Source organism: Mytilus galloprovincialis, chromosome 4 (genome assembly GCF_965363235.1).
Source record: "Mytilus galloprovincialis chromosome 4, xbMytGall1.hap1.1, whole genome shotgun sequence".
NCBI lineage: Eukaryota > Metazoa > Mollusca > Bivalvia > Mytilida > Mytilidae > Mytilus > Mytilus galloprovincialis.
The window spans coordinates 25,706,273-25,850,451 of NC_134841.1; the positions used below are offsets into that span (position 1 = coordinate 25,706,273).

General features: G+C 31.6%; 4 protein-coding genes and 1 long non-coding RNA gene across 6 annotated transcripts in view; 2 read left to right on the top strand and 3 right to left on the bottom strand.

The window, feature by feature from the left end:
- The first annotated feature begins 11,607 nt into the window (after positions 1-11,607).
- On the top strand, positions 11,608-40,679 carry LOC143071001 (uncharacterized). Its single transcript, XM_076245092.1, has 20 exons — positions 11,608-11,783; positions 12,546-12,760; positions 13,945-14,175; positions 15,136-15,338; positions 16,294-16,542; positions 19,033-19,167; positions 20,799-20,884; positions 21,803-21,923; positions 22,804-22,876; positions 24,005-24,166; positions 27,332-27,494; positions 28,135-28,346; positions 29,008-29,235; positions 32,782-32,984; positions 33,813-34,085; positions 36,038-36,172; positions 37,727-37,812; positions 38,698-38,818; positions 39,546-39,618; positions 40,427-40,679. The coding sequence occupies exons 1-20, from the start codon at positions 11,648-11,650 to the stop codon at positions 40,607-40,609; spliced, it is 3,288 nt and encodes a 1,095-aa protein (XP_076101207.1). The 5' UTR covers positions 11,608-11,647; the 3' UTR covers positions 40,610-40,679.
- A 4,895-nt stretch (positions 40,680-45,574) lies between these two features.
- LOC143071702 (organic cation transporter protein-like) lies at positions 45,575-70,498 on the top strand. Of its 2 annotated transcripts, XM_076246192.1 has the most exons (11): positions 45,575-45,759; positions 49,054-49,265; positions 50,576-50,806; positions 52,796-52,998; positions 57,209-57,435; positions 57,472-57,592; positions 59,922-60,062; positions 60,643-60,728; positions 61,388-61,508; positions 68,409-68,481; positions 70,282-70,498. In XM_076246192.1, exons 1-11 carry the CDS (start codon positions 45,627-45,629, stop codon positions 70,462-70,464), a joined length of 1,731 nt encoding a protein of 576 aa, XP_076102307.1. In that variant the 5' UTR covers positions 45,575-45,626; the 3' UTR covers positions 70,465-70,498. The 2 variants fall into 2 exon arrangements, with proteins under 2 accessions (XP_076102307.1, XP_076102306.1); XM_076246191.1 differs by having other exon boundaries at positions 57,209-57,592.
- Positions 70,499-81,609: 11,111 nt separating this feature from the next.
- Positions 81,610-83,850, bottom strand: LOC143070542 (uncharacterized). The gene is made up of 2 exons (XR_012976573.1): positions 83,689-83,850; positions 81,610-82,047 (listed from the first exon to the last, which is right to left on the bottom strand). It is a non-coding gene; the product is annotated as an uncharacterized LOC143070542 (long non-coding RNA).
- Positions 83,851-84,448: 598 nt separating this feature from the next.
- On the bottom strand, positions 84,449-88,783 carry LOC143070543 (photoreceptor-specific nuclear receptor-like). The gene is made up of 7 exons (XM_076244795.1): positions 88,430-88,783; positions 87,951-88,054; positions 87,498-87,716; positions 86,411-86,610; positions 85,728-85,962; positions 85,111-85,216; positions 84,449-84,586 (listed from the first exon to the last, which is right to left on the bottom strand). Exons 1-7 carry the CDS (start codon positions 88,660-88,662, stop codon positions 84,454-84,456), a joined length of 1,230 nt encoding a protein of 409 aa, XP_076100910.1. The 5' UTR covers positions 88,663-88,783; the 3' UTR covers positions 84,449-84,453.
- A 45,281-nt stretch (positions 88,784-134,064) lies between these two features.
- LOC143071703 (retinal homeobox protein Rx1-like) overlaps positions 134,065-144,179 on the bottom strand; it is a 13,266-nt gene continuing 3,151 nt past the window's right edge. The window contains exons 2-3 of the mRNA XM_076246193.1: positions 138,336-138,553; positions 134,065-135,305 (exon numbers count right to left, since the gene is read on the bottom strand). Of these exons, the coding sequence (XP_076102308.1) occupies positions 134,895-135,305; positions 138,336-138,553 (629 nt within the window). The 3' untranslated portion in view covers positions 134,065-134,894. The remainder of the gene's footprint in view (positions 135,306-138,335; positions 138,554-144,179) is intronic.

Genomic DNA, 144,179 nt, shown 5'->3' on the forward strand with positions numbered 1-144,179 from the left:
TTTCTTTTGCTCGGTGTTCTTGGCTTTATGTTCAGTACTTAATAAAAGTAAAATTTGAAATGTGATGTCAATGGTGATACTTTTGTGTCATTGGAGTTACTGAAGGGTCAGTGGTGTTACTATATAAAAATGCGACATTTTTTTATTTTTATTCTTAAATGAAAGTGTTTTTAGATCGTATACGAAGGATTAGGTATATTATTAATCTTATACATTTTACATTTATTCACTTCAGTTGAAGAAAAATCTGATCATTTGTTTTGAGTCAACTATCACTCTCCTTCATGATGACAGCACTTTTGATCACATGTTTTGAGTCAACTATCTTTTGCTCGAAGATGACAGCACTTCTGACTACTTTTTCCAGAGTCAACTATCATTTTCCTCCAACAATGTAACACTTCTATTACTTGTTCTGAGTCAACTATCACTTTCCTTCATGATGACAGCACTTCTGATTACTTGTTCTGAGTCAACTATCACTTTCCTTCATGATGACAGCACTTCTAACTTACTTGTTCTGATCCAAAAATCACTTTCCTTCATGATGACAACACTTCTAAATTACTTGTTCTGAGCCAACTATCACTTTCCTTCATGATGACAGCACTTCTGATTACTTGTTCTGAGTCAACTATCACTTTCCTTCATGATGACAACACTTCTAAATTACTTGTTCTGAGCCAACTATCACTTTCCTTCATGATGACAACACTTCTAAATTACTTGTTCTGAGCCAACTATCACTTTCCTTCATGATGACAGCACTTCTGATTACTTGTTCTGAGCCAACTATCACTTTCCTTCATGATGACAGCACTTCTAAATTACTTGTTCTGAGCCAAAAATCACTTTCCTTCATGATGACAACACTTCTAAATTACTTGTTCTGAGCCAACTATCACTTTCCTTCATGATGACAGCACTTCTAAATTACTTGTTCTGAGCCAACTATCACTTTCCTTCATGATGACAACACTTCTAAATTACTTGTTCTGAGCCAATTATCACTTTCCTTCATGATGACAGCACTTCTGAGTACTTGTTCTGAGCCAACTATCACTTTCCTTCATGATGACAGCACTTCTGATTACTTGTTCTGAGTCAACTATCACTTTCCTTCATGATGACAGCACTTCTGATTACTTGTTCTGAGTCAACTATCACTTTCCTTCATGATGACAGCACTTCTGATTACTTGTTCTGAGCCAACTATCACATCCATCCAAGCTAGCAACACTTCTGTCTACATGTTCTGCGTCAACCATCACTTCCCTCAAAGATGGCAGCACTTCTGGTGTATTTTTTAGTATTTACAACGGCCAAAATTAGGACAGCCAACCTTTTTAAGACAATGTATTCTGAAACTTATGTTTGAATAGAATGCACAGCTATATGAATAATGTCAATACGTCGTAATTTAAACCTAAACAACAAATTGGAACAGTTGTTTGATGTTTAACAATAATATTTAGTACCTAAATGTATGTTTTAAATTGGAAACACCATTGACACGATTCTATCAAAGGATGACCTAAAATTGTTAAAATTGAAGGAACTCTTCATTTTCCCCATTGCATATTTCTGAATATCGTTGCTACCATACTATAGAATAGAGGGTCACATTCAAATGTTTTAAACAATGAAACCATTTTTCAAAATATTGCCTCGTCGAAATTTGCACTTTTTTTGATAATGACCCATCTACTTCTTAAAATTAAATAATGCGGGAAATTTTGAAAAATTGTTTGATTTTAAAGCTACGTGCACAAACACTTAACTCGTGCTGAACATGCAAGATCAATAAGAAAGATGAAATCCATTTATGCAAATGTCATAAGTGAAATTTCTGTACACGTGAAAAGACGTTATCTAGTTTCAACAAGTTATCGTTTAACTAAGTTGATTTGATTTTGTTGTTGTTGATTTTTGTTGTTTTATTGGTGGAGGAAGCCGGAGTGTCCGGAGAAAACCAGCGACCTTCGATAGGAAAACTGTCAATCCTATTCAATTAAGATTGGAGTCGAGTGCACCTGTACGAGCCGGGTTTGAACTCACAACCTCAGTGTTGACTGGCTAGTGATTACAGATGTATCTACTTAAACCGACTGTGTATCATCGCCACCGGAAACTGGGTACTAACGAAGCGGAGAGAAATAGAAAAAAAAGTAAACAAGTTAAGAATTCATTCAATTTAAAGCATTTCCACTCATTTGAAGAGGGTGTCGCTTAATTAATGATTTTCTGATATATAAATTATTCTTTAATTTATAAGCTGATAAGAACAAAATTAAGACAAGATTTAGTGTTATACTCCAAAACTTGCCACTTTAATAGTACCTGAAAATTTCGAGGTCGATCGTCCTCTGTCGCCCCATTGTCAAGATATTGAACTGTTTTTCATTATTTTTCCAGACACGTTTTTAGATTATTATAGTGTGGCATCATATTTACTGAAATTTGTTATCAAAAAGATGTTTTTTAAAGAATGTAGACAAAAACATTGTTTGTTTATTGTACGGCGAATTCCAGGACGTTGTACGGTGAATTGCAAAATAACAACTTTTGTCTGTACGGTGACTTGATATATTTTAAGATGAAATTAATCACTGTTTAGATAATATCAAGTGATGCTATTTTTTCGATATCAAAGCTTTACAGGCTTACAAATATACAAAAGAAACTACACACATGTATCAAATATCATAAAATATATGCCGTTAATTCCGTTCAGAAGTCGTCGTTGCGTACCGCTATTCGACTTTGTACAAAAAGGTTTTTTCAACCATATTATCCTTAATACATTCATATATCGTTATACTACTAAAGACTGTTCTCTTATCTGTTGTTCAATAAAAAAACCCGACCATTCATCTTTTGTTGGTGCTGTTTTTTTTTAATATAAACAGTGGAGATGTGGTATAATAGCAATTAAGATAACTATCCATCAGAATCTGATCAAATAAAGTGTATGTAAGCAATTATAATTATGCTATCGTACGGCCTTCAACAACGAAAACTCGTACCTTATAGTCGGCTATGAAAAGCCAAGAAATGAAAAATGTGGAATGATTCAACAAGAAAACTAACGGCCTAACTCATAACAAAACAATTTATGAAAAGCAACAAATATGATAGAGATGAACCAACGACAACCACCGAACTACAGGATCGAAACTTCGGACAGACACATAAAGTATGTGCTGGGTTAAATACATTGTTTATTTTTTTAATTTCTGAAATGATTCATTTGTAAAAAAAAAGTTAAGAAAATACTTTGTTTTCATTGAAAGTTAGGAGAAATAAATCGTGAATTGTGTTTCGAATTAATTTTGTTTTTGTTTTTTGAAAATAGGATTGCATTTCTTTTTTAGTTTCAGCCACTTCAATCACACTTTTAATTTATAGGGGTGGGGGGGAATAATAAAAGACTGTTGCTAAGGAGTAGATATAGCGGTAGTGAGAATGAGTGTATTTGTCCGAATTCTCATTGTAGACTAGTACAAGATTATTATGTATAATATTTCTCAGTAAATTTTAATGTGATATTGTGCCAATTCAAATTATATGTTTAATACAAGTAAGACTTAAATTTGCGTTAAAAGATATAGCAGCACGTGATTACTTGTTTTCAAACACAGCCACCTTCTCTGTTTTGAAACAAATAAAGGTATGTATCTCAGCCTGATCTGTTTGGTTGAATATACATGTGAATTAATTGTGTTTCAAAATAAACAGTTATACCTATTTTTGTGTGTGTGTAAAGAATCTTATCTTTAGATAGATGCTAAAATTAAAATCATTTTTACAATAAGAAGAAAAAAGTGCAACTTACGCACGCCTGGATGTAAAAGGGTGTACCCGACTTATTCTTTCATGAATTTACCGATTACGGTATTTGAACAAAACTGTTTACGAGGGCAAATAAATAAATGAACGCTATCAAATCAACAGTTATATTTTCGTGGATTTTTCCAAAGGAATTTATGAGTATGCAGAGTCAGGATTCAAAATATTTCAAACTGTCCCGATTAGATGTTATTAGATTTGATGTCCTTGTTTACTTAAACTAACCAACAAATTTAAAAAAAAATGAAACTTTTGGTTAAAGAGAAATATATTTAGACCATTTTGAGTCAAAAATTTACTTGTCTATGAGTTTGCATTATAAATTGAGGATTAATGCGCTCCATAGTATACTAATTTAAGATTTCCAGAAAACCAGGGGTTAATTTTGGAGTACCTCTTTTTGAAGGTCAGTTTTTTTCTTAGAAGGCTTTAAATGTATGTTGAAAATTGGCATGCAGAAAGCTAATACAATTCAAAATATATACCTGGTTTCTATGAAGTTAAACTTATTATAAGGTAAAACATTTAGAAAGCTGTGAAAATAGCAAAATTTGGTTGAACAGATAGGGATATTTAGCTGGTGGTCTGAAACCTTAAGGATGTACTTAGGTGATGTTTTGGTATAAGTGTCAAATGTTCGGACTCCTGGGTGCTTTTCTATACGATACAAGGTAAACTATTTTGCCCCATAACACCTATTTATTTTTAAACATAAGACTTAATAGCTCATAAAAATTCATTTGACAAAATTTAAGCACATTCTTGATTTTCTTTCTTTTTATTTGAGTCCCAAATAATACCAATAAGGTAAAAGTCCGAGTCAGCCTTTTTCCGCAATATTTTATATATGCAAATATCTCGAAAAGAGCTCCATGACCTATCAATATTTTAAGCTTATTTTGATCCTTTACTGATACTCTTCCACAATAAACTTAAATTATCAAATTTGAATTCTTGATTTATTTAATTTTTACCTTATGTCACCTAAGTACACCCTTAACGCTATGTCAGGGGCATTAAACAGGTGAGTGAAACAGTGACATGCCTTTTCGAAAGTTTTAACATTTACCTGCTTTTGTATATATCGTATTCAAATTGTATACATCTGGTAGTATGTAAAAGATGCGTTCAAGCCTTATATTGTGGATACATCTTTAATGCTGTCAAGCGAATGGTATTTTTATCAAATGCATAATTAGATATTTGAACTTTATACCTTATTTTCTTTGAAAGGACGGCAAGTAAATATTTTAAAATTAGCAAGTTGCCAAACAGTTGAAAACAAGTTGCCATACAGCAAATTTGTCAACACGAGCAAGATGCCGTACCCTAGACTTTATTTTTCATGGTCTATATTCTTTAAAAAACATCTTTTTGACAACAATTTTCAGTAAATATGATGCCATGCTATGATAATCTAAAAACATGTCAAGGAAAATATTGAAAAACAGTTGAATATCTTGACGATGGGGCGACAGAGGACGATCGACCTCGAAATTTTCCGGTACTTAGTGACAGGTTTTGGAGTATATTAACACAAAATCTTGTCTAAATTTCCTACTTATCGGCCTAATAATTTAAAGAATTATATATGAGAAAATCATTTCTTAAGCGACACCCTCATCAAATGAGTAGAAATGTTTTAAATTGAATGAATTCTGAACTTGTTTACTTTTTTTTTTAATTTCTCTCTGCCTCGTTAGTACCCAATTCCGGTGGCGATGATACACAGTGAAACCACTCGGCCACCTTTTGATTCAGTATGACAAATCTGAGCCATAATGGTTGATGCAGTAAAAAGGCATCATAAATTTACAGTATATACAGCCCAGTAGACACTTTATTTAAGGTTCACGTGGACCCTATAGTGATTTCTCAAACCTCTTTCCCAACTTAGTTTATTTTGGCACCTTCTGGAGGAATGAAAAAAAGTGCACTGAAAAATTAGATTTTGTTTTTCTAAAACATGAAACATATTTGAATTTTATTTATCTAGGGCATGGTATGCCTCAAAACATTTCTAGATGCACATGTTAGTCTGTACTATGTAAATTTTGAGGTGAAAATGCAGCCATTTTAACCACATGACCATTAAGCCTTAGTAATACACAAGTAATACAGAATTATCTTCCCTGCTGTCAATTATAATTTTATTCAGCTGAATTCATCATTATCAAATTGAATTAGTTATTCTAGGTACTAGCGTTGTATATCATATTAATAACGTGTTATAGAGTTTTATTTGTTTTCGTAATATAAATTATTAACCTATTATAAACTGTTAAGTTTATTTTTGAAATAATGGTTTAGTTAAAACATATTCATTATGTCTATGATCTAGGGGGGAAGCTTGGGGCCTAGGCCCCCTTTTGTGGGGGAAAAGTTGGATAATTAATTAGGGAATCACCGAAGCATGACTGGAGCGGGTACCCCTATTGTCAGTCATCGCTGCCCCCCTCCCAATTGGGTAGAACATTGGCCTAGATCATTACCCGAATACAACGGCAATTGTTTTTGTTGTCTTCTGTAAAGTTTATTTTTTCCAATCTGGACAAGGCCTTTTCGAATAGTGAATTCCGGATGTTTGCATTGTCAATGTTCTTTCTAGTACTATTTATAACGTTAAACATTTTACTGGCGCATTTTGCATTTGATCTCTTCAGTGATACTCGATGCCACAATATTTTCATCCTAAAATTTAATTCAAACGACGGAGAGCTGACAAAACTAACAGGGACCAGACGAGTTAGGCCTGATTGGGGCAAGAAATTAGAGCTATGCATAAGGGAAATATATGTTTATATATTAAAGACCTGAATTATTTGAGCTTGGGCAATTTAAGTTTTAAATTATTGCAATCCCTACAATTGATTAAATTCTTACTTCACATGCAGTATTGTCATTAGTCTTACTATGATTAACTTGACTATTAAGTTACTTTACAGTTTGTTATTAAGCTTTGTGGGTTTTTATTTTCGAGAAATTCATACCTATATTCAACTAGTTCGACAGTTTTTTCTACACTATTTTGATATGTTCCATTTATATCATGGCCAGTTATATGAAACCTTTTAAAACAACTTATTTTACAATTGAGCAGTTTGATAAGTAACTTCTGCCATTTATGGGTCTGAATGTTTTCATTGATAAATATTTCATTTCAATTAAGGGCACACGATACAGTTTTGATACCACAATGATATTTTGATAAAACAAAATTGCATGCAGGCTATTTTTGACCTGATTAATCAAATTTGTAATAAAAAAACATACCTTCATGTGTTTTGTGTAAAATGATGTCGAAATTTCAGATATTTGCTCAAAATTCGGATTTGTGGACGTATTCGACAGAAATTCATATTTTTTGTTTTAAAAGATAAACGCAAGCTGTTTTTTGTTAAATTATTTGTAATATAAGTATTCTAAGACGTTACGCACGATGTTCGTACCTCATTGGAAAATCGGTGTAGTTGGCAAGATGCAAGTCCAAAATATATAATTTTGTGATATCATATTCATTGCTAATTGTACGTATTTTAAAAAATAATGTTTTTTAAAATAAAAAACGGAAACAATAATTGTTGAAACTATGTTTTATGCTGCATGCGAAAAGCTTCATTTAAAAAAAAAAACGGCTATTTTTAGGGTGTCCCGCGTAACATATTTCATTAATTGTAACCACTAAACTATGATTTTCGTCTAAACTATTTAATATTTTGAAAAAAACGGTTTTTTCCATTATTTAACAGAATGGTTCTTTCAGATTTTTATGCATTTTTTATGACGTTAGGATGAAGTCATAGAAAATCAAAGCGTTACATACTACAAGGGCAAATCTGTCCCACGGGAAAAAAAATTGGGATTCCAGATTTGAGAATCAAAAAACATTTATCTAAAATGGAAAAAGTTTAGTATTTGTATTTACTGCATCAAAGTTAATTTGCTTAATCTTATGAATTTAAAGACAAATATCCTGAAAAATGATATATGGTAATTTGTGAGCGATTTTTCAAAGGCTTACAAGGTTGTCGCACCGCCTTTTTTGACGTAAAAACGAACTCAACTCAAATTTACGTCAATTTTTTGCCTATCAGCGCTCATATAATGGTAAAATTTTATGATTTTTTAAAATGTTATTTTTCTTAATTTTTCAAATAACCAAAATACATCAATTTTCGATAAGTAATTAAAAAGCACCGTCGATTTTGCGGAGTCTTACAAGAATGTCGCACTTGCTTAAAAACAACGTTTCAGTCGAATTTTTGTTTGAACGTAATGAAAATATTCGCGACGTTGTGTTACGCTTACATGTACGAACATCGCGCGTAACGTCTATAAATTCATACCTTTTTTGTTCATGAATTTAGAAAAAAAACATGTCTTTTTTTTTGCTGTATATACATGTACATGCATATCAATTTAAAAAAAAATTGCATTGTTGGCTTCTACATGAATATTTATACAAATAATCTTCATACGTAATCAAACCAAACGCCATTTAAAAATTTAAAAAAAAATGGTACATGAACTCGTTATCAAGTTAAATCAGTTGGAATGTTAAAAAACAAAAACAAAAATGCATCTTTTCCGGATATGTCACAGTTTGACGTCGCAAAAATAACATTTTACGTTAGCAACGTCCATACTGGCTGGCTTAGACAGTTGGAAAGCAAGTCATTGGAAACGTCCGTTGTCGTCAAGCTTTATCAGCAACAATAGCAGGGGGAATTAATTAGGTGGCGCTACAGTCGTCCATAGCGTCAAAAAGTCCGCCAAATCAATCGGCTAAAAGATTGACGTTTAAAGTATTTTTGCAACTTGTCATGCTTTTATAGCCCGGTGCTTTTATTATAATTAAATTTTAAAATTTGTAGGTTTTGTGAACAATATAATTTCTTTACGACATACATACATTACAAAAAATAACTTGTTATTGCTATTCCTTTATTCTGTCCGTTCTAGAAAAATTAGCCATCTTTTTTGTTCGCCAAAAAAAATCGATTTTTCCTAATTTGACGTTTGCGTATCCAAATACAGAAAAGAACGGTTATAATCTTAAATGAAACCGGGAAACCTATTTCAAATTTCTACACTTTTATACATCAATTTGACCACCAGCCATGTCAATTTGTATTTAGCTGCGTTTCTACTTCAAAACAGTGAAATTTAGTTTCTTTTCATTATATCTGTTTCAAAGTGCTCTAAAATACTGATTTTATGAAAGACATGAATGAAATTTTGATTAAAAGTTGATCCCCTACACAAATTGACGGTGACATTGTTTTCTTTTTTCAACATACGTCATGTAACGTTTATAACAAAATATGTGTCAGGGTCATGTACATAGTAAAAATTTACACATTGGAAAAGTAAAACAACAAACAAAGATCTTCTTTATTGCGTTTGAAACTAAACGTCTTGGAAAATTCTGACAGATCTGACAAATTATTGATAGCCTACTGTATGGATGGACATTAAAAGCACCAAAAAATAGCAATAGAAAATGCATTGCAAAGAAAATTCTGTAGGAAAAAACATATGAAAAAAGGAAAATTTCAGTTAATTATATTTATCCTTTATTAAATAAAATCTTTCTTATATTGTTATCTCTTTACTTAGTAAGCTACAGTAATAAGAGCAAAAACTAGCTTATCAAGCCAAACAAGAAGTAAATTCATAGAGATGTGTTCTTACAAAATTATATTTATTCCAATTGCAAATTCTTGTCAAATTTAATCATCATTTATCATTATTAAAGTAAAATGCACAAGATTTGTCCCACCAATTTCATTTCATTTCTGAGATTAATATCCAATTATTCAGGTAAAATATACAATACTTTGTTTATAAATATGTAAAGCAGCTGCTCAAAGCCCCATTTTTCTCTTAAAAAGTTTACTTTCAACATAAATAAAATACACTGAGAAATTAGGCAAGTTTTACTAGCTGTGCTAGCTTGCTTAATAATTAAATTTTATTATAATGATTATGATTTAAAAATTCAAAATTATGTCACTTTCAATTATTAAAAGTATTATTTCTGATAGAAATTTCTGTCATAATATTTGGTAAATTTATCCCTTTTCTGTAATATTAGGATATTTTCTAGGCAGTACTGTAACCAAGAAACAAAGGATTGAGTTAAGGTGGCTCGGGACTATTCGACTGCGCATAATTTCACGCATGAATTACAAAAGTATTTGTCGTAAATTCGATATATTTTTTTAAAATATTTTGATTGATTAGAAATGTTAAATCATTGTAGTTATGTGACTAATCGAATATTTTCGTTATTATCCGTATTTTTTAAAGGGTCAAAATGACATTTCACCCATTTTACCCATTTTACCGACACAATTTGCGTTTTAAAGCAAAATATTTTTTTTTCCTTATTGGTGACCTATGTTTTTTATTCGCTCATTCTTTGAATCGATAGTTCAGCTTTTTATATAACAGTTTTGGACCAAGTGTCATAGAACGTTTTTTTTTATATTCCAATAAAAATATGTCAACACCTCTATGTTCCCTATCATTTCATTGAAAAGAGGTCCCTTTTACATACCGGTTTAAAAGTAAAATTTTGAGCTTAAATGGTCCGTGACCCCCTATTTTTTTTCGACCAATTTGATTCACTTTCTGTAAAGAATAGAATAACAAAAAATACGGCACTTCTGATAGAAACTTCGAATAGGCCCGAGCCACCTTAAATGCTTTTTTACTTTGAAGAAACTTATTGTCTGACTTTTGGTCCCACTTTAGAATATAAAATATTAATGATCAGTATCATTTATTATTTTCATTTTCAGAAAGATTATTCAAATTGTATAAAAGATGGTTTATTGCAATAAACATTATTAGAAGTGGTTTAAAAGAAATTTTACCAGAAGTGATCCCATATATAAACCTTTATAAAAATTGCAAAGTAAATTTTATCAGCCAAAGCTTATTTAATGCAAAAAAGCTTCAAAAAAATTATGAATATGTTTAAATTTCTTAATTTTTACTCATATTTTGTCTTTTAATTTTTACATTTAATTCTTCTCTGAAAAGCAGGAAAGTACTTCTTCTTAATATTATTTAACAATGTTGTAAATCGAATTTCATTCATTTTCCCACGTTTGTTTGGTATATGAAGTAAACTCCATATTATTCATTTTGCTCCAGCAGGGGTTTTTATCTTTGACTTGTAATATCAAGGGGAGGTAACTTCTTGCACAAATCGGCAGAAAACCATCGCTTCGTGTCGAACATAACTTGACGTTTGCGTATCCAAAATTCAACTGGCTAGATATTCATATCGAGTGTTTGTCTTAATGAGATGCTTTATTAAATTTAAATTCAGCCCATCAGTTTTAGTTTCCTCGAAGATATTTAGATTTTTCGATCAGGAGACTTGACAATTTTCAAACAAACTTCAAGTTCGAAGATAAAATAAAGAATGAAAGACTTTGATTTGATGTGTGAGTTTTGACGAGTTGAAACTATGAATATTCAATATTATTTGGATCAATAAGTTTTTATTACGATAGTGGTATTTAGTGAGTTACAATGAGGTTTGTCTCATCCGTAGTTTTACTGAATTTTCACGGTCACGTGACTTTATTGTTGCTGATAAACTTGGGGTCAAACCGTGACCTGCTTTCCAACTGTAGAGGCATATCTATCTTTCATTTGATTAACGGACGATAAACAGCCTTGCAAAGTCATACACATGTACGGAAGGTACATTTATGAAAGGTCACGAAGGTAATTTTGATGTTTGAATATTATGTCCTTCTCCTTGTTTCATTGACTCAACATGGATAATATCGATGTAGATACTATTTGGAAGAAGTTAGGGCCACTAAAACGTTATAGTGCGTTACAACTATTTTACTTGTTTTTTGTATGTTTCCAAGTGACAGGTTATTCGCTGATAGAATATGTTTTTGTTGGTATGTATGTCTTTAAAGGATATTTTAAAAATATAACGCATTTTAGTATGTAAGTTTTTTAAGGATAATTAATTGACGAACTATAAGCAGCAATTGATGTCCACATATCTGCGGTAGTTTGTTGTGGCGTTTAATTCGCTTTTATATATTATTTATTTATAATAACTCTAAAAACCAGCATAACAATGTTAAATCTGCAAATATGCGGAAGCATTTTTTTGTTCTTCCCTCACCGAGATTTGAACTCATGCTAGTGGGATATCGAGACAACACCGCCTGCTCTGTGTCCAGCGTTCTAGATCACACAGTCACCTAGACTGAACTAATAAATCAGTTTTTGGTGACCTAGTGTTACCTTAAAAAAAAGTTTCCTCGTCAATAGAATCTAAAGTTGTAACACAGTACATAATATATTAAGCATGAATATGGCATTGACTGCAGATTACCTTATTTATTTATATATGATTTGTGAAATACCTAAGTGTTATAAGTTTTCTGTATCTGTGGTTTAGGAACAGTTTGTAGAGTATATAATTGATTGTCCTGTCGTTTTTCTTTGTGTTTAAGGTAATGTTTCAAATTGTCATGTGACAGTCAAATGCAAATTGTTTCCGTTTGTAGAGAAAATTGTATAGAGGGACACTTTGTATTTAGATTATAACTTGAGGCTATGCTCATTTGTTAATCCGTATTATGATTTTACAACTTTAGTATCTTTGTTTATGCAAACCACATAAATGAATTCTAGAAAATATTTTGAAGGATACGGACCGCCATATAAATGTGCACCTCTAACGAACCAGACAGATTTGTATAAATACGGAATATTAAATAATATCAGCTCTTCAAGAATCACTTACGACAAATGCAATATTGAGATTCAGAGTAATACATCTAATATAACATCTGGTACCTATAAACTGACGTGTCTAGAAGGTTACCAGTATGACAGTAAACAGGAAACAATAGTAACGGAGGTTTGTTTGTCTTATTGAAAAAAACTTTGAATAGTGCATGAATTTTTCCTATTTTTGTTTTCCTCATGAAGATCTTAAAACCCTTTTTATTCAAGTATTAAGGAATAGGAATCTAGTTTAATTTTAATTTAAAACGTACATATACTTGTAGAATTTTCTTACAAAGTTTAACAATTTACTCGCAATTACATGTTTTACTGTACTATACCAATTGATGTTATGTTGGCAATTTTGAAAAGAATAGTGTCTGTTGTTCAGTTCATTCTTTGTTTGTTGAATAAAAGTCACCGTTAACCAAAGTTAGGTAATCTGTACGTGACATCAAATAAATACTTTCACCTTGGATAGGATATTGGTTATGGTTAAGTTTTGTTTGTATTCCTTTTTTGTAATTTCTATTTAGGATTGCAGGACTTATAAGATATAAGAAGATGTGGTATTAGTGTCAATGAGACAACTCTCCATTTAAGTAACAATATGTAAAAGTAAACCATTATAGGTCAAAGTCAGTCTTTCACACGAGGCCTTGGCTCACACCGAACAGTAAGATATAAAGGACCCCAAAATGACTTTTGGAAAACCATTGAAACGGGGAAAACAATGGTCTATTCAATATAAAAAACGAGAAACACTTATGAACAACGTAAACAAACGACAACCGTGGAACATCAGGTTACTGACCTTTGTGTAATGTTCATTTGATCAAGTCTGGATCACATGAGTAAATCACATGTATTGGACATTGCGCTAAAATTTAATATCACCTGGGGTATATAATAACAATCGTAGAAGACTCCAACCTTTTTAAATGAAAATAAATAAGCATTACCAAAGTGTGCATATATTTACTAGAAGCTCGTTTGGGAAAACATAGAAACTCGTTATTAAGAAATTATAAACAACAGCACTTTATAATTTACAAGCTAAAATGCATCATATTAAACGGACATTTCCAATGTTAAGGTTCACATTTCTTCATAGTATAGGCTGAATATATGATTATAGAGATACTGATAGAGATATTATGAGTTGGCTAAATAAAAGCTCTATAGGATTGAGGTAGGTGAATAAATGAAGTTATCGAAGAAAAAAATTTTTAGTTGTAGAAGTTAATATTTATATTTCATTTAATAAACATGTTCTTTAGAGAAAGTAACATTTATAAATGGCAGCTTTTGTTTTAGTGGGACCTAGTTTGTAGCCGTGCCGGACTCGGACCAATGACACAAATGTTTGTTACTATAGGCCAAGGGGTTGGCGCTTTGTTGTTTCCCTCTATATCAGATCGTTATGGCAGGAAACCAGTGTTGACGTTCAGTCTAGTCATATGTACACTGACTTCCGTTGCTGCTGGCTTTGTACCTGGTTACATCATATATTCTATCCTAAGATTTGCTTTCGGGGCAGTTCAGCAGGTAAGTTTGACTAAATAGTGAATATACCAATTACATGTGAATACACACACAAGAATATACCGAAATGTTGAAATCAATTATACTCAAAATTAACAACACTTTGTGTTTGAAAGGATTTCACTTGATGACTAAGTAGAAATTCTGGTTTATTCTATATAAATTGTTTTCTTATCATTTATTATTTTAATTATCAATCCTCGATTGCTTTCTTCGAGAATGCACGTTTTTCGTTTAATGCTATTGTATTATCAGTCCGTTTTTGACTTGTGAGTTTAAATATCCTTATTGTATCTATTAGATTGCCTCTCTTCTGTCTCAACAGTATTGCTATAATTAAGATTTCTGCAAAACGCCAACTTTTGGCGTTTGTTGAATCCAATAGGTTCGCTGAACATTCAGTAAATATGACATTGAATAAGAAAACAAAACTTTTGAAGGAACCATTATGTATATAATTGTTCTGTGTAGAAATCTGATCCCTCAAATCTACTCAATAGTAAGTGAACCAAATTAGTATCAACGTTAAAAGTTGCAAACGCCAGTTACTGGTACGGTTCATATCGAACTACGGATAAATATACAGCATCCATGAAGCAAAGATTATGACTAAATAAATACTCTATTTAACTTTTGGGAAATAAAACGTCAATTTCCGAAGAATGTTCTCAGCATCAGAGACAGGACAATAGTTCTGAACATTAGTAAGACAATTGAGACTTCATGCAACTGTTTATCTTCAGAAGTTGACATCTTTTTGGAAAATTTAATTCACCAAATCGAATGCAACATTACATTTGTTCAATTAACGATAACAAAACAAAACATACTAGTCGTAATTACCATATATTATGGTAGGCTGATTAAACAGTAACAGGCGTAATCATCATATGTTATGGTACGCAGATCTAACACTAGAAGGCGTAATAAATCATGCTCATGGTAATTATATTTACATTTCAGGGTTTCATATTGACTGCTCAAGTGTACATAACTGAATTATTTCCAAAGGAACAAAGAGGTACAGTGTCTGGTTTTGGAGGTCTCGGATGGTCTATCACGATGGTCCTTATTTCATTATGGGGGTATCTGATGAGGAATACTTCTTGGAGATACATACACCTCTTTTTAGGCTTATTTGGTGTACCTTGTCTTTTCACTTACTGGTAAATAATTTATTCGAGTTATTTTATCTTTTTATGAACGAAAAAAAAAAACATTTGATATACCAATCACAGAACACTCATATATCTATATCGAGAACATGCTTTTATGATGTATTGTCTCATCTTTTAACATTCTAATAGCGAGTGTTAATTAAGAGAAGTTAACAGGAACGGTCCGATAAACAAATTGCATTTAACAACAAAGATAGCACAAACAGTTAACAATAAACTTGTGCGTAAAAGGTAGAATCACAAAAATACTGAACTCCGAGGGAAACTCAAAAATGGAAAGTCCTTAATCAAATTGCAAGATCAAAAGGTTAAAGACATCAAACGAATGGACAACAACTGTCATGGTACAGGCATTTTCTTATGTAGAACATGGTGGATTAAACCTAATATTATAGCTAGTTTAATCTCTCACTCGTAATAGGCAAAGATGAAGAACACCCTCGGGCTATTCATACATGTGTCTTAGATACATTGATTTGTAACTTGTACAACATATTTGGGATAGCTGGTCTTCTTAGTTCCATCAAGCGTCATCCAGATGAGCTTTATAAATGTAAAAAAGTAAAATACACAATACGTAGTTAAAATGCTGTTGATAGTTATCAAAGGTACCAGGATTATAATTTAATACGTCAGACGCGCGTTTCATTTACATAAGACTCATCAGTGACGCTGATATCAAAATATTTATAAAGTTGAAGAACATTGAGGATCCAAAAAAGTTATGCCAAATACGGCTAAGGTAATCTTTGCCTGGCCGGTTAAGAAAATTCTTAGTTTTTCGAAAAATTCATAGTTTTGTAAACCAGAAATTTATAAAAAAAAAAAAAATGACCACATTATTGATATTCATGTTGAAATATGGCAGAGTAGTATACCTACCAGTTGTCAGTGGCTGCTTACCAGAAGATTATTAATTAACATATAGTTTGTCCCATTCTAGGATCGTAGATGAATCATTGCGATGGCTGATTGCAAACAAAAGAGCAGACGAAGCAAAGACACTTGTACGGAAAATAGCAAAATTCAATAAGGTTGACTTCAACGATATTCTGCCACTTATACAACATAATGGTGACATTGATCCCCGTTTTATTCATCAAAATCCCAAGGAAGAAAAACGAGAAAACATACTAACTATAGCCAGACATAAAATCCTACTGAAGACAGCATTCATAATGGCTTTCACATGGTACGTTCATATATTTGCATGCAGGACATGTATTTAGGTTTTTGTTTAGTATAAGCGTACAGGGGCGGATCCAGGATTTTGGAAAGGGGGAGCGAAGTTTTGAAAAATTTTTGGGACCTTTTTGGGGATAAAAACATAAAATAAGTATAATATGTACTTTTCAAACGGTTACTGGCGTGGGGCATATATATTTTGTAGTTGCTGTAAAGTGTAAGGGTTGGATATTTTCGATGCTGTATTCTCTCCATTAATTGTCTATCATAAAATGATAGTATGGATCCAAAACTATGAACTGATAAATTTGATGTAGGACTTGTCAATAGAAAATAGACATGGACAATTTTTTCTATTTTGTTGCAAGTTAAGTTATCATAACTTTACAGATTTCTTGTTGTAAACAAAGATATACGCCGGGGTATTCAATGAAATTTACAATACGGCCGGCACAAGTTAAAAAAGACAAACAAGCAATTTCTTATCCAAATGTTTGGTTGAAATGTTTAACCCAACAAAATTAAGGGAAGTGAGGGGTTCCAACTAAACCAAAGGCCAAGAATGTGTCTGAAATGACAACGAATTTATGAATGACGGTCGACAAATGGAAAAATAAAGGCCACACCCATCAGGCAGGTTGCCGTCTGGTCTTGAAAAAAGTATTTAATATATCAGTTCGGCGAAACAGACAGTCTGTTCAGACATGCAAACCCCAGCCATAAAAAAAAAATGCCCGTTTTTATTCATCATTGTGTTTATTTAATGCTAAATAATTCTGTTGGAAATTTTTGTTTCTAATAGCAAATACAGTGGACATGATTATTGTTGTCAATCCAGATACAGCCAGAATTTTTGTTTAAGGCAAAAATCAGTTATTTTTTTTTCTCACAAATATCTCAGACTGTCTCCTCAAATCAAATGGTTCGTACCTTAGACTTTAAATATATCTAGAGCTTATACTGACTGGGGATCATTGTTCAGCTATGTTATTTTAAAATTGGCTGGGGCATTTGGTGTTAAACATGTTTTCCTAGGTAAATAATATTGCCGAGGAACTTTTATTCATGTGAGTGTAATAGTCTATAGATTAGTTGGTGGAATAGTGAAATAGAAGTTAATACGTTCTTGCTCAATCCTGTGTCGCTTTGAAGGTGTCATGATTGCCATCCTCAGCCTAAGCAATGTGTTACTGTAATTTGAATTTCAAAATGACTAAGCGACGTTTTTTTCGACGCACTGTTCAACTCCACCATTGAGAATTACATGACTTTGACAATCAGTAAATTCCAGCGAAAAATATCTTTATAAGTAAAGAATTGTCGCATAAAAATTAAATACTACAGTACACGGGAAATGGCAAAGTTCACGAAGTCTAGTCTGACTAATCATTTTACCAAAAAAAAAAGAAAATAAGCCCGAGCAAAAGGGGGGGGGGCGTACGCCCTCTACGCCCCCCTCTGGATCCGCAACTGGCGTACCTGATGCCATTCTGTTATCAATTAAGTAATTTTAAAAAAGTCATCGGTTAACAAAAAAGTGAATAAAAGTCAAAATTGGCATTTCTTTGTTGCATTCAGCAGCAGTATTATGGGGCTTCATCTACGATATGTACACACTTACACTTTGACATTTTGGTTTATATAACTACATACCTCGTCCTTCAGTTTTTCAGTATTTATGTGTTTATTTGTATAACCCTCAGAAAAACACTATAAAATCAAAAAGTACCTTATTTCTTTGATTGTTTATACACTTTTGTCTCTCTATACTAATTAGGGGCTCAAATAAATAAGCTAAAAGCCAAATCAATTTCAATATAATACATGATCATTGAAATACAAGTTATCCAAAACATGGTACAAGAAGACATTGAATGACGTCTGACAGTCCTATACCATATAACTTCGCATCTTAATATTTATCTTTATGGTTTATAACATATAGTCATTTTTTAAAGCTTTTTTGTGAATAATCCATCATGGATGGTAATACATTTTTGGATTCTGTTTCCAAAGTTATTTTCCTGTGAAGGAAATGTTTTTTCAAAATTAAAACGGATTCAGACAGGAAAATATGTGTATTTTTCAAAAACATAACGTGTTCAGATATACGGAATGGTGGGGTAAGAGAAAACAAAAGGCACCTGTTCGAGGTGAAATAACTTGTAAATTAAATCCTGAAAAAATTTAAATGGGCATTGAATAACTTATTAGATATAATAATTTGCCTTCGTTGCTATCCTCTTTTGTATTGATAACGCACATGTATTCCAAAGACACATAGAGACATAATAGGGATTTTTTTAATAACAAACCAAAACTTATGGAATTATAAGAGTATGTATATATCATATATTAACATACATATTCAATACAACCTGTGAAAACATTGACTTAAAAAAATCTGTTTCTGCACATATAAGAAATCAAATGGACTATTAACTAAATGTGACAATTCTATCTATTTCTATCTTTGAATTAATGATTCCTTTTGTAGGATGACCAATGCTATGACGTATTTTGGATTGACTTTGAATTCTGCCAAACTTGCTGGGAATAGATTCCTCAATCTGTTTTTATATCAAGTTGTAGAAATATTTGCAATATTGATGTTTCTGTTCATCATCAACAGGTACGCCAAAATATGTTATACCTAAAATAACTCACCAGCAATCATGTATGTACATTCAAAATAACTCACCAGCTATCTTATAAGTACAACAAAAATAATAAACTTGCTATCATGTAAGTACATTTTAGATAACACTCACGAAGTCATGTGAGTACATTCAAAATAATACACAATTAATCATGTGAGTACATTTTGAATAACACTCTTGCAGTCATGTGAGTACATTTGAAATAACATACGAGTAATCAGGTGAAGTAACACATCAGCAATGAATTTGGATTGGAAGAGATACCGGCTGTTCGTTAAAATTGTCGAGATAACGATCCGAAAATACTAAAATGACAACTTGATGACAGAAACACATAATTGATAAGAGTTTCTTTTACAAATAATTTAAATTCTCCTCCTTTTCCATTTGAAAATATTTGACTGTTAAAAGTTTCCCAGCGATATGTTATTACTTCTTATTGGGTTCTTTTTGAATTAACGCCTAATGTAAACAACAAAGTTATGACTATGGCTAACAGGGCTGTGATGTTGTAATTCATTCGTTTTTATTCTATAGCTAGTCACCACTTCAGTTTAATCATGTATATCTATTATATAGTAATTTTATAAAATTTACTGTTTGCAAAACTATGTATTCTTGATAATAATAATGTTTTTGTCCCAGGCGGATAACCCTGGCCTTAAAATTTTTGGAACTTTTGGTACTCGGCGATCTTCAACTTTGTAGTTGTTATGGCTTTCAAACTTTTTACATCTAAGCATAGTTTTGTGTGGACGTAGCGCGCGTCTGGCGTATAAAATATTTTTTAACCTGTTAACTTTTGATGGCTATTATTCTTTTGTTTCTCTGTCATATATTTTATTTATTGCAACCCTGTCGTGTAATGTTGTCTTTTTAATGTTGCAATGAACACTGCCATTAAGCAGGAGGTTTGGCATGCCACAAAACCAGGTTCAACCCACCATCTTTTTCATAAAATGCCCTGCACCAAGTCAGGAAAATGGCCATTGTTACATTATAGTTCGTTTCTGTGTGTGTTACGTTTCGGTGTTGTGTCTGTTGTGTCGTTACGGTAGTTCTCTTATATTTGATACCTTTCCCTCAGTTTTAGTTTGTAACCCGGTTATGTTTTTTCTCTATCGATTTATGAATTTTGAACAGCGGTATACTACCATTGCCTGTATGTAAATCACGCCTAATGTGAAACCCCGAACGTCAAAATACCTTTTTTTTACAAATAGTTAGCTGCTGTTGTTTCCGATTGTTGTTGAGTGAAATTTAATGAAAGTATAACACGTGCTTTCAAAACGCTATTTAGTAAAGATGATTAATGTCCCCTTGTTTATGTATTTATTTCTTAGTGTTATTGATCAGTGCTGTATTTGACTCACTTATGGAGGAATTCCGTAGTATTCATGGGGAACACGTTATAAAAAAACATTAACAATACCAACAACAAAATAAGCTTAGCCCATATATGCTAATGAAAGGGGTTATAATATTACTGTTAAAAGTTATATTCGATTTTTCATTAGACAGTAAATGAGTAATTGGCAAATAACACATTCTTCATGTAATCTCCTTAAACACAGATTTATTTAGCATAAGTTATTATTTTTAGAATAAAACGAAGACATGTCTCAATGTTGTTTCATGGAATAGCTGGTGTTTCACTTGTCTTATCCGCATTGCTGGGCTCGTTTAAAGGTATTTTTATAGACAGCCGTTTATAGTCATATGGAACGATTTACTGCTGGTAATACTATTTAGAAAGTATTGATCCAATGCATGCATATATACTTAGTTTAGTTTTGTCACTTTATTTTTAAATTTGTCTCAAATCAATAACGTTCAATCGAGAAGAACAATTATCGGTGTTTGTTGTTCGAAAACTTTAGCTGCTTAACATGTTCTGTTTAACAGTTTACCAATAATGATCTTGACTAAACATCAACAAAGAACCGTGAAAGACGTGATAAATAAGTGACATAATGGAGCAATTTTATTTTCTATACTACATATATCTTTGCCGTACATTCCCAATTGTTTATCCAACTATGCCATAACAGTGAATTTTTAGTTCTGGTGTAATATAAAGATTTCTTGGTGAATATCATATTCCTTCTACGATTGTTTCTTTTTCTTTCACAACGATTTCACTTCACAATTGCTTTGTGCAGTTGCCAGTTTTCTAACGAATGTGTGTTGGTTAAGGTCATTGCATTCGAAATGCTGTCGGCAAATTAAAGTACGGGAAGATAATAATTCAATAGCAGTACTTTTCTGAAGGTTTGCATATAAGATAAAGAATGTTCTTTTTTTTTTAAAGAAAGTCTGTGTTAACTTGTTTTATAGTAAAGCAGCCATTCATGTATCAAGAACATATTCATATATTTTGTTAAATTTTAAGTATAATATGACTTTTAGAGTTTTTAAGTTATCATGACATTTATTCTTATTAAATGAAATATGATCTTGTCCTTTTACATTTTGATACTGATTATTGATTCAATAGACATGTACTTGTGAACCTTTTGGAATTTTTGAAAAGCCAGACCATATATAGTCATAACACCTAAAAGTAATCATTTGATTTTCGTTTGAATATTATTATTTGTTTTGTAGATTATAGTGATCATTTTGTAACGGTGTCAGTCGCTCTAAGCTTTGTAGGCAAATTTGGCATTAGTGCTTCCTTTTCTACAATATTTCTGTATACTCCTGAGTTGTTCCCTACCAACCTAAGGTAACGTGCAATTTTTATACATTAATACAACGCAGAAATGTGGAGAACATATTTATTGATAATTAGTCGTATTAGGCCAACACAAAAAACTTATTTTATCAACTTTGCATGGAAGAGGAGAACCTCAGTTTAAGATCAATTGCCTTATTTTATAAGAGTTAGGTGTTATTGAAATACTAAAATTGTCTTTATAGTTATTAATATTTTTTACAATATCTATATAGAAAAAAGTAAAATCACAAAAATACTGAACTCAGAGGAAAATCAATTCGGAAAGTCCATAATCACATGGCAAAATCAAATAACAAAACGCATCAAAAACGAATGGACAAGAACTGTCATATTCCTGACTTGGCTAGCGCATCATCTAATTAAATAAAGGCAACAGTCGTATACTGCTGTTCAAAATTCAGAAATTGATAGAGAAAAAAATAATAATAAAGCAGAAACCTGATTTCAGATTGCTTGAAGTACTATATATAATGTATTGTTGCTAAGGTTAATTTTAATGGTTAAGGTGTTGATATATGCTCGTTTAAACGATAAAAATTATAAAAAATAGCTGTTTGAGACTTCCATTTATGTACTATACATTAATACTTTTTGATTCATACTATATTGACTATAATATCATATTGATGGCAGGTTTTTAATTTGTTGCTAGGCAATCAAAAACTGATAATAACCAGAACAATTGTCATATTTAAACATTTGTATACCTAGTCTATCTAAATAATAAAATTTGAATAGGGGGGAAATTTTGCACCTTGTCCATCTTCATTTAATATTGCAAAGAGACTGATAAATTTTTGTAAAAGCTTATACTTGTTTGAATGTATACTTTTTCTCTGAATATTTATTTGTTTTTCATATGTTTCAGGAACATCGGTATAGGCATTGCGTCATCAGCAGGAAGAATAGGTGGTCTTTTAGCACCCTTTTCTACACTGTTGGTAAGATGTTAGTCTATAAGTATGTGGAGATGTAGAATGCTAAAACGTTAAGCTCTACGAATATGTTTATCGTGTGCATAACATGGATAAGCAGTACAGCCAACAAAACCATTAAAAAAGTGATGAAATAATAAAAATTTCAATATGCAATAACTAGAAGATAGAACTTTGTATATAAATTGATAAATTTAATAGAAAGACGTTAGGGTATAAAGGTATATACAAAAAACTGAAAGCGGTTAAACACGATTTCACTGATACATGGAATCAACCAACTGTAGCAAATATGATATGGTTGCTTTCGTAAATTTGTAGGTCTTACTTATACTAGGTGTTAAAATTTAAGAATAAGCATATTGAAAGTGTAGTTCCAGTCCTGTATATTCCTACATTATCTCAGTAACTTGGTGACAACTTTGACATGGTCATCAAAAACGAAAAATCACAAAAATACGGAACTCCGAGGAAAATTTGAAATGGAAAGTCCATAATCAAAGGGCAATATCAAAAGCTCGAACGAATGGATAACAACTGTCATATTCCTGACTTTGGGCAGGAATTTTCTGGTGTAGAAAACGGCGAATTAAATCTGATTTTAAAGCTAGATGAACCACAGACTTGTATGACAGTTGCATCAAATTGCAATATATTGACAATTTATGATGTTTGATAAAAACAAACAGACATAATACTTGGTAAAAATGTCAAAAATAGGGGTATAGCAGTCAACATTGTGTTATTATCGTAAACATTATATAAAAAACCTAATATGCGAGTTAAAATTAATTTCAACTAATCAATAAAACGTTTCTCTTTATGAGCAAAATATCTATCAGTACACATTCAACCGATTTTGTGTAAAAACGTTACAATCAGGCGGTGAAAAGCATGACATTGTGTAATGCTAAAATTAAGTGATGAATTAAGCAGGACAATATATTATCATTACTGTACAACACATAGTTAGTTATGTTTTAATTTTTAAAACAAAATCAATGCAGGTACCGATAAAAGCAATATTCAAATAAATTTTGCTATGCTTTCACTAAAACAGTTTTCCAAATTTTCCACAATGTTAAATGATCGAAATAAGTATTGTCACATATATAAAATAATAACCTTTTTTAGACTGAATACATAGAATGGGGTCCTGGTGTAGTATTTGGCGTGTGTTGTATTTCTGTAACAGTTCTGCAGCATTTTCTTCCTGAAAGCAGCGGCAGAGAAATGCCACAGACTGTACAAGAACTTAAGGCATGGAAAAGTGACAAAACATCAACCATTGTTCGTTGATCAAGATAATGAACTGTGTTAAATGCGATTTTTTAATTTGATTATACATAATTATATTTATCAAAATGATCACTGCATTTTTGTCGACTTTTAATTTTCTAATTCCTTTTTCATGACAATTGCATTCCATGCTGTTTCTTATTTAACATCATGATGTCTATTGTTTGTAGTTCTCATCCTTTGACATGTCTCAAAACAAAACTTGCAAATCCATCCTTGCAAATTTATGTTATATGGAATAGGACCATTTTTTTGCGAAAAACATCCAAATTGAAAGAAAATTATCTAATAACCTGGAGTAAATAAACGTAGAACACAATTTGTCAAAGCACATTTACATGCCATATTTTTGAAGTACGGGGTGGGTCAAAAACAATTTAACGTTTAACGTATACTAATTGGGGGACAACTGTTTTATACACATCCTGTCTATCTCTTATTGTTAAGATCATGAAGTAAAAGTACCCATGGTAAGTCTTACAAAATCTATAAATATTTTTGAATTCAGACCAAAGAAAATACACGTAAGACAAGGTTAACACTAGTAGAAACAGGAAGACAACAACAAAAGTTTAATAGTTAGAATTTGTGAAGGTTGTTTATCTTCAGAAACAAGACTTGCAATTCAATATTAATTTATAATGAGTGAAATTGTGTATGTAGGTAGTTAACGCCATATTTGTTGTAAATTAAGAGAAATACATTTTTTTTCCATGTACATATTTCATAAATCAATTAAGAAAATATAGGTAGATAAAAATAAAAATGGTGAAATCGCATGACAAAAGTCAAATTAATAGCTCCTGCCATTCATTCACGATTAGGAATATGACCCACAACTCGAATGACTTTTCTGGTATCTTAAGAATTAAGATCGCAAAAACAAGTCGCAATGAGTTGCGACACATACACGCCGTATCGATCAAACAATTCCTGAAAGAGACCGTAAGACGCATTAAGTGTCGATTTTAGTCTTTCATCAGCACAATCTCATTAAAATCAAATCTCCGCACTCGCTCATTTTTTATGCTTGATCGCTGTGTGTTAGGTCGCCCACGCAGCGACCAAGCATTAAAACATTTGCGAGTGCAGAGATTTAATTTTATTTAGATTTTCTCCCTCATAACTCTCTTTGAGCAGTTTTTGTGTTAGGAGCACACCCTGTAAATGAAGTCCTTATATTATGAATATTAATAAGCGTCACGTCTATTTGAGATATGACTATGTTACTATGCAATAGGGAGTTGACAAGTTGAAGGCTTAAGTTATCACATCTGAAAAAAAATCTACAAGTTTGAAGTCGTCTAACTGTGTCAAAATCTAGGAAAAGATCAATTATGAAGCAACCTAGTTTCAACAGTATCTTTAATTTTAAGTTCACATGGACATATAAGATGCAATCAATCTCTGAAATGTTGTTTGCAGAGTGACAGGGTAAGATACATATATATGAAAGTGAATTGAAAAGATTGGTGTCAAGTCGGCAAGTAGGAGTACACAATTATTACTGATTGAAATATCGACCTACAGACTCATTACAAGCGTTAGAAACCCGTGTGCTCATGACAGATTGTAGTTTTTATAACCAGGTAGCTTTGATTCATTTAGATGAAGTTTACTGGTTTTGTTCACCTGGCTTGCCCTTTTCTGACATAGTCTTCAACTGCATCAATCAGTTACCTGGATTTGATGTTCTGTGGAACTTGATTTTGTTTTACTTTGGCTAAAACGCCTTTTGTTGTTTATTTTCCAATGACAAGGTCCACAGGTATAACATATACCTGTAAGGGAATGACGCAATCGGAAAAATATTCAATATTACATCCTTGAGGATATAGATCTCCAAAACCACCATGTGGTTGAAAAGCTTGGACTTTATTAATGTGTGTAGGTGAATGAGGTGACAGATGGGTTTTTAGCTTTGACGTAATAAGCAGGTATAGTTTTCTGTACTGACTACACAGATTTAATTGAAAAATTGCTTGTGATAAGCAAAACTGATAATTCTTGCAGCAGTCTATATTATGTACTTAACTGAATTTGTATCAATAACGGAAGTCTTTTGGCCTTTAGAAATAATGAATTCAGCTTGGATAATACATTGCAGTACACAAAAAAACACAGTTTAATACGACTATTGCGATTCCAATTCCGAAAGTTTTTTAAACAGATAAAAGTTCTTCCATATACGTGCTGTATTCTACAAGTGGTGTATATTCGCGAAGACAGTGGACCTTATTGTGACAGAAAGAGGTGTTATATAATTTTGATTTGTTAATAACACTAAACCTTGCCCGTTCTAGGACTTCACAATTTCCTATAACACCCATTTTGTCGTATACGTAACAAACAGGTGTTCCAAATTTACGAAACCAGAAATGTTTATATTTGTGAACGATATGGTGTACTTAATATGGCGTCATATGTTGATTTATGGATTTCTTTGCAATTCCGACTTTTTTAGATTTAATGGCAAATGGTCGATATGTTTTATTAAGATCATTAATTTCCGACAGCTGATCATCTGTTCGTTCATTTAGTCATATTTCGTTTTTCATCAACACTGATCAGCGGTATAACATAGAATGATATGTTTTATTATTGTGGTTTATGAGCTAGTCATTAGAAAAAATATGGCATAACATGAATAATGGCACAAGTAGTATACCGGTGTTAAAAAGTCATAAATCAATTGAGAGCCAACAAATCCGGGTAACAAACTTAAAGCGAGGGGAAAACATCAACTATAAGAAAAAAATAAAGGAACAACAGGAACACTGGTGTGCAACAAAAAACAAAAAAATCAAACTCCAACATACATAGAAACGAACTATTTGATAACAACTGCCAAATTCCTGACTCTTTTCAAGACATTTTAAGATCCATGGTGGGATGAACCTGGTTTGATGGCTAGCCAAACGAGAAAGAGGAAAATGTTATGGTATTCAACATTTCAACAAGGGATGATAATTGTACAATTTGTAAATTGATTAGAGATAACATTTTACACATTTTATCAATTGCTTAACTTTAAAAACTAATGCCTTTCATTAATTAGTTAATTTGAATGCTTAATGACTATTCAGCAGCTAAGGACACGAAATTAAGTAACTTCAAATAATTAATTATGTCTGACCACGTACACGAGATAACTGCTGGTAGATAGTCCATTTCCTACTGTACAACATGGCTGAAAGTATTGATGTAGATAATGTATTGAGAGCTTTAGGAAAGTACAAACGATACACTATTATTCAGATTATCTACAACTATTTCATATGTGTTTATCTGATAGCTTTTCCAATGTTGGTGTATGTGCTAGTCGGTAAGTGGACCCTTTTCCAATTTTTTTTTATTTTCTTGCCGGTACGTTACTTTTTTAATTTGGTTTCTGTACTTGCCGGTAAGTGGCGTCTTTCCAAATTTTTGGCTATGTTCTTGTCGAGAAGGGGATTCTTTCTGTAAAATATCAATTCCGGTCCAGAATTTGTGTTTACAAGATCAAGGACTTTGTCCTTTCACGACAAGAATTCTCAAAACTGCATTTTTTAGGTTTATATTATGCTATCATAGACAGAATAGATAATCTTTATTTATTTTCTCTTTTCCATACTCAATTTTGTGAAGGATATATAGGTATATATAGTAATTACATACAACATCTACTAAAGTTTTAACAGCTACAGTTGAAACGGCCATAGTTAATACTTCATTCAATGTTGTGTTTAACAGTTTACTTCGTTAATATATCTGTGTTAAACGCTTGATTTTATATATACCTTTAAATTCGTACACTTTTTGTACATACCCCATGTCACCATGCCTGTTTAAATGCCGTAATTTACGTAGATTGATGTGCTAATAACTTGTGTAGGACATCTTTAAAACCAGATCGAGATTGATCTTTACTTCATTCTTAACAGTCAGAATCGATAGGCACATTTCATTTTTTCTATATTTTGCAGGTTATAGTCCTCCACATAGATGTAAACCATTGAATGATGATTTGTATAAGTATGGATTGACTGATTCTATCAATGTTACATATACTGTTATTGCTGAGGAAAACTGTCATACTGTTCTATCTTTAAATATATCAAATACTACACAGACTATGAATGTACCATGCATAGAAGGTTACGTGTATGACATAAACCAAGAAACGTTCGTCACTGAGGTTTGTTTAATCATTCATTTAAAAAACTCCAAATGAGTATTACCGATGTTATTTCAACTGCTCGGGCGGAGCTTACGTTTTAATTAGCATAAGGGCAGTCTATTTGAAGATTTGCGTGATAAGGATGATAGCCGTTATAATTATAACTGATTTCTAATCACCTACCAGTGTCACCAAAAATATGTACAAATAAACTGAGTGTATGATATAGGACGAATAACTGGACACTTTATTGGCGAGTTTATCCTTAAATACCTGTCTATAGATGGACTGTTCTTAAATAAGCAAACCAGTTAATTCCCACCCAGTCAAGTTATATAAATCATGTAATATCTCTCTTTAAAGATATTTGTATCGTCATATTGTTAATATTATCATTATAACACACATAAGTACTCATTGTAAAAGATAATTATACTCGAAAATAATTATATTCAGTCAGGTGATCTTTGAATTATCAAAAATTAGCCAATGAGATAAACGTGTATATTTCTAAAACAATTATTTAATTATACAGGTGCAGAACAAACGCCAAATGAATGTAACGTTGATTAAACATTATGTTTCGGATTTTTTCGTTGAGTAAAATTCAAATTCGAACCGAAATACAATTTTTGAGCGTTTAAAGTGTTCTGTTTAATTTCTTTTCTCTCTTATTTAGTGGAATTTAGTTTGTGACAAAGCTGGACTAGGAGAACTTACACAAACTATTTTTACTGCTGGGCAAGCGGTTGGTGCTTTACTGTTCCCATCTCTTTCGGATAGATTTGGACGGAAACCAGTCAGTATTACTGCTATGTTGTCAGTAACAATTCTATCGTTTGTCGCATCCTTTAGCAACTTCTTTGTTTACACTGTGTTGAAATTCTTCACCGGCGCTATTCAACAGGTAAATATCAAATACAAAGACCATTTCTTAAAATTCTTTCAATTTTTTGAAACATTTGTATAATATTCGACTGTAGTTTATATCGTCCTTTATATATTATATGATAGGAAGCATGATTCACAGAACTCTGTTTCAAGCAAGAGGATTTTGTAAAGATTATACCATGAAAATCTGTGAGATTTTGTATAGATTATACAATGAAAAACTGTCAGATTTTGTATACATTTTATCATGAAAACTGTAAGATTATGTAATAAAGATTATACCACGAAAACCTGATTTTGCCTCATGCAAAAAGTCAAACGATAGAATTTGAAGTTATTTCGAATACTGTAAAAGCAGAAATTTTCGTTGGGGGTTTAATTTCCTTTATTTCGTAGATAACAAGTATCCACGAAGTTTAAACCCCAACGAAAATTTAACTGTTGATTCAAATTATTTGATGATTAGACAAAATCATATAGACATTCAAAGATGAATACAATAAAATTAATAGGTTAATTGATTAGACACCAATATTAAAATGTTTTCTTTCAGTCAGATGATAATCTTAATCTTGTGTTTGTACAGTTATAAATAATGATCAAGAACTGTCAATCAATATAATGTAATAGTTAAGTGTGACAGTAATGCCCAAGCCGCAATACTTTTATTACACAATCAGTGTACTTAGATAAAATATCAAAGGTCTACAAAAAGACTCATCAGTGACGCTCGAATCCAAAAAAGTTAAAAAGGCCAAATAACGTACGTAGTTGAAGAGCATTGAGGACCACAATTCCTAAAAGTTTTGCCAAATACAGTTAAGGTAATCTATGCCTAAGGTAGAAAAGCCTTAGTATTTCAAAAATTCAAAATATTGTAAACAGTTAATTTATAAATATACCCATATCAATGATAATTCATGTCAGCACAAAAGTGCTGACTACAGGGCTGGTGATACCCACGGGGAAATAAATCTCCACCAGCAGTGGCATCGACCCAGTGGTTGTAAATAAACTCATCATAGATACCAGGACTAAATTTTGTATATACGCCAGACGCGAGTTTCGTTTACAAAAAGACTCATCAGTGACGCTCGAATCCAAAAAAGTTAAAAAGGCCAAATAACGTACGAAGTTGAAGAGCATTGAGGACCAAAATTTCTAAAAGTTTTGCCAAATACAGCTAAGGTAATATATGCCTGAGGTAGAAAAGCCTTAGTATTTCAAAAATTCTAAATATTGTAAACAGTTAATTTATAAATTTACCCATATCAATGATAATTCATGTCAGCACAAAAGTGCTGACAACAGGGCTGGTGATACCCTCGGGGAAATAAATCTCCACCAGCAGTGGCATCGACCCAGTGGTTGTAAATAAACTCATTATAGATACCAGGACTAAATTTTGTATAAACGCCAGACTCGCGTTTCGTCTACAAAAAGACTCATCAGTGACGCTCGAATCCAAAAAAGTTAAAAAGGCCAAATAACGTACGAAGTTAAAGAGCACTGAGGACCAAAATTCCTAAAAGTTTTGCCAAATACAGCTAAGGTAATCTATGCCTGAAGTAGAAAAGCCTTAGTATTTCAAAAATTCTAAATATTGTAAACAGTTAATTTATAAATATACCCATATCAATGATAATTCATGTCAGCACAATTCATGTAAGTTACGATTGTTTTTATTGAATATTGTCAATAAAAAAGTGACATTTTCATATTTTTTTCTCAACCTAAAAACCACGGAAATTAATCCCCACGAACTTACTTTTGAATGAGAAACTACGAAATTTTCACCCCACGAAAATTAATGTTTATACGGTATTCTGGAAAATTGCTATTTTTGGCGTCACAGAACTCTTTTTTTACCATAAAACAAAATAGGTATATTTACAACACATTTCTTTATAAAAGTTATATTATCTTAGTTGTCCTCCTATAAACTGTAAAACAAATAAAATAATGACATTTAACATAATTTTCCTGCAAACAACCAATTACGATGAAAAGTCTTTCGAATAAATTACATTCTCAATGTTTGAATTTTCGAAAAACCATTAAGAACCAGTTTTTTCTGGTATTTTATAATCCATGATGGTGGAAGTAACCCGAACAATCTTTTCACGAATTATAAGCTGCAGTAACAAATATTACGGAAGAAAAAAGTTTTAAATACATAGAAGGGAGAACTCTTCACAAACATCAAAAGCAGCAACATGCATGTAAATCCCAAAATCAAATAAAAATATATTTTGTAATGTTTCCCTAATTATAACATCATTATGATATATTTTCATTACAACGGGAAGGATTGTGCCTGATGTTCATATGATGAAATCATAATCTTTCAGTCAGTTTAATTGAAGTCTGGAGCTGGCATGTCAGTTAACTGCTAGTAGTCTGTTGTTATTTATGTATTATTGTCATTTTGTTTATTTTCTTTGGTTACATCTTCTGACATCAGACTCGGATTTCTCTTGAACTGAATTTTAATGTGCGTATTGTTATGCGTTTACTTTACTACATTGGTTAGAGGTATAGGGGGAGGGTTGAGATCTCACAAACATGTTTAACCCCGCCGCATTTTTGCGCCTGTCCCAAGTCAGGAGCCTCTGGCCTTTGTTAGTCTTGTATTATTTTAATTTTAGTTTCTTGTGTACAATTTGGAAATTAGTATGGCGTTCATTATCACTGGACTAGTATATATTTGTTTAGGGGCCAGCTGAAGGACGCCTCCGGGTGCGGGAATTTCTCGCTACATTGAAGACCTGTTGGTGACCCTCTGCTGTTGTTTTTTATTTGGTCGGGTTGTTGTCTCTTTGGCACATTCCCCATTTCCATTCTCAATTTTATTAATTATGTGTTTATTTCATCTTGCATCAGTCGTCATGTCATAAACGTTAAAACTCTGCAAATACTGAAACCTTCTATATGTGGGTATATTTATTTTATTCCGTATAAACAAACTGTAATTATTCTTCTTTATAGATATAAGAAGATGTGGTGTGAGTGCCAATGATACAACTCTCCATCCAAATAACAATTTATAAAAGTAAACCATTATAGGTCAATGTACGGCCTTCAACACGGAGCCTTGGCTCACACCGAACAACAATCTATAAAGGGCCCCAAAATTACTAGTGTAATACCATTTACTCTTTTTTTTTATTTGTGAACGCAACATGATTCATGTGCTATTAATTTCAATTTAACTCAATCCTTTTAAGAGCTCTGAGTAAAAAGTTATATATTTGAAATTTATCGATCGAAATCATTTTGATGACACATAAATATTATGGAAACCCAGGTACTGAATACAGTACACCATAGACAATGCCTTCAACTTTAATTTGGGCTTATAACAACTCAATCTGGTAGATATGTTGACTCGAAGAATCTGATGTTTTCGTTGAACTTTTCATTGATTACCCAATTTAACCGAACTCAACTTAATTGTTAGTCGAATACTTCCTTACTGTTTCCATTTTAATGCCAAGTCTTCACTATTACATCGTCTATTATATATGTTACATATAGTATACATAAAATATAAATTATATAGGGAGTAGGTTTAACCATGGCTGTTTATCTACTGGAACAAGTCCCAAGAGAAAATCGTGGATTTGTGAGTGCTCTTGGGTCATTTGGGTGGGGAACCAGTATGATTGGTATATCTGCTGTCGGCTATTTCATGCAGAACATGAGCTGGAGATATGTACAGATGGTATCTGGACTGAACGGACTCCATGCAATTGCTACATTTTGGTAAGCAAGATAAACAAATAAAAGCTTGTTGATGCTATCAATTACCATCTGGTCAAGTTCTGTGTCTTCAACAAGACCACAACACACATGTGTTTTAGCTACTCCTATCTATATAAGGATATGTGGTATGATTTTCAATGCGGAAACTTTCCAACAGTATTCAAAAGCATCGAATTTAAGCAATTATAGGTCACCGTATTGCCGTTAACAATCCTGCAAACCCATACCATGTAGTCAGATATAACAGATCCCAAACATGACAACTGTAGGTCACCGTACGACCTTCAACAATGAGTAAAACCCATACCACATAGTCAGCTTTGAAAGTCCCGATATGCCAAATTTAAAACAATTCAAACTAGAAAAACTAACGGCATGCTTTATTTGCAAAATAATGAACGATAAACAAATGTGATCTACAACTAATATTTACATTATAACTTCCACAGATTTGAATAAAGTCAAAATATTCTAGGATAAGATGATATTGCCACAGTTTAATCTAACATTTAAGTTGTATTTACCCAAAAAGAAAACCTCTAAAAGGCTTAATAAATGTAGTACTATATTTTTGTTATGATAATCACGAAAATTCTAGAAGTAAAATAGAATTGTTTAGAGACAGACTTATCTAACGGCTTTGAAGAGAGGATACAACTTATCAAAACCGTATGTTATATAAAGGTTTTAGAAGATTCCTCTATACTGTAAATGTTCTCGCTTACACAGAATATTGCAAGAGCAATCATTTATTTAATGATTTTATAAGTAATACCTTTTGCTGAAGTTCTAACAAGATAAATCATTAGTTTCTATATAACAATGCAGGATATTGGACGAATCATTGAGGTGGCTTATAGCAAATAAGAAAATGACAAAAGCACGGTTGCAGGTGAAAAAGATTGCACGTATCAATAAGGTAAACGTTGACGATGTTTTGCCTCTTTTGGAGGACGAAATAGAGATAACTACACCCTTGAAAGAACCAGATTTACTAGTAAATGTAGACAAACAGGATAGAAACCCTAACAGAGAAAACTTGTTCACAATATTACAACATAAGCTACTGCTGAAGACTACTGGGATCATGGCCTTCACCTGGTAATCATAGTTATAAGTTTAATAGTTGTTATCAGCCAGCAAATATGTGGTCTCTTGTGGAGAGTTGTCTAATTGGCAATCATACCACATCGTTTTTTTATATAAGCAGTGCAGTTGTATGTACGTATCTCGGCAAACATTTTATTTTATATCTGGGATTGGAAACTTAAAAAAAACCGCCGAAAATACTCATTCATCATCTTTCAGTGAATATGTTACTTTCAGAAAGGGTTCCATCACAACCCTTAACCCACAACCCACAACACCATTCCCTAAACCCCATGCACATGAGCGTGTTCATTTGACGTAAGAAGTAAAATCACAAAAATACTGAACTTGGAGGAAAATCCAATCAGAAAGTCCATAATCACATGGCAAAATCAAATGACAAAACACATCAAAAACGAATGGACAAGAACTGTCATATTCCTGACTTGGTTCAGGCATTTTCAAATGTAGAAATAGTGGATTAAACCTGGTTTTATAGCTCTAAACCTCTCACTTTATTTACAGTCTCATCAAATTCCGTTATATTTATAATGATGCGTTAACTAAAGAGATATAATAAATAATATAGTCAAAATATGGGTACAGCAATCATCATCGTATAACAATTTTAAAAGGAACAATTTAACAGAACACAAAAACATCTATCTAGAAACACATTCATTGATTCGTGTGTCTGACGTCAGAAAACTATTTACGACACACATTTATGTCGTTAAATGATTATACAAGCAATTTAAAAATTCCACATGGGCAATGTTAGCAGACAGGGTTAAAAAATCAAAAGTATGTAAACGACCTCTAAACATGTATAGTTTCTAAAAGGCGCTAAAACGCGCGTATCCTTTGTAAAAACGACAAATCGTGTCCATGTTCTGAAAAAAACCAAAACGTGCTCAAGTGTGTATATGAAGCAAACGCAGATACAAGCACCGTATAAAAAACCGATTTTGAACATTAACAAACGGCGTTAAAAATACTAATGCTAATAAACAACCACTTGATAAATAGTTGAAGCACTTAAACTTGCAATATAAAATGTGTTAATTTCCTAAATGTAAAGTACTTCCATTTAAAACTTAAAACATTAATGATCATATTGATAAAACACAATAATGAGACAACTTCAAGTAAATTTTATTTTTATTGTTCCATTCTTTTTTTCTAATATGGTGGCGGTTTATTTGAAAGCATAAGTTAGTCATTGCATCTTATACTGTGCATTGTGTAACACATCTTTGACAATTGTCAACATGAATCACTACACCTTTCCTTCAGAAATTATTTGATACTGTCTTTGATTCTTTTTTAAGAATGCAACCGAAACCTTAAAGTCTTCGGTCTTGTCCTCCATGGACACGTTTTAAAGCAAGATAAATAAATGGATCGTTTAGGGAATGTACAACAACACACGTTTGGTCGATTTGCGATATTAATGATACGTTTTTTCAAAATGCACATGTTTGGGGATTGTACATGTTTTTCGCGATAGGCCCGTTTGAGAGTAAAACAAATATACAAACATTGAGTAAATTTTCACAACTAGCAACAAAGCACGTAATGAGAGGATTTTTAAGAAAAAAAGGAGTCATATCTATTGACATATACAGTGATATTCATCATAAAAATGTATACATTCGCTAGTCATTACAAAATAAATTAAAGTGAGCGCTCATTTAATGATGATTGCTTAAATATCACGACTACTGTGGATTCATTTATTTTCGTGGGTACCAGTTTTCGTGGTTTGAGGAAAACTTGCATATTCGTGGATATTTAATTTCGTGGTTTTGACAAAGTATGCATATATTCCTTTAGAAAATTTGCAATTCGTTGAATATTTAAATTCGTGGTTTCCTGGTACCAACGAAATCCACGAAAATTGGTATCCAACGAATAATAATGAATCCACAGTATTCAGAAAAAAAAGTTTCGTCTATTTTCAGGTTTACGAATTCTTTAGTTTATTTTGGATTGACCTTTACATCAACACAACTAGCTGGTGACAGACATTTTAACTTTTTCCTCAATGTAGCCGTAGAAACACCAGCTATGATTACATTCATGATTTTAGTAAGAAGGTAACAATATTCACATTATGGGTAATATATAATACGATACACGGTAGACGACAATAATGGGACAGCACATACAAAACATAGATCAGTTGTAATAAGGGCAATCTTAGAGTGATGAAAATAACTCAATAAATTAAACTTCTAGTCATGTACATCAACAAAAAAGAGGATGTTTTAATCTGGAAACGAAATACGAGTTAAATGAAAATAGCACTTTAGTAGTGCACTTGGAGCGCTTTCATAGACCATCTTCAGGAATGACCAATTCAAACAAAGTCATCTTATATATATAATAAGTTCACATGAATACGCGCATATCTGATTTACCAACACGAACTTATAAATTAGTAATTTTTTCATCGATGTATGTTAATATATGATAAATACGAACTCTGACTATCAATTTCATAATTTTTGGTCAATAATTAAAAAAGTTTCCCATTAGGTCTCTATGTTAATTTTATTTTTTGAATTGTTGATTACCTGATGGAGTAAGTATAAGTAGTGTAACGGCCTTCCAACCAAAACAAAAACAAAATACATGTGATTTTAATGGTTGGAAGGCTGTTTCACTACTTATACTTACTCCACCAAGTAATCAACACTTCAAAAAATGAAATTAACATAGAGACCTAATGGGAAATTTTTTTAATTATTGACCAAAAATTATGAAATTAATAGTCAGAGTTCGTATATATCATATATTAACATACACGAAGGAAAAAAATATTAATTAATAAAAATGAATTTTTAAGAATTATTTTCTGCAGATATATAAAAGTCAAATGGACAATATGTTTAATTATTCCGACAATGAGGATACTATTAATAAAGTTTAGTAGTTAATCATTTCAACTTTCAAGATTACATAAAATATTCTGATGCTGTATGCTGAGTCACCATAGTTAAGACCCTACATTTTCTCAATCTTCATGAAACCTTCAATAAAATTATATTTGATTTAATTCTATTAAGACTCTGAAGATAAACCAGATTTGGTGAAGCTCTGCATTTTCTCTTTTTTCAACCAATATAGGTTGCAGTTCTGTGAATATAGATAATTCAATTTTACAGCTAAAATGTATCACTTTTATTATGAAGTTTCGTAAAAAAAAATCATATCCTGGAATGTAAAGCTCATTTGCATTTCTTTTTTTTCAAGGTCAAAATAAAGGGCTGTGTGGCATATTTTCAATATGTATATGCTTCGAACTTTTAAGAGTTTAAACTTCTACTAAAATTCTGTACTACCTCTCCCTTCACTTTAGGTCTTCCAAGTATTTCAATTTGGTTGCTTTTCATGTGTATTTATACTGGTAACATTCTCACGCTATGTCTCTACAAAATGAAACATTGAGTTCATATCTAGAAACCAGAAGGCTAACAAAACAAAATATCTTTGAATATTATATATCTCCCCGAAAGAGGAGTGGTTTGTAATTACATTATAATTTTTATGAAACACTTCTATGCAAAACCAAATCAGTTTTTTAAAATTATTGTTTTTTTTTAGAAATTCTATGAGCATTTTCTAGTTTTATTTATTTTCCATTTCAGATACAAGAGAAAAAGGATTTCAGTTATATTTCATAGTATAGCCGGGATTTCCCTAGTTCTATCTGTTATATTCAGTACTCTCAAAGGTATGTTTAAACCGTCATATTGCTGTTCATTCTTTACAATTAGTTATGATGTGTCAACAATGAACACGACGAAATTATAAGCAGGTCAACCTCCGGAATTAGTCACGTATGCGGTTTTACAGAAGGTTAATGACCAAGGAACAGCATTCACACGTGATCGGAAGCTTAGGACTTGTAAGAATATAACCAGAATTTAAGAAAATCCGAAAATCAACAGTATTTACAACTATCAGTCATAAATAAAATTTAAATATAATACGTGTTATGTGTCCGAAAAAGCTTTTCTTGATCTACCTGTATCTGGAACGGTCAAATCTGGAAAACCTAAACATTTAAAATCCCGGGATGTATATACACATTTAAAACATAAGCAGCTACTAGTATATAACCAAAGATGATATAATAAAAAAACAAAATTCATTTCAAGGTCAATTTTGACTGAGGAAGATGGAATCTTAATATCTTTGAAATGTATTTTTCGTATTAATCCGAAAACTAGCTGCAGTCGAGTGACTTTAAATTGGAAATAGCATAAAGACAACGTTCGGTAATCATCTGTCGAACTTTATTGGTTGTAGTCATGGATATTTTGATATTCATACAGGTAATAGTATTACTGTGAAGTCGTCAGGTTTTCACAGGAAAAATTTCAAATGCATCTTTGTGTGATTGTAATTTTGTTCGATCAGAAACAGTTCTTCATTGTAATACTAATAAAAACTTTGAAAAGACAGGAAATGTTAACTTATAAATAAACCGATGCCAAAGCATGAGGAACAAGCTAACATATTTTGGTTATCTATTGGTGAAAACACAGTCAAGAAAATATATTAAGCATCTTTATCGTACAATTAAAACTATATTTCTTATTCATTTTATATACAGAAAGAAATCATCATTATGAAACAGCCTCCATTATATTTAGTTTTATTGGGAAGTTTGGAATCACTGGATCCTTCAGTTTGATATTTTTGTTTACACCAGAATTATACCCAACAAACTTGAGGTACAATTAAAGCATGCCGTGACAAGAACTTTGAAATAAAAGAAGATATGATAATGATTGCAAATGAAATTACTTTCCATAAGAAACTAAATAACGCAGATGTAGGCAAGTATAAGTCAATGGTTTTTAACAATAAGCAAATTCCATACCGTAAGGTAAGCTACACAAAGCACAGCGAAGAAAAAAAAACAACAAAACAACAGCCTGATATATAAACAAAATATTAAATTAAAATAATAAAGCAGTTACTGACATTCAAGATCCGGACCTCAATTAAACTGATGGTCTTCATCATTTGTAAATGCCTCCCATTAGTGTTTTAGTATCATAACATAACATGCTTGTTATATTATTGTTTATCAAAATACATGAACAGCTTAATTGATATTTCAAAAATACACGATCATCGAGGAAAGAATAGTCGATTTATACTGTAACAACTTACCATATTACGGTGACGAAAATACTAAAAAGCAAAAGATAACGTATAAATGAATACTGATAGAGTTGAACTCAGTCAAAATGAAAGTTTTCTGAGTTTTCTTATATACTGAACATAAAAGAAAATATATTCCATAAAAGGATGATAAAAGGTACGGTGTCTGAGAGTTCAGGTGTTAGTGTTGGTGTCATACATTTTGTACGTTTACAGTATGTTTGTATTGATTTGAACTTTTAATTAATTACAAAGCTCTTATATCATATATTTTAATCAATTCTTTTAAAGAAACATCGGTATTGGTTTAGGATCTATGTCTGGACGAGTTGGTGGCATGCTAGCGCCATATGCTACAATGTTGGTAAGTTGTGAAAGTATTGTGCATGGAATAGTAAACAACAGATTCTTAAGGGACAATTAAATAACTTTTGTCAGACAACAACATGCCCTGAATTTCTTTCCTATTGTAATTGTGATATTGTCCATATTTTATTTTTAATAATTATACTATAGAAAACAAGATAGTCATAACATTAAAACATAGAGTATACTCATAAAGTTGAATAAAGGCACCAGTTTATACCGCTGTTTAATGGTTATACATCGATTAAGCGAAAACAAATCCGGATCAGAAACCAATGCCGAGGGTATAATACATACGCATGCATTTTCATTTTAATAAAAAAAAAAACATTTGTTTCTGACAATGACCACAGCTCTGGCACTTTTATTGATTTCATTCGCAGTTAATCTTTGGGATTTAGACGAGTTCAAATACGTTTTGAACATTATGCACGGATGGTGCATAGGACACGTGAACGTCACAGAGAAAGCTACATAGCGACACAAAACAAATCCAAAACAAATTTAGAGGTCTGCATATTAACATGTTTCATGTTTCAATAAAATTTAACAACTTCTACGTCTTCCCTATATGTAAACACGACAACAGTTAGCTGATTTAACCAATGAGTCCTTATAGCACGTTTTATATCTAAATTGTAGACTTTGGTCAATGCGGATGTACATTCATTATAACATGTTATGCTTGTAAAACTTAGACCAAGAATAAGGATAATGAAAGACATGGCTTTTTTTACGCAAACTACAATGTACATAGATATTAGAACTGATCATATATTTATAATGATGATTGTTTTCTTTTTCAGGCAACCTATATAGAATGGGCACCTGGAATAATCTTTGGAGTCTGTTGTGGTGTTGCAACTTTATTACAACTTTTACTGCCAGAAACTAGTGGAAAGGAACTGCCACAGTCAGTACGGGAACTTAGAGAATGGGATAAACAGAGGAGTCTTAAATTTAAATCTAATGAAACCAAGGAGACGTAAACGCATTTGTCATTGTAAAAGACATCAAGTTTGATATACTGAAATGTCAAATAAAGAAGAAAAAACTTTTTATGTTATTTTTTCATGATTTAACTTCGAAAAGGTTACATTCACATATTAGTACTCGTGTTTGTTTCGCTGCCTCGCACATGACTTGACTAAAGTTTGTATTTTTGAACTAAAAAGTTAACCTTAATGCTCCAGGTACTATTATTTTCCATTTTAACCACACCTAAATGTAGTGTATAGATGCATATCACATGAATAGAAATTAGAATTGTTATTACTTACCTAATTTATTATCCTTATACATATTATTTTCTCGTGGCTAGATAAAACTATTCCGATGTTGATAGTTTCACTCATGCTTTGTTTTGGTTTTGTTCCTATTTCATCAACTGTTTTCTGTGTGTAAAGCTATATTTCTAAAGATAAGTAAATTTCATACAAACAATTGAGAAAATCATTTTGATTTGGCTTGACAGTGTTACAAAAATTGGAAAGGACAATTACATCATAAATTCTATTCATCTAATCGAATATTTCAAACACTACTAAATGATTAAATTTTGTCTTGATCAGTCATTTTGATCTCAATATCATTTGAAAAATCTTAACAATGAATTATCCAGTGTCTTTCTCTCAATTTTATTTATTTTTAGACAATTCGCCTTCAACCAACTTCGTCTCTTTTCAAACAATTCACTATAATGTTGAAACAGATGTACAGAATATAAGTAAACAACAATTAATTGGTAGGTCTTTTCACCATCGAACACCACCGCTCAACGCCGAACACCAGCGAACACCCCAAAAGTTTATTATTTTGTCTTTTATCGTTATCAATGTGAATTAAATGTAATATTCAAGTTATTTAAAATTAAACAAATCAGAAAATTAAAAGTCCAAATATCTACAGAAAACAGAAAGGAAGAGTCTTATAACACCCTACTTTTTGAACTCCGCTGACCCTCATGGACACCTTAAATATACTTTTTTTCCAATTTTACAATTAATGAGAGATTAAGGAATGATAAAAATATAAAAGAAATAAATATTAAATTAGATGGGAAAAGTCATAGTATTAAGATTTCGCAATTAGCAGACGACACAACATGTTTTTGCAAGGATAAAAACGATGTGGTAACTGCATTGAACGACATAGAAATGTTTGGTTCCTTCTCAGATTTACTATTAAATAGAAATAAAACAGAGGTACTTTGGATTGGGGTATTGAAATCGTGTAAAGATAAAATTGTAGGAATTAAGTGGGGGAGATAGCCCTATTGAAGCTTTAGGGGTGATTTTCGTACATGATAATGAAGAATGCTAAAAGATAAACTGCTATGGTAAAATAGAAATAATGAATAAATTATTTGTGATATGAAACAAAAAAAATCTTTCAATTTTAGGAAAAATCCTAATTATAAAGTTTTTAATATTGCCTTTGTTCACTTTTCTTGTCTTCAGAAAATTATCTAAGAGAATAAGAAAACAGTAGCTATAAATATATGTGGGATGGGAAACCTGACAAGATTAAAAAAAAACATAATGATAAGTCCATAAAAGAAGGTTTTTTGAAATGGTAAACTTTATAAGTTATTTTGTGACTTAAAAGACATCATGGGTAAATAGATTGGTGAATGGTTAACTAGTGACTTTGAAGCCTGCACCATAAAAATACTTAAATGTTTCAAACCGAATTTTATCAATATTTAATATGAATTTAAGTGATATAAATTTTTTATTTTATTTTAAAGATATTCTTGCGTTTTATAAAGAAGTAATAAAGTCTTGGAATTTTACTGGCAAAATAACCAGACACATTTGTCGTTATTAGAAAACAAGTAATATCGGGTAATAAGTTTATAAAACTTTGTAATAAACCAATTATATTTGAGAACTGGATTAGGAGTGATCTGATTTACATAAATGATATTTTACAAAACTTCGAATTTTTCGGAAAACTAAGGATTTTCTTATCCAAGGACTAGATTAACATAGCCGTATTGGGCACAACTTTTGGAAATTTTTGGTTTTCAATGCTCTTCAACTTTGTACTTGTTTGGCTGTATAACTATTTTGATCTGAGCGTCACTGATGAGTCTTATGTAGACGAAACGCGCTTCTGGCGTATTAAATTATAATCCTGGTACCTTTGATTACTGTAAAATGATAAAATGTCATCATCGGAAATCTACATTATAAACAAATTAAAGTTCATAATAAACTGGCTTGCTGACATTTCACAAATTAAAAAAAATATATACCAGCAGAATGGGTTCAAGTTGTTCAAAAGAAAATTCTGTCAAAACTACAAATAATATTCAGAGAAAGAAGATCATATGGAAAAATCATTACATCGAGACTACATTATTAACAAATAAAATGTTATTTAACTCTTATATTATAAAATAATCGGGATTTACAAATGGCTTAGAATCCTGCTTATACAAAAAACTCTTAATATGAATTCATTGTACCAATTTATGTTTGATATATCAATGACTGAAAATAATCACACCTCTATACCTGAAACTTAGATGGAAATTATTAAATTTATTGTTCCAACGAAATACTAGTAACTGTTATTGCATAGGAAAGTAGATAAGACAGATACGCGTAATTGTTGTTACCAAGAAGAAGATTATGCTCACTATTTTCTGAAGTGTAAATATTTGAATAGATCTTGGCAAAACATCGATGACCTTTTTAAAAGAAGTAAAACAGATTTTGATATTAAATTGCAACATCTTGTATTTGGATATAAAATCACAGATAGTAAATATTACTTTTTGAATTATCTATTAACAGTACTAAGTTTTTCTATCTATACGTCATATGATGTATCCGAGCAGAGAACACAAATTGTTGATGTCTTTAATATTTTTGAAAATGAATTAGATAAAAGAGTAGATACATATAAACCAAGATATCCAATGTTATTGTCAATTAAAAAGAATTTTTAGCATTAACTAGTCTCTGTATAGGACAACTATACATAGCTTATTAATTTTATAAGTTAATAACTTGGATCAGCTGTTTATTTCTATGGATAATCAGTGGAGTGTAACAGGATAAATCAAGAGAACTCGACTCTTGGTAAAATTTGTAGAGAGCAAAATTTGATCAATAAATATATTATGGTGAAAAAAAAGAAAAAAAACCCCAACAATTAATGAACAGTCTGAAGATAAACAAAACAGAATTTAATTGACCTCTAGCGAATTGAACAGAACAATAAATCTATATTAACCTTTTTTTAACTGATATGTGCATAGCTTTCATTTTTAATAAATGATATATAAATCATTTTGATCGTATTTATAACTAAGTAAAAAATTTATTACACCACTTTTACGGGATACGATTACAAGATGTCCTATTGTCTAATGCTCTGTAGATTCGATATAATGTCACTTTGCATACTATTTTGCAGGCTTTCCATGTAGAATGGAGTCCTTGAGTTGTGTTTGGAGCATGCTGTTTCATTGTTTCATTTCTCTGTTAATTTTTACCAAAAACAAAGACCAGATCACTTCCCCAAACAATCATGGAGATGAAGCAATGAAACGAGACCACTTAGTTGTCGATAATTTTGTAATTTTCAAGCAGTAAATATAAAATACTTTATTTCGTTTAAAAAACTTTGATGACTTTTTATGGGACTCACACTCAATTTGTTTAATTATGTAAGATCGGATTGTTACCTTTTGTTGTTTATGAACTATTGATCTACAATATGGTTATAAACAAGTAAGACAACCTAATGCATGTCTATAGTATAATAAAATAAAATCAGAAGCAAATATCTAATTATAATAACTTACCTCAATCCAGTCAAATATGTTTGTCAATGCAAGGAACACATCTTTGACATCCAGTATCGCTAGTTAAATGATGTTGATATGTATATTTACTCAATCTAATACAGATCAAATCTCTGTACTCGCTCATTTTTTGATTTAATTTTAATTCGATTCATTTCACATGTGTAAAGTATTAATGTTGCTCAGTCTTTCTGGCCGATTTCACAGGTATGTAAGGTTTATGTCGCTAAGTCTTTATGATTTTATGTATTATTCACCGGTATAAAAGGTGAATGTTACTGATTTTTTCTGGCTGATTTCACAGGTATAAAGGTTTGATGTTGCTCAGTCTTTCTGGCCGATTTCACAGGTATGAAAGGTTAATGTTAATCAGTCTTTCTGGTCGATTTCACAGGTATAACAGGGTACTAGTAATGTTGCTCAGTCTTTCCGGCCTTTTTCACAGGCACAAAGCATTAATATTGCTGAGTCTTTTTGACATGTTGGCTGATATCACATGTATAAAGTGTTAATGTTGCACAGTCTTTCTGGTCGATTTCACATGTATGAAGGGTTAATGTTGCTCAGTCTTCATGACTTTATGTTTTATTTTGTTGATTTGTTTTTCTATTTTCGTCCTGAAGTTGTCCGTTTTTTTATTAATTGATGTATTTTGAGATGTATATTTGTGGGATTGTTAATGTTTACTAGAATACTTACAATATAAAAAGAAGATGTGGCATAATTGCCAATGAGACAACTCTCCACAAGAGCCCAATTGATACAAAAATTGACAATTATAGGTCACCGTACGACCTTCAACAATGATCAAAGTTCATACCGCATAGTTAGCTATAAAAAGCACCGAAATAAAAAATGTAAAACAATTCAAACGAGAAAACTAACAGTCTAATTTATGTATAAAAAATAAACAAAAAACCACTGAATGCATTTGGGACAGGCACATAAAATGTACATACAGAATGTGGCGGGGTTAAAAATGTGGCGGTGTTACAAGCATCCATTGAATCGATTAGAACGTTTAATTTTTGTCTACTGTAAGATGTGATTACGTATAAAATAGTATATATACCTGGGATGAAATACAGGTTTACTTTTCATGACATGGAATTATGGATTTTTTATGCTTGGTCACGTATATTGAGATGCAATACAACGTTTAATGCATTGGTAATACTACTGTTAATATGGCTAATATCGACGTAGACAAAATATTGCTGTCTCTAGGATGGTTTGGTCCTTACCAAAGACAACAATGTGTGTATTTTGCTTTAGCAATGACAGGTGCTGCCTATGCAATACTCGCATATATTTTTGCAGGTAAGTTCCATATGCACTTCTGTGTTGACTTGATTTATCATTGATATGTTCATAGTTATAAATTAACTGTTAACAAAACTTTGAATTTTTGAAAAACTAAGGCTTTTCTACCTCAGGAATAGATTACCTCAGCTGTATTTGGCAAAACTTTTAGGAACTTTTGGTCCTTAATGCTCTTCAACTTCGTACTTTATTTGGCCTTCAAAACAGTTTTTTATTCGAGCATCACTGTTGAGTCTTTTTTAGACGAAACGCGCGTCTGGCGTAAATATACAATTTTAATATCGTATATGGTGAGTTTATTTATTGACAACTTGATATTTCGATTATTTTTCGAACGTTAAGCCCCAGTCCCACTAGACCACGATCGCACCACGCTCACTGCGATCTAAAATAAATTTAGATCGTGGTGAGGTCGCGGTATGAGCGGCATGAAAATGTAAATTTTCGTTGCTTTCACGATGCTACTACGTCCTCTCTACGCTTCTACAAAGATCCCGCTACGACTATACCATGTTCTCACCGCGCTTATTCTGCGACCTCACTACGCTTATCGAGATCTTTCTACGCTCTTCACGTTCTCACTACGACCATGCCACGAGTTATCCGATTGCAACACGATCTTACTGCGATTATAACACGTTCTTACCACGATTATACTACGTTCATAGCACGATCTTACTACGTTCTCAGTAATAACGTCATCATCGTGTTCCATATCAATACAGTTCAATTCCTTCTATTTCTGATTAAATTGTAGATTTCTCGGAAACAATACAGTCATGCCACCAAAATCTACCAAAACACGTGGGCGTGGTGGTAGGAGTTGATGTAGAGGCAGAGGGGGCAAAGTAACGAATCATGATCAAGCAGAGATGCCGGACCGACCAATCCAACCTAAATTACAACCTATTGCTGGTCCCTAAAGCTCAATGACGATAATTTAGTGAACGATAGCAGAGATGACATAGATGTATCAATATATATAGGAAGATGTGGTATGAGTGCCAATGAGACAACTCTCCAACCAAGTAACAATTTATAAAAGTAAACCATTATAGGCCAAGGTACGGCCTTCAACACGGAGCCTTGGCTCACATCAATCAGCACGCTATAAAGGACCCAAAATATTACAAGTGTTAAACCATTTAAACGGGAAAACAAACGGTCTAATCTATATAAAAACGAGAAGCATTATTGAACCGTTAGAGGAAATGGATAATTACATTCAAACAAACGAAATCTAGGGAGCTTTTTTTATATATTTTATGTGAAAATGACAATGAGAATGATGGTCGTAGTGTGAACGTAGTCAGGTCGTAAGAAGAGCGTGATGAGGACGGCAAGGGCGTGCTAGAATCGTACTATGGTCGTGAACAGCGTGGTATAGTCGTAGTGGAAGCGTAGTTGGGTCGCAGTGAGAACGTAATGGTCTTAGTGAGGTCGAGTTAACGTCGCTGTTCGATCGTAGCGCAGTCTCTCCGAATAGAATCACGCTCTCGCTACGATTGTACAGCGACCTTTGCGATCTTACTACGATCTTAGTGCGCTCTCACTACGCTTCTACTACGACCTGATTTCGCCACGACCGCACTACGATTGTTTTGAACATGTTCAAAGTTGGCCACGCTCTTCACGATCTTGAAGACCTCACCACGACCGTGATACGACCTTACTGCGATCTACACGATCGCACTACGATCATCAAAATTTGCATTTTTTACACAGATCGTAGTGCGATCGTGGCCTAGTGGGACTGGGGTTTTAGGTTAAATAAATATATATATATTTTTTTTAATTTTGTAATTCTTTTTTTACCACTGAACTACTATTATGGGGCGCATAGTATTTTCGCCAATGTTTTTTTTTTTTTTTTTACAAAATCGAATCTTTCATTTCACCACATGATTGTATTTCATTTGCGCAAGGGCAGTTGCGCCATTTTACAGATAATATTTCAATGCAAAAGTTGGAAATATTTATTGCTCCATCGTGAATTATACTTCTTTTTGGTATCCCCCCTTGGTAACTGAGTAAGTTCATACTCTTTTTTTAGAATATAACTGAAAGTCATTTAAGGTTAAAATCATAAAGTTATCCTATATTTGAAGCGTAAAAGTTGACATTGTCATTTCTTAGACAAATTGGCCTAGATACCAGGAATACAATTTTATATTTACGTCAGACGCGCGTTCCGTCTACAAAAGACGCATGAGTGACGCTCGAATCAAAAAATGTTTAATTAAAAGGCCAAAAAAAGTACATAGTTGAAGACGGGTGGTTTTCATAGATATCAGACTGTATATATTTCAGCGTAAATATTTGCCTTAAGCTATAAAAGAGATATATTGATACCATATCATATCCAGGGACTTCATTTTTATAATATGTCTAAGCTGTGTTTGACAAAACAGTTCAGAATTTTGAGTTTTCAATGCTCTTCAACCTCGTACGAGTTTTGGTCTTTCAATTTTTATTTTATTCAAGCAACACTGAAGAGTTTATAATAGAGGATATTCACCATAATTAACCCTTATATCTTTGTATTATAGTTTATTATGAGTGCGTCGTACGACTTCATCACACTTCAACAACATGAAACTAAAAGATGATTCAAATTTTAAAACTTTTAAAGTTACCCCAATTTAATGGACGCCATCACGAGTAGGTTATGGAATATATGTTTCGCAAATGACGACGAATATGTTTCAACTGACGTAACCGCCCCTCTACTCAAACTACCAAATTGGACTCATCATCCAATTTATATTTTAATACGCATCACGGCGGGTGCTACATCTGAAGCAGGGTCGGCTTACCCTGAGTTATCATCTGAGATCATCCAGTGTTTTTATTTGATTTTTTGCGTGTTCATGTTGTTTATTTGCCTTTATTATTCCATGCTATGCTGTGTATGGTGTTGTTTATCGGTTTTATTTTTTACTTTTGCCATTGCTTCATCTGTTCGTTTCTGACGTATGAGTTTGAGTATCCCTTTGTATCTTTCGCTTACCTTTTTAAAGGGTCCTTTATATTTTTCTGAACCAAATACAAAGCAGAGTTTATGTTCATATCGCTTTGTTATGTTATCGTCCTGAAGGTTATCTAATTTGTCACTGTACGTTAAACAGTCATCCGTCTATCCATGCATATAAATAAATTGAATAAGTTAATCCATAAATTATTCGAACTTGACTACAATTGCATAATAACTATCTGATTTAAACATTTTTTATGTGTTTTATTTTAATATCATTTTATTCAGTTAGCTTACAAATTTTTTTTATAATCTAGCTTACAGACCACCATTTGCATGCGACGTGCCTGTGAATAATTCTTTGGTGGCTTCGGTTGTAAATGGTACTGATATTCAGCTGATTGGTAGTACATGTGAAATTAATGTAGTCAAAAATAATACAAATAGTTCCGGTCATGATGTTTTAATGACATTACCATGCCATTATGGTTACAACTACGATATCCAGCAAGATACTGTAATTACAGAGGTAGGTGATGTGTTTACACCACGACTCATGATTTTTACTGTTACAGAAAGTTTGGTCAGTTTTTATTGTCTTTTTTTTTTACCATAATAGAGATCGATTTGTTTATAATATAATTGCTGTATGTTGTACAAAGTTAGAATGTCTGGTATTACCTCTACTCCATGACTAAATATAACTAAAAACACAAATATAAAGTGCCGACAGCCCGTCGAACGTGATAGACGCTGTTTTTAATTTGTATCTCAAATAATTTCCAGCAGTACACATTTTACAAATATTAAAACATATATACAATATTTCCAATATCAATATATCCACAGTGTATTCGCTTAAATTTCTGAATGTTTACCCTTCATAGATAGTCAAGACCGTCCAGGAAAAACCAACAATCGTTCACATGATATATGAATATGAATGGAAACCTGTATCCGTGTCAATGCTCGAGCCTATCTCAGGATAAAAGTGGCGGACCACACCTTTAATTAGCAAATACATATACACGTAGAAAACCAGAAAAACAACTTTAATTGCAATCAGCAATTACAAATAAAGGAGCTTACTATGTTGAACGGCGGCTAGAAAGTGAAGCGCTTGAAAAAAAACACCAATATATCGTAACACAAAATTCGACTTCTGATTGGTCAATTTTGTCATGCCTTATGAATATTTATGAAAAAAGTAACGACAATACAATATTTTCATGCTTTACTATACGAACCGCGGGAAAATACAATTATTCAGTGTGCACCTCATTTTTTATGTTATTTCTTCATAGACAGAAAAAACATTACAGTTATTTCTTATAATTTAATTCTAAATTTCATTTTAAACCGTATTAAACCATGAAAAAACGTCGACGAAGTCACGATCACATGACAAAATGATATACATGAGCTGATAAACAAAAAAACGTCAGCCAATCAGAAGACGCGTCACATCCAAAATTAAATTATTCAATGTTGTTTCATAATTTCCGAAAATATTTTCTGTGAATATGAGATTAATATCCCTTTTTAACATGTTGGATTTATATGTTTTCGATCAGTTTCAATGTATAAACTGACAGTAAATAAACATTTTCAAATAATTATCATATATGTTCTTGGTACCTCAATGGTAAGCTTTTCCTTTATTACTTCTATTTACATGTTGATATATGGGAAATAAAGACAATAAAAATCGTGAATTTATTTTATACCAAAGACGATGCCAAAAGAGTACGACTGTTAACCTTAAAAATGTGTAGTAAATATAACTATCTATATTATACTGTGCCACAACCTAAATTCCAGTTTATATATTTTCTATAGTGGGACCTCGTATGTCAAAGTGAAGGTAAGGGAGGACTTACCCAATCTATGGTAACATTTGGTCAAATGTTTGGATCCGTAATATTTCTACCGCTAGCTGATCGTTATGGAAGAAAGAAAATTATGATTTCAGTTGGATTTTCAATGTTTCTAGTTGCAACGCTTATATCTCTGTCACCGAATTACTACGTTTATATTGCAATGAAGTTTTTGACTGGTGCTACTCTTGAGGTGAGTAAAAACTTAATTTGGATTATAAAAAAAAATGTTCTGTCAATTGTAACGACCTGTATATATTTTTGTGTTGTTATTTTGGTGTTGTTGTTCCGGAATCGGTATTGTAGATATAAAGAGTAAACAACAAAGAGACAGCAACACAAAAATACCAATTCAAAATAGACATATATAACAGATGCTTATTACAACTCGCCCAACCATAAACACTTATGGCAGCGGATACAATAAACAAGATGTGTTACTTGGATGCCTGACCAAAACGCGCGTTCAACATGCCAAGTTATGAGCCTGGTATTTTTGAAGAGGGTTTTGGAATAGGAATCTGTATATTTCAGAGGCGGAAAATCGGTACACATACAGCTTGTTGTTCGGTGTGAGCCAAGGCTCCGTGCTGAAGGCCGTACATTGACCTATAATGGTTTACTTTTATAAATTTTTAATTGGATGGAGAGTTGTCTCATTGGCACTCACACCACATCTTCCTATATCTACATACAGGCCTACCTTTTGTTGTCCATTCGTTTGTTGTGTGTTTTTTCATTTGATTTTGCCATTTGATTAGAAACATTCCGTTTTGAATGTTTCTCGGAGTTCAGTATTTTTGTGATTTTATTTTTTAACCGGTTTAAGAAGTTTAGTTTTTTTAAGTGGGTTAACGGGCAAACGTCATTGTATCTTTAAAATGAAGGTTGTTGGTAGAGATCATAAGAATACATATTATCTTCTTGAAAAAGTGGTCAAACAATTTTTTTTATGGAAATTCTTCACCTTTTGATAAGTGAACCTTTTATTTTCTTGGATGCTGTCTAATTGATATATACCATATACGTAAGTATAGTCATATTTATACTACATTCAGAAAGAACGCATTGCTTGAGGTCTAATATTTGTCTTCGAAAAACTATGCCCCTTATGGAGCTACATATATGGTTATTCATTTGTGTTGTACAAAAGAAACAAGTAGATAATTGTAACGAACACTATCGCTTCTAATTCATTTTAACAATATTTGACCTTCAAAACGAACCAACACAATATACTAAATTGTCAAAATCGATGAATTTGCGGGAAAAAAACTACCGTACGTCAGAAGCTTTTGTTATTAATATTTTTAACTGCAATGGTTGCATATCATCGCAATTATCCAGGAACAAACAACGATAACCTCACATATGAAATGAATCCGACAATTTCAATTTTCTGATGGGCGTTTTCGAGACACCGTCGATAGTACGGGGCGCCGAATGGGACTCTTGTGGTTTTGTACTCGAAATTTAATTTTGTATGGACAAAAGTGAGTTTTGTTCAATAAAATGAGTTCAGTTTAACAAAATTTGTAGCATGCTACAAATTTAAAATTTTGTCATACAAAATTATTTTTCAGTGGACAAAAGTTACTTTTGTCATGACAAAATTCATTTTTGTAACACAGACTTTACTTTTGTTACCTAATTTGAAAATTGGGCGACAAAAGTCAATGTTGTATGCAAATAAGTTTATATTTGCATACCTTTTTGACAAATTTAACTTTTGTCTACAAAAATGAATTTTGTCATGACAAAAATGAAGTTCTCATAAAACAAGTCTGTACAACATAGTTATGTAAGACGAAAATTGATTTTGTTATGACAGAATTGAATTTTGTACAAAACCACAAGAGTCCCATTCGGCGCCCCGTAGATAGAGAATCAGAATGAAATCTGAATGTGCAGAAAAAGTTATACCCCTGCTGTAAAAAAAACCAAAACAGTCAAAAAAGGAATAACTGTCGAAACCGCACATCATTAATATTTAACGTAATGCGCCACAAATATCCGTTTATTCCGTTCCAGCTGTATTTTGTTTACTTTTTTAACACAGGAAAAACTCTTCTCATGGCAAAAGGGTATCTACAAAAATGTGTTACCCCTGTATAATTGTCATTTGTTATATTTTGAATTAAATGTCAAATTTGTCACATGAACATTGTATGTTTTTAAATAGGGTTATGGTATGACAATGTATACTTACATCTTTGAAATGTTTCCTGGGAAATATCGTTCTTATATTGGCATTTTTGGAGCCTTTTGGTGGAGTACAAATGTAATTACCCTCACTGCCTTTGGTTATGGTCTACAGAATTATTCATGGCGAATTCTACATTTGGCACTTGGATTAATGGCATTCATCAATTTGTTTATATTTTGGTAGGATACATTAGTTCACAAAAGTTTCTAAGTAAATTAATATCGAAACAGTACAAAGGTGTAATAAAAGCCAATATTATCCTGCGATTTATGATAATATGGAAAATTTGATTTGATAGTCTCTATAAACAAAAAGACGTAAAATTGTGGTTTCCATTTTACTACAATAATGTTCTGTTAGTGTACAAGTCTCTACTTTCATTTTGTCTTGTATATGTTACAGTGAATTTGTATAATCAGTGATTATGTAGAATCCCTGAGTTTTCAGAAAATTTGTAGAATCACTAATATCAATAGTGACTATATATAGTCCTGAAAATTACCAGTGATTTTACATAATCACTTAACATTTTAATAATTATTCTATAAATTCCCTACTATGATTTCGGGGATTATCAATAATAAAAGGATCCTTTGTTTGATAATTTTTTTCTTATAGACAAGTTATAATTTTTTTCTTTCGTACTCCTTGCCAGATGAAATAAATTTGCTTTAAAACACAGAGGATGATTTAAAGATATAACCAACACAGGGTTTCGAGATACAGTTGCGGACTTCAAAAATTAATGATATTAACATTCCTTTTATAGTGATAACTTTACATGTATTGTTTGTTTCTTGAAAGCCAGCATCATATGGATATTCATGTTATATTTGTAAATACAGAGCATGTTATTTGAGGTACGTGTAAAATAAATGGTGAAGAAGATTATGAGAAGATTATGGAACATCTGTTTTGTGGGTTTTTGTTGGATTTTGTTATTTTTATTTTTGTTCAAATGAACATGAACTTCTAACTGATAAACATTAAAACAGGCAGAACTAAGGATTGACAAATAAAACAAAATTTTAGAGAAAGCTGGCATTTGATGTAATATTCTCATAGCAATTTCATAGAGTAAAAAAAGAAAGGGAAACCCAAAAAAACATAATGGCAATTGTTCTGTGCCTGGCCACAAAAAATGGTATCTTGCTGAAACCAGTTTGGGGTTGCTAATCCCCTTTTTTGGGGGTACCTTCAGATGTTTTTACTGAACACTTTATTTCTCTACGGCATGTTGTAAAATCTGATTCGATATGTGAAGGAAACGGTTTTTTTAATGTGGATATTGTTGTAAAAACAGATGTGAAGCATATTGTTTTAATATATTGTGTTTAACATTTTAATATATTGTGCCTAAAATTAAAAAAATTGGGTTATCATTTTGATATATTGTGCTTAACATTTTACAATTAATGTTTATCATGATGTTTAATTATGATTTTAATTTAGTCCTGGTATCTATGATGAGTTTATTTATCTTGAGACTACTACAACGTTATAGTAGTCTCAATTTTTTTAGAATAAATTAATTGACTTTTTTTCATTTTCTTTATAAATAAAACTGCTTCTTCATTTAAGTTATTATATATAATCACTGACGTTTTTTCTAGTGATTATACACAATCCCTGAAAATTTTAGTGATTATATAGAATCCCTAAACCAGCCAGTGATTCTACATAATCCCTGAAAATTTTATGGAATCCCTGATTTTTCAGGGAATATGTAAAATCACTAAAATCATTAGTAATTATATATAATCTCTGAAAATGACCAGTGATTTTACATAATCACTGAACATTTTAATAATTATTCTACAAATTCCCTAATATAATTTCAGGGATTATGAATAATTTAATGATACTTTGTTTGAAATATATATATATATATATATATATATAGAGTCTATACGAATCTACCAACCAGTAAACTTAATAGGTATTGGATCATCAAAATTGACAATACTACACAAACAGGAAAAATTATATGAGTCTGAAAGATTGTGTAACAATACCGATAAATAGATGGAAAACAAAACACTAAAAAGTGTTGAATATCATTGCACAAAGATGGAAAAACTGAACAGATGATATAAATTATACAATAATTGCAAATATTTCGGCTCAACAAATGGCCTTCTTCGGTGACAAAAGTTTTAACAATAATGAGATATAATGTATAAGGTGTAAACATAGATCACTAATAATACAGGTAAGTTTTGGTCGATTGATTTTAATCCAAAATCCTGAATATAATAATATAAACACTAGACTGTAAATTTAATTATTTCTTTCTATTGATTCCATCTGGATGGAGGACACCCAGTGTTTTTATCCAAAACCTCTCCCGATTTTCTCTTTGCCTATGTTGCCATGTACAATCCTGTTCGATCACAAGGATCTTCATGTGATCAAAATCTTTCAGATTGTGATCTGGTAACCTGAAATGTTGGCTGACAGGAATATACGGTTTGTAAACATTTCAGGTTACCAGATCACAATCTGAAAGATTTTGATCACATGAAGATCCTTGTGATCGAACAGGATTGTACATGGCAACATAGGCAAAGAGAAAATCGGGAGAGGTTTTGGATAAAAACACTGGGTGTCCTCCATCCAGATGGAATCAATAGAAAGAAATAATTAAATTTACAGTCTAGTGTTTATATTATTATATTCAGGATTTTGGATTAAAATCAATCGACCAAAACTTACCTGTATTATTAGTGATCTATGTTTACACCTTATACATTATATCTCATTATTGTTAAAACTTTTGTCACCGAAGAAGGCCATTTGTTGAGCCGAAATATTTGCAATTATTGTATAATTTATATCATCTGTTCAGTTTTTCCATCTTTGTGCAATGATATTCAACACTTTTTAGTGTTTTGTTTTCCATCTATTTATCGGTATTGTTACACAATCTTTCAGACTCATATATATATATATATATATATATATATATATATATATAATTTTTTACTCTCATATCCCTTGCCAGATGAAATAATTTTGCTTTTAATACAGAGGATGAATTTTTAAAAGATATAACCAACACAGGGTTTCGAAATAAAATTGAAGACTTCAAAAATTTGTAATATCAAGATTCCCTTTATAGCGATAACTTTACATGTATTGTTTGTTTGTTTATCAAAAGCCAGCGTCAAATGGATATTCATGATCTATTTGTAAATCCACAAAGCATGTTATATGTAGTACATGTAAACAAAAAATGGTGAAGAAGATTATGGAACATATGGTGTTTTTTGTTTTTGTTTTTGTTTTTTTTTTGTTCAAATGAACAAGAAATTCAAACAGAGAGAACTTATGCATTTAAATGTATAGAAAAACTAATTATTGACAATTAAAACAAAATTTTAGAGGAAGCTGGCATTTGGTGTAATATTCTCATAGCAATTCCACAGGGTAAAAAAGGAAAGGGAATCCCAAAAAACATAATGGTAATTGTTCACCAAAAGTCTGAAAAGGGATATCGTCTGGCCAAAAAAAATGGTATCTTGATCGAACCAGTTCGAGGTTACTAATTCTTACCTTTTTGGGGGGTACCTACAGATGTTTTTACTGAACACTTTATTTATCTTAGGCGGGTCAGCAAATCTGATTCGATATGTGAAGGAAAATGTTTTCTAAAATGTGGATATTGTGGTAAAAACAGATGTGAAGCATATTATTTTAATATATTGTGTTTAACATTTTATTAAAATATATTTTGCATAATATTTAAAAATAGGGTTATCAGTTTTGATATGTTCTGTTTAACATTTTACAATTGATTTGTATACAGTGTAATGCTGTTTTAATATGATTTTATAGCAAAAATTATTTGACTTTTATTCATTTGCTTTATAAATAAAACTATTTCTTCATTTCAGTTATTATGTATAATCGGTGATGTTTTTTCTAGGGATTATACATAATCCCTGAAAATTTTAGTGATTATTTATAATCCCTGAACTGGCCAGTGATTCTGCATAATCCCTGAAAATTTCAGGGATTCTACATATTCACAGATTATACAAATTCACTGTAACATATATACTCAAACTATATAGAAGACACTTACTAAAATTTCATGCATTCACCGATGTCCATGCAAGAGAATTAAAGGAGAAGACACTCGAATGTTTCTTCTCTTCACTAATGATATATAAAGTATGCCCAATATAAGTAAACTTCTTTAAGGTATAATTACTCACTTTTTAAAGTTATGGTTTTTGCTGTCACACTGACGTACACAGTACCTAATAACACAATTTATTCATACAAGTAAAAAAAGTAATTTGAACTATCTATTTGTCACCTTAGATGCTCCGAAACTGTTCATCAATCAAACATACTTATTGTTCCAAAAATATATTTTTTTAGGTTATGTGACGAATCTCTGAGGTGGCTGGTTGCTAACGGTAAAATGAAAGAAGCACAGAAATTAATTCAAAAGATTGCAATGAAAAACAAGAAAGACCCAGACAAAATTGTACCATTGTTGAGCTCATTAGACAGTGAAGTGGAGAATGATGTAGGATATGAAAAAGAAGAAAAGATAAATAATGATATACATGTCACATCACCAGTTAATCCTGTTTCATCGGCAATTGATCCTGTCACTTCAGTTGATCCTGTCACTTCAGTTGATCCTGTCACATCAGAAGTGAATCCTGTCACATCTAGGAGTTCTAATAATCCGACAGTATTAGATATTTTTAGAAATGCATTTGTGTGTAAAATTGCTTTGATTTGGATGTTTACATGGTACTTAATCTATATTTAATATCTTGATCATTTTAAATAAATTAATATTAAATGTAAAACACGATCTCATATAATTGCTGTTCACTTCTGTCGAAACAGGCAAAGAAACAAGTATATTTGTGCAAAGGACCCTACGCCCCGCTCGATTGCATTCACGTGTAAAGTTAGTTATGACATTTTGGTCAAAACCAAAATTTATCATTAAATGTATACTAGTCGGTTAACTTCATAATACACATTATATATGTAACATTCAGAAACGTGTCCTCTTCCTCAAACGTGTCCGATTCCCCCAAACGTGTCTACATCGACTTCACTGAACTGCAAAACATGTCTAGTTGTAAAACAGCGCCAAAACTTCTTATTTGTATAAACGCCCAAACGTGTCCATTAAAAAAAAAACACCCAAACGTGTCCAATCCCCCAAATGTGTCCATATTTTTTTTTACTGGAATTATCATTCGTGTCAATATCATTATTACTCGAAGATAATAAATCAGACACCTCCTGAAGGGAGAATGTCCCATTCTCTGCGCGTTTCTTACTGAAGTCATAAAAAAGTTTTTACTAACTCTTAATTTCTTAGATAAAATCCCAACTAGTGTTAATCACGAATAACCGTTAAAATTTAGGTCTTATTTTAAATTTCCGATATGATAAAAGAACCTATCTACAGTATAGATAAGAAGATGTGGTATGATTGCAAATGACACAGAAATAAATAGCTACTAGTATAGGTCATCGTACGACATTCAACAATGAGCAAAGCCGTTTCCGCATATTCAGCTATAAAAGGCCCCGAAATGACAAATGTATTTTATTGCTAAGATGATATCTTTCAAATAGTTCATTAAATATTTGGCACTGGACTTTATGTCTCTTGTTCATGTGTCTTTATTGATGTTCGAAACTTAAAATTTATTGAAAAACATGATTCCCAGGCTATGATCTAAACTATCAGAACTGTTGAAAGAAAGGAAGTCAATTCTTCTGAATTAATATAAAATGCATCAACGGAGTTTACTAGTACAAAATAATTTACATATTAAACGATTAATTCAACAGTACAAGAATTATTTGTATGTTCGCTCTAAATGAGCATGAAATACTTGCAACTGGACAATAATCAATAATTTACAGATTAAATTTGCAATAATTTTTTTATGCTAATCATTAACAACTGGCATTGAACAAACTAATGTTAATAAATGCCCACTTCATCATCTTTGTCCCCCATCACATGATTGCGGTAAACGTTATTGATATGGGACATGCATGTATTAGCGCTAAAAGACGTGAGGCGTTCTGGCGTGTAATAATGGACACGTTTTGGCGAATAACAATTATCGGACACGTTTGGGGTTATGAAATCGGACACGTTTGGGAAATATTGAATATTACGGACACGTTTGGGGAGAATAGACACGTTGGGGGGGGGGGGGGAAGGACACGTCTGGGAGTGTTACATATATTCTAGTTGTGTCATTGACAAGACTACGACAACTTTTATTTATGTATGTACCCCGTATCACAATTATATTAAATTGATTTCGTGATTTCATCATTGATTCAATTCCGTCCACTGCTCGTTTTCATCACAGGGGATACGGGATCATATAGCTTTTCAAGTTTACTCATACATTTCAAGGATAAGCCGGGATATTCAATCAAGTAAGCTAAGTAAAATAGGAAAAAAAGGATGTATAAGTACCCCAGTTATAAAATTACACTTTGTTGAATAAGTTGCTAAAGTACAAATAGATTAGGGTTATTTTCAGCATGTATTTCAATCAACATTAAAAAAGAAAGCTTCATGTGTGTACTTCGTGGTTCTGACATGATAATAATGTATTCATTAATATGGAATCAATTCAGTAGTTCTGGTAAATTGTAACTTTGGAGTGTTTATCATGAAGAAATGCATTTCAAACCAAAATCAAATTCGATCGACAACATAGTTATGTATAACAGTTGACGTTTATATTCAAATTAATTGATTCTGCCTTCAAATATTTATTTTTTATTTTTGTAGGTTTAATCAACAATTCCCTATTTTGAAATTTAAAAAATGTGGGAATCAACTTAATGTCTCTGTTTTGTTCATAGATGCCCGACAAAATGCATATGACATAGACATTTCTTCAGAGTTTATGCATGTAATTTCAATTTTAAATTTCAAATTAATTTATGAGCTTCTGGATTAGTTTTTCAATCATGCAATCAAGTTGGATTGTCACAGAAAGCATGACAAAAAATAAAGGTTTGTGTAAAACGTGATTATTCAGTTCTCTTTTCTTGTCAAAACAAAATTTACTAAAATAAATTCCAGGTTTACAAATGGTATGACGTATTATGGACTATTGTATTCCTCTGTACAATTAGAAGGTAGTAGATTCTTGAACTTTTTTGTAAATGGTTTGGTGGAATACCCGTCATGTGTGGTCTTTGCAATATTAGTGAATATGAACAGGTACATTCTAACGCCAAAACAGTAGACTGAATTATATATTATGAGTTCTCTAGTATAATTTTATGCATGCTTCGGATCTGCTTTTTTAAAATGATAATGCCCCATTTATGGGCATTATGTTTTCTGGTCTGCGCGTCCGTTCGTCCGTCCGTTCGTCCCGCTTCAGGTTAAAAGTCAAGGTAGTCTTTGATGAAGTTGAAGTCCAATCAACTTAAAACTTGAAACTTCGTCTTCATGTTCCTTATGATATGATCTCTCTAATTTGTATACCAAATTAGATTTTTACCCAATTTTCACGGTACACTGAACATAGAAAATGATAATGCGGATGGGGCATCCTTGTACTTGGGACACATTCTTGTTATACATAAATTGTACACATCATATTATATGAAGTATATGCATGTGGTAGCCGATGTGTTTTTTAAACTGTATGATGCAATATCATATCTTTTGTCTGACAGTTGTCAGGATTAAATACTCTTTTACCTTCGTGCATTATTCTTGTAATATATTGGAACCTTTGAAAATGACAACACAATTGTATATGTCTTTATAACTATAGCATTTCTTTATACAGCATCAGCAGAAAGAAGTTAACTATAGGCTTCCATTTGCTGGCTGGTATAGCAATGATACTGTCTGTTGTATTAATTAGTTTTAGAGGTAAGTTAACTATAGGCTTCTATTTGCTGACTGGTATAGCAATGATTCTGTTTTTTGTATTGATTTGTTTTAGAGGTAATATTATTATCTCTAATCTGAGTTGAATTTTAATATGGTATTTATGTTCTTCACATAACAGATGAAAAGAAAGGAACAACTATAAAGTAGAAATTGAGTGAACGTTGTTTTATCTCAGGGAGTTTGAACATTTCTTTTTAAATGTCATATATCAATCAAAGATAAATATGTAATTCAAGTGAACAATGCCATTAATGTTTTTTTAATTACTTTGATGATAAAATAACTATCAACGAAGAAAACAAGTGATGATATTGAGAGATCAGCATATAGCTCACCAATGAAAATAAAAACGTCGACTCCTTTATATCGAATTCAGAAAGGCTGCGCTAGCATATTTTATAATATTTTTTTTCTTGCTGGCGGTAACTGATTTGTTTTCGCGGTTTTTTAAATACAGTGAATAAATACGAGAATATTACCATTCTAAAGTAATTTAATAAGAAAATCAGATGTTAACGTCGATGGAAGAGAAAAGTGTCTTTACAATACATTAAGCTCTAAATCGCCCAATGTATTATGCCTAATGTTTTGGATGTTAATTTTACACACAATTGAATAATGCTTGTAATCTATTTCAGAGAAACACGAAATATTTGTTAAGCTAGCCATTGCCTGTAGTTTTATAGCCAAAACAGGTATAGCAGGTTCTTACAATTCCATATTCATATATACACCAGAGACATTTCCTACAAATTTAAGGTAATCTCACTGCTATTACTGAAATAAAATATAGAATTGTTTTAAAAGTATTCATGCATTTGTATTTCAGAAGCGGTAATGTTTGACAATTTCATCATTTAGCTCTCGCCCAACTCACACATAGCTTTTGTTTTACAGCATGGCACAAAGAAAATTCAAAACAATGTGAAAGATTTAAAATATCTTTATTTTCTAAAGTACTGCTAGGAACGAACCTTTAATTGGCAATCATACCCCTTACAACCCATTTCTATTGTTATACTTCATAGTTTCTATTTCTGAATCAAGTATAAATTCAATGGATCTATTGTTACGAATAACAATGGATTTGACCACAGGGTTTGACGAGCGTTGTTTCCTGAAACCCCTGCTTCTACGTATAAAAAAGGCCATTGTTATTTATAATAGAAATTGTTTTGTTTTTAATTATGTGAAGATAAGATATAACTAAAAGTGTTCACTACAAGTTGTTTCAAGACATAAGAAAACATTAATTAAGTATCTGTTTTGAATAAAAAATAATTTAAAATTTTGATCCCATATGGCAATGTCTTACAGAACAAACATGTAAAGAACTTTTATTTGAATTATATATCAAACACATATACAGCCCGTAACAGAGAAGTGATCGAAATGATGTTTCTTTACCGTCAAAATTAGCTACGTTATCGACAAACTTAATTGAGTAGTGACCGAACTATTGGTACTTTAACGTTAAAAAGATTGACAATGCTGACAAACTTTCATGTGTCGATAATCAAGTTTAATACCGATAATATTGAAAATAATTCTAATAATATGAAACAAAATATGTCCATGCACCATTTCGATTGGGCGAAAAGTAGTCATTTCTTCAAAGTCAGAACAGAAAAAAAAGATTTATGGAAGGACGTCTTGATAGTATTATTTCCTTTACAATTTTACCCAAAACTAAAAGAAATATACTGGTAAACAACTAAAAAGGTGTTTGATAGGAATGAAGTCCTTTATTTTTACAATGTGTACCGTATGTGTGATGGATTTGAATTCAATCAATAACTTTGAAATGTTTTCTCATATGTATACACAAAAGGGAGGACTGGTATTTGTACTTCTGTTAGAATATGTCTTCGTCCGTTTCACATGCCAAACTTTTTTCTAGTAAAGTTTAAACAGGAAAATTTTGTTGAGATTTTTTTTTTAATATGGCAAAATAACGAGCAAAACTATTTCTTGCAATGGCACACACAGAGAATATATTTTTTTAGAAAAAAAACAGTAAAAAAAAAATTCTCCAAAATATACCATGGAAAGGACCTGACAGTTTTTAGCAGTGTACAAATGAAACTGCGCTTGCTGTCATTTTGAGGGATCATGCAACATTTCACCTATTACCCATAAACAACATAGGTTCTCAATTACTAAAAAAAGTTCTAAAAGATCATTTCAAATCAGAGTAAACATATTAACTTCCTTATATCCAGTCGAATTTGTCTATAGGTTACACAAAGCTGGTTCTTAAAACGTTTGTATCAGGGAAAACATTTTTCTTTGACTTTTAAAACATGTAGGGGAAACGGATTTCCTAACCATTCACATATGATATTCCGTATTTCTGATTTTTTGTTCGATAACGTAAATTATACTACTTTTTTTATGACTACGTGAACTTGTGCCATTTATTTTTACTGGTCTTTAGATAGACAATTTACAATTGTGCAGTGAACGGAGGCACTTATACATAACCTTATAATTCTGTTTGGAAACAAAAATAAATTCCCAATATATAAATATACATGTATTATATGTCGTGTACATGATTGGATTTTGTAGATACAACTACCGCACAGAAAAAGTATCATGGATTTTGAGGCTTTCATATTCAAGGTTTTGAATTCTACCCTTGTTGAAAACCTGTGGAGACCTCTACAGTTCCTTAAAACATCAATTATTTTTTTGTAAATTGAGTGCCGTCTCCCTGAACATGCTAACACTTAAGTCATATCTTTTCATTTTCATATTGTTTGTCTCTGTTGTCTTGATTGTTGGAATCTATTCTAACAATGTTTATGAAAACTTTCTGAGAATTATGAATATTTCTTCTCTGTCAGATATGGATCATTACCAATGATAAAATGAAATGCCGTACATCACATCTTATAGAGGTTTAAATTTCAAATATTCGTCAATAACTTAAGATATAGAGCAATTTTGTCTTCAACATTTCAAATGTTAAAAGAGTACATTTGTATTTTTTACTTCGATTTGAAGGAAATTTATTTCAGTTTTTTCTGTGACAAAGTACAAGCATGTCGGTATTGCAACAATGTATGATTGACATAATCCCGGGACATAATAAACAGATAAGTATGAAAAAAGAAAAGATATGGGGTATTCTGTATCAGACGAAAGAAAAAATATTACAGTGTTGAATCCCATTAATATTCACAGTGCAAGCAAGCAGTATATAATATCTACATTGAGCAAATCGATGAGGTCATGTTTATTGTAGAAACGATGGATGCGACTCCGATAAAGTCATGATCAATGTCATTCAATCAATGAGTATTTATGCTATTCATAATGAATTTATCTGAGTCGCAGTCATCGTTTCTACAATAAACATTTCCTCGTAATGCGGGGTTCACACATTACCGATTATTGCTCCCGTTTGAGATCAGACAGCGATACGACACGAAAAGTGAAAAAAGTCGGATTAGTATCCTCAATTATCTGGAATGTCCTATTATTGTCTGAACGCAGTCGTTTTAGTTCGTAACAGATTCCTACTGGTCGGGAAGGGCCCGAATAGTTCGGCAAAGCACCCCGACAGATAGGTGCGTCCCGTAACATTCGGGGAAACTCAGCCGATTTTGTCTAGTCGGATTACAATCGTTCCTATGTCGTGACAGATTCTGCTGTATCGGATCGAAATCCTAACAATGTTCTGTGTATTCGGGACGGTGTCCTGTGGAACAGGAATGATCTGGAGATATTTTTCATTGCTGTTTTTCTGCCTATTGAGTCCAGATTGCATCCAGATCTTGTCGATTGCGAACCGTTTTTGCCGAAACCGTTCCGAAACAGTCCCGTTATTAATTCTAAATTCGTCAATGATACCCACGTCAGGGTCCCGACAATTACAGAATACAATACGACTGAGACCAGACAAAGCCGTTTGCAATGCGATAGAGCGGACCGTGATAGGATTACGTTCCGACAGTACCTGATCATCCCGAGTATGCCGACAGTTTTCGAACGGATAACTTCCGTCAGCGTCGGTTCACTGTCTTGTCACTATCTGATCTCTGTCGGATTACATTCGTTAGAATCGGGACGCAGTCGTGACAGATTCGGTCGAATTTTACCTGGCGAAAGATACAAATCGAATTAGAAGCGGATTTAGAACGGGATTATCGGGATAAATTCCCTTGGAAACGGTTGAATATCGACGCAATATCTGATTGTTGTCGTGATTAAATTTGTTTTTTTTACAAATTTTAATTAAAGTTTGAATTTCCATCCACGATTCATAGGATCTTGATCAGACTTTTAATAAATTTTAATCGGGAATGGTCCTGTCAAGGACGGCAGTAAAAATCGTGAATGTGTGACCCCAGCTTTACAAATGATAGAAAATTGGGAGATCCCGTATTTGATCCTTTACCGTTTAAATGAAAATGCCAATGACAGAGGTTGATTATAAAAAATGTTTTACTGTGTTAAAAAAACTTCGACTTAAACAATGAAAACTTACACGTTGGACATGAAATATTTTGTTGATGAAGAAAATTAAATTATGTCACTTCTGAAATAAGTTTGTCGATAACGTAACTTTTTCTGACGGTAAAGAAACGCGAATTCGATCACTACTCTGTTACGGGCTGTAGTTGTCATTTTAACTGATAGATATAAGATAAGTCTCTTCTTCAAAATCCTACGCGTGACTCAAAATGTCTTCCGTCTTATACCCGTCCATATTGACATCTGCATACACGGAGCATGATGTATTTTGTTTGTAATTAGGATGCACGATACGGCAAACTTTGATCAGCTGGTCAATATTAGCACATGGACTTAACGGGAATATGCAAAACGGCAACTTTTTTAACATTTGTAAAAATCTACTCACTTGTCAAAGTATGAACGAAGATCGTCAAAAAAGGTTACTAGTAGGGTTTCATCTTTTTGTTCTCTTATTAGTCATGCATTCTGTGATATTGGAAAAAAATATAGGCCTTAGCATCGGGTGTAGGTTAGTTAAACACACCTCGGAATACGGCGTGTATGGATAAGAAACCCCTTCGGCTCCGGTGCAGAACTATTACATCGTCTAATTTTTATATGCCTAGTTCCTAGGCAGTAGTGAACCCATGCTACGTTACTAATTAAAGACCCAAATGTTGCAAAACACTTGTCCTACCTCCATGACAAATATGTTGTTGTCCTCGCAGATTAAGCCCCAAACATCATCGTTTTGCGTGTAAATCTGCTTGATAAATGAATAAGGTATTGCCAATTCACTTTGAAACTCAACATACATGTATACCCCAAAACACTTACTAAAGAGAAAATCCTTGATAATCATGTGTCTGTTCTATATTTCATTGGAATTTCAACAAAAGATGAAGCACTGGATCTTCCATCACTGTATTGAGAACCTAGACTACATAATTGTCGTTACAAACGGTATATTGCTTGGTCTTTCAATTGCTCCAATAAACCTCTTTCTTAATTATCAACATCAACTTTATCAGCAATCAAAGCTGGGCTTAAAAGTTAGTATGAAACGGCGTATTCTAGAGGTGGTGGGAATCAGATGTAGATACATACAATACAATTCAACTTGAGACTCTTTAACTTTGCAATAATAATTAAACATTTGACTTTTCACACTTTACATTTGACTTTTTACACTTTACACAAGTATTCCCCATTCAAAACTTGAAGACAAATTTAAAGAGTTGGTACTGCTTTGTTTCATAAAATAGAACGTCAAACGTTAAAACAAATACCATGTCTTAGGGAGGGATAAATAATACTTTGTAAAGAATTACTCTGATTCACACAAAAAAATCTCTGAAATTGCATTATCAAGATGATTGATCTCTTGATTGACAGCATAATTGTTTATTACGTTTTTCAACAAACTATCGGCATTCCTGTGGGACCAATTTTGCCCCTCTTGTCGACTTATTCATTAATTTTTTTATGCTGACTTCATACAGGAACTTCTTAGGAAGAAAGAAAAGAAGTTAGCAATATTCTTTTACTTTACTTTCTGCTATATATTTAAAGATATAATTCAAAATTTGGTGACTATGTTGAATGCATTTATCATATCGAACTAGAGATAAAGGATACAACAGATACAGCTAAGTCTGTCTCATATCTTGACTTACATCTTGAAATAGACAATGAGGGTCGATTGAAAACAAAACTTTACGACAAAAGAGATTTCACTTTCCAAATTGCGAACTTTCCATTTCTATGTAGCAACATTCTGGCAGCGCCTGCATATGGAGTATACATCTCCTAATTGATACGATATTCCTGGGCTTATATTTTCTTTCATGATTTCTTTGAATGAGAGTTGCTGCTCACAAGTAAGCTATGCAACCAAGATCAAAATGGTGGTGTTGAAATCATCCCTTCGTTTGTAATACTGACATCATCACGAATTGGTTGGTTATGAAATATCCGTTTCACAAATAATATCGGTTATGTTCGGTATATCGAAACTACAATCCCGTTCCCTTTCATGAATATGATCACCCCAAGGCTTTGGTTGGGTTCGAGTTGCTTAGTCTTTAGTTTTCTATGTTGTGTTTTGTGTCTGTTTGTCTTTTTTCTTTTTTTAGCCATGACGTTATCAGTTTATTTTATATGTATGAGCTTGAATCTCCCTCTGGTATATTTCGCCCCTCTTTAAAACACATTCATTCGTTTATCATGGTTCATAACAACTAGAATATATATGTCCACTTAATGCTTTATTCTGAAAAAAAAAACTTATCTTGACTTAACAATGTTTAAAACATACTTAAAAAGTTGTAGATGTCATGTATGATCAATGCCATGATATCTTAAATTTCAAAAGGTTTAAAATTTCTATGTTACAAAGTTGACATGTTGTCATCTGTGTCAACATGCACTTATTTTTTCTAAGAAAGTAGTTATCAGTTTTCTATACACTTGTTTCCGTAAAAACAAATACTGTCATGATTTTTCCAGGCGGAAATAATAGTTCAGAATGTTTCTTCAATTTGGAGCAAACGTTATAATCGATGAAATTGTATTTCTTCCCTTCATTGTATTTGTATTTTACATAATGACATACAGTCTACATAAGCAAAGATGGTAAAAAATCATAATCAAAATACTGGGATACCCCACTAGGAGCGAGATCAGATGTGTCGACAGTGTAAGCAAGGAATGTATCAGTCGCCGTGTGAATTCGCATTAAGTCAAAAATTAGGACAACATCGGTAAATTTACAAATCTGACTACTATACTAGTATTTAAAGAAACTTGCCATAAGTCCGTTGTGATACCGACGAATTGTGCCGGTCGACCAATGCGCGATGGCGAGCGTAAAATTTGTGTATTTTCTATTTCAATCGTGTTTCTTATTAACTGTCGTAGAAGAATTTGTGTGATAAACATATCCTTGTTAACTCGGCAGACTATTTTGGACATGTATTTGTAGTCTGATGTTCAGTTTAGATGTCAGAAGCATACCCCTTATTTATGTATAGATTGGCCTTTATTGTTTGTACGCAGGATTAAGATATTGGTGATAGGTATGGAATGTTGTATTTTCATAGATTTTTGCATCATGATGTAACAGCAGATGAATTATTTTGTATACATATTCATCAAATTGTTTTTTAATCTTTATATAGGATATGTCTTTTGTAGAAATATGGGAATTGGTATAGGAGCTTTTGGTTCACACATTGGTGGAGTTATTGCACCGTTTGCGACTCTTCTGGTATGACATATGTTTATTTTCTACAAACTTTCTTGTCTCAGAGGTTAAATGATAATAGAAATGTACTTTCTAAAAATGATTTATAAAAGAAGGTTTGTCTATTATGCTGCACGCGATCGATGTATGCATAATCCTTTCCTGCAGTCAGCAAACTACAAAAAAATGTTTGCTGTTATTGTACTTGCAAAAATAAAACGTCTTACTCTCCTGAACGGTAATATAAAAGTAAAAGGATGTGACATGAATGTCAATGAGTCCATTCTCCACACTCCCCACCAGAGACCAAATGGCATAGATGGTAAGCAACTGATGGGCACTTTACAAGGAGCGAAACCCGTACCGCATAACAAGCTATAAAAGTCCCCGAGAAACAAAAGGAAAACAGTTAAGATGAGAAAGTTCTTCACCTTATTCAAGTACAAAACAATAATAAAAGACAAATATGCTATACAGCAACAAACAACAACCACTGATATATAACTAACCTGGGTATACCTGACTGATGAGACAGGCACAATAATTTTGCGGTGTTAATATAAAAAGGAAGATGTGGTATGATTGTCGATGAGACAACTCTCCACAAGAGAGCAAAATGGCACAGAAATTATCAACTATAGGTCACCGTACGGCCTTCAGCAATGAGCAAAGCCCAAACCGCATAGTCAGCTATAAAAGGCTCCGAAATGACAATGTTAAACAATTCAAACGACAAACAATATGTTTGTATGTCTCCTAACCCTCACCTAACCTGGAATAAGGGGTAACTTCACAACAATCTTTAAAATTCAGATCGATACAAAGCCCAAAACAATTATCAAAAACAAAGAACTTTTCTGAGAGTACTTATGCGTAATGACTGAAAGCTAATTCAAAACCAATAACAACTCAAACACGTATTTAAGATAAAATTATGTTTTCAGTACACTTATAACATACAATGAATTTAGTATAGAAACGTCATCAAAATGCCGAGAAATGGATGACAATTTGCAATGACAAATTATAGGTATTGACAGATTGTATGACTGTGAATGTACATATGTATTTAGTTTGTTTTTTTATTTATTGGTAGCAAACTTTATATTTATACCGATAAAACAACATTCAAAGATCTAAAACCTTTGAGAATGAGTACATGATATATGAACTGTATCAGAAAGCATAGAATGTATTTATATTTGCTAAGAAATAGAAAAAACTTGGTCCTCTCTAAAGATCATACAAATAGATTTGATATATTTCGAGAATTAACATATAAAAGAGGGACGAAAGATACCAGAGGGAGAGTCAAACTCTTTGATAGAAAATAAACTGACAACACCATGGCTAAAAATAAAAAGACTAACAGACAAATAATAGTACAGAAGACACAACATAGAAAACTAAAGACTAAGCAACACGAACCCCTCTAAAACTTGGTTGATCTCAGGTGCTCCGGAAGGGTAAGCAGATACTGCTCCACATGTGGCATCCGTCGTGTTGCTTATATTATTACAAATCCGGTAAATAGTCTAGCTCGGTAGGTCACATTCATGAAAAGGGAAAGGGTATTGTAGTTACGACATAAGGAACATATCCGAAATCATCTGTGAGACGGTTATTCCATATAAAATGTATTGTAAGAAAGTAGTGAAACCAAAACTTTAAGCTCTTCATGTACTGCTGTTTCTAGTTTTCAAACAAAAGTGATTTTATTAACATTAATTTTTTTACTATATTTTCAATGCTTTTCATTGAAATTTGAATTATGTTGTCTTTGAGTATACCTTTCAATTGTGTTCACTAAAATCACTTTTACAGGCTTTCCATGTAGAATGGGGTCCCGGAGTAGTGTTTGGAGCATGCTGTCTTATTGTTTCATTTCTTCTGTTATTTCTACCAGAAACAAAAGGAAGACCACTTCCCCAAACAATCATGGAAATGAAGCAGTGGAAAAAGAAACATTGTAATCAGTCAGATGAAAAAACTATTTATGTTAATTAGCATGTTTTACTTGAAATTAGTTGTTTCAAGTTAAGATCTAGTTTGGGTATTTTTTGACTTTTTAAAGAATCACAGTTATACTCCGAAGATGCATGTTATCATCAACAAAATGCTGGACTTAAATAACATGTTTGTTGAGCTTGGTAACGGTTGATTGTTATTTCAGCCACTAAGTTGTAGACAGTCATAATGTCAATGGTTATTGATTGTGCAACACTACTGGTTAAAAAAACTTTATACTCCTATAAATCCAAATACTTAGACAAAAAGAAAACGCATCTTGCAAAATATTTTCTAATTTTAGTTGTATTGATGATGATCTGTACTGAAGAAACGCAGATTTCAATGAGTAGGTATAGGAAGATGGGTATGAGTGCCAATGAGACAACTCTCCATCCAAATAACAATTTATAAAAGTAAACAATTATAGGTCAAGGTACGGCCTTCAACACGGAGCCTTGGCTTACACCGAACAACAAGCTATAAAGGGACACAAATTAACAAGTGTAAAACCATTCAAACGGGAAAACCAACGGTTTTATCTATAAAAAAAAAACGAGAAACGAGAAACATGTATAAATTACATAAACAAACGACAACTACTACTTATATATCATAAATCCTAGTGAACTGCGATAAGGATAATTCTCAAAGTAAAAATTCTGCTCGGTTCGTTGATCTTGATTTTCCTTAAAATCGATACTGATTGAAATTTTTAACTTGAATCTTGGCAAGCGTAATGATTTCAATCATCTAATACTCCACCTTCTATTTTCGTAATAATATCCTCTGCGTTATCGTCTGATGTTCACATTATGCTCATGCATGTTCACACTATACAGACTTCATTCAAAGTGACAAGGTATCGCTACTAACACATAAACTGATCCAACACAAATGAAGAACAACTGAAATCGACACAAAATAGTTTCAACGGTCATCATCACGAATTGGTTGACCGAACTCACTAGTGACATTTTTTTTTGCGTGCTAGTTAATAGTTATCCCACGAGGACGCGGTGTGTCAGTGTAAGATCACCCCGATGGCCGGACACACCAAGTTCGAATGGAATAACAATTTTATATCTCAGCTGTTTTAGATTAGACGAAAAACCATTTACAATTCATAAAATCTAGTTAAGAACGCCACACAACCATTATAATATACTTTATACTTTATATATTATTATATGATGTATACCCTTTATGACCCCCGAACACGATGAGTAGATATCAAACAATGACAACTCGCCCCAGTTGCCAATCGGCCCACACTATATCGCCACTTTATAAAAAAAAATCGCCCCCTCTTGTTTACCGACTCGTCCCACTTTTGAAAAAGTGTACAATCAAATTCAACAATCAGTCTGACAACTCACTTATTAACAAAAAGGGTTTAAACCCCACCAAATAAAGGTCTGCTAACTCGCCCCATTTATGAAAATATCTTGCTTCCTTTAAGTATGTTATTTTACTGAAAATTCGCATCCAGTCGTCCTGGTGTAGTGGTATGTGTCGTGGCTTAAAGTACTAAAGGTCTTGAGTTCGAATCCCTGGATTTCTACGTGAATTTTGATAGATAGGCTTTTCCGTATAATTAATCATAAGTTTTATAGTGGATTTGACATTCCCGCCAAAATGTTACAGAACAAAGGAAAGCATGCATAACAAAGAAACTCAAACTGGGGTGATCCGGCTCAGATCACCCCTGTTAGAAAAAAGTAAAATCACAAAAATACTGAACTTAGAGGAAAATCAATTCGGAAAGTCCATAATCACATGGCAAAATCAAATAACAAAACGCATCAAAAACGAATGGACAAGAACTGTCATATTCCTGACTTGGTACATGCATTTTCGACATTTTTGACATATCATTACATTTCTCACTACAGATAAAGAAAAAACATAGATTTTTATCTATTTAAAGAAGGAGACAATATTTTGTTAAAGTTTGAATTTCGTAAAACGATTAGGAAGAGACAAATCTAGTGAGAAAAATAAGATCGAGAGAATTTCATACTATAAAAAATGGGATGTAAATTATAAGATACCGTTATCGTTGTCTGATATCTAACTGTACTGATTGAGTCCTATTACCGATTGTGGTATTTTTACTTGGTGTAAATGTGGATGTCGAGTGATACAGGAGACCCTCACCATATTTATAGTATGAAATTCTCTCGATTTTATTTAACAATGACGTAGGTTATAAAGCTACAAGTGTTTAAAACAGAAACTGCATAGATATGCTTCAAATAAAAATAGTTGTGTGCTATATGAAGTGGTACAATTTCAAAGGTGGCGACAGTTAAGATGTTACAACAATGACTGTGTATTACAACAACGACAGTCTTTTTGGTATCGTTAATGTTATTAGACATTTGCAGAAAATATCGTACGCTTACGTTTAGGATTACAATTACACTTTCAGGTAGCATTTTAATCTTGGGTCGTTTCAAAGAGTAAATATAAACCGTCGGTTCAAAACAAAGACTAAGTTCTATAATGTTTTTTTCTATAGTTAAACAAAGGTATTTGAAAGAAATGTCAGTACCCAAAATAGACGTTTGGCGTCAATTTTATTCAAATCTATACTGTGGTTTGTCAAGTTATCTTAATTTGTCAGAGGTCTCAAAAATTTTACACGTCATCGTTGTAATAGGAAAAAATATACCATGATTCGTCAAAATCAGTTAATTTTTAAATCGTCATGGAAAAATAAACTCAATGTTTCCTTGCGAAGTTTTTGTGGACTTTTGTTTGTATTTTCTTCCCTTTTTTTAACATGGTGGAGTCCGACTTATGGATTATAAACTCCCCTTTGTATCGTTTCCTAGTTTTAAAAAAAAAAGTAACTTAAAGTCATATGAAAGCTCAAATTGAAAAAAATATGCATTTGTTTTTTATAACTAAATGGATAGTTTTCATTATATAACTTATGTACATATACTTTTTTCTGAAGAAATTTCTTTAATTTGTCCACATTAAGAAGGAGTTTACTTTTTTTTTTTTTTATTTCTGGCTACCACATTTTCCGTGTGCATAGTGACCTTAGCGTGACCCTCCTCGTAAAAATCCGGTGATCGCAATACACATGGATCTGTCATTAAAATAAACAATTATCTGATTGTACATGTTAAACACGTGCTCAATACCCATGCTTTTTGTTGATTGATTACTATAAGGTGACAATCGGTCAACTTCGGCTTCAAAACACGGCATTTAGTGAGCTGCCATATTTGTTAAAACTTAACAGACCGAGAGAGAAAAAATTGACGATTATACGATATAATGCGTAAAAAAATGATAAAATCGTGTACAGAAGACTAAGTTTATGATATCTACATGCATTGGTTCAAGAATTGGATAAACATTTTTTTCACCAGTCACTCGCTTCATATATGAGTTTAAGTTGCATTCTACATATACATGCATTACATAAATCGAGCAACTTTGTTTGAATATTCCTAATGCAGTCAGGCTGTTTTTTTAAAAGTACAAGGATGTTTGACAACCTTATTTCAGATTTAATGCAATCAAACAATTGTTAGTAAACGATGATCTTTTGTTTTTATCTTTCTAAAGAAATAAATTTGTTGTATAATATCAAATAAAACTATATTACACCCTTTTGAATTAAAATGCACTTTGTTTGTATACATATTTGAATGCACACAAATATCAATTTGATCTCAATCAAACACATAACACGTCATGTATATCGCAATGTTTGTATTTTATATACCTTATTATATTCGGAATATATAATGTACTGATAGTCTAAAAAAATCGCCAACACGAAATTTACTACATGTATCGTTAACGTCATAACCAGTAGAAAAATAGCGTATACATCATTTAGCGAGATTTAAACGTAATTGTTATAAAATCACACAATATGTATGTCGGTTAATAAGCAGTTGCGGATACAAATGTATAATCGTATAAAAATGTATGACTCCTACTATATACCATCCGCTTGTGTAAAGCGATTGGAACTCTGAGTACCAATTCTAGGCCTGGTTTTCCTAGCTTGACCACCGACGAACCAATCATTAATAATCAATAATCTATTCGTGGAGAATTTTACACTTAGTATCATCAATTTGTCTACATATTGGTAATTTGATTCAAATCATATGAATCGTTTTACAAATTACTTATATTTTAAATTCCAGTGATTGAATATTAAATTTTATATTGAACTTTTACCTGCTTTTTTGGGGGGTGTTTTTGTTAAAATTCTTATCCAAAATGAAATTGAGAAATTGAGAAATTAGTATACGCTTAAAGTCTGATGTCTTTATTTCAATTGTAGTGAACAGAACAGACGAAGAAAGTCAGCAACAAAATAGCAATAAAAAATGATGCAGATATTGACAAGATGCTCCAATCTTTGCAGAAATTCAAATCTGATAATATAGTGTAGTCTTCGTCGCAGAAATGTACCGAAACAATAAACGGCAATGACAGTAGTTTACAGTTATCGACAAAGTGTTGTAATGACAAGGTATATCCTAACAGTGCAATGAAATTGAGTTGCAAGGAACGCAAATTAAATAACTGTTAACTGCAATCACCGATCAATTGTAGTGAAAACAAACAATATATTGACCATACCCTCGATCATTGCATAAGTTTACTAAAGGACATCAAGACGATGACAAATTACCACTGAGATGCAGTGAAAACAAAGTACATAGAGGGCATTGTTCCAAGTACATATGATAATGAATCTCAATATGAAATAGAAAATTCAGTCTTAAATATTGATATTGATACTGAGTTATTCAGTAATGATGAAACATCTTTTACCAAAAGTACAGACCTTGGAAAAGGAATTTTAATTGAGGAAATCCCACATACAATTTCAAATTTAAACGAATAACTGACTGTTTTTGACATCTTCAGGAACAAGACCCTGTTTGTTGTGACGATAGTTTGGATGTTTACATGGTATGCAACTTTTTTTTTACTTTTGATAAAAAATAATTCCTTCAAAAAGAAGATACCAAGGAGAATTCAAATATCGTCATGAAAATATCGTTGTCAAAAACAAAAGGCCACTTAAAACCAACAGGTTCACAGAACACTAAATACAAAACGAAAGACTACGAAACACGAACTCTATCAAAAGCTGATGGCGATCTTATATTCTGAGGAGGATAATATATTATAACTTTTCTTTACGAACCATTCTTTTAAGCATAAAGTTCCAAATATCAATACCATGTTTTGAACATTCAATGTAAAGAAAATGCTGACTACCTTATGGTATTATTTAAAATGCCTGTCTAGATGATGCCCATAAAATGCAAGTACATATCTACTCATCACATGTAAAATTGATTCTGTGTTAATGTAAACAAAACATAGGAATACAACATCGTACAGATTTGTTTTTTTTTAAGAATATGTATTAATGCTTTTCGTCATATTGTATGAGTGCCAATGAGACAACTCTCCATATAAGTCCCCATTTGTAAAAGTAAACCATTATAGATCAAAGTACGGTCTTCAACACGGAGCCTTGGCTCAGAGCTAAACAATAATAATTGAACCTCCTTTGTCCTGTTTTCTTATCACCTATTGTCTGTCGTTGTCGTCCGTTAACTTTTACAGATTTTTTTTCTTCTGATACTACTCTTGAAACAATTAAATAATGGAATGAAACTTTAAATAGCAAATTTTACAGCAAGACTTAACAGTCGTCATATCCAAGTAGATTTTTTTGTCCATGAATGTCAATTTTTTACCTTTTTTGTGATGATGCAAAACACTTTAGAAGAAATAGTTACTAACACTGTTGATAGAAAAAAAGTATCAACAATACACATGTACATGATTAACAAAAAAGTATATAAAAAACAGCAAGATAATAAAAAAGTATTAACAATACAAGATAAACAAAAAGTATCAACAATACAATTCAAACCAAAAGAATCAACAATGAAAGATAAATAAACAGAGTTTTTGTAAATTTCAATGAAACATCGGATGTGTATTTAGTTGATTCCAATAGTGATATTTCCAGCATATTTGAATAATATTTTAAAAGCTGTCATTATTTTTTCAGATTTATAAGTAGTCTGACCTATTACGGATTGCTGTTATCTTCTGTCCAAAGGGAAGAGAATAGATTCCTCAATTTTTTCATAAGTGATATTTTAGACGTACCGTCAATCATTTTATATTGGATATTCATATCTAGGTAAGTTTTATTCTAATTTAACATCTACGTTCCCTCTGTTGTTTAAAAAAATCGTTCAGAAGCGCCCGAAAGTATAGATTATACATTTATTTTAAACTTAAAAAGGATACAACCTCCTCTTTTTTCTTATTTTTAGACTAAACAGACGGAAGGTTTTAGTTATATTTCAACTGCTGGCAGGTGTATCTTTGTTTTTTTCTGCATTATTGTTCTATCTGAATGGTGAGTATACGATGTCATGAAAGTAGCAGCTCGTAATAGAACCAAATGTTTAGCAAATTTTTATCACGTCTTAGATTATGGTTTACTATTAACGACGTCTGGTCTTTTGAGAACCGAACATGATCTATTCCCGAATATGACTGTTTTGCTGAGTGTAAACTCGCGTTGCTATAAGACGTGTCACGGTATTTGTTTAACCAGCATTCCTGTATTTAGTTATAATGTTGTATTTGTAATTCTGATTGGAAATGTTAAATGTCTTATCGTTTGTAGTTGTAATATTTTTTCTATTCGTATGTAAAAGTTAAGGTAATCAATCACCATTCCTTTATATCATTTTATGATTTTAGTTTAAAACAAAAACATGTTCACCATTTATTTGTTTTACAGTTGTTGTTTTTTTAAATACCGACATGGCTGAATAATATTACAGGGTTATTGCATGAATATTGGGGAATATTGTCCCGAGTAGAATTTTATATTGCACGAGCTTGCGAGTGCAATATACGTTCTACGAGGGACAATATTTCCCAATATTCATACAATAACCCTTTTATTGTATAGCAATATAATATTTGAAAGTAAAAATGGGTTTAAACTAAGATTTTGTCATTGATGACGTCATGAATTTTGAAGATTTATTGCACGCTAACTTTTGGTTACTTTCTATGGGAAATATTATATTGCTATGCAATAAAATTGATTATCAAATTAGTTACACAGTTCTATATTTATGATCTTGTAGTTGTTATGAAATACATCAAATAACATAATTATAAACTTAATCTTGAATTATATCCAATTTTTAGAAGTTACCGGTGACGTCAGTTTAATGGGTTGATACGATTCTGTGACGGATAGTTCGTGGTTCTGTTGGGCTGTTTTGTGTGGTGTCCTATGTTGTTTTACATGTTCGCATGTCAAAATGAACTATTGCATTGTTGTATGTGTATTTCTCTGTACTGAATGTTTTTGCATTTGTACTGTATTCCTGTCATGTATTGAAATTCTTTTACTCATTTGCATAAAGATTTAACAGCAAAAAAAGACCAAATAATCTGAAGTGAAAAACAACCAGATTGTAGAACTTGTAATTGGGTAAAATGGAAAACTTGATGAATGCAAAAGACACTCGTTTTGACAAATGCATGTAACGACAGTAAACAATTTAGGGTACCATTATACATTTCAAAACTGTCTATAAGAGTATAGTAGTGTTAATCGTATCTCTTTTTCTAGGAAATTTGAGTTTTCCTCTAATAGTTGATATGTTTCCCCGGATTTGTTTTCTTTGTTTTGTATGACTTTTGAACAATTGTATACTACATTTACCTTTATTTATCCTTCAACTGTATGTTTAGATATGAACAAGTTGTTCTAGTATGCTGCAGTGGCTTGTAGATTCTTTGGAAAAGTAGGATTTGGTGCAGTTATGTTTATGTTATATGTCTACACACCTGAAACATATCATACTAACCTAAGGTAAGTCTCGCAACTCTCTCTTTATCCGTTTCCCTCAACTTCCAAAAGACTTGTTGAATTGTTTCACAATGATTTGGAAATCTGTATAAATAACTATATGGCGTCAACACGCGTATTCTTTAAATTCCTCTAATTGACCAAGGTAAAACAGAGGTAAAATAAACCATATAGAAAAAAATAATCATATATCGTTTTGCTATGATGTACAGTTAAAGGAGCAGAAATATATGTCTAAAAATACCTTATCAGTAGAAAGTAAAATCACAAAAATACTGAACTCCGAGGAAAATTCAAAACGGAAAGTCTCTAATCAAATGGCAAAATCAAAAGCTCAAACACATCAAACGAATTGATAACAACTGTCATATTCCTGACATGGTGCAGGAATTTTCTTATGTAGAAAGTGGTGGATTGAACCTGGTTTTATAGTCAACTAAACCTCTCATGCCAGTCAATCAAATTACATTATATTGACAACGATGCGTTAACAAAATAAACAGACGTGATAGGTAAATATGTCAAATATACATCAGTCAACAATGTTTTATAGTCTTAATCTATATCACTAAACAAAACTAAGTAATATGTAACAAAGAAGCACAAAATGGCATATATCAAACCTAACAACCTCACCCATCGCTTTTCCATTTTTGAATTTTATCTATGTACGCCATAAAAGACTAGAAGTCTTAAAGTACTGGCACCAAACGGTTAAACCACCATTGACTCTAATGTAGAATCGTGTGTTTGACGTCGGATTGTAACGTCACACAGGTAGAGATTTTTTCGTTCAAAGAATGAAAAGATTGTAGTCTTTTGTTCTTTAGGCATACCTTTTGTAGACTGTAAATTAGAAGTTTACCTTTCCTTCTTGCCGCTTATCTACATGCTTTATGTGTATTTCTTCTGAACAAAATTGTTTGCCATAGGTGTCTGACAAAGAATAATATGAATAAGATACCATATCAAATATGTGAACTTTACGAGATGACACAAACCAATGTTGAAGCTTACATGATATCAAATGATCATTTGAAATGGAATCATGCATGTATCCCCATTATGTTTTAGGTAAATTGTATAGTAAACGGGAGGTAACTCTAATTGAAATATGTTCAATCACCATTATCGGTAGCTCCTAACGTCGCAGAGTGACTTTGCAATGATAAGGTTTGAGCGTTCCTGGTAGTTAAAACAGCGAAAACAACTACCATTCAATTACATGCTTCTGACTTAGAACAGCATGACCAGGCACACACAGAATGTGTCAGTTTATTGTCGAATTATGAGTTTGATTGTCCCTCTGGTATCTTTCGTCCCTCTTTTAAACATGATGATAGCACCTATCTTTCCCTAACCTCGGATATGTACATTGGCGAAAAATTTCAAAATATGTTGAAAAAGGCTCCACTTATTTTTATATAGATACAAAGCAGGAAAAAATCTAACAAAATCACAAAAATAAACGATGTCTTCAAAGCATATCTGATAGATCTATTATACTCACATCATAAATTATATCTGTATTCTATGTCATTATTCTTGACTTCTCAACTTACCTTTTTTTTTTTAAGATTATTTGATATCAATGTCGTAACGTAAATAAACTTTCTGGCCGATTCAATGATTTACATAATTAAGATATTGTTAACCATTTCCTTCATTTGCGTATAAAAAGGAAGATGTGGTATGATTGCCAATGAGACAACTCTCCGCAAGAGACCAAAATGACACAGAAATTGACCTCTATAGGTCACCATACAACAATGAGCAAAGCCAATACCGCATAGTCAGCTATAAAAGACCCCGAGAGCCCCGTAGTCTTTTATGAGTTTACGAGGGCTCAAATCAGACTTCTATAATATGGCATGTTCCATTCTTTTTATTTAAGGTATACAGGTCTAGGACTTGCAACATCAGCGGGTCACATATTGGTGGAAACCTTGCTCCTTTCTCGTCATTTTTCGTATGTATCTTATTGTTTTGATTCTTCTGTACAACAAAGTAGATATTTAAAAAGCAAGTTCTTTGGAATACTTCAATTGTAATCAACTGCTTTCGGTATACGACGCCATGCAATACTCATGAATGTCGGTGGAGTATGGCGATCATACAATGCAGTTGCACTTAAAATTTAAAAAGTTGTTTAGGTTTCAGAAAGAAATTGTTATAAAACAAATTATACGCAATACAATTTTAAGATTGATATGATAATCTTGAAAACAATTCATAACACCATTGTTCTATTGAAGTCAAAAGGCATTTTTATGTTGTTTCTATTTCATTAGTAAATGATTGTAATTTGCAGGCTGTGCATGTTGAATGGGGTCCCACTGTAGTATTTGGAGTGTGCTGTCTTGTCGTTTCATTTCTTAGCGTGTTTTACCAGAGACGTGAAACAAACCGCTTCCACAAACATTTAATGAAGTTGAGAAGTTGAACAAGAACATTAAAGAACGGTCTATAAAACAAAATTCATCCACTGAACATCGAGACCCTGTTGTTTTAAAGACACGTATAGATATGCACAGTTTCATCTTGGAGATGCTATAATTTGACATCATAGTGAATCTATTTGACATACATATATATAGAATGTATTTTATTGTCATGGTGATATTTTATTTGTCAAATCGATCATAACAGTTTATTTTTCATAACGACCATGAGGTTTATCTTAAGTTCTATTACAGCGACGTAGCTGTTTATGTCTCGAATTCAAGTTGATGTGTTTTCCGGTCGTGTCTTTGTTTATCCGTCCATATCAGTGGGGTTTTTTTCAAGGTAGGTTTGTGTTTTGGTTTAAGATAGTTTTTGTTAACACAAACTTAAAACTTTGAACGCATGTGCATTATGAAGTGAACTATTTCATATGCAAGCAAACTTAAGGTTTTTATACAGAATGGTTCACTGAATATGGTATGTTATAGTGCGAGCGGTGAGTGCTATCCTATGGACACATATTCTTATTACTTTGATTTATTGGTTATGCCATATACGAAGCACAATGGTGATAAAAGTCTTAAACGTATGACAATTGTCATTAACATGGACCACAAAGAAGACACCAAATACGGCCTAATATTTTCAAAATACTGTCTCTTTATATCGAAAAGACGAGAGTGATAGAAAATGACATTATATTGAGAATTAACGACCTGTTAAAATTGAGAGCTAAAGCGGTTACAACATGTCCTATTTTAAAAACAAAACCTAACAGAATAAAATACTTTATCGTACTCTTTATTTAGTAGTCTAGTTTGAACTTTCTAACAGAAGTCCCGTAAATGCCGACAATTTTCCTGCTCTTACATGTATTCCGAAACCTTCCCTCATCCAAACTGTGTCTCCCTCTGCGAGTGGAACTATAACCATGCATGATCCGGTACTATAGTGAACTGCGGTACAAGCGCATAATGGTTGACCATTTTTTTCCAAAACGGCATGAACTGCATCATCTCCATCGACTGCAATTGATGCATAAAGTTGATAAAGTCCATTCACTGGTGGATGAAAGACGCCTGAACTGTTGTCATACCCGTTCCCGATGTTAGTATATACCTTATCATACTTAATAGGCTGATTATGGCTCGCTGTATTCTGTCCATGGGCGTCCAAAACAGCACTAAAGGCTACTTGAAGAGATGGTTGGAGGCGTTTCTGATCTGAAAAGGGAATTTCTAATTTTTTACCATCATTTCAAGCTGACTCTTAATGATTTTGCTATAATTTTTCACATACATAATTAAAGAAAGATGTAAGGTCTACGTCAATTACAAGAAACTAGTGGCACAAATAATAGAAATAAAATAAGATGTTGAAATAATATAATTTGCGAAACAAAAGCAAATAAATCTTGGCATTGCACAAGGTCATGTTTTTCTCTGATTGTATGGAACGTCTTTACACTTAGTTAATTGGATGTTGGACGTGTACCAATTGATATTTCAGTCTTAGATTTTTTCCCTTAGTTGTTATTTGCTTTAAAATAGCCGTCAGTAGTTGGGAGTATTTTCAAATATGTACTTAGCCTTTTTTGTGTGAGTGTATAAGTACCCGCCCACGTCCACTCTGTGTTATTGTTAGATGTTTTTTATGTGTATTTGTCTAATGAGTTAAGTCTTTTCAGCTGATTTTTACACTTTGGTCTTATGTTGTTCTGTGGTATGCCACTGTTCAAGGTTGGGAGGGGGTACTTCAAACGATATTAACACCGCCACATTCTATATGTGCATGTCCCAAGTCAGGAACCAGTAATTCAGTTGTTGTCGGTTGTTGCTGTGTAACATACTAATATTTGTTTTTCGTTCATCATTTTGTACAAAGGCCGTATGGTGACCTGTAGTTGTTATTTCGGTGTCATTTATCTCATACCGCATGTTCTTATTTGTACATCTACATTGTCGGGAAGTTGTGAATAAATGTAAGGGACTACCACATTTCTGCCAACAACAAAATTCCTGATCCGGAACAGACGAATACAACTATGGTGGGTTTAAAATAAAAATCCCCATCCTTTTTTTTTTGCAATCAATGGAATAAATAGAAGTAACTTAATTAAGATTGATGAATAGTGCTTACTAATGATGCAACCGATATGAGTATTCGGTAAACAGGAAGTTGATGAGACATTGATGTCAAACGCATCAAGCGGTATTACATGCCCAAATATATAAGCTTGATATCAAACTTCTAATTTATAGTTTATGGTTGAGGAAAAGCGCCGACTTTCATGACTTGTTGTCAGCTACACGAGAGAAAGGACAGAAGTAATTAATGCAGTATACCCTGCTTCCTTGGAGCGTGGTTATAATTAGGCCAGAAAATGAGATTTATTTAAAAGCACTGGAATAATACACAACAAAATCCATGATGAATATTAAATAGTTCTAACCTTATGGAAGTTTTTCGATATTTGTTCTAAAAGCAAAATGATTATCAGAAATTGAAATATCGCTAAAACATAAGTCGCACAATCATTTACGTATTTCTCCAAAAAGAAGCCTATCTATTTTATAACTGGGCCATCTAACTCCAAAAAGAAGCCTATCAATTTTATAACTGGGCCATCTAACTCCAAAAAGAAGCCTATCAATTTTATAACTGGGCCATCTAAACTTACATCAGAAGAAATTTGAAGATGTAAAAAAAATAATTAACAGCAACAAGAGTTGGAAATGGATGATATTTGATATCATCTACTCATTAATTCATTTCATTCTTTTGTTTTATTTTCCCCGGATTGGTAAATAGTAAATACATAATCATAACCATAACATATGTGTGACAATTAACAAATTACATACCATTTTTTCCACGTGTAGATTTTAACTCATTGAGTTCATTTTCTAGTTTATCCAATCTTTGCTTTAACACCAGATTGTTATCGGCAAACACCACTTGGAAAGACAAGAGTACAACAACAAACAATGTATGGAACATAACCATTGTAGATATAATTCCTAAATGCTAATGTAGGTTATCTTTGTTTCTGTTATCTATTGTAAACGCAATAGTTCAAAGGCAACTGTCTATTTCAGTACTGGATCGCTTTTAAATGGGTTTTAATCAGTCCAAAATTTAATAACTGTGAAGTGTTTTGAGGAGTATTGCTTGTCTTTTCGTTTGTTTTTTTATTTTATTTATTCCGCATTCTTTTTGTCTAGGATACTGTTTGGATTTTTCTCCATGATTAATGTTTTATTTATTGACTTTTCGTATGTTTTCAATCTTTTTATGAAATATTTTTCAAAGGCTTTCCACTGTTTTCAAATGAATTAAAGTGTTGTTCTGTTCTCCATATTTTAAAACCTACGTTGACCTTATTTCAAATCATGTCTTTTACGTTTTTTGGTGCATCAATGTATCAGAGATCAAATCAATGTTTATTACACACATGCAGCTCACATTCAACAGACAGCAATGCGACCAGATCTAAATTCCAATTAATTCAAACACTTCATTTTTTGAATTTCATTTTATTTAGATGAATTAATTTGACATAAATTAAAATTAATAACAATGTTATTTATATTCATGTTAACGTTTTTATCATTTTACAGATGCAAGGTTTAATTTCGAAACATATCACACAATAGTTTTTCCATAGGAGTATTTCCAATCGTTCGTCCAAAGAAGATTTTCTCCACTTTATCTGAACCAACAAACTTTAATGACGGTAACATAAGAAGCAACCTTCCAAACCTGTAGAAAATAAAAATATTTATTAAAATTGTTTAACATCGAAAATGTTCATTTATATTTTTGTTGTCACGTTAAATTGATACTATACAAATCATATAATTTAGATAATGATTTTAATCCGTGATCAAGATTTGTTTTCAGTGACTTTGGGTTCATGTTATATCTTTAAATTCTGTATGTGAAATTACAGAACTCCTTCATGCGGAACAGTTAACACTCGACAATTTACGGCTTTATTTGTTGTAAAGACATCGGAACTATGATAACTTCTGGATGTTATTTAGTGTCGGATGGTTGCTGTCCCATTGACGTTCACTTCACAACTGTTTTAATTTTAGGAAACATTTCAGCCATTATATCCAGCTTTACATAAGATAATATATGGGTAATATTTCAAATACAGCCTTTACTTCATCGTTTTTAAACACATTGCCACCGTCCGTCAACTTTTAAAACAATCTTCTCCCCTTAAACCATTCAATAACAATGTCTTTTTCATATTTACTTCACAAAAAAGATATTACCTCATGGGATGTGTTGGATGATGCGTGCGCACATGCTGTCCTAACATGATTTGTGCTTGATCTTGTAGACTCTCGACTTGATGTGGATCCTTCAAACCTCTTGTTTCTGAAATATAAAACAACCATTGTTGTTTAATTACAATCAATAATATAGATAATTGAAAGTAAGACTGATATTGAGTAAGTAATTGTCATTTTTTGGTTAGTTTTTAGGGTAATATCTTGATTGTTTTTGTGTTGATATTTTGTTGCGATATTTTTATTTTTATTTTATTATTTTGTATAGAAATTTCATTCGGATATTTGATGCACACTGTTCAATAAGACAGCAACCAAGTGACACACAAAAACAAAGGATATCACTATTATTGACGTTGTTATCTTCTTAAAGGTTATGAAGATATCCGAGTATTAGAACGAATGGTTCTTCTACTACCAGAGAAAGCAGTCTACTCTAGATAAATTTGATAGCTACATGTACAATGTAATATCTTTTTTTACATGGCATTTTGAATGTTTTAAAATGTTATATTAACAACCGAATAAAACATACTTTAGAAGAAAAAAAATAATATACAAATGTAAGGATTTTTGAAAACTATTCTCATCGAACAAACCTGGTTTGAACAACGCTACCGCTTTCATACAAGCAAATTCAGCTGGGTCAACTTGTACTGATTTAAATCTGGCAAAAACGTCTTTAAGAATCCTGATATCAGTGGGACCAGTTTTACCATTAGGCTGTTGTTCATGGTCTTGGGCTACAAGTAGTGGTGACGAATCCATAGGCATGGACCATTGTATGGCACACAGTAGAAATATCTCACTCCAAGACTCTTCCAGAAGTATTACCTGAATAAAACAGGCTGTAAACATAATCTGCATTCAATACATAACTTTTTAAAATGCAATAAAAAAATATTTAAAACAATCATATATTCAAAAATTGTGCTGTCGTGTTTACCAGTCAAATTCTCGATAAAAATGATATAATGTGAAGTATTTGTTTAGAACTTAATGCTTGACTCGTGTATCATGATTTTTTGTATAAAAAGTATAAGCAGATAAAAAGTCAAATATCTCAATACAGGTGGGTATTTTGATAAGAGGTCACCAATTGCAAGTCGATCATGTATGTTTTATTTCGTAGTTGAAAAAAGGAGAAAAAATGTTTATAATATTCTGAGAGGAGACAAATATATTCACCAATATTGAATATATGCTACCGGTTCCAGAATTTTTTTTACGAACAATGACAAAAAGTGTGTATAAAGAGTCTTTAATCAAAAACATATAATACCTGGTCTCTGAACGGTAAATTAGCAAACGACGGAAGATTTTTAGTCCATCTAACAGCCATAAATAGAAGCCTTGCTGAACATTCATATACGGTCTCTTGACCTGGAGAATAAAGCGACACATCCTGAAACTGTCCAGGTGGTGGATGTCCTGTTCGGTCTTGGTCAAGGCTAGTCACATCTACTTTCTCATCATGGACAGCTGAAAGTACAAGACAAATATTATTCATCATAATGAAAATCCTTTTCAATCTGTTTGTTTAGTGATTGGTGTATTCCCTGTACCATGCAATTGTAATACTATGATTAGCAAGTTGGTGTTGAAAGGTAGACCACATTTACATGCAAAGCATTTGCACGTTATATATTCACAGTAGATTGTGCTACTGCTGTTTTATTCTCTTTCAATATTTATGTTTTGCTCTTCTACATGTTGGGTCATTCCGGCGAAATGTTCATATATTTCAAAAAAAGGAATAGACTGTAATTACTTTTTATATATCATTGAAAATGTGAAACTATCCGGTGGTCTTATTTCTCTCTTCATAAAACCTGTATCCACTTCTTACAAGTTTCGTATAGAGTTTAACAAAAAGTTATGACTGACTTACTTGGTTATTTAAAAATATGTCAAAATTGAATGGTTTCTTTTTGTGGGCCTACCACAATGTTTTGACTAATTATTCAATCCCGTTCAGTCAGTTTCAGTACCTTGTAAATTGGAACCTGTATTAAGACAGATAGGAGGTTCTAGATTTGGGTTAACAGAATAGATAATACAAGTTGAAAAGTGCACAATAAGGGGCAAAAATATAATAGTCAAAGAATAAAGAAATGAAGGATCGCCCATCAAGAACCTCAGATAGCTTCAAGTTTATATCATTCTAAATGTAGTAAAATTGTGGCAGTGTTTTGTTAAACATTACCCGTCCCATCACAACATATAATGTAGCAGTACTTTATGTTCATAAAAATAAGTTAATACTAACTGTCATTAATACAATCTGATTGAAATATAGATGCGAAGCTCACAACTATACGGATACTCCGCATTTTATCTTTATCGTAATGTGTGTTACTTAAACTTACAAAAATGCGACGAACCTCTTTCGTCATTTTCCAGCTTAGTGCTGGTATTATCTGAGGTCATGAGTCCAGTTATAAACCTGTTGTTCAGTCCAGGGCTGAAAGCTGGATGTGTAGCAGATACTGTTGCATTATTATGTGGAAATGGGCCATCAAGTTCGCTTATTAATTGGTCATGTCGCACCTGGGCCGTGTTTCTGGGCTGCCGCTCATTTTGAACAGCTGGAATTAAAAAAAAATTATATACTTAGTATACTTTAAGAAGTGCATTTTATTAACATGTTTTGGATATGTTTTTGGACAATTTACTGACATGGTATTTACACTGTCAAGGTGCAACAAAACGATAACTTGAGAAAATCGACTTTTACAGAAGATATTTGCAGGTACAAATTGGATAAATGAATAAGCAATATTTCATAAAGGTACATTAGTAACTACCATTCTAGAACTTACCATCTTTGTTCATTCCCATTTGGATACATTTCTTCAAACGACAAGCCTGGCATTGGTTTCTATGTGCCTTGTCTACAATACACAGTCCCGAACCGGCCTGGCATCTATAAAATTAAACCTCTTTCATCAGTTATGTAAGAATGAATTAGCAAAAGGAATTAATTTACATTATGTCTTTATTTTCTTTTTTTTAATGTTATATTGTTTTCAGTGAAAATTTATAGCACCACACCGAGACAGAAATTGTTGAAATATCTTAAAGAAATTTAACCGATTGACTGTCATTATACATTAGCTGTCCATGTTAATAACTGGAGTCAAAACAGTATTCCGTTAATGTCAATGACACAAAATCTTCTATGTACGAATTAGAATTTGGCTTACATTTACTAAAGAAAGTTTATAATAACTCGTTATCAAAAACGTTAATAGATAACACGAATTGACTTTGTGTCAGGAAACTTATGATGTTGACGTACCTGTAAATCAGCTTTCTTCTGACGCTTCTCTTGAAGAAACCACTGCAACCATTACATGCCAAGATACCATAATGTTTACCACTCGACGTATCACCACAGACAACACATATCAGACCAGGCGAATTACGTTTCATTGGTCCACATGAACTTCCGGGAAGTCCTTCATGATCAAGAGACATGTGTGATGACGTCACAGTAACGCCATGAGATGGAGAACTATTTATCGATATCATTGGTGGAGAATGTCGAATGTCATCTGTGTCGTAACGATCAAGTCTTTCAGAACTTCGGTCTTCTTGTGATGTATCGTCAGATGATAGATGCCTAGAATCATGGGAAATTTGATAAATGTCTTGAGGTAAATGTCTGCTAGTAGTCGGCAAATGTCTGATGGTTTCTTTGGCTACAATAGAAAGCGTTATCTATCAGTGAGACGTTCGAAATCACCTTCCTTCTCAGATTCCCTTAAACGTAACATGCATCTGGTCTCCTTGAAAAGTGTAACTAATAATAATAGATATGTTTGTTTAAAATTGTTCACAGCTTAAGATATAGTATTTGTTTTAATTGGTTATATTTGATGAATGGTTACGAGTATTTTTACACCAAAGAACGACATGCATTATATACTGCTTTGAATTCCACTATTACAAACAAGCAATAATCATTTATAGATGCGAGGAAACCAAAGGCCACGAGGATTCTATTGGCTGGATGATATTTCCTATATACCGCAAACATTTACTGTGAGAGTTCTCAACAATTGATTTGCAGAACTAAAGTGTGTATTGGGCTAAAAGAAAAATATTGTCACTCACTCTTGAAAACTTAAAGAACCTTAAGTTTTCATAGACGCATTATTATTTAAAAGCTAGGTTTGAAAAGAGTTCAAAATAAAAAAAAAATAAATGCTTTTATTTACGACTTTGAAATGAACGTGACAAAATTCCACTCATCATTTTGTTTCAGCGAAGACGTCAAACTGACTAGGGAATGAAATTATATTAAAGGGTATCGTGTTTCTTTAAAATGTCAGCATATTTCTTCCGTTACCGACTTATCTTATTAATATAACAACTTCTTTGTCAAATAATTCTATAAATTATACATAGTGTAGACCACTTCTCCTAAAAAAAATGTATAATGTGGTTAACTTATTGATTTGAAATTTATGAAAAAATAAGCAATACGAGGAGGTCGTAAACCAGGAAAATTGAAGAGAAAAAAACTTAACAAATATCGTTAAAAAAAATGACAATAAGACCGAGGCATTCATTTGCCCCGAAATTCACCAAAATAGTTAACTTCTTCAATGTCCTTTAATATTTCTGATTTTGTTAATACTAGTTAAGTGTTATGATAACGAATATATAGGTGCGGAAAATTCGTTTTAAATGTTCCTGTGATATCATTACCAAGTTATTATCCGCATATACGACCACACAAAACCATGTTACATATGGCATTTCGAAAAATAACTAGTCTGACTACGGCTTTTCAAAAGGTATGCTTTCAAATAACAAATTATCATCATTAATTTGTATTTTACAAAAAAAAAAATCTCATAATAGTATCTATGTTAAAAATTAGTTTTTAATTTTGCTATTCAAATATGTCTTTGTTATCTTTGTACTGATTACATGTTCAAGAAACTCATTTAATAACCTTGATGTGTTACGCACATATGTAATCGAGAATAATTGTGCTATTGTAATAATTTCAATTTGGCTTTTATCGCTTTAACCATTATACCTATTTAGACTAAAACTTTTACAAATTTGAAAGTAAACTGCAAAATAGGTAGTAAAGTAGTAATTCTGGATGTCATTGTGTATATCTGACAAAATGTCTTATTAATATTTGAAGAATGTTATCATTTAATAAAAAAAAATGTTTTCCCGAATCAATAATATAAAAAAAAAGAGTGTACAATAAACATAAATTATCTATATCCAATGTTGTATAAATTTCAAAATACAAAATACTCCTTATAGAATGTTACCATTTAATAAAAAAAAATGTTTTCCGAATCAATGATATAAAAAAAGTGTACACTAAATAAAATTATCTCTATCAATGTTTAATATAAGGAATAAATTTCAAAAATACAAAATACACCGATTAAACTTCTTATGTAAGACATGTCGTGCTAATATCTTTTTGCGATAATTAATTATTCATTATCCTTATTAGGTATTCATACCCACAATTCAAATGAACAAATGTCAGGCAGCTAAAGATTGTACTTAAATAAAAACCTACGACTTTCGCCGGAAGTTGTTTTAGATTGGATCACATTAACTGCAGATTATACCCATTTCCTACAAGGAAATCTATAACTTCATTTTTGTTTTAAATTGGCACTACAAAATGGCAACACGCACATTTGGACAGTATGGTTGTGTAAATCAGCTCGAAGTGTGCCTAGATCGGAAATGAAGCCCAAAGATTGTGACACATCACGCAAGAAAAATCAGCCATCATTTTAATTCATAAACAATTCATAAAAATCGATAAGATTTTGATATATCAAAGGATTTAGTATAAAATTGTCACGATACTTGTAACACATCCTTTCAACATCTTTGTATGTGGTGCTTTGAAGATTGCTGTCTTTCTTTTCATCGATATCTTTTTTGCCATGATTTTTTATCCGTATTCTACCTTTTCTTAAAAATTCGTTTTAAGGTAGATAGGGTGTCTTCCTCCATCTTGGATTTTGAAATACTAGAAAACAAGGTCTAGATCTTTGATGAAATGTGCAAATTTTTATAATAGTAGGTAATTCATGTGTAAGAATTTTCATTTTAATATAGAAAATGCCATGTTTGATCATATTTATGATTGTATTTTACAAAAACAAGAATTCTGTTGTTTGATTAATTTTTTTCCAACTTTGTCAAATAAGGGGAAGCAACTCAAATGCAAGGGCAGATAATCCAGATAGTGTTACTTTTACAATAGAATGTGTTAGGAATTTACCCATTTTTACATGTAGCAATAAAACGAGTCCGGTGACCCCATTTTTTCTTTTTCTTATCTGAAAGCATAATATTGAAGCTATCTTCTCATATTTTATCTCAAAATTCTATGGTGTGGTTTGCGTTTTATGGCGGAAAAATGGGTTTTCCATGCATAATCTATACAAAATCTTTACAATTTTGAACAACCTGTAGCGTGAAAATAAGTCCGGTGACCCATTCTTTTTATTAATGTTTTTAAACAAGCAGGATATGAACTACATTTTGGCAAATTATTAAAAGATTCTATGGATTATAATTTAGACACCTCATCTACCTTAAGTGTTTGGTACCTTATAATTGAGAAAATTTTAAAGTGAATACTTAAAGTAGTACACATATTAAAATACCATATAATATATACCCTTTCTTAAAATTGTTATTCTAATATGACGTCCTTATTACGCTTTGTAAACCAAAACCGTGTTCTAATGAGCACAAAAAGTGTTTGACACATGCGTACACATTTACTGTTTATATTAAAATTATTTCCATCGTTATTCTATAAAATATATACATTCAAGTATCTTACATAAACTTTTATAATGTATGTCATATCAAACAACATATAGAATTAATTGCATAACAGTGTGGTCGACAGTAAAACGTTTGTAGGTTGTAACTTGTTTGTCAACGGCTATGATTTTATGCTCACCCAGTCTGTCGGAGGCCTTCCAGTGGGGATTGAAATATTCACTTGTTACACTTTCCGATACATAAAATGAAACTTTCTTTTTACAAAGCTTGAAAGGAATTTGTTTTAAATATTTATTATAATCATCACATACAACCGTGTCATTTATAAGAATAATAATGTTCAGAGATGATATTATTTAATAATAATAAAAAAAATAGGTTTATCCATTGTAAAAAAATACTATTAAGTTGATGGGGTTAATTCACAAAATATCTCATTGATTAAGAGCACAACTACGTCTACGGTGTGATCATTTAAGAATGGCCTACTATTTATTCAATGCGTATACATGTGGGTTTTGTTTGTGAAGAGTTCTGGATAATTAAAAAATCATTTGATTTCTTTGTTTAATACCATAAAACGATTCATTCTTTCAGATATTTGTCACTTTGCCTAATCTTCAAGTCCAACACAATTTTCACGTTTCTTACAAAACTTATATTCTTGTGATGTATTCTTTTGTTGAAAAAAAATGTATAGATATAGATAGATATAGGAAGATGTGGTATGAGTGCCAATGAGACAACTCTCCTCCCAAGTAATAATTCATAAAAGTAAAACATTATAGGTCAAGGTACGACCTGCAACACGGAGCCTTGGCTCACACCGAACAGCAAGTTATAGAGGGCCCCAAAACTACTAGTGTAAAACCATTCAAACGGGAAAACCAACGAGAAACGAAAAACACATATGAACTACATAAACAGACGACATCATGCATTGTAACTTTTAAAGCCAATTAAGTAAAAAAAATAATCTGAAAGAACGTGCGATATCATATTAGGAAAATTGATGTTCAAACCATAACAAAAAATCAAGTAAAGAATTTTAAGTATTCAACCTTTATAGCTTGCTGTTCGGTGCGAGCCAAGACTCCGTGTTGAAGGCCATTTTTATTTATTTTCAAATTACAAAGGTTATTCCTGATTAGTATTTTATTTTATTTAGGCGTTTAGAACCTTTGGTGACCTCACAGTTTAAATTTCTATGATAAGTACGTCGTGAGCAGTGGGTATTACAGACGAACGAACGTTCACCTAATTTTACCCAGTCAATGAATGGCCATAGCTACACTGTTATGAATTTCATTCTATTTACCCTGCTCGTATTTTTCAAACTTATCAAATATGAAATGTAATGTACAGACTCCTCGGGGAGGAAACGGGAACAGCTAAACATTTTTACTGTATTTTCGTATGCTTCGACCTATAAAAATACTGTATTTGTCCTATAAGAATCGAAATAATTCCTTCATGTTATGCTCTATGTTCATTTTAACATGGGTAGGCATTACATTTGACCACATTTTACACCTCGCTAACGCTCAGTGTAAAATATCGACAAATATAATGCCTACCCATGTTAAAATGAACAAAGAGCATGACATGAAGGAATTATTTCTTAAACAGAGACGGATTTATTTTATTTTTTTTCAATTTCCGAAGCCATATGTTCATGTTGTACAATATGTATGATTGTTATATTTGCATTTTTGAAAAAATAATAAATGAAAAAGCTAACCTATTATTGCTTCAAAGTCAGGATTGGTGTATAAAATCTGTAAAAGTTGGCTTATACTTGCAATGCGAAAACGTTAAAATGTATTTCAAATTGAAAATGACAGCGATTTTTATGGAGCGGTTTGTGTGCGAGTGTAATTAATTGCTGTTAATTTCATCAATTAAAATCTCATATATTACGATTGCAAAAAATATGCGATACTGTGGTCATTTAGACGTCAGGTGGCGCTGCTTTTGTACTTAAAAACGTTTTACGTAGACATATTTAGTTTATAGATCACCTTTAATGAAATATAACATAAAATGAAAATTACCTTCATCACTATCTAATAAAATAAGTGGTTTCCGACAAATAACCATTGTGTTCTGGAGAGAGCACGTGCCAATCAGTTTTATGGTCCTCCTTCATGTGAATAACTTTATTGGCTCAAATTTATCCATTAACGGCTTTAATGAAATGATATCCAAATACAGGCGTTATCCACGTAAAATCAAGAAATTAAAAAGCAATATAATGATTGTTTTATTAAGGATTGTGTAAGCAAACCCGACTAAACAGGAAATTTAGCTTACTTCCCTCAAAATCTTCTGGTTTATATAGTCGAATGTAAATGTATATAACGCGACATTTATTAGCTTATTACATCAGAATATTACTGCTCTTCCTAATTTAGCGTCGTGTTTTAAAACTGTTGCACTGCATTTATTTATTTAATTGTTTGTGAATTTTGCTCTTGTGTTACACTGTCTTGATATTTATCATTTTTATGTCCAAGTTAGTTGTGAAGTCTTTATTTCATCTGTCCGACTTTGAAATTAAACACCAATCTGTGAGACATTAAGAATTTTAGAGGGACTCGGGCAAAAAAATATGAAATTATTGAAAACGAAAACAAAGGTGTTAACGAATAACATACATCTGATATATGGTATAGGCTTTGCTCATTGTTTAAGGCCGTACGGTGACCTATAGTTATTAATTTCTGTGCCATTGTGTCTCTTGTGGAGAGTTGCCTCATTGGCAATCATACATGTACCAATTTTTTTTAAATGTATGTAACAATGTTTTAAACGAGCTTCTTTCAACTGATACTGAAAAAATAAACTTTTCCATCAAAACTTAATATGACACTAGAACACATATTGTAAATGAATAAAGATGGTTTAATTGTATATGCATCCAATGGTCAGCGGTATATGTCAATCCTTATACAGTAGTTCAAATTCACAATTTACACTTCTTTGTGAAGGTTGACCAGGGTATGACATATGGCCAGGTTTGACAGATTGACTTTTACTTTCAGATTCTTCAAATTTATGAACAGTCACATCTCAATTAAATTTTATTATTTTCAATTGTCGTGCCTATTAAAATTTGTTTATATCAACGATCAGATAAAAGGTTTTATTTCCACCTGGGTGGAATAACAGGTGTCAAATGTTGGTGGTCGCTTTAAATGTATAACGATGATCGCGTATCAGTAGTGGGGTTAACACATAGAAGAGGTATGTCCATCGTTGAAACATGAGAAGATGCTATTGGAAAACCATGTTTTAATTATACATGTATTGTGTTCAAATTAACCATCCCATTTAAAGATAATAAATACGAGTTTGTTAAGAATTTCTAGTTATATTTTCATGTTGATATTGTAGAAAGAATCCATCTGAAATTCTGTAAACTGTATTTGAAACTAAAAAATGCCACACCTATCTAGATGCTATATTGGCGATAATATCTTATTGCTGTAAATAAGTATCTACAAGAGTGACCAAGATATATGTTAGATAGCGCATATACACTTAAAACACTATTTACCATTAATAATGTTTGTTCATTTTTTGCTGAGATATTTTTGTAAGAAAGGTTAGAAATATTGGATAAAAATGTTTTTTTTTTTTTTTTTTTTTTTTTTTTTTTTTTTTTTTTTGGTTTTTTTTTTTTTTTTTAAATATTTGTATTACATAAGATTATGGCAACGTGTAACGTTATATGGTTATAAAATGACTTCAGTTGTGACTGACAAATCCAATTCAGACAGTACTGGAATACACAATTACAAGAGTCTACAAATTTAAAGCAGTTCATTAGACAATTTTAAAGTAAGAATTACATTTGGACATTTGGATAAACAACATATTTTGATATCTGGGATCTGCACGAAAGTATTATTTTATGTTAGATATAAAACTACAAACCATAGACTTCGAATAGAATCAGGGAGGTTGAAATAATTTCGAATGAAGTGATAGAAATGTTATTTTTGTAACCTTGTAGCATTCAATTTGGATGAAAGGTTCATTATCTGCTAGACTGTCCATTTTTAATGACAGTAGAACATTATATCGATAAAGGAAGATGCGGTATGAAGGCAAATGAGACAACTCTCCGTCCAAGTCACAATTTGTAGAAGTTAACCATTATAGGTACAGCCTTCAACATGGAGCCTTGGCTCACACCGAACAACAAGATATAAAAAGTCCCAACAATTACTCGTTTAAAACTATTTAAAAGGGAAACCAATGGTCTATTCTATAGAAGAATACTATACGACTCGTGTAAATACATTAAAGTTTTTAAAACTAATGAATAAAATTAAAAACGTCAGAGCTAAAACGATAATGCGAGTTCATATTGTGTGTAAACACACTTGTGGGTCCTTCTGGCTTAAATGTATATTTTTCGAAACCACTGTGCTGTATTCAAATTTTTGTAAAACGATGCATATTCTTGTACATATTTTGCACTCTCTCTCTATCTGTAATAGTTATGAGAATTATAAATATATACATTCAAATTCCCTAATAATGAATATTAGATCGATATACCGTAAAAAAAAAAATTGATATCATATAACTTGCAAGATAATAAAAATTAAATATTCGTTTTTGACTTTCTAAGACTTTTAAATGTCATACACATGAAATAATTGTTTGCTTGCTATTGTTTCTTGCAATTGTGAATAAGGTAAACTGTATTAATTAAATATTATTTTATTTTTATGTATCAAATGGTAAATCAATTGGATCAAATGATAAAAAATCTTATAAGAATTTTGTCAACTGTATTAGCAAGTTTACATTATATCGTAAATCCCTTATTTCTGCTTTCTATATCACATCCACATCGTCAGGGTAATTCAATAATCACCGGAATCGATAGAAAATCTTAAGTGAGGAATAACCACTTGATTCTGTACATCTTCTAAGGAAATTGAAAATCAAATAAAAGAGCTAACCCCTAATTGAATTATCTTATTTTCCTGATCTTTATAGCATTCTGCGAAAAACAAATTAGCTGGGCTAACCCTGCCTTTTTATATCTAATTCATGACAATTAAAATATATCAAGTGATCTCCAGACAGGGGTGATCTGACAGGAAAATTTGTGAAGAGTCATCGAGCATGGCTAGGTACAGCTGCGTTCACTGTTGTAGTATGGGATACATCAGCGTCTCAAACAAGCCAATTCATTACATTTGGTATGGCGATGGAAATAATCACTGTATCAACCCAGACGTAAACTATTCAATTGAGTTCTAACTGATGACACTTTAATAAAGTTATCGGATATCATTAGCGCTACAATTGTCGCAAATTCTATTTGTTATGATTAATTCTAGCGCTGAAAATGAACAATCTTGTGAAAATGTTAAGAATGGGATAATATCATCAAAACGGTAAATTGATGACAAATAGTTCCGCTGAAAGAAGTAACGAAAGAGAAAAGAAGCCATTTAAGAACTCAACCATGCAGCAGGATAAATGCAGAGTCCTTAATGGCACGGTTCCAATTGTATGCTTTACAATAAGTCTAAAATAGCAGTAACATTATTTAAATTAGCAGATTGAAGTTCATGTACCAATAAACGCAATGGAATGTAAATACCATAAGGGACATAGAAAGGACAGTTGTCTCATTGGCAATCATATCCTCTTCCTTTTAAATAATATATCAATTCATATCACAAAATAATTTTTCCATTTCTTTTTACAAAATATATTTTATTATGAGGTAATATTTGTATCTAAGTGATCGAGATTTACGTTTGCCGAAATGGTTCCTAGTTCTTTATTCATTATCAAATCAAATTAAATGATGGTTACTTTTTATTTCTGACGTCTTAATGAGGTAAGTATAATTATAATGGAGAAAACTGGTGAACGCCATTGCGGGTGAAATCCTTTATTTTTTTAATTTGAGGAACAATAAGGTTTCGGTTTTTGGTTTAATTCAGAACCATTTTAACATATAATTTGGAATACCTGCTCAAAGAAAACATCGATATTCAAAGCTACGAACTTTAATCTACATATGAAAAAATAATTAAAGATTGGTAAAAAAAGTTCTTTGGTTATCTTCTAAAGTTTAAATACAAATACAGGTATTGAAAATACACAATAACACTGCAGCAATTCATCTGTTTTGCACTGCCTCTTATTATGATTATATTTCTGAACAAATGATTTTTTTTTTAGAAATTATTGTACAAGAGCAATTCTGTGATAAATTTCTCGTCCTTATGTGTATTGCTTATATAGGGGAGCATATTTTTCGCAACAACGTCAGTAAAAATTATGAGGGTTGTAATATGATTTTGTTAAAATATTGTAACTTATATGATTATATGTTAACATTGTATTGTAGTAACCATAATGATGACTATGTATTTTGCCTCTTGCTGCACATGTAAATATGTGTCTGAGTGTTTCCAAATAAAGTATATTGTTATTATTGTTAATGACGTGTAGGTGTCTGTGTTCGGTTGTAAAAGGATATAGTGCACGTGGACGTTTTAATGTCCTGAAATAATCTTAACTTAAAATAAAAACAAAAATTACAAATGGAAACAAACCATATTCAAAGAACGTAATACGGGAGTACAATGAATGAATAGGACGAAAACCAGTATACCGGAGTCAATAAGTTACTACGAAATAGCTTTTGTGCATGGATTTTTTTAATTGATCATCCTTTCTTTTTGCCACTATTGGATTCCAAAAGTGCTCCTTTGGCAAAATTGAATATTCTTAATTTGAAAATGTTGTAATGTATGTTGTCTAGATATACATGACAAGTAACGTACGGGACAAGGTACATTTTCTAAAGAAATGTCAATTGTTTTATACAGTGAATTAAGGAAAATCTTTTACTGTTGTCATTATGATTATATCAAAGTCTTTTATTGATGGCATTTGAGTGTCATGAGTCCAGTGGAAAACAAATATGATAGTGAAAACTATCGCAAAAAAATCATTATACATGATGTTTGTCCTTTCTTTTGTATAAATTTCAACATTTTGTCTTTTGTATAGTTTTTAGTTTGTAGCTTTGCTTTCAATCGATTTGTGACTTTTGAACAGCGGTATTCTTCTGTTGCCTTTATTTGGTAAAGGTGTCAGATCGTCCATGATAAATAATGAATTTATCTAGAAACATTGCAATTTATAGCATGACATTTATAATTGGTACCTAAATATTGTCAAAAACAATTGAATGTTTACCTCTACCTATAGTACTGTTAACTTATATACGTTCAAGTACTAAGGTTGCTAACGTAACAGTATCCAAATTGCACCGAGTACCCAATTTGCACCCATTTTTTTAAAAGAGGAGGAAATTAACATGTTTTCTTTGGAACTGAATTATTTGTAATACCACAATATGCACGTCTTTCAAGATAAATTATATACAATGTAGTAAATCTACACCGAACAATATATCAACAGAGGAAGGATCCAGTGATAAAAATAAAAACCTACAGAAACGTCGAATTCCGCCACCACAAAACGTCACTGTTTAAAAAGGAACAATCGAAATATGTCGAAGATATACTTTACAAAACTCCTGGTTAAAATATTTATTATAATTGTTTTCATAATCTATAAATTAACAGAAACACGACAGGTGGCAGTAATGGTTATTACTTTGCCTTCCACAGCATTTCACCCTCGATGTTCGATAGGATTTGTGTTTGTAGTTTTCTATGATGTAGGTTTATGGATTGTTGTATTCCATGTCGACTTGTTGCTATAATTCATGTTATTCAAGAGATTTTGTTTTCTCTCCACTTTTCAAAGCTTATTGAATATATATTGAAAACAATGTAACTGATCTTCAAATTGCACCGATGATGTTTTATAGGTACAGAATCATTACCATATTTTCTTTTATTAGTTAAAATTTGGCAGACTAGTACTTGTAGATATTATGTACTGTTATAAACGTCTATGTTTAAACATGTATATTTTTAATCATTGCATTGCTAATTTATTGAAACTGTATATTTGAACAGTTTTAAGCAGCAATAGTGATGCTTAAAGCAATACTAAAAATGGAATACAAATAAATTCATTATGGAGTTCGAGTTGTTTGGAGGTATATCATTATTAATGTTATAAAGATTTCGGCTGACAAAATGGTTCTCTGAAACAAATCGATCCCTTTTATGTAACACTACAGTATTCAAAGATCTAAGTAAATGTACCCATACTGCACGTAAAACATAAATAATAACTCTACATTGCTTCATGAATATTTAAAGTAAATGTTACTAGCATGTCTAAAATTAATGATACATAAATTCTCTCAAAAGAACAAAAACCAACATTTAACAATTTTATTATCAATCTGTATTAAATCGTTGACATCTCCCACAAAGTGTAATTATGTTTAGTGTGTTCAATTGTGCGATGTATGTGTCAAGTTCCTCCTTCATACACGACTTTTAATTAGCGACAAAAAAGCAACTGTTTATGTGTTTTGAATATGCATATTAGCCAATATATTTTGAATAATTAAGTTTACACATTATGGAAACTAAATAATAGTTTAACTGGTAAAGTGTTATCACTGAAGGTACATTTATTATCGAAATGCGCATCTGGTGTAGAAAAATTGGTACCGTTGATTTTATTACTACAACTGGGCCAATGCCTCTGCTGGTGGACTATTAGTCTCCGAGGCTATTACCAGCCCGGTATCCAGTACTTTGGTACTGGAATGAAAGTTCGGCTTTTTATTTTTTTGTTATAGAATTTTTCTGTTACAAAATGTTAGAAATTATTTTAAATTAAGGAATGTATCTCCCGCATGCAAAGCTCTGATTCCTTGCCCAGCTTTAGCTATAATATGTTTACCTTGTCGGATTATAGCTCTTCATCTTTTTATGTTTTCAAACATTTTGGCCTCAAATATTACTGAAGAGACATTTATTGTCGAAATGCGCATCTGGCACAGAAAACATGGTACTGTTAATGTTATTAACACTTCTTCAACTGTCAAGAGTTTCATTGTACTAAATGATGGCATGATTCATAATGATGGACAGTTGAAGGATCGTTCAGAATAATCATCACAAATGGACATAACTAGTTGTAATTACACCTGCAAGGTTACATTTGAACATCAAAATTTTCTTTTGAAGAGGATGTGGTTTTTGTACCAAAAACTCACCGTTCAATTTTCATTTTTTTTTAAAATATTTTTTATCTTTTTTACCTTTCTTTTGTTTTTAGTTTGTTATGTTGATACAAGTATATTTATTAAGTTTGGTCTGTGTTCAAAGTAATATCTTTGATATTAAATATTTCATTTTAGTTGTAATCGAATTAAGAGATCTGTAACACGAAGTACCTATTTTCAATGAAAGTGTCAAATTTTAAATAATTTGTTAGATTATCAATACTATAGATAAAACTTATTTATCATGTATCGGTAGTCGGCGTTTACTTAGTCTAAGTGTTGAAAGTAGATAAGAAATTATTCCAAACTTTAACAAAATAAAATACAACTAAATCATATTGAACTATAATTCTGATTTTGTTTCCAACACCATATACCATACATGCCATATATATTTGTTTGGGTCAAAATTATTTTGCGTGAATAAGAGACTAAGAAATTTTTATACATCAGGTGAGGGGCCATTTCAATCAATTTTCAGACACTGCTGTAATTTCATTTTTCATTACTGTTCAGACCCTTCGCGTGTAGTCAATTTAAGAGATCTGTTCAGTCTATAGTCAGACTGTTCAGTAGTTATAAACCTGTACAGATTACAAAAACGAAAATGAACAGTAGTGAATTGACTGCAACGAATCTACTAAACAGTACTGAATTTGTCTCGGTCCATTAATCTGCAAGCAAAATTGATTTAAAGGCCCCAACATGATCAAATAATTAATTGTTCAAACTTTTCAGATCAGATCAAAGTTACCGTTTCAGTCAAAAATTTGTTAACTAGGGTGTATCTTTGGCTAAAATAATAGTTTTTAATCGATGTAATGTTATGCATTTTGACTGTTACTGTACGACTGAAATGCTTATGACAACAGAAATGAAAATAACAATCATACCGAACTCCAAGGGAAATTCTAAATGGAAATTCCATACACAATCAGTAAAATTAGATTCTCAAACACATCAAACTAGAATGGAAACAACTGTCATATATTCCCGATTTTATGAGAGACATGATACCCTTCTCAAAGACAGTTCACAAGCAGTGGTTTTGTTACTAAGAAAACAAAAAATGTATCAATTTTATTGCACCAGAAATGCACATTTCGACAATTAATGTCTCTATAATGATGCTCGTAACTAACATTCTTAACTAGATACCGAAGTAACTTTTTTTTGCATATCGGCACTTGGCAAAAGAAAACATGTGTTATCGAAAGCTCCGTCGAGCTATTTGTTATAAACTCTTGTTTTCTACATTTGAAAATGCCTGTACCAAGTCAGGAATATGACAGTTCTTGTCCATTCGTTTTTGATGCGTTTTGTTATTTGATTTTGCCATGTGATAATGGACTTTCCGAATTGATTTTCCTCTAAGTTCAGTATTTTTGTGATTTTACTTTTTGATAGGGGACTATCTTAAATAATATTTGAAATTTGAGAGCGACCTATATTTACAGTAGCGTAACCTGTGTGACGAACACGTGATCCCTACTAGGGGACTTTTGAAAGCACCTATATATTCAGAAAAAGTCAGATATGTCGAGAGTCTGTCAATACGAAATAACGCTGAATGAAAACATATAAAGATAATGAACTAACTCATCATAGTTACCGTGCTTATAATTAAGTACGCCAGATGTATGTTTCGTAGATATAAGGTTAACCCTTTGATAGTTGAAAGGCAAGATCATTACTAAATTGAAGAGCATTAAGAAACGAAAAAAAAATATATAAAAATTTGAAATATAACACTACGGAATTATGCGACGGCCATCAGATTATTCCTTTCCTTAACTGGTACGCACATGTATATTTTAAACAACATTGAATAACTATACCCCGGGGGCATACCAACCGTCAAAGGATAAATAGAGATAGTCAGGAATAGAATAAATGTAACAGTTCAAAACGCACAATATACAACTAAACAAATTGATAATAAAAAGATAAACGAGAATATAAATTTAAAACCAAAGCAGCGATCAAAAACACGACTTTTTCAATTCTATACTACATTGTGTATAAAACACCGGATGGAACTATGATTATCCTTATTCTCAACAAAAAATCGGTGACCTATAGTTGTAAACTTCTGTGTCATTTGGACTGTTGTGGAGAGTTGTCTAATTGGCAATTATACCACATCTTCTTTTTTATATTAAAACACCATGTCTCTACAAATGTTGTTTTACATGTAACGTGGTGATATGAAAACTTGCGATTTACATTGGAATTTATGCCGGAAATCGATTAATCAAATTAGTGGAAGAAAGGGGGGGGGGGGCAAAAAAAAATAACTATTTGATTTTGCCTAAATTAATTAAAACATTTTATTATCAATTTTTACTTCTAGTTTTATGTGCAAAATCAAAGTTCTAAAAGTCAACTAATCAAATTCTACGACAGTTAAACCAAATAAGGTACACAGACTCTTTTTTTTTAACTGTACCGATTATAAATTAAAAACTTTTTGTGTTGGATTGTTTTATGCTTAAGAAATGTTTGACATAGAAAGGATAAAGTAAAAAAGAAAAGAACGAAAAGCCCAAACAGTATATTTTTTAATTACACAAACAACAAATGCGATTTTGTAATAAAAATATATGTATAAGAGTTAAGTTTGTATGACAAGTTCCAACGTCAATAGTAACATATACAAACTAATTAAACTTAACATTTTAAGTCTGTTATATTCGCACCCATATTTCTGAAAACATAGTTTTTTACTTATTTATCTCTTAATTATTACATTACAATTACTTTATCATTTCTGTGATAAATATTTTATAGTACATTATCAGAACTATTGCACTACTTTGAATATTTCAATTTTTACAATTTTTATTCAAGCAATGTTCTCTACTTATGTTTATTTAAAACGAAACGTAAATAAGGTAACCAAAAAAATAGTTTTTCCCAAAAACTTACCTAAAATATGCATAAGAAGAAAACAGATAATTGTTCCTTATTTTATGAAAGACTTTTACCAGTGATTTTGTAATGCAAACAAAACAAATATTTAAAAAAAAAACAAGTTGATAATATAATGCATTTGTTATACTTTAATTTCCATTGAGTTCAAATATTACATCAATAAATTTTAAAAAGCTAAATTCGAATAAGATTTGTTTTTTTTGCAAAATTTAGCAGATTTTTAATTAATAACTAAATAGTGGAAACATTTTGAAATTATCAGAATTAAAAAAAAAATGGTATATTAATAATTGTTAATAAAAATTAACTTACGGGTATTTTCCTCCCCGGGGGATACACTTCTCTGTGTTGTGAGTTCCATATCGTCCCCTGATAGTGACAACAAACCACACTATTTATTGTACATTATGGGATCAAACTACCAGTCACTTATTGTGGTCTCTAATCAATTCAATATGCTTCTATTGTCATTGACTGACAATTGTGTCGTCCCATCTCGATATTTAATGTGTTAGCCAATTGCTTGATACTGAGAGGAGGGTACTCTGAATAATGAATATTAAGTAAGACAGTTTGCTGCATATTTTATGCTAGATTCATCCTAATTGTAAAAGTTTCTATTTTTCTATTGTAATGTCACGTGACATGCACGTCTTGATTCTTCTAAAGAAAAGTAATTGTCAATCATAATTAAATAAATTTATCAAACATAGTTTCAATGCAAAAAGTGTTTTGTATTGATCATTTTATTCAACATTTGCAAGTTTTTGATTAGTAAACAAAACGAAAATACGGAAAGTTTACTTTAAGACTAGTCCATTATTAACATCATTGTTTTTACTTTTATATACATATAATGTAATTTAATAACTTACGGGTATATATATATTATATATGTTAATCAATTCATTTATATCTGACCAACATGAACACAAACAAAAAGGTCTATCTCGTGTCATTAAACAGTTATTTACTTTTTTATCAGAAAATGTTTATATTTTTCAATTCAATTATTTATGTAGTGAAAATCTTTTATATGGATTATTATAGAAGTGGCCAAGACAGATATATATATACATTTCCTTTAATATTTGGTAACCATGGAATAGTTTCATTTTGACTATAGAGTCCTTTCTGTGAATCTTTATTGTGATCAAAATATTAAGCGACGGTTTTGTGTCTATAAAATGGTTTTAATTCCAAAGTCTACCATTTTCAGTAACTGATTTTAATTTGAAAAAGTATAAATGTTGCTGCATCTCAGTTAATATGAGTTAATGGTAATCATTTCGTCAGAGACAAGGAAGCACATGCATATTACTGCAGCTTATCAATTCTTCCGTTTCTTTTTTCTTTGTAAACTGTATTTTATTGGTTTTTAAAAGAAGACAAATTATTGTTGTCACTTGTCAACATTTATATATGTTAACGCAATATGAAAATTAGGCTTTCAGCTTAAACTCTAGGCAGTAAGCTAACGTATATGCAGTAAATGGTGCTAGGCGTAACTCTTTGTATGTCCAGGCATGCGACGTAATGCCTTCAATTTAAATAAGAGAAAAAACATTTATTCAAAGTTAGAATACATTTGGTCCATAATAGAATGATAAGAACCGAAGTCTGTAATATCAATTATCTGAAAATATGAATAATAAAATAGAAACAAAGGTAAACTTGTAAAAAATAATGTTAAAATAATATTTTACTACGAAGTGCAGAGCTGTGGTACATATTGTAAGGCAGTTTAAACTGTATTAAAAAAAATTGCGATTTAGTTGTTCCATGTCACCTATACTATCAGACTAATCATGATAATATTATACTCTCTGTTTCACTACTGGTCTGCATACACCTTGACGATTATAATCCTGATACTTGTGTGTAGCTGTATGTCCAAGTTTAACTTATCGGGGTTGTCCTCTGTTCATATGCATTTCATCTAGATATGTTATTTCAGGTGATTGTCTTGTGCTGTTTCTTTAGTTTTAATTATAGAAACGGTTGGATATTTTTTGTATAATATCTGTTGCCTAATCAGTAGTTTAATGTATTTTTCTCTTAATCATTGCGTTGTGTTTTCTTGTAGTACTTTGGATTTAATTTGCAACTGACCTGGTATCTTATAATTTAAAAAAAACACTGACAAAAGAAATAACAATGGTATATATGCAATACAATTTCATACGCATAGGCATGAACAGAATTTAAAAACACTGAAGCAACACTTACACGTATTGAAAACATAGTAAAAGTGAACTATTTAAAACGTATTTGTTTAAACAAGATAAGTCCGTCAGTTGCTTTAGACCAGGACTTGTATGTGCTTTGAAAAAAGAGGACTATACAAATAAATGAATGGTTTGAACAAACAATGCTCATCAAACTAAAAAAACAAAGATAAGCTTAAAGAGAAAATAAACAAATATATTCAGTATAGTATATAATTGATCAAACCCGATGTAACAGCCATTTTAAAACATAAAATTAAAAACAGTTTAATAATATGTGACAAAATTGAAATCAATGAAGTAGTATAAAATGTGTCCGTAAACAAAAAATAAAGATCGTGATAGATCGGTAACGTAAAATTATATAGAAAATTTAAATCCGAGTACAGACATTCGGAATACAGCTTTACATTTTGTCTTCTAAAAGCCTTTTTTAGATGGTATAGATGGTTATAAATATGATTAATATGGAACTAAAATTAATGTGAAAAAAGGCAGGGACGACCACCAGACTTACAAAATTGTAGTCATAGTATTGCTCAAGTTATTATTATGGCCTAAAATAAAAGTTTGATAACTTTCTCCTACTGAATATCTTCCAACAATATTACATCTGAACAATAATGCTTTCCTATGATCATACCAGTATAGTGATATTATCGTTCATTTAGACATTAAGAACGTTTAATCCTAAGGTTGAACTCGCAGTTTCCATCACCATAAAAGGACAGGATTTAAGAACCTGATTTGATAAGTGTTCTATTTAAATAGAGATATCATCTTTTGCCTATAATATATATATATATATATATATATATATATATATATATATATATATATATATATATATATATATATATATATATATCATAACTTAATAAAGAAGTACATTATTTTAAGCTTTGTATTTAATATTATGTTCCTTAATTATGTCGCTACAATTGACATTTCTACTTTTTTTTTTATATTAACGGCACTAGCTACAAGATATATGAAAAACCTAATATATTATTTTTTTTTTTGCTCAATCAGTAATGAAATACAAATAGTGAAATAGTTATTCCTTTTTTGTACCCAATGAGGTTCAACTTTGTCAAAATAAGCAAAAAAAAACATTGACTGTGACTTATTCACTTGCAAGTGAATAATTCGACCTCATTGAATCCGTATTCATGTTTATTTCAATTTAACCCCTTAGCTTGAGATGAATAACACGTGAGTTGTATGTGTAAAGTTATTTAAAGGAAGAGAATGTCAACATTGAAAGTGAAACACGGGTAAATCATTTGTTATGTCATCGGATGACTATAGAGGTCAACTCGATAAATAATTAGATGTCGTCTAGACTCAAATACACACGAAACGAAGCTACGTGTTTTCATGCCTGTGACTTTTTTATTGTTTTATTTAGACTTTTAATAGTTTGGATAAATGTTTTACATTGTGAAAATTGATTAGAATCGGTGAACATGAATTTCACAGCTAGTGTCCCTTTTATAATAGTATGATTTTACCTGCACCGATTATACTGAAAAAAACCACAGTTACCTGTTTACAAATAAAAATATTGTAAATAACACGTTTGTGTTTCCGAAACTGTTTTGTGTTGGGGTTTTGGAGGGTAGACAACACTATTATGATACTTATTAATCCCGTTATTGTTAGCAAGTCTTATAATCTGAAACTATCTTTCGTTATTAATTGAAAAAGTTCTTTAATATCAATAATTAAAAATAAATAATCAAATACAGATTCGGTTAAGTCAAACTATATGCTCCGATATAAAACGTTGTGTAAATCGTAATGTAAAACATTAATAGCTTTTGTATGCACTGTGTTTTGCTCATAACTTTGATTTAAATGATGATTTGTCAACATTACTTGGTCAAAATTTACTTCTTAGAATATCATGTTTTACTTTTTATTAGTGATTTTTATATAAGAAACATATATCCTTTGTGCATTGAAAAACAAGAATTTCTAAAACATCCCTGATACGTTTCCTAATTTCATAGCTTTGTGCAATTGAGTTTCGTTGTATATAATTATGGATTCCGTAGTACAGACATCAATGTTTTGCATTTTTCATGTTTGGCAACTTAAGAGGGATGTATATTGTCTCTATCATTCCTCTATTTATTCTCGATGCTGTCGTTTTTCGAGTTTTATAAAAATTAAAATGTTTTAAAACGTCTGGGTCATGATAGATGATAAATAAAGCTTACGACCAATCAGTTTTATGTTAAATACATGCATGCAATAGAAATATATATGATTTTGATTCCACTTCAGAAGACACTTCATGTCGAAGTTATTTTCGGATTTGTACGATAATAAATGTGTAGGGTGCTGAATAGATCACATACAATACAACAAAGTACAAACACGGATTAAAGAATAAATTTCAAATAGTTCATTCTCAGAGTTCATATAACGCTACAACTATCATACAAGTATAAGATTTATACTTATTTGTACCACACATTTGACGGCCTAAACTTTTTCGATAAGATTTAACTTCCTTATTACATGAAATAATTAACTGTGCTAGATACCAACAGCTCATTATGAAATCAGAGCACTTACATAGGAAGATTATTTTTTAATTTACTAGCAACAATGCGCTCATACTAAATCCTTCCTGACACCTCAAGGCATGTTCTAATAGAATACAAAGATATTTACACAATGTAAAAAACCAAATTAGAACGCAGAACAATCCAAGAATAAAAACTTGTTCTTTTCTGTTTGGTAATATTATTCCCTAATGGAATTAAACTTCAAATCCATCTGACTGATTGGTGGGTAGGTGATGGACTCAAGCGGGTCGTGTACGCCAGAGTTCTATCACATTCTGGAGTGATGAGAGATCATCGGGAATTAATCATTTTCGGCTTTTTAGAAGACAAGTTACACGTCGACTCCATAAAATTAATTGTTTTAAGTTCAAAGAATAACACAGACGTTAAATTTCCTGTTGGAAACCGTTTTGTCAATAGCTTTTAATATATTAATGATTTTGTCAAATGGTAGAAAAGTTCCATCACACTGAATGAAAATATTTGATAGGCAATCATCAGATCAGGAAACGATGTCACCACAAAAGCATTATTTACCATTCATGTCAAAGGAAGTCTCGCAATTTTGACAAGTGGCTTGAATGTTGGTAAAAATGAGCGCCATCTTGATACTGTTAATTTTCTAATTCTATCAAACTGTCAAATCCACAACTGTAAACGGCGGGAGAATGTGTCAAGGGAAAGTACAAAATAAAGATAAGTGAACAGACATCCTAAATAAATATGAATTGAAAAACCGATTCAGGCTGATATAGGGTTGGAGGAGGACTAACATTAGTTAATTTGAACTTCCTAAATAATAATATAATAATGATGAAAATTTACAAAGCGCCCATATATACAAAATAAAGATAACGCTTATGCACTGTATATACAGCAGGGTATTTGAAAGAAATCATAGAGAAGAACACAAAACATACAATACATGTAAATCCGATACTTAATTAAATAAACTTACGTATCCCTATTCTTAAAAAGTTGAATATTGATTTGGTCTTATTTTTGATTTAAACTATAGTTCGTTTTTTTCCCTCGATTATTGAATTGTGTTTGCCGCCTCTAATGTCTATCTAGATGGTTACGGTCGTCATGCGTTTATTTTTTTTATTATTATTATTGTCATAGAGATGGAATGGAATCCCTTCCAGGGCACATGAGTTCACCCCTGATCAGACGATTACTCATGTTTAAATATCCTTAAACAGTACTCAGAGGTGAATGTAATTTATCAGATTAGTAATCGTGTTTGGTTCTACACCAGTTGAGAGTTGAGTACTACAGGTAGGTACTTCGTTCATCCACTAGATACATTGCATCTGAATATCTTTAATCAGATGAATGCATACACGTTAACTTAATTGTCCTTCAAATGAGTGCACCAGTATGAGTATAGATTTTTATCAGTATACGAAAGTTTACGTTGCTTTAATATTTCCGTTGTTAACCATTGATATGCTGATGGTTAATTTAGATGAAGAAACTTTACGATTACATTTTAGTTTAATAATATTCCTTGAACGGAGAAGTAAGTGCTACAACCGTAGTATACCGCTGTTCATTAGTCATAAATCGATTTAGAGAAAACAAATCCGGGTAACAAACTGAATCCAAGGGAGACACATCAACTTTAATTATTCAAAGGAACAACATACACATACATACCGACTATTTGATAACAGCTGCCATATTTCTGACTTCGTACATGATAATTAAAGTTTTTAAAGAAAAATAGAGAGTTGAACCTTGTCTTATGTTTAGCTAAACATCCCGCTTATATGACAATTTTGAAAATTATTGCCAAATGAAAACACAACGTGAAAGTGTCAAATTAGTTCAGGTTTGATTGTTAAGAACTATTTCCAGTCGCACGATGCTAAAATAATAATTGTATATTATTGACTTATCTTTTCTTACTTTCTTTTTAAAATTCTTTTTTTTTCTCTTCCTCTTTCAAACTTTGTTTCTTTACATCTATGATACCAACGTTAGTCTTTTATATATAGGGTAAACGACAGGAAACGGTATAATGTTTTTCGCTCTGTGTATCTGTCTGTTAGTCTATTCATGGAATTGTTCCATATCAGGTTAGAATATTTGTAAAATATAGTTAAGCATGAAATTGTGATTCCATTGTTGCTCAAGTTATAACAGACCCGGTAAAAGGTCTAATTCGGTAGGTCACATAAGTTGTGAAAGGGGAAGTGGATTGTAGTTACGACATAAGGAACATATCAGATATCATCTGTGAAGCGGTTATGCCATAAAAGAGGGACGAAAGATACCAGAGGGAAAGTCAAACTCATAAATCGAAAATAAACTGACAACGCCATTGTTAAAAATGAAAAAGACCAGCAGACAAACAATAGTACACATGACATAAAAAAAAACTTAAGAATAAGCAGCACGAACCACACCAAAAACTAGGGGTGATCTCAGATGCTTCGGAAGGGTAAGTAGATCCTGCTCCACATGTGGCATCCGTCGTGTTGCTCGTGTTATGACAAATCCGGTAAATAGTCTAATTCGGTAGGTCACATTCATGAAAGGGAAGGGGAGTGTAGTTACGACGTAAGGAACATATCCGATATCATTTGTGAAATGGTTAATAACGGTTTACCAACTCGTGACGGCGTCTGTAAAATTTACGAAGGGATGATTTAAATTTCACCATTTGGAACTCTTGGCATAATAGATAACTTGTCTTGTCTTGCAAGCCTTTTATATCAGTTTGCTGAATCAAAAAAAGTTAAAAAGGCCAATTAAAGTACTATGCCGATAAGGATTCAGGACAAAAGTTTTGCCAAATATTCCATGGTAATAGATTTCCTCAGCTTTATTTGGCAAAACCTTTCGAAATGTCGGGTCCTCAAAACTCTTCAACTTGGTACCTTATTTGTTATTTTTTTACTTTTTTATTCGAGCGTCACCGGTGACTTTCGACCGTATTTGGCTTTGATATATTATTCCATCGTAACTGGTGAGTTTTTGTAAGACGAAACGCGTGTCTGGTGTACAAAATTATTTATATCAATATTTGTATAAGTATCAAAAGTGCATTGAAATTTAAATCTTTACCTCTCATGCTAGCTCAATTGAACTTTAGTACGTTTCTGTGTTTTAAGCGTTTCTAACATATTGACGCTAATTTAAATGCCACATTTAATTTTCAGGATTATTTTACGTCGTCACGTGATTTCATTCAACAATTCGCTAAGTCTTTTACATCATAGCAGCGACATCAATTTAAATTCAATACCAAATTATATTTATAACAGTAAACATCTAAATACAAATTACGCATTCATTGCCTCAAGGTTTGCTTAAATGTCTCACATTTTTTGTTCTAGATATAATTGTATCACATCAAAAAAGAAACTTCAATAATGAAATGATCACAGGGATTCTAACTTTATCGTTTATAAAATTAGCTGTCAACTAAGCTCTTTTTGTTGTTGTCTTAAACTCTGTCAGCACCAGGTGCCAACGGTAATCACGAAAACCAACATCTTCCTGATTAATATTTCTTCTTTTGCGGTTTGATATCTATTTCCAATCGCACGTGCTCCTGTCGTCTGCTGGTCACCCCATGTGACCTGTAGCAAATAAGAGTACCTGTGAATATGATTACTGTGGTATTTTTACATCAAATTATCCATGAACAGGATTCCGGTTTTATTGTATGATTCTGAAATGAGAATAATAACAATATAATAGAACTTTAATAGTTTGGATGGTGATGGGAAGAAGAAATTGAAATATAAAATGGTTAACAATATCTTTTCTATCAATCAAAGCAAGAAAATTAATGCTTAAAACAGCAATCTTTCACCAGTCCATTCAATCACAAAAGAGAAATAACCTGCGGGTTTATAATATGAATAGAGTTTTATTGATAGTGATAGATTGGTAACGGCAGCCATTAAATATGTTATTCCTGAAAATATCATAAAGTGGTATATGATACCTTTTGGTTCTCATGACCGTTAAGTTTGGCGTTACTGATATTACACATTTATTGACATACAAAACAATTCATCAACACTTTGTATTAATGACAGAATACTAGAGAATTGAAAACGGCGACGAACAAAATTATCTTTAGCACATTAAAATGCAAATTATGATTTCCTTTTTAGAGGGTTGCTATGAACAAGAGGAAGTTGAAGTCATCCATTCGAAAATTTTACGGACGACATTAACGGTTGGTTGACTGTTATGGAATACCTTTCTCATATATAACGGCGGATACGTTTCAATTTTCCGTCACCCTTTCCTCAATGTAACATCGTCGAATTAGACTAATCAACCAAATTTCACTTAAATGAGTAACTCGACGAGTATCAGCATGTGGAATTTGGTTGATAATGTCATTAATTTTTTGTTGTTTTTGCCATGTCATTGTTAGTTTGTCTTTGCCATGTCATTGCCAGTTTGTCTTTACCATGTCATTGCCAGTTTGTCTTGCCATGTCATTGCCAGTTTGTCTTTGACATTAGTATCTTCTGTCTCTCTTTCAAAACATGTGTGTTCATATGATTTGGATATCCAGCAATGTACCTATTAATATAAAAAAGATAAATGTGGTATGATTGTCGATGAGACAACTCTCCACAGGAGAATAAATAACACTGACATGTGTAGCTATAGGTCACCTGGCGGCTTTCAACAATTAACAATACCCATATAGCATAGTCAGTTATAAAAGGCCCCGAAATCAGAAATGTTTAACAATTCAAATAAGAATAGTAACGGCCTAATTAATGTTAAAAAAATAACAAAAAACAAATATGTAACACAGCAACAAACTTAAGACTGGCAAGTTTTATTTTCATTATAACTAAAATTTCTTTAATAGATTTTGGAAAATTTTATTACCAAAATAAACTTATTAAGCTTCTGGTTGATTTAGAATTTAATATATTTGCATCAAACATATTGTTGAAAACCGTATTTTAACCTTTAGATTTCGGTATCTCATATATCTGCATTTCCTTTTTACAAGAAAATAGTCTAGAAGTATATGATGCTCTTAGTCTATTCTAAATCATTGAAAATTAGTTGTGGAATCCAATAAATTATTGTAAACAAACTCAAAGAAAAAAAAACACATTTTAAAACCGAAAATAAAGACTAAAGCAAATTTACGAGGTTGGTTTAATTTTTCAAAATGGAACAACCATTAATTAACGGTTGGATGGAGAACATCTTGTAAATCGATATTTCCAAAGATTTTGTGTCATTGTTCAATAGGTTTACTAGCGAAAAGTATTGAAAAACAAATATGTTACACATAAACAAACGACAACCACCGAATTACAGGCTTCTAATTTGGGACAGTCACATACATACATAATGTTGCGGGGTTAAACACGTTAGCGGGATCCCAATCCTTCCCCTAACTTTAACATTGGTGGTATAACAGTTCAACATCAGAACAAACCATAAAAATCAGTTGAAAAAGGCTTAAATCATCAGATGGATACAAAAGCAAATACTACACAAAGTGAACGTGCCCGAGTACTTTTGTATCCCAACAACAGAAAGAAACTAAACTCGGTACATGTTGATACATTCCTTCTAACTGTTAACTTTAGTGTGAATTATACGTCAGAACATCATTTTATTTAATTGAAAATATACTCTAGCTGTCGATTCTTTATTATGTTCTGTACAACTAGAGGCTTAACTGTTTGTTACAAGCTCCTTTGATGTATTTGGCAATACATGTTCTTTTTAAACAGGTTATAAAGAAATTCCACTTAGGAAAGTATTCAAATTATACAAAATACACTGCAATGACGAAAACTATTTAACAATTTCAACGACAACGATTAAATATTAACACTTACACTATACACTTTACGCTGAAAATGCAAAGCAAATAAACCATTACATGGAGAACATCTTTTAAAGATGCAGTGTCTTTGTTCTAACTTCAATTCGAATTATATTTAAAAAAAAAACAACATGATAAATGATATTAAGATAAGTACATTAACGTTCTTTTATAAAATAAGTTTCAGCCTCTAAGTGTAACTTTTACGTTCGAGTATACTTTTGTTTGTTAAATATTTGATTATTCATTACAAATTTCGTTGCAAAAGTGGTGTATCTCTCAGTGATACAGAAAACATAACCATCAGAGGGGAAACACCTTATCATGTTCTATCATGCCCAGATTACTATTGCAATCATCCCACGGCATTTAACAGCATCTGGTAATATGAACTTCGTTTTCTGGCACAATGAAGTGAAAAATTGAACCAGCTAAAAACCACAATTCCAAAACCCAACTGACTAATAAAACTAATTTCTCATCAGAGTAACGTACTTCTAATTCAAGTCGCAAACACCAATGCAATTTCTGCTTTCACTTTGTTTCTTCATTAAGCCTGGATTAATACGAAAGGCATTGTGGCAGGAAAATTCTATTAACCGTTTCTAATCGGTTGCTTGGGATAATATGTGATTTATTCATTGTCATATACTTCTGTAGTGACAAAACGATGTTTTACAAATCACAGATTTACTCAAATTAAACGACATCTTAAGAACACCCTTAAGAAAGATTTTCGATATGGCATTCATTCGTGCATTGATAAATTTTGATCACCTTAAATATATTTAGTCTAGTAATTCGGGCTGTAGTGAAAAATAAGGAAATTCTAATTAAAAGATTTTCGCCTGATTACAGGAAAAACATTTGTAAAGCAGAATGCATCTGTGAAACTTTATACCTTGTACCTAATCAGATTTTGTCATCGGGAAATGGCTATCCGACTTTGATCGATAGGTGAGGGGTGAGGTTTCAGGTGTTCAAAGCTGAACGACTCTCGTTGATAACTAATCAATTCTCTATTTCCTAAATCCGCATTTAATATCTATTAAATGCATCTTCGCGGTTATATAGATAAATGACGTTTTGTAACTTGATTTGGTATAAAATGCTCATAGGGAGCGAATCTCTATTGAATTAATAACTGTTTTATTCGTAGGAAATTGAAGTATTGAAATAAAGTTGATATTTTCTTTTTCTGTCTGTGCACTGGGTTGTGCCTAATGATAGAGATATCCAACACAGAAAGTTATTCGCTCGTTGTTATAACCTTTCCATTGTAAAACTCACCCTATCAACTCAGTTAACGGTAATGCTAAACAAGACATCTTTTCATTGCAATAATATAATTTGTAAACTTCACTTAAGGAAATGTAAAAATGAGTGTTTAAATCAATGTGACGGTAATATTATTTTATCTTTTCATGCCACATTAATTTAACTTTATACTGTTTATTTCATTTTGTTTATTTCATTATCTTGTTTATAAGTGTCTAAAAAATGTTTCCAAATTGTGTTATACTATTTTAACGAGAAAGATCATGCCTATACTTAAGGGAAGCATTTGAATTTTAGGAAATGAAAAACAAAAATCTACTAAGAGGATCTAATAAAATACGACAAAACTGAACAATAAGCTTTTTATATTTAATTTAACTATTTAACACCACTGCTGCCTTCATATTACTATTAAATCATGATTTTACACATACACGTGAAGTTACAATAAAAAAATTTCTTTTTCTATATTAAATTAGCCATTGTAGCTTTCAATTTTTTACATTAGTGTATATTGTTTGTGGTGACAACTGGGTTCACTTGTTGTGTTGGGTTACTATAAAATTGACTATTACCATCACAATTTCTAAATTAGCCATATCTTTTTTTCGAATATTTTCTACTGTTATTTAAGTTATTGATTTGTAATGCATCTATGAACGAGAAATCTTTAAGAACAATCTACACTTTCGTTAGGTATTTACGTATTGAGTAATCATGTTATACACTGTCATGATTTTGACAATCTTAACATCAGAATTTTCGAAAATTACGTTTTGGCTACTTTGATGAAATAAAATGAGAGTACTTATGAGAAAAACACAATCAAAAACATACTGCCACAAAATTATTTCTGAAGTAGCTATATCTTAAATAGTTCGAAATGTTCGGGTCCTACAAGGAAAACGTGTAAGAAGAAATGGCTAAAATTATATTTTAGTCGAAGAAACCCCTACAATCACTAAGACTGCACTAAAAGGTATGTATGTCCTGCAGATAACTATGTACAAATGTGGTCAAATTCTACCAAGGCGTAACATTAGTGAGTTTTCTATCAACCAACTAGCAAAAACAAAAATAGCCACGTTTGTGTACGGATACCCCAAAAAATCATCCAAAGCGAAATTGAAATAGCTCAAACTTATATTATGTAGAATAATACGCAAAAGTTTGGTTAAATTAAATATAGCTGTTATCAAGTTGTTGTGAATAAACATTTAATTTTTTGTTGATGACAACGACGCATGACGGCAGAATTTATCACAATATGTTGCTGGCCAATGTCGAACTCCACAGAAGGTGGAATCTGTGTTCGGAATACTTGTGTAGAATTAAGTCGTCCTCATAGTTGCGTTTCATATTTAAATTGTTGTACATTACTGGTGAACCCGGTTGTCTTTTTTCGTAAGGAGGTCAAACTATTCCGATTTTCCCCTCATCTCTGTCTTTTTTGTACCTGGAATTATGGGGTATCCTTGCACACCGGTATATTGCTTTTACATTTGCACCTGGTGAGGATTATATTTAATTAGTCTGCATATATGTATTTTAATTAAGACAGCTAGTATCATGCTATGATTAATAATTCCAATTGTTATTACTTTCCAACCTTAAAAACGTTTCGCATGGACTTGTTAAAAGCTAGCAAATAAACTCAAATACAATAGTTCTTTTTAAAAATTACATCTGCCGTTCCATTGATCAAAAATTCAATTCGTATGCAGTAGTTGTCTTTCTTGTAACATGTATTGTTCATTCCAGCATTCAGTGAAATTCTGAATGACAAAAAAAAAGTTTCTAGGCTCAATCATTTATAGGTATAAATGGTTAAAAAAAGAAATGATTATGTTAATCAGTCTCTTTGCATTATAGTCAGTTTGAGGTTTATAGATCTCCAAAAGATGATCAAAAAACGAAATTTCCTAATTCCAATTCGAACTGTCATACGAATTCTCCACTTATTGTTGTCGTATTATTTTGTCAATATATTTAATTATTAGTGATATTCTTATTACGCCTCTAAAGTCAATACTCACTTCACAATCCAACCGCGGGAAACACTGTAACAATTATCAGTTATGTTCATTCAAATACAAATGAAAGACCCTTGACCAAGATGATCCCTATTCATTTTAAATTTTACTGTTTAGAATTATGAATAGAGCACTTGACCAGTTGATGTCACAGTCAGTTCATTCACTTCATTAACTTTTATTAGCAAAGTTGTGTAATTTATTTTAACGAAGATCTAAAGAACAACTTTATTGAATGAATGAATGAATGAATGAATGAATGAATGAATGAATATTTTATTTGCGAAAGCATAAATGATATGCTATGGCAATGCATAAACAAGTATATACAATGTGACAAAACAACAGATAGCAGATAACAATACATAATATAATAAAGATACAATTAATTCACAATACATGATCTAATTTTCCAAACATATTTCAGATAGTAACACAGTTTAATTGTGATTGATTTTGATTTTGCTTGAAGTAAATGAAAAAGTTTAAAATTATTTGGCCAAGAACAATAATATTTTGGCAAATGTTCTTGTCTCACAGTTCTGTAGGCTGGACATACAAGTATTAAGTGGTATTCATTTTCAATACAAGCCATATTACAGCATTTGCATAGACGCATATGTCTATGAATTTTTTTATATCGCCCTAATTCCAAATTCAGTTTCAAAGTACCACTTCTCAATTTTGTAAGTAAGTTAATATTAATAAAAAAAATCTAAATAATTCTCTATTACAAAGTCTGTTTTGAGGTGTTTATAAATACACAGTTTTTCACAATCATTTATTGATGCATACCAATTTTGTAAATACTGGTCCTTTATACGAGTTTTTATAACATCTAACTGTATACTTACATAATTCTGTGCAGTCCAAACATAGTTCAAACCAAGATTAAACAATAAATCACGAACACTAGACGCCCAGTTCTTTTTACCATTGTTTGCATTTTCTAATAAAAGTTGATAAACATCATAAACAATAGGTGGCTTATTTACAATAATATGAAGCCAATATTTCAAGATAATTTGTTTTCTTGAGACATACATAGGCAAATGACCTAGTTCACCACATAAAAAACTTAAAGGAACATTTTTACAACTTTATTATTACTTGAGCAAACATTTTACAATTGTCAAGGTTCGACTGTCATATAAAAGAGGGGAGAAAGATACCACAGGTACATTCAAACTCATAGATCAAAAATAAACTGACAACTCCATGGGTACAAAAGAAAAAGACAAACAGACCAATAGTACACAAAACACAACATAGAAATATGAAGACTAAGCAACACGAACCCCATCAAAACTGGTGTTGATCTCATGTGCTCCGAAAAGGTAAGTAGATCCTCCACATATGGCACCCGTCGTGTTGCTCATGGTATTACAATGCTGGTGAATTGTAGTTTAATTCGTGAAAAGGGAACGGTATTGTAACTACGACATTAGGAACATATCCGATATCATCTGTGAAACGGATATTACATAACGGTCAAACAACTCCTGATTGCACGAAAATTTACGGAGGGATGATTTCAACTTCACCATTTGGAACTCTTGGTTTAATAGCTTGCTTGGTAGCAGCAGTCCTCTGTCAAGGAAATCATGATAGGAAATACAAGCTGATATAAAGGAGAGGTATAGCTAGATTATAGCACCAGTTTTCTACGTAACAAGTTAGGAGTATGACAGTCGTTACCCATTCGTTTGGTGTGTTTAAGCTTGTGATTTTGCCATTTGAATAGTGACTTTTCGTTTTGAATTTCCTCGGGGTTCGGTGTTTTTGTTATTTTACTTTATACAACATACATAAATATAAAATGCAAAAAAGAGTAATAAAAAGGTCATATATTGAAATATAGTTGCTAATTAAATTTCATGTAGTTTCTGACGCAAAGTTGATTCGTGAAAAATCATATCACATCTGTTAATTTTTATAAGACCGAGGACCCAACCCGTCTATCTTCGTTTAAGCTTTATGGACTTCGTTTGTCAATATATCCCAGGAAACAGTCAAAACTTGGTACAGTTATTGTGATTTTCAAGACTAATGGTGTTGTTATTCGGTTTCAGTTTCAATTCTTATAAGTTAAATAAACAGTCGATTTTCAAAATAATTTTAGAACAGTTCGATTGTTAACACGTTTGGATTCTGGAAAGATGTAACTGTTTTAAAGAAATTTGGTTATCAGTAATCACGTATGTCAATAGTTTTAATCATCAAAATAAACCCAAAATCAAATTGTCACTGCTGATTGAAAACTTCAACCTTCTTTCCAGTAAAATACCATATAAAACACATTTAAGAAAAAGATTTATATATATTGTAAGCACGGATTGGCTGTAATCCCTTATTTCTCCACTCTAAAGGTTTAACGTCCAATACATCAGTAAAAAACTTAGATTACCAAAGAGTTACCAATGACATTTTGATGAATAGCAATGATAGCGAAAAAGATTTGATTCGGATCTCAATCGTCTCCGGGGAGGCGTCAAATAGAATTATCAATCAAATTGGAAATCAAGTCAGTTACGAAGTAGCAATAAAGCTTATAAGAGGAATTAGGCGAGCATAGTATCAAAACAATTTGTTAATCAAATTTAAGAGATAACTAGCAAAAAGTCACTCCCCAAGCGGCACAAAATGATAGGTAAAGTGTAATTTGCAATTGCTTTGGCTGGCTAATTATCTGGGCATTTAATCCGACGAAAGACACTTTAAAGCAAATATTTTGAAATGAGACAAAGATTTATAGCTTGTGGTGATCGGAAATGTCAACCACGTTTTGTGAGCTAGACAGCATCAGTAAAGAAGAATCCTCAATGTCAGGAACTTCTCTGGAGGAATATATTGTCTCTATTAGGAATGGAAGTCGAATCACTTTCAGTGCACTTACTTATCGTGGGATAAGGTTATCGTACATCAACATTTACCTACTTTATTTATTTTTTTTTTTATGGTGATTATTTCGGAGACAAATAATCGTCACCTGTACATAGGTGAAGTATTAAGATTCTTTTACTTAGTTTCACTCTGCTGCAAACTTATTTATTATTAAAAGGGTGTACGATATGCATAGTATGGACGCATTATTGAATGTCATGCACATGTTTTTTTTTTCAAATTGCATACCCTTAAGGAAGTTCAAACCTCGACTTTCTCTACATATTGACAAAACCAGAACTTCTTTGTTTGTGGAACATTTATAAAGGGCTACTTGTGAAATAAAATATGTTTGTTCTATGTCATTTTAAAGAATACAGAGCGACAAAGGGGAGTTATGATAAAAAGAAATATACCTGAGGTGATTTTGGAATATCTATGTTTTTATCGTTAAAAATAATCCCCAGTGGTAGAACAACTGGGATACTAGCAGGTGCCAGGGAATAAGCTATCAAAAATCTTCAGGATATTTGAGAATTTGGTGTTTGCTTAATTTTTTTTCTCATTGATTATTTCCTTTGTACTTGTAAATCCTGCATCTTAAATTTAGGAGGCACACGCCTGCTTCTCTCCATCTTTTTTTTCATTTTGTCATGAGGAAAATGTCATCTTTATTTTGGCCACGAGCATCACTGAAGAGACATGTATTGTCGAAATGCGCATCTGGTGCATGAAAATTAGTACCGTTAATCTTATTACTATCACTAGATCGATGCCTCTGCTGGTGGACTATTAGTCCCCGAGGATATCACCAGCCCAGTAGCCAGTACTTCGGTACTGGCATGAAAATACGGATTTTTTTGTGTTATTAAAATTTGCTGTTACAAACTGATAGAAATATTATAAATTAAGGAATGTATCTCCCTCATGCAAAGCTCTGATTCCTTTCACGGATTTGGCTATACTTTTTGGACCTTTTGGATTATAGCTCTTCATCTTTTATATAAGCTTTGGATTTCAAATATTTTGGCCACGAGCATCACTGAAGAGACATGTATTGTCGAAATGCGCATCTGGTGCATGAAAATTGGTACAGTTAATTTTATTACACCTGATTTCTATTGAAAAGTGCTGTTTCATAAAGTCCTTACAATTTGTTGTCTTAGTCGAAATTTACAGCAATAAAACACTAAAGACACATATATGGATCCACATTAAGTATGTAACGACGGTTTATATAGTCGGTATAACCTAAGTACTATTGCATTATGCCTTACAAAAGTTAAGAATTTTTATTGATTTTTACTTGAGTTACATTAATATTTTCTCATTTCTAGAGAAAATGACACAGGATCTTCTTAATCTTCCGGAGCACCTAAGATCACAATTTTATTGGTTTTGTTATGCTTAAAATGTTTTGTTTTTCAGAATGCAGAATGAACACAATCAGTAAAATTTCCAAGGATTTTCTCTAACCAATTCATTAAAGTTATACACTAAAATGGAAGATTATGTTACACGAAAATTATGTAAAACAAACTTTGAAGTAACCGATTAGCACGTGTTGTGCACAATGAGTTAACGTTGACCTTAGAGGAATAGTGGGTGACCTCTGTTCTCTTGTTAATGTAGCATTCGTCGAGTAACTCAAGTCACCCTTAGTAGAGTGTTGTAGTGTAATTGTAAAGTAATGCTTTGATTCATTAAATTGTTTAATATATTTTACTCTTCAAGAATGAGAATTAATTACAATTTTATATTAAGTCTTGTTTCAAAAAGAAACAAAAAAAAAACACATGGATATTCAAAACGTTTAACTCGAAGAGAAACTGACAACGCCATGAAGAAGAACGAAATAAGACCAACAAAAAAAAACTATATAATAATAAGCAGTTGTAGTAGGAATGCAAATAAGAACCTGAAAACGTAACAAGCACCTCTTTAGTAGAATATACCATTAACATATACATTGACATAGATGTACTAAACTATGGTCATCTTTCAGCCTTCGACAATGTACAACATATAGTAAGCTTAATTAGGTCAGGCTATGATAAAATGTATAACAAATTGAATGATAAAACCAACGACCTGGTTTATATATATATATGTATATAAACAATAAACGAAAATCGAATCGAATAGAATAGATAGCAACCAACGACAAGAACCGAATATCAGCACTCAACCCTCTCCTGATCTAGGACAGTGGTGTAACAGCAGAAAATAAGAATAGACTGTAAAAATCAAAAACTGAGGCTTACTCATCAGAACAACACAAAGAATAAAAAATAAGCAAGACAACTAAAGACCCGAAGTTCTAATCTAAAAGAAGTCCAACTTCCTAAAGGCAAGCTTCATCCAAATTAAAACTAATAAATGAATCACGTTCACGGGGCTTATTCAACAACACCTGACATAAAAAAAAACTACAGACTGAGCAACATGAACCCCACTAAATCATGGGATGACAGGAGTGCTCTGGAAGGGACTCGAAGATCCTGCTAGACATTTGTCATCCGTCGTGTTTTCTCATAGTATGCACATTTTTTGGCTGTCTCGTTCAGTGATATCACATTCGCAGATAAGAGAACAATATTGAAGTTACAACAATTGGAACATATCCATGGTCATTAGCGACACAGATATTTCATATGGTCAATCAGTTTGCGTCCGTAAATCTTTCAACATTAAAAGATAACTTCGAATGTATCACTTTGAACCCTTGCTTCAGTAGATTCGTTTTAGGCAGCAATTAACTCTCAGCGAAATAATGATATCAAACGTAAACCATGAAACATGGAATTGAATTATACACTGGAAGATATATACAGGCACCGTTAAGAGGTTGCTACATAGAAATTGAGAATTTACAGTTTTGTACCGTAACGGAAACATCTCTTTTATCACAGAAGACACCCATTGTCAATTTCTATATGGAAGACATAATATGAGGCAGACTTACTGTATCTTTGGTGTTTTTTTTTTATTACAAGCTCAATTTGATGGATGGGTTCAACATAATCTCTGACCATATAGTAAGAGGACATCATCTTTTAAGCGGAATGTCAAATAAAAAAAACAACTCTAGATTCTTGTCATTTTTCACGAGGAGCACTTTATGAAGTCTTTCTCACATGAATAAAGTTACAAGTGGACAAGAAAAGGAACATATTTGATTCCAATGGGAATACCGGTTGTTTGTTTGAACTATAATTTTTGTTTACAGAATGATGTTTCCTTTCTTAAACACTATATGTGTATATATGTATGTCATTGAATTCAAGGGTCCAAAGGTGAAAAGTATGACGTTTTTGTAAACTCGCAAAAAGAGAGAGAGAATCAATTTTATGTACGGTTACATTTGTTTGGAAGTTGTAAGAATCCATATCTGATTCACACTACCTCTAGAGAAAGAAGTTGTTTTTTAACTCTGAAACCAGGTTGATTAATTTGATGTCGATAGTCTTTAAAGAGGTTAATTGGAGCACTTGATCGATCTAGCAATGTTACGCTTATGAAACTGTTAAGGAATATCAAGTTGCTCACCTTTGTTTGAAATTTCAATGGAACATAGAACAGTTATATGACTGTTCGTGATTTCCACTAAATGTCATAGGTGTTTATTTTGTAAGAGAAATTGCAAATAATTTGTCGATTAACGGTTTATATAATTTGATTTAAAAAAATATAAAACAGTCTTTTACTCGTTACAAATAAATATCGACGACTGGATACTAGAATCTATGACAAATGAGATGATTCCAACTTGTCAACAGTAAATTTTCTATTTCTTAGTAGTAATATAATCTCTGCTCCATCGTTTGCAGTTTACATATATCAATTGATATGTAGTAGTTCGACATAGGAAAAAAGACTGAAACCGACACTTCAAAAGTTTTAAAGTCACCATTACAAATAAGTTGTCAATATATCTGTGTAACAACCTTCTAGAATCAAGTCTTGGATCTTAATATGATATCTACCGTATTGGTGTGTCCTACTAAATTTGAATTGAGTATGACCCAATACACATCAGTTTTCTTTAAGAATTTCATTTTCTTTATCTATTTTTGAGGTTTGAACATCAGTAAAATAGTGTTGCCTATATGAACCACAAGAAAAATCATAAATATTGAATGCCATTGTCAAAAAAATGCACAAGCCAACTGAACTAACATTAAGACTAATTAAGATGCATTAGAAAATCACATTATCAAATATCGCGTTTTAGTTTCACTTATTTCTTTAATATCTTTAAATCAATTTGTATTTCAGCTTACAATGTGTGTATGATGTTTAAAGGGAAGAAACTCAATTTTAAAAAGAACCACTTGCATTTTTATTTATACTCTGAAAAGAAAAATTGTCCTTATTTATTGACACAAATTCCGTATTGGCATTTTGTATCATCCTGAACATGCCACTGGGTGCTATAACTAACAAACAATCATATTCGGCATTTTAACCTTTTTTAATTCGAGCGTCAACGATCGTCTTTTGAGGACGAAATACACCTCTGACGTTCCAACTTATAAGTCTGGCGTCTTTTGTTTAAATAACGATTTTTAGTGGTGTAAGCGTTGTTCACTTTTTGCTCTTAAGAGTTTTCTGGGCGGTGTTTTCATCATTTTTGGGGTGGTTTTTTTTCATTAAATAAATTCCAATTTGGTACTGTCAATTTTTCCATTTTGTATTTACTTTTTTCTGCCATTTTTGCGTCTTGTTCAAATCATGGGATTTTCTTTTTAAGTCTTTCTTATTTTGATGTTCTCGATCATTATATACATTTGGAAACCATGTCGAAAGAACTTGTGAATTAAACAAGATAATAATACTATTGTTTGTGATAATTCTACGTTGAATTTCTTATATTTTATTCCCGTTACATGTATTGTATGCCTTATGTTCATGGATATCTCATTAATAAAGAAGTGAGTATTTAATGATAAGGTTTTATCTGGTTTCAAACTTGATTGCACTGCTGTTCTGTTACAAAGCTGTCTAAGATTAGGTAAACAGAATACGCACATACATACTGTTTTTAATTCCAGACTTTCACTGTGTCAATGTTTGATCGTAGATGTGTTTGACTGATTTCGCCATAATCGCGATTATTGTCATTCCCGAGGAAAGCTTATCGTAATAACCGTTTAAAACGAAGAAAATTCGGTATGTTTGCTACATTTGTTCCTCCTTTCCTTTCCGTTTTTCAATATTACCATCCCTGCCAAAATCATATTAACAAAGTTTCCTTTAATGTTATAACAGTTGATGATAAAATATTATAGATTTCAGTAATCTCAGATGCTGATTTACGGGTAATGCATGTCAAATAATTAGCAAGTAATAGTTAGGAATAAACTCATCATAGATACCAGGGTTAAAATTTGTATTTACGCCAGATGCGCGTTTCGTCTACAAAAGACTCATCAAGGAAGCCCGAATCCAAAACAAAAGTTAAAAAAAGGGGAGTTTTCTTCCTTTAGAAATAGATTACCGTAGTCCGTGGTCTGTAATGCTCTTCAACTTCATACTTTTTTGGGCTTTTTATTATTATTTTTTTTATTCTAGAACCATTGTTTAGTCAATAAAGACGAAACATGCGTTTTCTGGCGAAAACAAATTTTAATCCCGGTATATATGATGAGTTAACTTACTTATATAAGCTTACAAATGCATGTTCACCCACTTTATATTATGGGAGTTGTTAACCATTGATCCATGTGATCTTTAAAAAGTTGTATATGCATTTCATTCCATGAAACCTTAGCATAGACTTTACAGAAATGCATTACTTTACAATCGACAAATATTTTCAAATAAAAAAACCTTTTTAGATGCGTTTTTCCTCTGCATCCCTCCTAGATTTTTCTCCTACTAGACTCATATATTGTATATGATGAATTTTCTGTTATGTGATAGAGATTTTTTTCTGTATGTGGATGTATAATAAACATTTGAGTTAACTTGTCTTCTATTTATGCTAACGGTAAACCTACGTGTCATACTGATACTTCTAATATGGTTCAACAATGGTAGTGTGAGGAAAGATGTAGTCACAATTTACACTAACGCAACAGAATATCAATTTGTTAAAGATAACTTTATTTAATGTAGGGGTATGGACAAGTAGCATTTGGCTTTCTTTGTTTTAATCATGGTCTTTGATGGTTTCTCTCTACAAAACAGGTCTGTCATGTTTGCTATCAAGGAAATTGGTAAGAATTTGTGTTTGGTTTTCTTGAATTGTCTCCCCTTGTATACTAATGAATATCAGCATAGATATCAGAAAAATGTATAGGAGTGATGTGAATGAACAATTGATGGAATATAGAAAATTTAGTAGAGATTTTGTTTTTTAGGAGTCTAGTCCACTGATTACTCATTCATCAATACAATACACAAGTTTTATTAGGCGACATAAATATTGTCTGATAATTTTTGCCGTGTGTAAATACGGTAGTTTACAGATTTATAAAATCCGTCGTAATGCAATAACTATACAAAAAGAGAAACCAACTTGCAAGGAAGATTTGTTATTGTTCATGCGTTTAGGGGGAAGTTATCCAATCGTAGGTTTAACAGCGGTCTCACGATCTCAACTGACGATCCTATGTTTATCTTATTTTCTTTGGCTTTAATCTTTTAAAATAGTAAAAACATTCAACATTTGTCTAATAAGCTAATTTTCCAAACTATAAGTTGTGGGATATTTTGACATTTCGGTATATCAAAGTGTTTGGATTAATTAAGAACTAGCATGTGCACAAAACTGTTTTTGTACCATTTTTTATGTTGAGCCTACCATACCTCATATTTACAAGTCTAATGGTAGAACTTTATTTAATTCTTTTATAGTTCGTCATTCTCGGCGCCGGTATGACCACGGGCCTAGAGAAGTTCTCCTCCCCTCTGATTAAGTGCTGTGATTAGAAACTTTGATTAAGAGTAGCGGCAGGTAGCGAATTAATTAATTGTATCCTTTGAGAGGTTAGTGGTCTGACTTGTTCTTTAAAATGTAAATTGAATTTTAAACTTCACAATCTAAATATTGTCATGCAATAATATTTAAAACGTTTATTTAATTGAATAATCAACTCAAGTCCACTTGTATTTGAACTGTATAATTCTTACATTGCCCTAGTTTGAACTGATAGTTTGTGTCAAGACATTAATTTTAACAAAAATAAAACTGAATGTATTTGGACTGTACAATAGCCACACAATCAATGACACCAAAACAGTTTGTAACTATCCTCTTAAATTTGTTTAAAGTAATTGTAACAAGACATGAACTATCTATTTGTCTATATTGAATTATTGTGAAGCATTTATTATGTTACGTATATGATAAAATGATGTACAAAACTATTTGCATTTATCTTAAAATATGAGATTTTTCTTTTTTATATATTAACATTACGAGAAAATGAAGCATATTGGTAGCTAAGCCTTGTTTGCTAAAACAAAAATTTGACCTTTTCAGTTGTAATGTCTTCAAGTCATTATAATGTGTTCTTCCTGTTTTGTTATATCTGACATTGAATGTAATTTCCTCTGCAATTTACTTAGTATACAACGTCACAGAATACATTTTAGATTTTCATTTCAGACTGTTATCATAAACAGTGAGAATAGAATACGTACCTTTTCGTAATGCTATTCATGTTTAGATTTCTGTATATACTGCTTAACAAATTTTACATAGCTACTTTCGCAAGTACTTGGAAACAGGATTACAAAAGCACACGGTAGAATTATAAACATATAACAGATAAATCTTAAATTTGAACTAGTTGTTCCTCACAGATAATGACTGGAAATCAGAAAATAAAGTAGAGTTTGAAAACTGTAATGCAAAGGAAATCAGGATTTCTCAAGACATTTAGTACATATCGTATACCTTGCGCAGATATGTATATTTTTAAGGAAAGTTTAGAACTCATTTTTTTTTTTAAACATATTGTAATATATAGCTGCTCACTTCTATCTTATATTATACCAAAGTTCTTATTTTTATATTAAAAAGAAATGAAATCATATGAAGGGAAGAACTTTTATTGCTGTTCGAATTGTTTAAAGTCAGATACCCGGCAGTACATTTCCGTAGACCTTATATACTACCATATCTAGTTATTTTTTTATGCCCAATTGGTTATATAGCTCTTCGTTAGTTTCGATTTTTAAACATTCTGACTTTCAATTATTTATATTCGGCGTTGAGCGTCGCTGCTGAAGGTAATAGTTATTTAAAATCTGGTAAAGCTCTTCACGTCAATAGATTCTATAAAGCGTTGTTTTTATAAACATTTGAATATATGTCTATGGTGTCTTCCCATTTAGCCAACTTTTTAAAATAAGGTATTCTCATTTAGCCAACTTTTTATTTTTGTTTATTATTGGGTTGTTTGTTTAGTAATAATAAGGTGTCTTTCTAAAATTTGATAGTAAATTCTTTCTTGTATGTTTTTATATTATTTAAAATATATATATATATATATATATATATATATATATATATATATATATATATATATATATATATATATATAATAGGCGATATTAAACTTGTTACATTTTATTTTTAAATAAAATCTAGTACAAACGTATATTTTAAATAATAAATAAATGTTTCGTCATTTATACAGAAGAAACCCACAAATCAGTAATATTTTTATATTAACATTTTATGAAAGTAAATATGTACGGAAGCATATAGCGCCACACATTTTTTTCATATTTTTCTTCCTATCGTTGCGTTATATGATGCAACCCTTTGCGTTATAAAGCAAACCTTTGCCGGATAACGCAAACCTTTTTAGTTATTGCAAAGTAAAATGCTTGAATAATTAGAACATAATTATCATTGACTAATAGTCACTAATAATGAGCAGAAGATGTGGTACGAGTGACAATAAGAAAACTTTCCATCTAAGTCACTATTCGTAAAAATAAACCATCGTAGGCCAAAGCACGGTCTTCAACACAGAGCATTGGCTCATACCGAACAGCAAACTAAAGAGGCCCTCAAAACCCGTATTCATCTTACTACTAGTCTAGTATATATATATTACAAAAAAATTGAGTAAATTGAGGTTAAACAGAAGACAAAAATCAACCCTGTTAACATAGCTATAACCGAATATAAATATACTTCCATAGTAAGCTCTCGTTTGAAAACTGTGTAAAGCTGGTTAGATTCAAACAAGCTACACTTTGGCAATAAATGTATAGAATGAAGATGCTTTATTAATAAAATTATGTTCTCTCCATTCAAATTGCTACACAAGCATCTTTAAAATACTTAACTATATTGAAATAAAAATTCAATGACTTTCTATCAAAGAATCGTTTTATGCCCCACCTACGATAGTAAAGGGACATTATGTTTTCTGGTATGTGGGTCTGTTCGTCCGTCTCGTCCGTCCGTTCGTCCCGCTTCAGGTTAAATTTTTTGGTCAAGGTAGTTTTTCATGAAGTTGAAGACCAATCAACTTGAAACTTAGTACACATGTTCCCTATGGTATGATCTTTCTAATTACAATGCCAAATTAGAGTTTTACCCAAATTTCACAGTCCACTGAACATAGAAAATGATAGCAGGAGTGGGGCATCCTTGTACTTGGGACACATTCTTGTTAGTACATGTATGTGCTATGGATAGGATATTTCTGTTCTGCGTTTTTTAAACCATTGTGCTTGCATTACTATTTAAAAAAAATGTATGATATGTGTATCTACTGAACATTTCTTTAGTGCCATTGTATGTTGTGTGAATCTACTGAACATTCATTTAGTCACGGTGTGCTATTGATAATTTTGTGCCAGTATTTTATAATAATTGTGCTTGAATTGCTTTTGCTTTTGTTTATATTATATATTATATGTATATATGTTGTGTAAATTTTGTTCTGTTCAGACTTTGTGTAGAAAAACGTATTCAACTTATATTTTGTTCCATTAGGATCATTTGGTCAAAAGAACAGAAAAAAATGAAGGAAGAGGATCTATTACACAAAAAAGCTCCATCTCTTCATGAATAAAAGTGCAACTGATATTTTTCTATCCAATTCACATTTTAATTAACGGTTAAAAACTTGAAAATACTTTCAAATGATTTACATTATATTAACTAAATGTCAATTGCACATTTTAACATGCTATGCTAAATAATACCACAGAAAATTTAATCCGGGTATAATTTTCAGTCTTATTTTTCACCTGTCATTCAACCCAAACTCTAATTAAAAAAAACCCTTTGTTCTTGATTACCTTTGATCTCATCTATCCAACTTTTGTTTTTTACCTGTACTACCTATGATTTTAAAATGTTGCATAAATGAGAATGAACCATGTCTCCCAGTCTCCGGGGTGTCATCAGCTCAATAGTTGGTACTTACAAACAAACACAATTCATAACAAACCTTTCTTAATTTATAAATTATTTAGAAACTTAAATTCATCTCCCTACGGCTAAGTTGACCTTAGAAGAAAGATTTTGGCTATTATTTTAGGCCATGTTTGGTCATATAGCTCATCAACTTTTTTGTTCTTATACATCTTTCGCTTTCAAATATTGTGTTTTCATCGTTCCTGATGAAGGCAAATCATGAAAAACGTTTCAGATGCATATAATTTATAAAGATTTGTTTCCATTCAGTCGCATTTAATTAGAGAATTGATAACTATTGTAGTTCTATTAGATATGTCTATATTAATGGAATTTAATGTTAATCTTCACTGAGTTTTGTCATACAAACTTTATTTCTGAAACGTACAAGGTGCACATGATGTTGTCAATTGGGAAACTAGCAGTTAGAAAAAGGCGTCGGGCTCACCAAATCTATAAGGTGACATTTTTTAATTCAAAATACATAACAATAATAAACAAAACAAAACAAAACAAAAAGACTAAATTCCAAATCAAATTCCATCACAACTGACAAAATCAACCGTTATCAATCAAAGGAACAATGATAAACAACTGCCTTATATATTTACCAAAGAATGGTGGTTTAAAACTGGTTTTATAAATAGATATACATGATACTAGTAGTTAATTCCAGTATGTATAACTAGCATATGTATTTCTTTTCAATTCTTTTTTTTTTCTTCAAATTAATTGTTTGAAAAATAAGCTTCTGTTTGACCAGAATGTTTGTAAGTGTAGAGTAAAGACAAAATTCATAACCGTCAATAAAAAGATAGTAAAGCACATAATTTATTTTATATACCCACAAACTTTTTTTCACTCCAGAAATTTTCCATTTTTTAAATATATACTTTCTTACAGCATTTATTTATACGTTTCATAATATAAGACAGTAAGACAACTAGTGTACCAAAAGAAAAAAAGTGTTTATAGAAAGTTTACTATAGGAGACAGGAAAGAAAAGTTGTGTGTATCTTATTGTATTGACCGACAAATATAAACACAAAACTCTTTCCGAGTGCTTAGACGTATTATTAACGGTTTTACATATTTCTAAATCGTTTTTAAAAATGTGAACTGATATGCAAATATCAACAATTTTCATACATTTATTGAAATGTAATCTAAGCAAAGTATCAAGTAACAACAGCTGTAATGAAACCGTACACTCATAAAAGGAGCCGAGTATCGATGTTGCATCCCATTCTTTGACAAAAATATGTGATTTAATAATTGTTAGTTTACTAGTTGTCATATTTGTTGATGTCCACTGTTATTATTGGAAATAGACAGAGATCTTGAAGTGCAATATCAGTACGAGGTTTGATTCATTTATTACGGTTGATAATAAAAGATGCTAATATTCTTTTGTAAGACAATAAAAGCTTTTATGATGGTTTTTTTCAAAACATATTAGCAAAAATTTATCAAAAGTACTCACCAGTGACGCTAAGATCAAAATAGTGATAAAGCCAAACCAGAATAAAGTTAAAAAGCATTGAGGACCCAAAATTCCAAAAGGTTGTGCCAAATACGGTTATGGTTCATGTAATATATGCCTAGTATAGTGAAATACTTATTTTTTCGAATTATTCATACTTTTGCAAGCAGTAAAATTATTTGACAAAACTGACAAATAACAGCAATTACATTCAAAAATTGAAACATTCAAAAATTGAAGAAAAAAAAATTCTTTATTGTGATAAACAACAGTGGTGCGTGGTCCGTCCGTCAAGTTTCAAACAAAATGATAAGCTTGATCTAATATAAAACAAAAATAATTAATTGGTTAACAATGAACACTTATATAATGGTCATGATACATTCTAAGTTTCTTTTTTGTTGTGGAGACGTATAAGTACCCATCTACGTCCACTCTGTATGATTTTGTAAGATGTACTTTTGTGTGTATCCATCTAATGAGTTAAGTCTTTTTCACCTGATTTGATAATTTATTCTTATGTTGTACTGTTACACCACTGTCCCAGGTAAGGAGAACGTTGGACGCTGGCAAAAATGTTTAACTCTGTTCAGAGGTAGTCTTTGGTTCATGTCAGTCATACTTGTTTTTCGTAAATTACTCTTTTACAAGTTAGGTCGTTAGTTTTCTCAATTTAATTGTTTCATAGCATTTTATAACAGACAATACGGTATATGTTTTTTGTAATTGTTGATGGCCCTACGGTTGTCTATAATTGCATATGCCTGTACCAAGTCAGGAATACGACAGTTGTTATCCATTCGTTTGATGTGTTTGAGCTTTTGATCTTGCCATTTGATTATAGACTTTCCTTTTTGAATTTTACTCGGAGTTCAGTATTTTTGTGATTTTAATTTTTACATCCTCTTAATTTGAACTTTGACGGACAGTTATTCCATTGACAATTAATCCACATCCCCTTATTTTTATTTCATTATGATCCTTTTTTGTTCAGTAAATTATTCCAGTCGTAAAACAATATATTTTTTAATTAGGATATTATAATTTAAAATTTAATAAAAGAAATTGTGCATGTATAAGTGTATATTATAGACCGGGATTATTCATGATATATTTGAAACCATTTAATTTCATCTTTAAAGTGTTATTTGTGATATTTGCAACTGTATTGCTTTCGTATAATGTTTGTATGTGTGTACTTCATATACATTATTAAATATTTATTATGTGTATCTCTATACCGTGTTATTTAGTTTTATTGGGAAATATATATATATATATATATATTATAAAAGAAAGTATTTCAAATACTTAAATGATAAACATAACTTTTATAAAACTGTTGAGGTGTATGGAAATTTTTCACCGCTAACAATTCCATCCTGTTTTTCTGGTGTTTTTTTTTTTAGAAATTAAATAAATAAAATACTGTGATCTCAAATTATTAATTTTTTTTTTTTACTTATCATAATAATATATTTTAAACATTCGAATATTTACAGGAACCACATTATTTCATCTCATAGTATTGTCACAACAGTGAATGTAATCGTTACATTTCTAGTGTACAGTTGTATTGTGGTCAGCTACTGGTGATTCCAACTCACTACCTGAGGTGGCGTTTTGGCGGTTTGTAGCCAAAAATAGCCTGATTACTTTGACAAAATTATGCCTGTTTTGGTTTGTCTGTGAAATGTATACGTCAATGAGACTGCAACACAACGACACACATGGTATTTAGAGAAACAAACTGTTGAACAACGGTATTGTTTATCAATCGAGGCCAATGGAATTAAGTTCTGCAAAATTGTCTATACATATAGACTCCAAAAATCCCATGTATAATTGTATACTAGTCTATGTAGATAACTAATCAAGTATTGGTCAATGGCGGAAATATAAAATCATTTAAAAATGATAGTGCGTACTTTGCAGATACCATAATCATTTGGTTTAAATACCCTGAATACTTCTTACATTAAAATAAAACACAAGTATACCCCCGAAAACAATAAAACCTTTGTCATATTATATGAACTAAAATAATTTAAAAGTTAATAAGCACTTAAAAGTTACGGTAACATAATCTATATCCAATATCTGTGGTATTAAGGGTTCAATATTTCCGGTCAAAATTGTCAGCATGTTCTTTAGCTTTCATTCTCAGAGATACGATGCTTGAGTTTCTAGGGTCCATGTCACTCACTTTGGCAATACCATTCAGTCCATTTTGATAACTATGTAAATTTGAATTTGTTGTGTTGAAAATTGACGATGCAATGAAAGGAGCATATGAAGAAATACCACCACCTGCAATAGATGTGGGCGTGGCTAAGGATGTCATTGATGGATTTCCGGAATTCAATATAGGCGCAGTCATCCAAGGATCAAGTGGCAGTGAAGAACCAAAACTGCACGAGGTTTTGCTTGATAATGAACTTAACGGGAAATTATCGTTTATTTTTAAACTTGAGCTTTCTAATTTTTCTTGTCTTCTCCATTTTGCTCTCCTGTTCTGGAACCATACCTATAAAAATAAGCATTAGTTTTTGATTTCAGTTAGTTTTTAATTTTCTTGTTCGCTTGCCAAGTTTGGTCTTTATTGTTTTGACCATTGTGGTGTCCTAATTTCGCTTTCAATTACTTAATAGGTATCTTCGAACACCCATCACCCGAAACAAAAGTTTGTAAAAAATAAAAGTTGAATTAATATTTAAATTGTCAAGTACTTTGCATATATATAGTGTGCTTGCAAAAAACAACACGTAAATTTTAATTGCAAGTAATATGTATGTGTGCAGTATTTCCTGAACTACTCATGTTTCAACAATGACGACCCTTTCTGTATACAATAGCACTAATTACCTTGAATTTAACGCCACCTATATATTCCAACAAGAAGCCATTATTATGTCAATGAATGTGACACAGTTGGAGAACATATTTTCTCAATTAATCATAATACTTTATTTTTATCGTCATGAATTAACCGTGACTTATAAAAAGATATATTGTTACACACAATGTATAATATATACATTGATGTTTAGAAAAGGTATGACAATTTATCCCTAATACTGAGTTTACAACTAGGTGATGACACAGTGAATGACAGATTTAACTTGTGTCAGTTTGTTGTATAGAAGATTTTAAACTGAGAAAACCAAATTGTGACACTCTAGACTTGCTGTAACACTGAAGTTGTAACCCATACAGTTATTTTATATATCCTATAATTAATGCAGTAATGACTTTCTATGTACTACTTTTTGCAATATCGAATAGTAACTCTTTAAAAAAAAACTATCAATAATAGATTTTATTATGCTTCGAATGCATAATACTCATACTAGTCATCTATTAAACATCCGCTGTATTGCTTATTGCTTTACATTTGGTATATTTGCTGATCTCCGCTGATCGCATAAAAACAAAAGACTAGTTGGCCTACATTCGGTATAGTATGTAGTCTTTTTGTGGATTGTAACCTTGTAAACTAGAACTTTGAATAATATTGTATATCTTTTAAAGGTTGAACCATGTGATTGTTCGAATTTGTTATTGTTGTGTGACAGTATTTATGTTTATCGATGATATTACCGCTGATGTCGGTACCAGTGTCCGCGACAATTTATATTGTTTTTTTTTTTCTATATCTGTCTTCACCAAGATGTGTGGGTATCAATTATACTACCGCTAATGTCCGCGACTCTTTAGAATTGTTGTTTCTATATTCACCAGAAAATATTTATTAGATTTATTCAACTCTTCCCTGTTTAAATTAAAACTACTTCATTTCTTTCCAAGTTTATGTCAATGTTCAGTGATTTTTTTTTCAATTTTGTTTTATGTTTTTTTTTTTTTATTTTCTTCTTTATTTCCTCTAATAAAAGTTTTGTCTAGATTTGTATTTCAACTTTTTTCATTAACAACGTTACACTTATAAATAAAAGCCAATGAAAGAGTCGTAAACATGATTCCAACCTACATGATATAAAATCTTCAAATTGAAAAAAAAAATGTAAAAAAATCACTTTAATTCTTATAAGATACACGAGTAATAAGATGTTAAAGCTTTTACTGGAGTAAGGTCCTTTCCATGTCGAAATTATATTTTTTCGGTAGACTTTGAAGTTCTGTATTATGATAGTATTGGACTTTGAAGACAAAAATTGAATAATTCAATGAATATATTATAATTCATAATCATTTTTTTCTTGTCTGATCTAATGACAGAATCAATGGACGTCAGATGGTTTGACGCCATTATGAATACAAATTTCTGTTATTGTCAATACATAGCCTTCAAATAAATCTAACATTATTTGATTTCTCGCATAATAGTTAAAGGCGTGATCAACGGCGGGGTATCTTTTTAATATTCTTTACTGAATAGAAGATCAATTTTAAAATTTGTCTATTGATAAACCCTTGAAAGCGATTAATAGCTCGTGTTTCTAATTCAGTAATCAAACGCTTGATATGTGGAATAATTGGAGTCCTTCAGCCAAGTCCCTCGGAGTAAAATAGTTCATCTTCCTGCTACAGAAAGACATAGAGACACAGTGTTGACAGCTGTCTAAGTTTGTCTAATATGATGTTTACCCATCTAAAGAGGTTCACGCTAAGTCAATTAGATCCTACACACAATTGGGTCCTGCGTTAGAGAGCCCTATAATTTATCTAATATCCTCATTTCTTTTAATAAAACCTCATTATTCGATCTCAAATAACCACTAATGATATTAAATTCTGCTGTTAGACTCAATGTTACACACGTTAAAAATCATTGACAATACCCAAATTGGATAATGGAGTTGTGATTTGAACGGACCAATGGTACGCCGCAGGGATCATTTTGAATTTGTGTCAGCGAGTAATTGTTTAATTCCTTCTGTAATTGTGCTTTCTTGTGTCACAAAAATCTGACAAATTAAAACAAACATTTCAGTGTACGGAATCAAAGCTTGACTCTAAAATTAGTATTCGTCATGTTACCTTTTATGTTTTAGAACTTCCCTTACGAATATGTTTTTATAAAGGGACAGATGGAAACTATTAATGGACAGCCTGGTTCCATTACTGGTTTTGTCTAATTTTATTCTCGCCATCAAATTCTTCTGACTGTTGACTACACTAAAACATACTGTACTACATATTTTTCTCCATGTTCATCTTTCTTTACTTCTTCGTATTCGAACATCTTGTTAAAATAAAACTCCTAGCCTCTGTATCTATACTGACTCTTTGTATGCTCTTCTATTCATAAATGTTGTTTATTTGTTGACCCCTAGAAGACTTATCTTAATTTTACTTTTGTTTTTAGATCTGTGTATTTTTAAAGTCTCGGATTGGTTGGTTTCAAAGAAAAAAAAGGAAATATAATCTACAAACAGGTTTGATCTACACAAAATAGTATTCTTTTCCAAATCTACATTATATGAAATGATATTTATCCCTTAATCAAGTAAAAGTAGATGATAGTTTGACACAATGAACCTAAGAGCAATGAACTGAGATCATAATGTAATAACTCTCGCAATTTGAAAGTATTTACCTGAACACGAACTTCCGGAAGATTTATTTTTAAAGCCAGTTCTTCACGACTGTATACATCTGGATAATGGGATTTTTCGAAAGCTCTTTCTAATTCGTGTAGTTGGTATGTAGTGAATGTTGTCCTATTTCGTCTTGACTTTTTCCTTGGATCAGATGAATCATCGCTTTTATCATCATCGGATCTGTCCTGGTCTTTCCTCAGTTTACTTATCTTTTCTAAAGAGGAAAAAAGTAAAAATAAATTTATAATCGGAATTGCTATAGAAATACTAAGGCGGCATGATATAAACATTAACAGTGTTTTCAAATTACCACAGATTTTATTTGTGACGAGGCAGTTTATAAACATGTCTATCAGTTCACGTCTATGGTCCAGCTTTTTTTGTAGATTTTTCCATTCAAATATTATCTCAATCTTTAGAAAATATCCCATACTTCATCTTTGTACAAACAATGTCAATAGTCCACTTTTCCGTGCATTATATGCATGAATACTGTTAACAAACTGTTTTCAGAAGGTATAAATCGGGTACCAATTGTGTCTGGGGAATAAAAGTGTGATCACTTTTTGTCATATTTCGACCGGAAGTAAAACCCTTGTCAAAGAGGGGCGTCTGTTTGGTTGTGCGGGGATTATGAATTCGCAGTCACAATGGGGACGTTAATATACCCTCATTTTCTGTTGGCAGTCCAAATTGCTCGTGCTTCATCTTGGACGACCCATAATACAGGACCTACTTATTGTATATGTTATAAATTTGTTCTCGACTTGAAAATACAAGAAATATTTGCTTCAAGATGTTAAGCAAGCAACAATCAATCAAACGGGTAGATATAATAATGTATCCCCGGCTTAGTATGATCTCAGATTTAGAGGGGCTAACCGCACGTCGTTAAAATAGCCCATAGCACCGGGTGTTGCTAACCCATATACCCGGCGTTGCTTTGCCTTACTGTGATGTATTGAGATATTTTAAGGTGTTAAAATACTAATATCTACGGAAACGAACGTACTTTAGATAACTTATATAGTTTAGCTCCCCAAGAAGACCATTAGTTAAAGAACGTTCTATTTTACAAGCCATTTGCGCCATCATTTTTATGACATCTCCTGTATTTGCGTTTAGGATCGACGGGTTTGACTGGTGGCGTTATTCATCTTCTAAAAGATTTAATAGTCAATTAATATTAAACACACAGCATGTTTATATTTTCATTTACAGTTAGAACCAATAAAGTTCTAAACCGTAACCAATACAGGTCACGAACAGTTGGCACAAGTAAGTTTTGGTCTGATACTTGTAACCCAAATAATGAAATCATTTGATTCCGGTAAATTTTACACAAACTTTTTTATATTGGATACTGGTATTTATTTCAATAAGTATTTATTACAATAAGTATTTATTACAATTTTCAATTTCTGACTGAGGTGCCCGCTTATAAATTTAAATACTGTTGATGGAGTTGACGAATTGCTGTTCAATGATACTCTTCAAAACGACAAATAACGCAGAAATAGTTGAATTAAATTGATTACTAGTATTAAAGTGTGCATAAAATGATTGTGCACCATTTGTCGTTCTTCTACTGTACGATGGGTGCTCAGGCGAAATTATTGGTTACCAGCGACAAAAACAAATGTCCGGCAATCTCAATACAGAAATTTTAATCGCACGTGCCCATCATGTTTTGAACGCAAATGTTCTTTCGTGTTACATGAAAAAATAGCGCAAAAAATAATTGGTGTTGATGTAGGCGTCACTGCAGGAAACTGATCTCATCCCATCAATAATAGAAATGGCGATAAAGTTTGAATGTATGTTATTAAGAAGAAATGTTAATGACATTGACAATGATTTTACATTTCCAAACTTTCATCCAACTTAATAAAACATAATTTCACGGATGCATTTTCTTGTTTGTTCTGTTATGGTATTGTTAAATTAAATTAAAAATTCAATGTTTAAATGTTATTTTTAATTAGCATTTAAATTAAGCGCATTTTTATCATTTTTTTCTTTTCATTAGTGATTGAGACATTGTAAAACCCAGTGTTATATTTCCATTTCTGTCTAATGTAAGATCGTATAAGGTTGAACCCGTGCAATGCTCTATTTTTCATTTTTGTCAACCCTTATTAAAATAAGAAGCCTTTAATTCATTATGTTATGTTTTAATCAAACATAGATGAAAATTGGAGAAATTTGAACCCATACTTTTAGTCATGTGAAATTATTACATCAGTTTAAGTACTTTAATTGAGGTTTTCACAGTTGTCGCCACCCGTACTGTATTGCTCATGGCAAAATGTTGTGTTTATTTTTTACAAATTGTTTGTTATATTTCTTCATAGTAGTGGAAAATTGAGATTCATCTTTTATTGCATTAACATAACATTCACCAGATTATCCGTACAACCTTTTAAAAAAAACACACACTTAAAAGTGCGCAATTCAAAATTTTCCAATTCAAGATAAATTTCTCGGATACCAGACCATTTTACCCAGAGACAAAACTTCAGAATCATTTTAAGTTACTTCTCCATTCTGATATAAACACAATTTCAATTTCAAATATGGTCCAGAGTCAGACAAAAACCAATTTTTATTGTAAGTTATAGTATAGTTAAAGAGTGATATCTTATCATGATTTTTTATCACATCAAGGCCATTTCTATTTTTTTAATCTGTCTTAAATCTTACAGTATCAAAGCTTCATGTGTGAGCTCAAATAAAATTATGACTTATTTCCAAAAAGGCTCACTTATAACTTATGTTTGAAATATGATCGAAACTGAAATTTAGATAGGCTGTTTTCCAAAAAATTTAGAGGACGATTTTATTATTTTTTTTTAATCAAAATTATAATGGAAGTAAAGCTGATACTGTCTCTCGGGTATTGACTAATTAATTTTGGTTAGATATTCATTGATGCAAAATACTAAATGTAAAGTTTTTGATATTGTATCATATTCAGCAAAGTGACTTATGGAGAAAAAAATGATAAGTATTTGATAAAATTTAATGAATAATAAAAGACAATTTTTGATATTCAAATGTTTTACAACTTTCAACTTTTAGATTTAGACACCGTGAATATTTATTAATTGATATTTAAAATAAACATTCAACTGAAAAGCAGCTGTATCTTATCATCCGTCTACATTTCATTGTTTGTCCGTACATCTAAATGATGGGGCGTATACCTTCTTGACCTGTTGACACAAATATTGTTTTCTGTACAATTTGTTATTTATTTAATTCGTGTGTCGTCGTTTAATTTTCAGTTTTTGGTTCTCTGTTCGCCCTCACAGGTTAGGAATCTTTTACTTTATATATCCAGTGCTGTAAGATTAGGAGGGGATTTAGGAAAAGGGAATAAAAATAAAGTGAAAAAGATATTTAACAAATTTGCATTATTTTTGCCCAAATATTTTAGTTTTAAAAATGCATTGAATTGAAATGGATGACGAGACATATATTAAGCTTTTTAGTTATGAAAATTCTAAAACAGCTCTCAAAAGAAGTTTAAATAGTGGGAATACTGTTAGTGAACACCCAACAGACGCCTGTAACAGTTCTGTAACAATGATAAAAGCCTCCGCTATGTCGCGTGCCTTTCATGGTATTTATCAAACAGTAAACACTTGTGAAAAACTGATTTAGCAAAAGAGGCGTTTAGAATGACTCAAACTGTTTACTCAAATTATAAAAAATAAATATTATGAGAGATCGAAAAAAATATTTGGTTCATTATAAAAGAGCATTCATCGTAGGAGTATAACACAAATATTGTTTGATTACAAATTATAAATTGAATGTATGAAGTGTTGTATCTTTTTAAGCACATATAATTTAAATTATTAATCCAAATTATTTCTAAAATATATTTTAAATTCATTATTGTAGATGTTTTAGAACAACATTTGATTTATATTTACATTTCTACATAGTTTTCCCATTCTCCTTTTTTTACGAGACAAAGTATGTATAAACAAGTATGTATATACATGTATATGAATAGTAAGCTTTTTCTTTATCCTTTTTTTCCCCTCGAACCAGATAGATTACTGATATACTATATTATAAATTTGAACCTTGGCCTGTGTATATGGCAAAGCAGGAATTGAGTATACATGTATCTTTAATAAATAACATGTACAAGGAGGAGGAAGATACTAAAGGGACATCTAAATACCGAGAGAGAAAAAAAATAGCAACGCCATGGCAAAAAAGAAATATGACGACGAAAAGACCACAACACACTTCACAAAAACTGTAAACTGAGCAACAATAGCCTCTTCAAAAGTTAGGGGTTAACGTTGAAGACCCATTGATTGCCTTGGGCTGTTTCTGCTCTTTGGAAAAGTTGTTGACGCTTTGACACATTCCCCGTTTCCATTCTCTAATTTGAAGTATGTGTACGGTATTGTTAATATGTTGTTGAGACATAACCATTTTCCCCATGGCTTGGCCTTTAATAGTTTACTTTATTATACGGTATGGATGTTGCTAATTGTTGAAGGCTGTACTGTGATCTACAGTTGTTTACATTCACGCCAATTAGTATCCTGTGGATAGTTGTCTCATTGACAAACATACCACATCTTCTTCTTTATATCAAAATTCAACTGCCTTGGTTTCAATAGGAATGGGCGATATATTCTTTCAATGTATTTTCATGAATGCAGCTTCTATTTGCTTGTATTTTTGATAATTTGAAGTATCTGTACGGAATTGTTAATATGTTGATTAGAAAATAGCATTTTCCCCATGTCTGAGTCATGTCTGGTGCTTTTATAGTTTACTTTAAGATATGGGTGTTGCTCATAAATGAACTGTGCTCTACTACGTTCGTTGGTATCCGTTGGATAATTGTCTAATTGGCAATCATACCACATATTCTTATTTTCATATGAGTTATGTTTTAGCTTCCTTCCAAATTTAACTAACTTAGTTTCAATAGTAATGGTCGAATATATTTTCTGTCAATGTAATTTAATGTATGCAGTAAACATCTACATATGATTAATTAAATCGAATAAATATGCATTGTATATTTTTTTTATACAAAACTAAATAAGAAAAGCAATCTTTAAAAAAAATCTGTACAATATTTAAGGATCTTTTTTATCATTAGAAACAAAATAAAGAAATATGTTAGGACTATCAAAAAGACAGCTATCCAGTAATTAACATGCGCATATAATACATACAGTCTTCAACTGAGCCGACCTCTACTGTACGACACGCTTTTAGATACAATGTCAAAATTTATCAGAAGACAAATCCAGAGAAACATTTATAACATGTAGTTTACAGACTTTTAAAAAAAGACTATGGTCTTGGACAACATATGTCTTCTTATTTTTTTAAATTAAACTTTGAACTACCTTTCTGAAAAAGTGAGAACTAAAAGGTCAGTACCTTGTCTATTTCCTTTTATATGTTTTATTTTGGTTAGTCTCAATCTGACGAATCAAGCCATTTCTAGTTGAATATAACAATATTTGTTTTCGTATTTTGAAGTCTCTCAAACATTTTTTTAACCTTGTCATATTATTTATGCACCTGTCTCGTGCCAGGACCCTGCAGGATGCTGTCTCTCGTAAATGCGTATGTTCAAAAGCTGACGTAAATATCAGGCTGTTTTGAATTGTTTTACAATTTTTAAATCGATTTAGAATAGAGAATAGAAATGTAGAATGTGCCAAAGAGACAACAACTCTACCAAAGAGCAGAAAACAGACTAAGGCCACCAATGGGGCTTCAATGCAACAAAAATATCACGTACCCGGGCCCGGTGGCAGCTTCAGCTGGCCCCTTAACAATAATATCGG

Excerpts from the sequence above, each read along its gene's own strand:
- LOC143071001 (XM_076245092.1), top strand. The coding sequence starts at position 11,648 with ATGGATAATATCGATGTAGATACTATTTGGAAGAAGTTAGGGCCACTA. Across the intron at positions 12,761-13,944 it reads AGGAAACAATAGTAACGGAG|TGGGACCTAGTTTGTAGCCG; the intron begins GTTTGTTTGTCT and ends CTTTTGTTTTAG. Across the intron at positions 27,495-28,134 it reads GTTGGTGTATGTGCTAGTCG|GTTATAGTCCTCCACATAGA; the intron begins GTAAGTGGACCC and ends TATATTTTGCAG.
- LOC143071702 (XM_076246191.1), top strand. The coding sequence starts at position 45,627 with ATGGCTAATATCGACGTAGACAAAATATTGCTGTCTCTAGGATGGTTT. Across the intron at positions 49,266-50,575 it reads AAGATACTGTAATTACAGAG|TGGGACCTCGTATGTCAAAG; the intron begins GTAGGTGATGTG and ends TATTTTCTATAG. Across the intron at positions 50,807-52,795 it reads TGACTGGTGCTACTCTTGAG|GGTTATGGTATGACAATGTA; the intron begins GTGAGTAAAAAC and ends GTTTTTAAATAG.
- LOC143070543 (XM_076244795.1), bottom strand. The coding sequence starts at position 88,662 with ATGATATCGATAAATAGTTCTCCATCTCATGGCGTTACTGTGACGTCA. Across the intron at positions 85,963-86,410 it reads ATTTACCGTTCAGAGACCAG|GTAATACTTCTGGAAGAGTC; the intron begins GTATTATATGTT and ends TGTTTTATTCAG. Across the intron at positions 85,217-85,727 it reads GGTAGCGTTGTTCAAACCAG|AAACAAGAGGTTTGAAGGAT; the intron begins GTTTGTTCGATG and ends TTTATATTTCAG.